Here is a 144,179-nt window from a genome sequence, read left to right on the forward strand (position 1 = left end):
CTCATTTCACATTCAACAGCATTGCCATTGCTGAATCCCCATCATCAATACACTGGAGGAGTTGGGGGTGAGTGTCATTATTTAACGGGAAAGTAACTGGAACAACCATATAAATACTGTGGCTACAAGAGCAGGTTAGAGGCTGAGAATTCTGTGGCAAGTAATTCACCTTGTGGCTCTGCAAAGCCTTTTCACCATCAACAAAGTACAAGTCAGGAGTGTGATGGAATACTCTTCCCTTGCCTGGGTGAGTACAGCTCAAACAACACTCAAGAAGCTTGACACCATCCAGGACATTACAATTTGCTTGAGTGGTAACCTATCCACCACCTTCAGACTCACTCCCTCCATCACGGGTACATAGTGAGCGCCACCTGCAAGGTGCATTTGGCAGCACCTTCCAAACTTGTAACTTCTACTAGCCAGAAGAACAAGGACGGTAGGCTCGTTGGAACACCAGCGCATCCAAGTTCCCCCCCCCCCAAGCCAAGACTCCCTCTGCTCAAGTGGAAATGAAGTGGGATGAGGGCCAAATCAGACAGCTCTATTTTCAACTCTATTCCCACAATGGCTTAAACCATGCTGTTTCTGCGAATTACTGAGGTGTCCACATGACCCATACCACATCCATGCCACTTTCTTCCTTGCCAAGACAGAAAAACACTTTAAAACTTTTTTTTTCACAGAACGAATAATCCTGCTGATTACACTGAAAACCATGGAATCGTACAAGATATGGATAGATGGAGAATGTTCAGTCCCAGCATGTCTGATCACCTTCATTTCTGGGCCCCCCCCCCACCCTGCACCTCTCCCACCCACCCTCACCCCACAGAACACAAAGGCGGAAGCTACAAAAATACACAAAATGATCGCTGCTTTTTAACTTGTAAAAATAGGCCTGTGTGAATAATTGCTGAATTGAAATCCAAACTTACCTCTTGTCAGAATTACAACAAATTAACTTGTGATTCTGATCAAGGATTTCAAACAACACTCACACTACTCTCCTCCTGCCCATTCCCCTCACAAACTCACCAACCCTTCCTCCCCATGGACCCCCGACCCCATCACGAACTCCCTCCCTCCATAATGCAACCCAACCGTCACACACTCTCCCCCCCCCCCCCCCCCCCCAAGTGATCAAGACCCTGTGCCTAGGCACAGTGTGTTTCATTGTAAATCCACCTCTGCCCATTCCACTATCTTAACCATTTCCTTCCACGCTTTTCTTTTTAAAATTCTTATCCAGTCTTCAGTCTCTACCTCAAATGCTAGTTTGTGCTCAAACATTCCAAATTCTAAAATCTCTCTGCACAGAAACAATTCTTCTAAGTTCCCCCTGCATTCTCTTGATCGTTAGCCGATCTCCCTCGTTAGGTTGTTCTCCATTCCAATGAGGATGCCCAATGTTTCATTCTTTACTCATTTTCTCCTTGCCAGCATAATTCTAATGGATCCATAGGTCTTTCCAAACTATACTATTGCAGAATTGCATATAATTCTCAAACTGTGATCTGAACATTGGAGCGCATTGTGCTGGAGCGAAACATTTCTAACCACTTTCTATTCAGCTCAAAAAGAATTTGTCATAATTGCTGGAAATACAAGTCAATAATGACGTGGGGAGGTCAGCTAGGTGTGTGGGACCTTAGTGAACAACAGAACCAACAGTGATTCGCTTTAACCAGATGAGTGACTCTAAGTGCTGAAAACCCAATGTTTACAAACATCAACCACATCAAAGAGCGGGAAGTGCAGTCTAATCACATTAGGCTGTACTTAGTGATTGTGTTGCGCACAGTGTGTCTTTAACCCGTATGTGGTGGACAAATGACTGCGAGTTGAGTTTGTTTTAAATCAATAACCGTTATTCACACAGAATGTTAACGTCAATCAGTCACACTATCAGTCTAAGTTATACTACAGAATACTAAAGTGCAATACTAAACCTTGACTTGACTTTGAATGACTGACAAGTACCCAAACAGATATTGGCCTTTATCCGTGAATTGGTTTCTGTCATCCTCGATGCTTGGTCCTCGGTCTGGTCTGATCCTCTGGCTCTAGTCTTCCTTCTGTTGATGGTGTGATGGCCCTCCTCGTGGTGGGCGGTGATGATCACCGTTGTCATGTTCCTGTTGCTGGCTGCTGCAGAAAGGGTTTCTTAGGTTGTGCGGCACCTTTATCTTTCGTTGATTTCGCCCCCTTTTGGGGGGGTCCCTGGATCATCACCAATCAATTGATCAGGGTTCAATCACCCTGATCAATTAAGTCTAATCAGGGGCTGCCACACCGATTTCAGAGTGGGCACTCAGTGGCAATGCCTGCAAGTGTTGGGGGCAAGTAGGCCCTTCCAAATAAGGTGTTTAGGTGCTGCTGTGTCTGGTGATTGACTGGACTGTTCTGTTGTCCCTGGGATGGCCTGAAGATGGCCTTTTTCCTGTGTATTGCAATGTCCAGGCTGTAGCCAGCTCATCAATATTCATTCAGACTGCAGCCTGCTTGTTCTTGTACTTGGCTAATTTTCCCAGAATCATTTGCAGAACGTCATCTTCAGTAGCCACTCGGCCACAATTGGAATGCACTTATCTCTCTTTGATGTGGTTGATGTTTGTAAACATTGGGCTTTCAGCACTTAGTCACTCATCCATGAAGGGATGTGAAGGGATCGAGGCTGCAGCTGGTTTGTGAAGCTGTCAATCACAGTCCAGGACTAGATTTGCAGCTAATGGATCTGCAGGGTTGAAACACAGGTCACAGCTGTTCTCCTTTGAGGAATGGACAGGTGGAGTTTCCAGGTAACTGTTACAGCTGTTTTTTCTTTCACAGCCCCTGTTGGTGCTGCTCTCTAGCTTCCAGACCGGGGGCTCTTTTCTGGGAATGGGGCCAGGGGGTATGTGGTTTCTTTCGTCAAGGGGTCCCTTTAGTCAAAAGGTCCCTGTGGGGGATCCCTTTAGTCACGGGGGTCTCTGTGGGTAGTCCCTTTAGTTTGGAGGTCTCTGTAGGGGTTTCCATTTAGTTAAGGGGTCACTGCGGGGGGTCACTTCCATTGGGGAACCCTGGGGGTGTCACCATATTAAAGGGGTTCTGGGTGGGGACGGACCAGTAGAGGAGTGGTGGGCAGGTAGCGCATTGTGAGGAGGGGAGGGTGGCCCTCTGATGGACTTTGGGGCAACCTCCCTAAGGAGTTACCCCCTTGGCCCACCTTGAGGTCCACCATATCAGGGTGACATTGGTAAATACCAGAAGTGGTCCATGCCCACGTGATTCCAGGCCCAAGGGACCGGAGAATCATGGAGATTTGGAGAATAGGGTGCCAGGCCTGCTAAATGGATGCAAATAGGTCATTAAGACCCATTTGCATTCATTTACTACTTACATCAGGCGCACGGTCGTGACCCTCGATCCCGGCGCCAGTGCGGGGTTGGAGCATCGTGTTCGGTTCGGCACCTGGGGCCGATCCTGATTTTTCCCCAACACCAGGTTCTCCGTCCCACCGGGAAACGCGCTTTGGGTGTCACATGACGGAGAATCCAGCCCGTAGTTTACTTTCTCAGACCTGACATAAGTGTCTGTATGATCTGGTTGTTTTGAACTGAGGGTGATTGTTGAAGGAGTGCGCCCATAAGACCATAAGATATAGGGGCAGAATTTGGCCATTCGGCCCATTGAGCCTGCTCCGCCATTCAATCATAGAACATAGAATATTACTGCGCAGTACAGGCCCTTCGGCCCTCGGTGTTGCGTTGACCTGTGAAACCACTCTAAAGCCCATCTACACTATTCCCTTATCATCCATATGTCTATCCAATGACCATTTGAATGCCCTTAGTGTTGGCGAGTCCACTACTGTTGCAGCCAGGGCATTCCACGCCCTTACTACTCTCTGAGTAAAGAACCTACCTCTGACATCTGTCCTATATCTGTCTCCCCTCAATTTAAATCTATGTCCCCTCGTGCTAGACATCACCATCCGAGGAAAAAGGCTCTCGCTCTACACCCTATCCAATCCTCTGATCATCTTGGATGCCTCAATTAAGTCACCTCTTAACCTTCTCTCTAACGAAAACAGCCTCAAGTCCCTCAGCCTTTCCTCATAAGATCTTCCCTCCATACCAGGCAACATTCTGGTAAATCTCCTCTGCACCCTTTCCAATGCTTCCACATCCTTCCTATAATGCGGCGACCAGAATTGCACGCAAAACTCCAAATGCGGCCGCACCAGAGTTTTGTACAGCTGCAACATGACCTCATGGCTCCGAAACTCAATCCCTCTACCAATAAAAGCTAACACACCGTACGCCTTCTTAACAACCCTCTCAACCTGGGTGGCAACTTTCAGGGATCTATGTACATGGACACCGAGATCTCTCTGCTCATCCACACTGCCAAGAATCTTACCATTAGCCCAGTACTCTGTCTTCCTGTTATTCCTTCCAAAATGAATCACCTCATACTTTTCTGCATTAAACTGCACCTCTCAGCCCAGCGCTGCAGCTTATCTATGTCCCTCTGTAACATGTAACATCCTTCCGCACTGTCCACAACTCCATCGACTTTAGTGTCATCTGCAAAGTTACTCACCCATCCTTCTACGCCCTCCTCCAGGTCATTTATAAAAATTACAAACAGCAGTGGCCCCAAAACAGATCTTTGTGCTACACCACTAGTAACTGGACTCCAGTCTGAACATTTCCCATCAACCACCACCCTTTGTCTTCTTCCAGCTAGCCAATTTCTGATCCAAACTCACCCCTATATTATGGAGGTGAGATGGGAGTGGGTGGGAAGACATCAGATTTCACATGCATCCCTACCCAAAACATGCGGAATTTAAACAAATAATGAAGGGTGAATTGGGATTCCCATTCCATAAAAAGGTTAGTGAGGAGGTCGGGCTGGAGTGGGCAGGAAGGAAGGGGAGGAGGTACTGTGATGAATATAAGAAATTGATATCTATTATATTCTATATTTGTGACAGTAATGTTATTAAGATTGAATACAGAAAAAGATAATCACTTTTGCAGATTACAGTTAATTCCATTCCTGATGTATGATTTCCAGGCTCCCACATGGCAGACCAATGGTTTTCTGAATGGACTTTGATGATTTAAATTTGAAGTGGGAGTTTTGTAAAGCAGGTTGTGCAGTTTCTTGTAGGGATTTTATGGACTCTATGGGAAGAGCATGGGCAGTGGGATTAGTTTAAAATACGGTGGCAAGGTGGTCAACACAGTTTCCTGACAGCACCAGGGACCGAGTTCAATTCCAACCTTGTGTGACTGTGTGGAGTTTGCACATTCTCCTGTGTCTGCATGGGTTTCCTCCCACAATCCAAAGATGTGCAGGTTAGGTAGGGATAGGGTGGGGGAAGTGGGCCTAGGTAGGATGCTCTTTTGGAGGATCGGTGCAGACTTGATAGGTCAAATGTCCTCCTTCTTGATAGGTCAAATGTCCTCCTTCAGTGTCTGGTTCTCAGACTGGTTGTTAACTGATAGTTCTGATGCATCTTCTGGGTTCTGAGGTTATAAGGGTGCAGACCCTGAACCCAGTTTCAATCACTGGGTTAACACTTCTGAGGCCTACCTAGTCTAGTTTGGGAGTAGGGGTCATCATGATACAGTGTTGAAGTGCAATCTTTTTTTCCAGTATGAAACATGGAGTCAAATGGTCTGGAAATTTTAGTTGTTGCCCCATCCTCAAACAACGGTATGTGTGAATTCCATGGATGGCTATGTGGTACCCTCACCTAAATCCATATTTAATGAGGTATTCACTGGTGACTTGATACAATCGGTAGTGCAGATGCCAAATTTCTTCTGATTTGCAGCAGCCAGCTTAATAGCTTGTTTGTGTCCAATTGTTAAAAGTATTGGCTTCAAGTTCAGAATGTGACATGTCTGTACTGAAGATGACACATGCCATTCTTGTGCGCTTCCTAATGGTTGGTTCAAAAGCAGCAATGCCAGAGGTCAAGAATCCACTTGCCTTAACAAGTTCTCAGCTGGAGAATGTTGCAGGACACCGGGAAGATTCAAAAGATGGACAAAAGTAGATTGATTTCAAATTTGCACCAGTTTTTGACTAGTGACAAAGGAAGTTTAGATTGTCCCATATGGATATGAAAGTTAGACATTAGCTAAAACAGCTCACGGTTTGAAAGTGTTGTCCCAATTATTAGCTACACTGGAACTCAAAATTGGGAATAAATTGGAACATCTGGGGCGAAATTCTCCGGAAAGGGCGCGATATCCGCCGACTGGCGCCCAAAACGGAGCCAATCAGACGGGCATCGTGCCGCCCCAAAGGTGCGGAATGCTCCGCATCTTTGGGGGCCGAGCCCCAACATTGAGGGGCTAGGCCGACGCCGGAGGAATTTCCGCCCCGCCAGCTGGCGGAAACGGCCTTTGTTGCCCTGCCAGCTGGCGCGGAAATTACATCTCCGTGCGGCGCAGACAGTTTCTGCCGCTGACAGTTTCCCGCGCATGCACAGTGGAGGGAGTCTCTTCCACCTCCGCCATGGTGGAGACCGTGGCGGAAGGGAAAGAGTGCCCCCACGGCACAGGCCTGCCCGCGGATCGTTGGGCCCCAATCGCGGGACAGGCCATCGTGGGGGCACCCCCCGGGGTCAGAACGCCCCGCGCCCCCCCCAGGACCCCGGAGCCTGCCCACGCCGCCTTGTCCCGCCGGTAAGGTAAGTGATTTAATTTACGCCGGCGGGACAGGCAATTTATCGGCGGGACTTCGGCCCATCCAGGCCGGAGAATCGAGCGGGGGAGCCCGCCAACCGGCGCGGCGTGATTCCCGCCCCCGCCGAATATCCGGTGCCGGAGACTCCGGCAACCGGCGGGGGCGTGATTCACGCCAGCCCCCGGCGATTCTCCGACCCGGCGGGGGGTCGGAGAATGTCGCCCCTAGTTTCACAACTTCCTAGTGATGTTAACTTGACGAAGTTAACATCACTATTTGAATAGCATTCAGATGAAGAATTAGGTCAGGTGTTCGATAAAGAGTTGAAAAATAAATTTACTAGAATAACACTGTAGGCGCGATTTAACCAAAAAGTTTTGACGTGTGGTAGCGAGCGGGAACTGCTCAGGTGAGCATTGCCGAGGCACTCCAGAGCATGTCCCGATCGTTGGCGGAGGTCTCTCAGTCTCAGATGGGCATAGCCGAGGCACTGCAGGATGTCCCAGTCTCAGGTGGGCATAGCCAAGGTGCTGCAGAGCTTGTCCCAGTTGCAGGTGGGCATTGCCGGGGCACTGCAGAGCATGTTCCAGTCACTGAGGAGCATTGCCGAGAGTGGTGACACTGTGCTGCAGACAATGGGGAGCTGCCAGGCCTGGCAGAGCCAGATGATGCGGTGGCAGCCGAGGCTTAATCTAGCTTCCCCTTCGTCCTGAGGTGAACCCCAAGGCCCGATGGGCACCGACCAGGAGGAGGGGGTGCTGGGTATCAAGCCAGAGCCACCCTATGGAGTGGTGACGCTGATCTAGCTCCCTTGAGTTCCACCCCTCTGACAATGGCGTATCTCGGAGTCAGCGGCTGGAACAGGGCGGCATGGCGGGGCATGTGCCGCTTGCAAGTGCTCCAGGGTCCTCTGGCCCCAGGGCCCCCAGAGGATGCCCACCAGGGGCATCGAAGGTCCTGGGATGCGGGAGACAGGTGCCTGAAGTGCATCCTGGGGACACACCTGGGCGCAGCGATTGAGCACAGAAGGCTAAGCAGGTTGAGGATCACTGAGAGGGCGGGGGTGCATTAAGGGGGGAAAGGGTGGGGGGAAGGATTGGGAGAGTGGATGGCATCATTGGGGTATTGGGGCAGTTGGGGGACACATGTGTACAGCATTAAAAAAAAGTTGACCTCAATCAATATGATGCCTCTTCCGTAATGCAGGCCGAGCACCAATCCCATGCCCCAGCTCCCCGAACACGGAAGTCCTGGATGCCTCTTCCCCCCCCCCCCCCCCCCACCCCCCCCCCCCCCCCTCTATCGAGCACTCAGCAGACAGGCAAGGATCAGACTAAGGCATAGATTGAGGAGCACCACGCTCAGCTCTCAGCTGTTATCATCACTCACCTGGCCTTGACAGTGACCCAGAGGTAGCCACATTTTCCTGCTCCTCCACCTCCAGCACGTCGCCCTGCTATTGTGCCAGGTTGTGGAGGACACAGCAGACCACCACAAAACGGACAATCCTCTGGGAGGTGTACTGCAGTGCACGACCAGAGCGGTTCCAGCATCGGAACTGCATCTTGAGGATTCCGATGTACCGCTCAACGACAGCCTGGGTGGTCTCATGGGCCGTGTTGTATCGGGTCTCCGCATCGGTCACCGGCCTCCATACTGGCATGGCGGACCCGCAGGTGCTGAGACACCCATTTTCCCACACCGCAGCCAAGGTCTTGGGCAGCCAGCACCCTGCCCCACAATGCTCCCCCCCCCCCCCCCCACCGATGGCGGCCCACCCCGACCGAGGCTGGCCCCCTCGGGGGTCCCCCACCCCCCTCCGAGCACCAGGATAGCAACCCCAGTGCCCCCAGGAAGATTGCCCGGGAGTGAAACTGGCTATTCACCTCCTCGGGTCCCACAGCAGCCCTTCCGCCAGCTTCACATTTTTTAAAAGGAGTGGTAGTCGGCGCCCAGGGGCCATTAGATCACGGGAGGCCATTAGATAGGGGGTCCCTTTCGTTAATTGTATGGGGATTGGCCTTAAGAGGTGATTATTGGTTTCTCGCCACACTACTACAGGATCTTGATCTCTGCGGGGCAGGCCAGTTAGATCGCAAACCGATCGGCACCCAGCACGGTTCTCGATTTTAGACTCTTCCGTGATCTAACGGACGCGTTACGCTCTCGCTCAAGCGCAACGCGGCCATTAAATCGCAGCCTGTGCATTTCATAGCAGATCCACTTTAAAAATTCTAGCTAAGCTGGTCTGACCAACTCCCCATCATGCCAGCACCGTTCGTGATTGTGCCTTCTGTTGCCTCACATCCTAAGCACTGGAATTCATTCCATAAAACTCCCCACCTCTTGACTCTCTCTCCTCTTACTCATTGACAAAACTGACTTTTTTGACCAAGTCGGTCCTAATACTTGCTTCTCTCACTCAATGTTAAATTTTGGCTGTTAACACTCCTGTGAAGCAGTTGGAACATGTTCCTGTGTTAAAAATGTATATAATACAAGTTAGTATTGTTGAGAAGCTGCTAAGCTTACACATACCTTGGTAAATGATACATTAACAGTTAACATTGAAAGCTGCTGGTGCTCTCAGTAGGGAGACAATTTATCTTTTACAAAAGGCATTGGGCCTTAAATCCCAAGCTCCCGAGTGTCAGATTGGAAAGTTCCCAAGTAATGTTTGCACGGCAATTGCCCAGAAACGACCATGCACTGGAAACTATCAAAAATTGCAATTTGAATGGTAATCTTCGGATGGTTCCGATTACATTACCTCAATAGTTACACAGAAAATGTTAGAAGAATTAAAACCATGCCTATCTTTTGGGTAATTCTTGTACAGACCTCGACCGAACGCATCATGGAACTTCTTCCACCTCCACTCTCCAGGGAACTTCCCAATCCCCCAATGGTACACCCTCACCCCACAACCACCCAGGAGTCTGACAGTACCCACCCCCATCAGGATTCCACAGATCTGCACAGAGGCCCTTCCTCCCCCCCCCCCCCCCTCCCCCCCCATTCCTGGTGGGCTCAACACTCACCCACACAGTCCCCAAGGCTCGACCGGACAAGACCCAACAACCCCGACCTGAGGCCCAGCAGCCCCCAAGGCCCAACACGAACCCACCCAAGTCATCGTCCCCCCCCCCCCCGTCCCCCCGTCCCCACAGGCCAGATTCTCTCTCCTGAGGCCTGAAACCACCCCCCCACCCCAAGACGTGAGCCTCTCCCGCAACTCCTGCCCATCCCCAACCACAGCCCGTCCCACCCACGATGCCCGACCACTCACCCTTCCCCAGCCTCTCTGCAGGCCCAACCTGACCAAATCCACCCCTGACTTCTGATCCCCTCCCCCACCTCCGATCTCCCCTGACCCCAAAATCATATCCACTTACATCAAACATTTAACTTCTCCGTGGCCTATCAAGGACCTTTATATTTCAATGGGCCTTTAACCTTACCTGTTTTTTTGGCAGTTAGTGCCAGAAAAAAGTGTTGTTGCTTCCTTCACTTCAACTCTCCTGGACTTTGACACTGGGCCCAGGGTCACAGCGCACCACTCGGATGTCACCCGCCCTGAGTTGGAAGGTCAGGTAAGACAGGCTGGGAAAAAAATTTAGGTAAGTAATTGGGCAAGGAGTGGCAACCTGACGCTATTTGCCACACCAAGGAAGTTTAGGCCCATTAAATTAATGACGTAAAAATGGAACTCTGTCAACTTATAAGGTTACAATTGTGAGGTTAATAAGATTATTCTGTTTTGGGATTGCACATTTTGGTTTATGACATGACTCTGTTTTGGAATAAATATGACCTGGTTTGGCATCTACTTGACCGTAAACTAGGGTGGTTTAATTTTTAAAGATCTGAGGAAGACTCAGATCATTTTATTGAGAGGGAAGTGCAAGATATTTATGCTTGCAAACAATTACAGCAGTTTCTAAGTCTGTAATGAGTCCTGAGGCTCCCAGAGTCCCAGAAAGATGTTAAAGGTATCAAATTATAAACAGTGGCACTGCAAACCATCCATTAGCTTCTAAGGTGAAAGGGATTTGTCATCAAAAATAATCAATTACATTTCTACTTAGATACTAAACTAATATATGCCTAACGCTATGGCAAAAAGGGGAAAGGAAGCCATTTTGAGATCAGGTTAAAGACTTCCCTAAAAACGCAGCAATATCACAGACAACAGTTGTAGATTTGTCTTGTGCAGTCGACAGCCCTCCGAGAGCTAGAGACATAGCAAAAGGAAAAAGCAGCCAGATCTTCACCTTAAGCAGAGAAAATGCTGACTCTATTGTTCACCATGCAAAATGCAGCTAGGTGCACACCCAGTTTGTGAGGAATTAAAGGAACCTGGAAGATTTGCCTAGCTTGGAGCTAGAGGAAGAAATATAAAGTTCAACTGCCACAATGAGAGGTAGTTCTGATTAAGAGGTTACATAGAACATATAGTGCAGAAGTAGGCCATTCGGCCCATCGAGTCTGCACCGACCCATCTAAGCCCTCACTTCCACCCTATCCCTGCAACCCAATAACCTATCTAACCTTTTGGTCACTAATTTATCATGGCCAATCCACCTAACCTGCACGTCTTTGGACTGTGGGACGAACCCGGAGTACCCAGAGAAACCCACGCAGACATGGGGAGAATGTGCAGACTCTGCACAGACAGTGACCCCGCGGGGAATCGAATCTGGGACCCTGGCGCTGTGAAGCCACAGTGCTATCCACTTGTACTACCGTGCTGGGAAAGTAAAAACAAAGCATCCCACTGGAAACACATGTGGACTATTTGCAGTAGAAATTATAATTTTATGGAGAGTGGGATGAGTAAAAAGGAAACATTTACTTCCATAGTCTAAAGTATTATTTGCTGAGAAAAGACAGTAGTGTTTAGTCATTAATGTTTTAGCCATTTGTTACAGTAAGTTTTAAAACAGAAACTCTCGACACATTATTCTTTCAGCTGTTGCCTTTAAAAGCACAGTCTCTATGGAGATTGTAACAACAGTTGAACATTCAAATATTCTCTACAAATTGAATCCAAAATCAATTGATATTGTGGCACAGCACATGAGAACACTAATCCATGGTAACAGGAGTTAGAGGGGTATTGCTCATCAGAAGCCATCACTTGCATTGTAGGGAAGCACTGGATGGGTGTCAGGCTCTTCCACATCGGGGGGGAGGAAAGGGGAAGATCGAAGGAGAAGCATCTGCAGGATAACCCCCTGGCTTGTTTCAGTGGCTAACCAAAGGAGCACTGACAGTAAGCTGCAAACTGGTAGCCAGACTGTACCTTTTGGCCACAGTCGGTGCTTGGTCAGGGTATCAGGAAACAATTTGAAAAGAAAGGACTCTGAATCTCACACAAAAAAGACACAAATAAATTATGATTTGCCTCATCAGTTGCGGTTAGTTTGGTTTCAAACAGGAGTCCTCTCATAATTACTGATTGCTTTCACTACCTCATTATACTTGCAAATTGTAGTCTCTGACCTGACAGCTAAAGTTCTCATTCTGGATGCGCCGCCATCCTTCAAGAGAGCCCGTATATATTCTGGCAATTGTATAATTAAAAATACCAGAAACAGGCCAGCAAAGGTTCTGGATAATTAAGAAAAATAATTACACGTATTGAAGTTGAACGAGCTATCTAGTAAACAAACTAAGAATACAAATACTTCCATTACTGTGACATGTAATTGTTAAAGCAAATTACTTATATTGCTTGTTTGTTGTTGGCCTTTGTTAAATGTGTACACAGAACCTAAATTGGTATATTTTAAACACAGTTAAACAATGACAAAAATAGTCCACAGCTATATACTTTTCTCTCCTTCTCCATTCTTCATATTTCTCCTCTTGTCTTTATGGTTATTACCAAGACAAGGTTTTATATAGAATGCCATTAATATTAAAATAGCTGCTAATGAGTGACAATCACATATCCTAAAACAATTAATAAAAAGATAGCAGAGACATTATTATGCATTTATAAAAAAAATAGAAAATGATATGTTGCAAGAGGACTGGAGAACAGCTAGTGTTATTTCAGCATTTAAAAAGGGAATCAGAACAAATCCAGAGGACTATAGAGTAGTGAGCTTAATGCCAGTTTAGGAAATGTAATGACATTTTTATCGAAAGATGTATTGGGAGGGGGAAAGGCAAAAATAATGATTTCAAAAGAGAAGGTCATGTTTGACCAACCTTCTTGAATTCATTGAAGGACAGAAAGGGTGGACAAGGGTATCGTGGTAGATGTACTGCATTGGGATTTTCAGAAGGCCTTCAATAAGTTACGCATGCTAAACTCATGATTAAAGTGGAACATACGGGATGGGATTGTCTGTCAGCTGACGCCAAAATCGGGAAAAGCAATTGGGTGTAGATTCGGTTCCAACTCCGAAATCGTGGCAGATGCCGGATTCCCGCCAAATTGCAATTCTCCGGTGCCTCGACAGCGGCGTTAATGTGTTCCACTCCACACGTACAGTAAACACCATTAGCAGGCCTGACCCGGTATTCTTCAGGGCCTATGCGATTCTCCGCCTCCACTGGGGGGTATTCCCGATGACAAGGTTCACTTATGTTTTTGATAATCGAGAAACAAGTGCCACGGCTGATGAGGGAGAGAAGAGGTAGGACACGCAGAGGCATGACCTTTGGCTGCCGGTCCTGACACTGGCCTGGCTGGCTGGTGGGCGGGGAGACGGGGTGCTGCCAAGGCTGGAGGGGAGGGGGAAGTGATGGGTGGATGGACTGTTGGGCAGGGGTGACCCATCATGGGACTGGGATGGTGCAAGCACAAATCGCCATTACTGCGGCCTGCAAGGCAGCCATCTTGCTGATCACAACACTGACCACCCACCTCGGCCCCTGATTCTGCAGAGTGCCAACGGCCGTATGAATGCCCCCACCCCACCACCCCTGCACCCCAGCTCCAACCCCTGTACCCCAGCCTCAGCCACCCCCCCAACTGGTTACCACCCGCCAGCGGGGCATTACATAGCATGCCCAAGGGCCATGCCCACAGAAGCCCCTACAGGGGGGTGCCAGCTGACGGGACCCCTTGCAGCAGGGACAGGCACCAGGGTCAAAGGCCCCCACAATGCCAGGCACCGACGGAGTCAGGGGTACGGGGAGGAGGGGGAGAGGCATGTGGGGGCAGGGTCCGTGTAGCCCAGTGGACTTGCTAGGCACGGGGTAAGCACCATGCTAACGTATCGGATTTCCATCTCCTGCAGACAATGGATATTGGAATACAGCCAGCAATGGTGGCCTACTTCCTAGTTGCCGCAGCCTGGGGGATGCACTGCGGCTGTACGAGCTGGAGCTGCTCGAGGAGGAGGAAGCTACAGCAGCGGAGCGTGCCCCAGAGGAACAGGGGGCAGCCGCTGAGGATGAAGAGCCAACAGGTTGAGGAGGAGGAAGTGCAAAGGTGCTGGTTCCTCTCCGACAACCCCTCATGCAGTCCCTAGCTCTCTGACTGCATCTCCACAATCGGTGGGGCCGTCATTCCAGAAGCCCAAAACCCATCTGACCGGCAGCTTGTCCCTGGGGTCAGCCCACCCGCCGGCCATCCGCCCATTGGGAGTTCCCACCTCCACCTGTTGTACTGGAGCATGTGTATTGAGTGCACCAGAGAGTGGCCCAGGAGCCTCATCACTAACATGCCCATCCAAGATGAGTGCCTCTGGGGTGGTGGACGGTGTTGGAGACAGCTGTGATGGGAAATCTGTGTCATCTTTGGATCGAGCTCCAGGGTGTCCTGGAATTCGGGTCGATGGTTTCCGTCCCTGTCGGCATCATCCTCGTCACAGGTCGGCACCTGGGGTTCTAGCTGTGGCTGTGGCTGTGATCGGGGGCGAGGGACACTACAAGGGCCCGTCCCATCACCAGCAGGTCCTGCAAGGCACAAAGCAAGACGCATGATTAGACCATGGGCCGGGGGGTGTGGGATAGTGTGGGTGTATTGGGGAGGGGGAGGGGATTGTGTTCGAGAAGGGAGGGGGAGGGGTGGAGGAGTAGTGGTGGTTGGCTCTTACTGCAATTCGATCAGTGTTTGGTGATTTCTAGAACTCTTTAAAATTGCTACAAGTTTGGAATGGCACAGGGTTTTATCCTGATTTTCTGCACAAACCACGGAGGTGGCTGCAATCGTAGGCATTCCCTCTTGCAAAACTCATTTGATCAAATGAAACAAACCTACGAGCATCTCTCCCTGTATCATTAAATGAATACAAAACAATTCTCTCCTGTTCTGACTGAGTGAGGAAAGACAAACTGTGTCCCCTTTTTCCAGCCGCCTCACTTGATCAAAACAAAGGTTTTAAATTTTACTTTCCCCAAAGATGCCTTTTCCAATCCAAATGTATTTACTTTTTAATAAAAGCCAATCAAATCATGTTCCCTTGAGCCTAAGACACAGTTTATTAGTAACTAAATTCAAGGAAAAAAAAGTATAAGACACAGTGACATACACAAATATTAGAAGTAAGAAAGTGAGGGTCTAAATAAATAGGAATATACGATTGAGTTCTTTGCTAGTCTTTGAGGCATGGATTGGTGAATGTTGCAGCCGTTTGAAGTTAGCTGGTTCCATTTAAAATCCCGAAGTTGAATTTAAGTCTAGGTAACTGCTCTATGCTGCATTTAATTCTGTAATCCGTCTCCAAGAAATTGATGGGTTTCTCCTGAGGTTCTTTCTGGTGGACAGTCATTACTTCTGTGAATGATTTTTAGACTGTTAAGAGATAGGAGGCGGGATTCTCCGTAGCGCGACGCCAAAATCGTGATGAGCGATCAGGCAGAGAATTGATTCCCACGCTGAAATCAGGGCTGGCGCCGGTTTAACGCCCATCCGCATGCTCCATCCCCTCCAAACTGCCGTCATCGTGATGCGCGGCGCATACCGTTTCGACGGTTGGTGGGTTGGGTTCGCACATGGCTGGTGCCATGTTGTATGGCGCAACCAGTGCAGGTCATCGGCTGTGCGAATGCGCAGCCCGGGACCCGGCCATTCTCCAGCCACTTTCGGCTAGGTCCGCGGGAGTTTCAGGCGGCTAGCCCCTCACCACTACCAGAATCGGTGAGGGTTTCATGCCGATATTTTAGTCATCAAAGTCCATACATGCTCTGCTGGCGTCAGCACTCAGTCTCCCAAACGGAGAATCCAGTCAGGCTTTTTCTTCTAAAGAGAGAGCGAGATTCCTTACAGCTCCCTTGAGCAGTTTTTCCACGTGACATCACTCTGTTTATGGCTTGGCAAAACCAGTTCTTAAACGTCCTGTCTGTATATTCCAAGAAATCTTGCATCATTACTGGAGAACAAGTAATCACATTTTTGATATTTTATCTCAGAAACCTTTGACACATTTCAAGATAACAGAAACCAACAGGAGATGGTATTATTTCATCCTTTTGAGTGTCTGTTGGTTGCATGTGGCTAATTAGCAGTTCCCATTGTCTTGACAGAATTAGAGTTAATTAAAGTCCAGCATGTCGCATTTTAAGACCATAAGACCATAAGACATAGGAGCGGAAGTAAGGCCATTCGGCCCATCGAGTCCACTCCACCATTCAATCATGGCTGATTTCAACTCCATTTACCCGCTAAAAATGTAAATGTAAATAATCTTTATTGTCACAAGTAGACTTACATTAACACTGCAATGAAGTTACTGTGAAAAACCCCTAGTTGCCACATTCCAGTGCCTGTTCAGGTACACAGAGGGAGAACTCAGAATTCTCAACTGGTATGGGAATTGAACCCGCGCTGCTGACCTTGTTCTGCATCACAAATCAGCAGTCTAGCCCACTGAGCTAAATCAGCCCTTAATTCCTTCTTTTTAAGAGACCCATTTTGAGGTGGTCCTTGACACCTCCAAGGTGTGAAATTCCATGCAATATGTCAGGGCATGTCTGCAATGCAATCCATAGAGGACATTTCCAGAAAAGTGGTAAACTTACAAAATCAGATATCAGATGACCGGTGGTCAGATTTTTTGTCTTGTTATTTTTTTTTAAAGTCATCTTTAAACACTTCAATACGTTTTTAGTTCGCTCGTGAAGTTATTGGTAGATCTCACCCAGTCATATTTCTTCTTGGCAATACTTATTCTGAATAAGCTTAATAACAACAAAGTATCTGCCAGCAAAGGTTGAGGCAGAGCATATTAGTGTATTAGACCGCTGTACAATGGGAGAGTGAAATATGAATTTGCACTCATGCCGTGATGCTGAGACTCTGGAGCCATGTAATTATTCTTTTGCTTAAAAGGAATTAAAAACTATTTTTTGGGCTGCGTTAAGCAGCCACATCCAAATGATAGCTACTTCCAAGGTAGGTTAGGTGATTGGTTGGCATGAATTTAAAAATCTTAACTGGGCTTTGCTAATGCTATTTCACACTTCTCAGGTCGCTACATAGGCATGTAACCAAAACAAATGGTGACTACATCATTCAGCTCTGAAGTACACAAAGGTTAGTCACAAAAGCACAGCGCTTATTTTGTTCAGACCATTTTAAAGATGAGAATTTAGTGGTGCTTTTACATGCTTTGAGGACATGAATGGTGCCCCAAACTGATTCCCTCTGGTCGGCCAAGTCTGACGCCCCCTGGTACAACTCTTGCCAGCTGTCTACGTGAAGAAATGAATAGATGTACAGCTGAAAAGTCAGTATTATTAAAGACGAAGGCATATTTGACAATAATATCATAAGAATTACAGGATTTTTGACTATTTAATTGATGAAAGTAAGTGTATCAGGATTATTGACTATTTTGGTCGGAATTCTCTGGCCATAGGGATTCTCTGTTCCCACTGATTTCCCGACGGTGTGGGGTCTCTCCAATGGGAAATCCCATTGACAGAGAATCCCGCCACCAACGAACAGCGCTCACCAAGAAACATGTGGCTGGGGGAAAGTGGAATCCTGCCCTGCCCAAAAGTGGACATTTGGATAATTTTTATAAAAATATTACTTTAAGCTAAACATTTTTCAAGGGGTGAAAAGTACAGAACACACACCTTGAGAGAGCAATTTAGACATATTTGAAGCATCAATGCAGGATGATGTTTCGTTCTTACTGTGGGAGATAATGAAGTTCATGAACACATTTCAAAGAATAACCTTGGCTATAATACATTGAAATGGTTACATTCAAATATCCTTGGCAAGTGGCTGCTCCCAGGGAAGTTCTTGCCATGAAGGACTGTGTCAAGTATGATTGGTGCCTCAGTTGACCAACTTCAAAACATGGAAAACTAGCAGAGGGCCAGAGTTTAAATCTGTGGTCTAGTTGGTACAAGCTGGAACACAGTGTAGCCGTCTGGGATGGCCACTTCCAGAATACAAAATGGACGCTCGCCAAGAATGTAGGGAACTGTGGACAATGTTAGGAAAGCAAGCAGGCACAGAGCTTGTATGCATATTGGAAAGACAGCTCCCAGACGGAGTTGAAACTATAGGTCAATTAAGATATTGATGGCCCATCTCCGGGAACAAAGGAAAGACACTCAAGCAACCGATACTGCTCCAGCATCTCGGTGCCAGTTCTCCAAACCAAAAGCACAAACAAAGCCAGGCCAACGGCCACCAAAGACACGCCCAGCCATCAGGGCACCCACCCCTTTATTGGTCAAGATCAATACCAGTGATCGGGAAGCGGCCCAATTAATTGGGGCCAAGGTTAAGGCCCTCCTAATAGTGCGCGAAGCCCCTCCGGGTATAAGAAGGAACCCCCACGAGAGAATCGCTCTCTTGGACTTGGCTCTCAAAGCGGAGAGACCCGTCCACCAGCTGCACCAGAAGCAAGTAAGTCCAAGGTCAACGGTCGCTACCAGACGGACGACCTTAGCTGTTCTCCTGTTACCTCTTCGAACCCAACAACCTCAGATCCGAACAACAGCCATTGTTCCTCTGACTGAGTGGGCACCCGAAGCTAAGTATAGGCGTTAGCATTAGAGATAGTTTAGCTTGTAGTACTTTGTGCATGAGTAGATATTACTATGTGTGTAAATAAATAGTATTGACTTTGAACTAACTAACTGGTGTATTGGCTCTTTGATCAGTATTCGGGTTTGAACCTTGTGGCGGTATCGAGAGATACCTGGCGACTCTAAAGCAAACATAATTAGGATTAAGGAAGGCGATCATATTGACCGCCATATTCAGAGCAACAACAGTCAAGAGAAATTGGTGTAGAAGTCTAGCACAGAAGCTGGGGTCGCCCTTCTTAAATGTAGTGGTTGCTAGTTATAGAGAATAGCTCGTTAGATAAGTATACATAGCCTACTAACAAAATTAGCAGGGCATTTTAAATTATCCCTCCTCATCCTTTTTGACCAATCTGCAGCCTTTAATATGGTTGACCACATCCTCATCCAATGTCTCTGCATTGTACGACGAAAGGATTGTCCTCACAGTGTTCCATTCCTAACTATTCGGTTGTAGCAAATTTGGGAATTTCAGTCCACCACCACCTCCCACCACACCTCCCCTCCCCCGCCCCCACCTTCACTGAATACATGAATGGCAGGAGCACGGAAAATGCATCCCACTGTTTTTCCCGTGGTTCAAGGACTTCTGGGTCTTCATTTCTTGGTTCCTTGAAACTGGTCTCTTGACTCACAAAATTCTTTGAGGTTTCAGCTTAGCTCTAACGTACATGCAAAAACCATTTGCAGCTGTAAGACTTAGGGCACAATTCAGCGGCAACGTTGCACCCCGCTTGATGTCGGGACGAGGCTCTTCAATCTCGCGAGAGGCCTCTTGCAATATTCGCAACCCTCGAAACGTCTTGCGAGATCCAATAAAATCTTGCGAGGCGTCACGATCTGGATCTCGCTCTTGCTGGGCGAGATCTAGACCAACATATTTAACTGATCCATTAGGCTCATTTAAATATGCCTTCGCCAGATTCACCCAGGGATTCATCAGCCACTCCTGGGAGACCAACATGTGGACCAGTCGTAACGGCACTTGGGCGGGCGAGGCGGGGGGGGGGGGGGCTCACAGGCAATTGGATACCCCCGACTGGTTGGACACTGGGCAGGGTGCCATGCTGGCATTCCACTGGAATCTTGGCACTGCCACCCTAGCACCATGGCACTGCCACATGGGCACCCTGGCAGTGCCACCCTGGTATTGCCAGGGTGCCAGGATGGTGCTGTTAGGGGCACTGTCAAGGTGCTTTGCTGGCAGTGCCAAGGGGCCCAGATGCCAGGTTGCCCATGCCAGGGATTGGGCCTGGGGACTCCTTGCCCCTAAGAAGTGGGGTGAGGGGAGGGGGCTTGAGGACCCTGGAAGAGGTAAGTTGGGTGAAGGTCAGGAAGCCGCAGTAGGGGTGCTGAGGGCTGCTGAAAGATTGGGGCTGCCTTTAAAAATGGCGCCACAATCCGCCAATGGTCTTCCTTCAGGAAATGACTGAAGTGTAGCCTCGACAGGGAGTTCCTCACCGAGGCCAAACAAAACGTAAAAGTGCCGTTGAATAGCAGGGTCTTTCTCAGCGCTACATGCGCCGAGAAACACCTCGCTAAATACGCCATTCAGGGACTTTAACTCAAGTCCACTGAATCACACCCCTCATCTCTAATTTCCCAGCCTACCTTAACTGCTGTAGCTGCATGTTTCACAGCTACTTGTTGGGTGCCTTGCTCTCTCTCTCTAGCTGAAAGCAGCTTCCTGACAGAACTGTTCACTTTATCTTAAGACAATTTCTTTCGCCCTAATATTGGATTCTAATACCGATCTGGATTCTTACAGCAATCTCCAACCTTCTGACAATTACAGTAGTCACCTCTGGATTCAATGGCAATCCTCAGCCAATGACAATTTAGTCACTTGTGGAGATTTCCAGCAATCCCCATCCTATGACAATTACTAGTCAACTGGCAATGTCCTCTCTGAATGCTAGCTTCCAAGCAAGTGCCCGACAACTGTCTCCTATCTTTCTCTCCCGGCAAGAGTCCCTTGAGCAAGTTTCCTGTGATTAATGATATCCTCTAGCCAGTGCAAAGACCCCCTGGCAAGTGTCCTATTTTTATACCTTTTTGCAGGTAATTTTTGCAACTTTCAGCCCAAGTTGATTAACTTCTACCCAAATGTTTGAATCCTTCACCAGTGGGAAGAGTGCTCCTGGCTTCCCTACAGCAACGAACACTAACTTAAACCCTTCAATATAAACTTTAACTCTCAGGCCATCGTCTAGCCAACCAGCTTCTGTTTACTTCAAATGTTGAACTCAGTGGAGCCCAGATGACCATGTATGCCCCAGTTACAACTCCATGTGTTCCTTCATTTTAAAAAAATGTATTCATGGAATGTGGGTGAAACTGGCTCGGCCAGCATTTATTGTTCATCCCTAATTGTCCTCGAGGAACTGGTGGTGAGCCACCTTCTTGAACTGCTAAAGTCCACATGGTAAGTACACCCACGGGCTGTTAGGGAGGGAGTGCCAGGATTTTAACACAGTGACAATGAAGGAACATTGATATATTTCCAAGTTAGAGTGGTGTGTGGCTTGGAGGGGAACTTCCAGGTGGTGGTGTTTCCTGCATCTGCTGCCCTTGACCTTCCAGGTGGTAGCAATCATGTGAGCTAGTGCTATGCATCCTGTTGTAGGTACACACTGCTGCCACTGTGCGGTGGTGGAGGAAATCAATGTTTGTGGATGGGATACCAATCAAGTGAGCTAGGATGTCCTGGATGGTGTCAAGCATATTGTGTGTTGCTGGAGTTGCATTCATCCAGACAAATGGAGAGTACTCCATCGCACTCATGACCTGTGTTTGTAGATGATGAGCCGTTTTGGGAAGTCTGGAGGTGACTTATTCGCTACAGGATTCCTAGCCTCTGATCTGCTCTTGTAGCCACAGTATTTATATGGATAGTCGGAATTCAGCGATGGTAATGCCATTGAATGTCAGTGTGTGATGGTTAGATTTTCTCTCGTTGGAGATGGTCATTGCCTGGCACTTGTTCTGATGTGAATGTTACTTCTCACTATCAGCCCAAGTTTGGGTATTGTCCAGGTCTTGCTGCACTTGAACTTGTCCTCACCAATCTACCTGTCGCTGTTGCACCTATTTGTAGCAGTATTAGTAGGAGTGACCACCTCAGAGTCCTTGTGGGGCAAAGTTCCATCTTCACATTAAGGATACCCTCCACAGTGTTGCGTGACACTACCATCATGCTAAATGGTAGAGATTTTGAACAGATCTAGCAACTCAAAACTGGGCATAAGCAGCAGCAACAGTATAACCATAATGGCCCAGCATATACCCCACTCTGCCATTACCCCCAAGTCTGGGATCAATCTCGGTTCAATGAAATGTGCAGGAGACCATGCCAAGAACAGCGCCAGGCATACCTGAAAATGAGGCGTCAACCTGGTGAAGCTACAATGCAGGATTACTTGCATGCTAAACGGCAAGAGACATCCATGTAATAGATGGCTAAGCAATTTCACAACCAATGGATCAGATCTAAGCTCTGTAGTCCTGCTACATCGTGATTGGTGCTGGACAATTAAACAACAAACCGGAAGAGAAGGCTCCACAAATATCCCCATCCTCAATGAAGGGAGAGCCCAGCACATCAGAGCAAAAGACAAGGTTGAAGGATTTACAATAATCTTCAGGATAAACTACCAAGTGGATGATCCATCTTGGACTCCTTCTGAGGTCCCCAGAATCACAGGTGGCAATCTTCAGCCAATTCAATTCACTCCACATGATATCAGGAAATGTATGAAGGACTGGATACTACAAAGGCTATAGGCCCTAACAACGTTCTGGCAAGAGCACTGAAGACTGATGTTCCAGTACTTCTTGGTCCATAGCCAAGCTGTTCCAGTACAACTACAACACTGGCAATGTGGAAACTTGCCCATGTCCTGTACTCAAAAAGCAGGACAAATCCAACATAACAATAACCGCCCCATCAGCCTACTCTTGATCATCAGTAAAGTGATGGAAAGTATTCTCAACAGTGCTACCAAGTGGCATTTACTTGGCAATAACCTGCTGACAGACACTAAGTTTGGTTTCTGCCAGGGTCACTCAGCTCCTGACCTTATTACAGCCATAGTCCAAACATGGACAAAAGAGTTGAACTCAAGAGGTGAAGTGAGAGTGATTGCCCATGACATCAAGGCAGCATTTGACTGAGTGTGGCAACAAAGGAAAATAGTTGTGGTTGTTAGAAGTCAATCATCTCAGTCCCGGGACATCACTGCAGAAGTTCCATAGGGTAGAATTCTAGGCTCAACCATCTTCAGCTGCTTCATCAATGACCTTCATTCCATCGTAAGGTCAAAAGTGGGGATGTTCATTGATCATTGCACAAGGTTTAGTATCATCCCTGACTAGGCATATACTGAAGCAGTCCATGCCCATATGCAGCAAGACCTGGATAACATCTGGACTTGGGCTGTTAAATGGCAAGTAACATTCACACCATACAAGACAAGAACAACATTCAGACTTGGGTTGTTAAGTGACAAGTAACATACACACCACACAAGTTCCAGGCAATGACCACTTCCAACAAGAAGGAATCCAACCATCTCCCCTTGACATTCAATGGCATTACCCCATCACTGAATCGCCAGAGCAGATCAGAGGTTGGGAATTCTGCGGAGAGCAACTCACCTAATGACTCTCCAAAGACTGTCCACCACCTAGAAGGCACAAGTGGGTTGGAATATGCATCACTTGCCTGGCTAAGCCCACCTCCAACAATACTCAAGAAGCTTAACACAATCCAGGACAAAGAAGTCAATTTGATTGGCACCCTGGCCACCACCTCGAACCCCAACTCCCTCCATCACCGACGCACAGTGGCAGCATTGTCTACCATCTAAAATATGCACTGCAGCAGCTTACTTAGACTGCTTGGACACCACCTTCCAAACCGGTAACCACTCCACCTAGAAGGACAAGGGCAGCAAATGCATGGATCACCACCACCTGAAAGTTTTCCTCCAAGGCACACATCATCCTAACTTGAAAATATATCGCTGTTCCTTCCCCATCACTGGGTCAAAATTCTGGACCTTCTCCTGAACAGCATTGTGGGTGTACCTATGCCACAAGGACTGCAGCGGTTCAAGAAGGCAGATCGCCAGATCTCAAGGGCAATTAAGGATGGGCAATAAATGGCTCGGCTAGGCCGCAACACCCATATCCCGGAAAGACTGTATTTAAAAATCTCTTTTAAATCCTTTACTATATTAAAAAAATTAACTTCCGGACTTCCAGTGGGGGCATGTAGAAGGGAAATCACATGTTGGGTGGCTCCTGCTTGAGGCATGTTTTTAGGAGTTTTGAAGTCAGGTCCTGGGGCAATTCGTGAATGATTCGATGTAGGAAGATATAAGGAAGCAAAGAATGTCAAAAGGTTTAAGGAAAACAGCCATGAGGAAGGGAGGGAGTAGGTGTCCACCATCGACTGAGAGGGCCAGCCAGGGAGCTAGCAAGATGGCGGAAGCTGGGCTGCTGGGTGGGGCTGCACTGTTCACAGCAGAGAGGATGACTGAGGTGATGTCGTTGGAGCTGGAGAAGCAGTTTTCGAAGCATATGGAGGTGTTGAGGAAGGGGTTGCAGTGGCCTTGAAGGCGTTGGTGAAGGAGGCAATTGCCACGGTGAGAGTGGCTGTGGCGAAGACACCAGCTGAGGGGGGGGATCAGGGCAAGAAGGTGAAGGGAGTCGAGGAGGCCATGTCGCAGCACAGTGATCAGCTCACCTCAATGGGGGATGAGCTGCGGAGGGTGGTCAAGGCCAATAAGGGGCTTCAAGCAAAGCTAGAGGACTTGCAGAACCGCTCGAGGCAGCAAAATCTGAGGATTGTGGGATTGCCCGAGGGGGTGGAGGGCTTGAGGCCGACGGAGTACTTTGCCAAGATGTTGGCGGAACTGATGGGGGAGGGAGATGATCCCTCTCAATATGAACTGGATCGAGCCCATCGGTCGCAGAGGCCGAAGCCAAAGTTAAGTGAGCCTCCAAGGGCAGTTATCATCTGCTTCCACAGGTGCCACGTGAAGGAGAAGGTTTTGAACTGGGCGAAGCAGGAGCGGAGGTGCAGTGAGCTGATGCTGGTGTTCATATTTACCAGGACTTGACGGTGGAGCTGGCAAAGAGGCGAGCGGCTTTCGGCTGCATTAAGACGGCATTGTCCAACAGCGGGGTGCGCTTTGGAGTGGTGTATCCAGCAAAGCTGAGGGTGACCTACAACGTCAGAGATTTCTACTTCGAGACGGTGGAGGCGGCGGTTGCGTTCGTGAAGGCAGAAGGCTTGGGACAGAAGTAAAAAATGGAACTGAAGAGGCGCTGTAGACTGTGAATGGGGAGTTGGGAGAGTGTATAAATGTTTTTTTTTAACCTATATTGTTATTTTTTACTTCACGCTGTTACAGAGGTTACATTTTTTGATTGTTATTCTTTGTTGCGACGGTTTTATTTTGTTGAGATGTTTGGGATTGATTGTTTCCCTGGGACTGGGCGGAAGGGGAGGGAAAGGCTTGGGTGGGGGCCCCCAGCTAACTTAAGTCGGCTAGTGAACGGAGGTGGGGTGGGGGAAGGGGCTGCGGACATTGAACCTGGCGAGCAGATTTCGATAGGCCTAGGAGGTGTGAAAAGGGGGGAAGGGGCTCTGTACTGGGTGAGGGTTTTTCGAGAGGAAGTGCAGAGGAGAGATTCTGGGAGGGGGTTCGATGTTAACAATGGATAGGGGCAGGTCAGGCAGGGCCCGGAGTTATGATGATGCTGGATAAGAAGGGAGTGGGAGTGAGAGACTCCCCTGTTAGGATAGTTATGTGGCATGTGAGGGGGTTGGGAGGCCCAGTCAAGAGATCAAGAGTGCTGGCGCATCTGAAAGTGGTGATGCTGCAGGAGACTCAGCTGAGGGTGAAGGATCAGGCGAGGCTTAGGAAGGGCCGGATTAGTCAGGTGGTTCATTCAGGGTTTGACGGCAGGGCTCGAGGGATAGCAATCCTGGTTAGCAAAAGAGTACGGTTCCAGATGGAGACAGTGGTTGCGGATCAGGGAGGGAAAATATTTGGGGAGTCCGGTGGTGGTGGCGACATTGAAGACCTGAAGGCAGTTACCCCAGCACTTTAGGATGGGGGAGGGGTCAAGGGAAATGCTGATTCGGGGGAATCACAGATTTGAGCTAGGGAAGTGGGATGGGATTTTTCGGAGACTGGAGGAGAAGGGAGTGAGGGCACTACAGGATTTGTTTCTGGGGGGACGGTTTGCGGGACTGGAGGAGGTGGGAGCAAAATATGGGTTGCGGCAAGGGGAAATGTTTTGATATATGCAGGTCCGGTTATCAATGCAGCTTAAGGCTCTGAGGACCCGGGTTCGATCACGGCCCCAGGTCACTGTCTGTGAGCAGTTTGCACATTCTCCCCCTGGCTGTGCGAGTTTCACCGCCACAACCAAAAGATGTACAGGTTAGGTGGATTGGCTGCGCTAAATTGCCCCTTAAATGGAAAAAAAATAATTGGGTACAATAAATTTATTTAAAATAGAGAAAGAAAAGGTATATGCAGATCCGAGATTTCGCTGAGAAGGAGATGCAGAGCTTTCCGGTGGTGCCGGCCCCCACACTGTTGGAGGAGATGCTGATGACAGGGGGAGTGGAAAGGGGGGTGGTGTCGGCGATTTATGGGGCGATACTGGGAGAAGAGAAGGCACCATTGGAGGAGATTAAGACAAAATGGGAGGAAGAGTTGGGGGAGGGCATCGAGGAGGGGTTGAGGTGTGAAGTGCTCCGAAGGAGGGGTTGTGAGTGTTAGGGGGGATTGGGGCATCAGGGGCGATGTTGTGGGGTCAGGGGGTTTGGGGGGGTCACGGTGCCCAACTATCTACTCGACCCACATGAGCCCCGGGACCCCACCTGGAGCGAAGCCATGGCGTGCTGTCTCCTGAACCAGCAACAATGTAGTCTATATCTGCATGCGCTGATGATACCCGCCTAATAGTGATGCTTTATCCAACCCACCACCCCCCAGGACAAGACAGCTCACAACCAGCGTGAGCGCATGAGAACCGGAGGGGGTTCTCCTGTCCTGCACCCCCTAACCGTTCACGAGCAGAGGGCCCTGGACCTCGCTGGGGGATCCACCACACAGGAGGTCGCGCCATGCCAGGTCGGAGGCGCAGAAGCAAGTGAGAGAACCCTGCATGTCCTCTCCACCCCCAACCCGTCATCGCCCCCCCCCACACTCTGGCCACTGCACCCCAGATCCCATCCCCCCTCACACTCTGGCCATTGCACCCCCGATCCCCTCCCCCCTCACACTGTGCACCCACCACCACCATACACCCGGACCACCGTGTCTAACGAACCCCGAATCTTTTATGTTCCCCAGGGCCACCCGCCAAACTTTGAGGGACGTCTCGCCCAGGAAGCAGCGCAACATCGCCAACCGCAACTGCACCCAGGGACGCACGCCAGAGGTTGGCAGTCGGTCGGACAGGAGGGCAGACCTCACAGCCTGGGACACAGGACCGGGACGCTGAGACCTCCGGGACAGACATTAGGCAGGGGCACAGGGTGGACAGTCATGCCGAAGCCCACATCACGGCCACACACCCGCTGGATCGAACTGGAGGTCAAGACGACATGGCCCGCATGGAGCTTGCGCCGGGCCATGAGGGGACCAGTACACACCAGACTTCCTGACGGATGATGACCTTGAGCTTGCGGCACTGCTGTCTCCCACACCATTCACCATCACAGAGACACAAACCTCGGTTGGGCATATAAGTGATGAGGCTCCCGGGTTACTGTCTGGTGCGCACCCCACAGCCGAGCCGGTACAGCAGGTGGAGTTTGGAGCAGCCGAGGTGCTGGACGGCCGGAGGGCAGCCCAGGCCCAGCAACCAGCTGCCACCCAGACGGTTCCCGGGTTCCTGGATGTAATTGACCCACCCGGACAACCGATGCGTGTGGACACCCAGGGACTGAATAACGGGATGAGGGCCATCTTCCAGGACCTGCACACGCAGCTGGAGGAGTCAATCCGCATCCAGGAGCAGGGAGTGGTGCCGCTCATCGCAGCCACCCAGGCCGACACCGCACGGGTGGCGTCCGCGGTGGAGGCAATGGGTGAAGGGGTTTCGGCCACTGGTCAGGTTCTGCAAGGCGTTGGGCTTACCGTGCACGCGTCATCCATGGCCCAGGAGCGGGCTTCCCTCTCACAGGTAGCCATGCGCCAGAGCCAACACGACATTGCCGCCGCTCTCCGGGCCCTAGCCGAGTCTCACCATGCCATGGCCCGGTCCCAGCAGGCGATGGCTCAGTCCCAGCAGTCAGTTGCGGAGAGCATAGACCGCCTGGCGCACGTGATGGATGGCGTCGCACACTCACAGGTCGGGATCGCACAGACCTTGGCAGGAATGTGGCACTCCCTGGGCTCCGTCTCGGCGAACATTCGGACCGTGGTCGATCCCGCTGCAGGCCTCCAGAACTGGCAGCGCCAGGTGTCGGTGGTGCGCCGGGGCATGTCTCCGAGCGTATCTCCGTCCCACAGTGAGGCCCGGGGGCCACCAGGCTCCCCGAGGGAGGAGGAGGTTCTGGGGCCCGTCCCGGTAGCTCCATCAAGGGACGTCCCGGTACACTAGGCCTCCCCCCGTTCCGTCCCTGGCGCATCTGGTGGGGAGCGGGCAGGTCAGGGTGGCACCATGCCATCCAGCACGCCCGCCGAGCAGCCTGGCCCATCGAAGCCGGGCCGCCCCAAGAAACGTGTGCCGACGGGGAGCCATGTCGAAGGGCGTGATTCACAGCAGTCCGCCTCCACTCCTGCTGTACCATCTGGGAACACACCTAGACGTAGTGGTAGGGCCCGTAAGGCAAAGTCGTTAGGCACGTAAGAAGTTGGCACAGGTGCAGGGCACAGTCTAGTTGTAGTGGGTAGGGCTCCTATGTTAACCACATGAATAAACGCACTGTTAAATTTGACTTGTAAGACTGTGTGCTATGTCCGGTGCCAGGGGGCTCGTGAGGGTGCCCGATTGGCGTCGTGGTATACGAGCCGTTCAAGGTCTGTTCCGGATGTGCTGACCCATTCCCCCCCCCCCGCCTCCCATAATCGGACACCGTTGTCCTCGGTACACCGACGCCAGCCACCCCACGGGCATGTGGTGAAATATCCGTCACGAGGCTGTGACCACCGGAGTGCATGGTTCAGCCATAGCCATGAGTCAGACCTCGGCTGGCGAATCTGAGCACACAGCTCATCGCAGAGCAGGCTGTCATCATTCAACATGGCACTGATCACACCCGCTTACCCAATCATCACTGTTGTGCAATCCCGTAGTGCCGCAGTGGTAAGGTGATGTGGAATTGTTGCCGTGAACGCGGTGCGGGGGGGGGGGGGGGCATCCATCGAACATTGCGGGGATGAATGACTGTGCCAGAATGTAGGCGTCATGCACACGCCCGGGGTACCTTGCACACACGTGCATGATCTTCATGTGGGGGTCGCACACCACCTGAATGTTCATGGAGTACGCGCCCTTTCTGTTCATGAACACTTCCCTGTTGTCTGCAGGCGGGCGCATGGGGACGTGCACACCATCGATGGCACCCTGGACCATCGGTATCCCGGCCACCTTGGCGAATCCACGTGCCCGTGCTTCCTGCTTTGCTCGGTCCTCAGGGAATTGAATGTACCTGTCTGCGATGGCGTACAGGGCGTCGGTGACGGCCCTGATGCACCTGTGGACCGATGCCTGTGATATCCCGGATAGGTCCCCGCTCGGCGCCTGGAAGGAACCGGTCGCATAAAAGTTTAGGGCCACCGTCACCTTGACGGAGACTGGTATCGCGTGTCCTCCCATTCCACGTGGTGCGAGGTGCGCCACGAGCTGGCATATATGTGCGACCATCTCCCTGCTGAACCGTAGTCTCCTCCTGCATGTGATGTCCGGTAGGGCCTCGAACGACATTCTGTCACGGTACACCCTCGGCCTTGTTGGACGCCTGTGGCGCCCTGGCACCACCATCAGTGGATCCTCGTGCTCCACCTCCTCCTCCTCCTCCTGCTCCCCCCTAAGCACTTCCTCTGCATTCCTCGCCGTCTGGCGGTCAATGTTCCCCTCGGCATCCCCCTGTACATTCGGGTCCTGAGCGCCTGCGGCCTGCGCGGCGACGACGGGCCACTCCGCGGCCATCGCCTCTGCTGCACCGGCGACCGCTGCATCTGCAGCCACTGTGGGCCGTCCGGCTCTACGCTGCCGGATAGCAAACTCCAGAACTGCCGCTCCAACCACGGCAGTGAACATCGCTGTCTGGTTGGCATACATGGTGACCTGCAGGAGGGTGGTGGGGGGCAGAGAAACAACATGTTACACGGAGGTTCTTCCACACCTTGTCAGCCGGGCTTTATGGGATACCTGTGTGTCCCGGTGGCCTGGTCGCGCTGCAGACACACAGCCAGCCTAACACCTGGTCACTGTCTGCGTCCAATGGTCAGTTCACACCGTACTGCTCACCAGTGTGCCACTCACCTGTGCCCATCAGCCACACGCACCCTGCGGCCGTGTCCTGGTCACCGTCCTGCCCTATCAGGGCGGCTGACCTGTGGCATCCGCGGATGAGCGATACCATCCACATTCTCACGCCACCCCCCACAACCTGCACACTCTCCCTCATCCCCCCCCCACCTGCACACTCTCCCTCACCCCCCTCCCACCTGCACACTCTCCCTCATCCCCCCACCTGCACACTCTCCCTCATCCCCCCACCTGCACACTCTCCCACACCCCTTCCCACCTGCACACTCTCCCACACCCCCTCCCACCTGCACACTCTCCCTCATCCCCCCCCACCTGCACACTCTCCCTCATCCCCCCTCCCACCTGCACACTCTCCCACACCCCCCTCCCACCTGCACACTCTCCCACCCAACCCCCACCTGCACACTCTCCCACCCCCCCCTCCCACCTGCACTCTCCCACACCCCCCTCCCACCTACACACTCTCCCACACCCCTCCCACCTGCACACTCTTCCACACCCCCTCCCACCTGCACACTCTCCCTCATCCCCCCCCACCTGCACACTCTCCCTCATCCCCTCCCACCTGCACACTCTCCCACACCCCCCTCCCACCTGCACACTCTCCCTCATCCCCCCTCCCACCTGCACACTCTCCCACACCCCCCCTCCCACCTGCACTCTCCCACACCCTCCCCTCACACCTGCACTCTCCCACACCCCCTCCCACCTGCACACTCTCCCTCATCCCCCCCTCCCACCTGCACTCTCCCTCATCCCCCCCCACCTGCACTCTCCCACACACCCCCTCCCACCTGCACACTCTCCCACCCACCCCGTCCCACCTGCACACTCTCCCACACCCCCCTCCCACCTGCACTCTCCCACCCACCCCCCTCCCCACCTGCACACTCTCGCACACACACCCCTCCCACCTGCACTCTCCCTCACCCCCCTCCCACCTGCACACTCTCCCACCCACCCCCTCCCACCTGCACACTCTCCCGCACCCCCCCCCACCTGCACACTCTCGCACACACCCCCCCTCCCACCTGCACACTCTCCCGCACCCCCCCTCCCACCCTCCCACCCACCCCCTCCCATCTGCACACTCTCCCGCACCCCCCCCCCACCTGCACACTCTCACACACACACCCCTCCCACCTGCACACTCTCCCGCACCCCCCCTCCCACCTGCACACTCTCCCACCCACCCCCTCCCACCTGCACACTCTCCCACACCCCCCCTCCCACCTGCACACTCTCCCACACCCCCCCCCCTCCCACCTGCACACTCTCCCACACCCCCCCCCCCCCTCCCACCTGCACACTCTCCCACCCCACCCCCCATTTGGCCGCAGCCTTCTCGGGTAAGCCGACCCGGTCTCCAGGAGCACGACTGGCTGACGACTTTAAAAAGCAGGTGTGAACAGCGACGGCGTGAACTGGGGTCACGCCGTCGGGACTTCGGCCCATCCGGGCCTGAGAATAGCAGGGGTGCCGGAGAATCGCCATTTTGGGTGTCTTGGGCGATTCTCCGGCCTGCACAGCGCGGAACTCGACGGGGCCGTTCTCGCCGCTTGGGAGGGCGTCGGACCGGCGTCGTGGAAAAATTTGGCGGCCCAGGCGATTCTCCCAACCGGCGCGGGAGTGGAGAATCGCGCCCATGATGCTTGAACCGGGTCCCTTGGAAGCCATATGCGGGATATCAGATCGGCCGGGCTTGGAAGCGGGTGCGGAGGCAGATCTTTTAGCACATTCAAGAGTTCGACGACACTGAACATGGCGGGGTGTGTTGGGGGGGTTTGGACTGTGTCTGTTGTTGTTGACTATGTATGGGGGGGAAGGTAGATTCCAGATTCCTTTTCTTTGATGTTTGTATTTAAATTGTTGAGGGTTGTTTGGGGGTTGATGGGAGGAAGATTAACATTGTATTTGTTACCATTCTTTGTTTGTTGGTGGGCGTAAATTTGGATGAAAATGTGAAAAGGGAGAATAAAAATATAATTTTTTAAAATTAACTTACAGTCCCAACTAATGTGCCTATTTCTAAACGAATAGAATTGCAAGTGCAATTATTCATTAAAAGTAATTTCCAAACTTATTTTGGCTTATGAAGAGTTGGAGATTCACCTTAAAAATCATTTCCGGGCAAAAAGGTATACAAATTTGAATTGTACTGATCTAATTTTCTCAGAACAGTCAAAAAACACAGCTGATGCGCAGGGGACTGGCACTAAGCAGGAGTCCCCATCAACTGAATCAGGAATAAGTAAATTAATAATAATTGTCACATTCATCGATCAATAGAAATACAAAAATAAAAAGCTGGAGCAGCCTCAAACTGTCTTCTCATTCAGGGTTCCAATTTATCCAGTTGCAAAAAGGAAACTAGCTTTTCAAGTCAATATAAACACTTCACAGAGATAGCAACAGCAGGAAGGATTATGTCAAACGCAAAGCAACCTCAGGTTTATTGTAATGTTTACATCTTTTGATCCCTGCAATGTCCCTGTATCAAACACGACACATGCTGGAAAAACTATCGCTTCGTCTCCATTAATTGTGCTCGACATGTCTAGATCTGAATCGCAGTAGGAATGTAAATTGCTCATTTGTTAGAATTGTATCTCCTGGATCTGAATTGATAATAACTCCCCTGCTGTGATCTTGACATGTGCTCCTCTTTTTTTTCTTTTTATAAACAATTCCGTATGTTTTATTGCATTTTCTACTAGCACAACTGCAATCCATTACCTGCGTTTAAAAAAAGAAGTGCTGTTTGTAAACCTAAAGTGATGTCACACAACACTGCTGCCTCAGTGCGCTGAGGACCCGATTTGATCCCGGCCCCGGGTCACTGTCCGTGTGGAGTTTGCACATTCTCCCTGTGCCTGTGAGGGTGTCACCCCCACAACCCAAAAAGATGTGCTGGTTAGATGGATTGGCCACTCTAAATTTGCCGCTTAATTGGAAAAAAATAATTGGGTACACTAGATTTATTTAAAAAACAATGGCACACAAAGTGTGACTGAAATCATGTGACTGAATGGAACAGCTAGAACCCAGCTTCCAGAGTTCACAATTATAAACATTTTATTAGTTTTAACTTGATTATTATTAACCAATCATCAATAATTCTTTGAATAGTTCATTATCTATTTTGGAAATTTCATAAGCACATTTAGTAATAAATGTTTGCTTCAGTCAACATCTGCTTAATAACAAAAGCTAAGTCGTTAGAAAAAATTAATCCAAATCACGTATCTTCACTATTACAGTCTTCTATTAATAAACGTTTGATGTTCTACAGGATTAAATGGTTGAATAATAATTTTAGATCTTCATGCAAACCGACATCGAAGGAAATCGGTTCAAATTTACACAAGTGGAGGGGGGAATTTCCCGTTCCTGTTTTCGGAAAATCTCACGGGAGTCCCAAAACATATTTTAAGCCAGTGGGAATTTCCGTTGCACTTGTCCCCACCCTCCCGCCAATGATGTAACAAGTATCCCGGCGTTGAATGTTGGGGTCCCCATTTGAATATACTTAAATATAATTATCAGGTCTTCATTCAACCCCCCTGTGAAATTGCCCATTCAAGTCCTGAATCATGACAGGTCCCCGTGACATGCACCTGGCGAGCAGAACCCACCAGAGGCAGTACAGCTCCAGGGGGGAAGAGGGTCATGCTCTGGCACTGCCAACTTAAGCAAAATATTGCGGATGCGGGAATCAGGAACAAGAACAGAGGACACCGGAAAAACGCGGCAGGTCAGCCAGCGTCTATTAGGTGAGAAACAGAGTTACTGTTTTGGGTCCTTTGACACTTCAGCAGAGCTGAAGGGAAGGAGAATGTTTAGAACTGTAGAAACCACAACAAAAAGTAGAAACGTTAAGAACAAAAGACAGATGGCCTAGAATGAAAGGGGTTTGCATTGAGATAATATATCTCTGGGATATTTAATAAAAGGGGAGAGGGGGATAAGATGGAGGAGAACGGTCAAAATCCAAAGTTGCTGAACTCAACGTTAAGTTTCAAGGGCTACAACATGCCCAACTGGAAGATAAGATGCTACTTGTTCAGTTTGCGCGAGCTTCACTGGAGCATTGCAGCAGGCCAAGGACGGACATGTGGGCATGAGAAAAAGGTGCTGAGTTAAAATGGCAAGCAACAGAAAAGTTGTGGTCATGCTTGCGGAGCGAGCAAGGGTGTTCCGCAAAGCAGTGGCCCAGACTGCATTTAGTCTCTCCAAGGTAGAGGAGAACCACATTGGGTGCAGCAAATATAATAAACCAAATTGAAGGAGTTACCAGGTGAAATGCTGCTTAACCTGAAAGGAGTGTTTGGAGCCTTGAATGGTGAAGAGGGCAGTTGTTGCACCTTCTGCGATTGCAAGGGAAGGTGCTGTGGGAAGGGATGGGGAGCTGGGTGTGATGGAGAAGTGGACCAGGGTGTCACAGAGGGAGTGGTCCCTGCAAAATGCTTATGAGGGTTGGTGATGGGGAAGATGTGTTTCATGGTAGCAACGTGCTGGAGTTGGCAGAAATGGCGGAGGATAATCTTTAGAGTGCGAGGGCAGGTGGGGTGAAAAATGAGGATAAGAGGGTCATGGTTCTGAGAGGGAGGGGAAAGGGTGAGGGCAAACACATGGGGAATGGTTTGAATATGGTTGAGTGCCCTGTTAACCACAGGTGGCGACTCAGCAGAAGCATGGAGGCTTCAACGAAGTCAGAAAACAGCTTCAGGCAGTTGGAGTGAATTATACTCTGCTTTATCCGGCGACCCTGAGGGTGATATCTAACAACTGCATTAAGTCTTTTGATACTCGAGCTAGTGCCTTAGGCTTTGTAAAGTCCTTAGAAGGTGAGGAATTGGTGACAGTCTGCGGGTAGTTGGACTTTCTCCCTGTTATAATGCCTTTTGTCTGATCTTATATTGTCCTATATCATTGGGAGGTGTTAACAATTGAGCTCTATATTGAATGTTTTATTCTTAAGAATCTCAGGGGCCTTCATTCCAGTAGCTGTGATGTGTGTCAATTATCCATTAATTTCTCTCACCCGCTTCTTTATGATAGTAACAGTTTCAATCCTTTCTTTAATCATGCTGAATCAAGTTGTGCCATTGCTGGGAGGTGGGTGAAAGATTTAGGTCTTCATGGATGGGATGTGGGAGGGACATTTGGCTCCCATTTTCTTTTTGGCTTAACTCTTCACTCCTTTTCGAGGACTATGTCTCCTGATGGTAATGATGGTATGACCGTAGAGTTACAGGCCCTCGAGTGTATTGAGGAATGCCCTCTTAGAACTATTGTGGTTTTTAATTTTTGCTGTGTTGGGATTTGTAAGGTGCTGATTGGATCCGGCAATGGTACAGATGGGTCACAAGGAGAACTTAAAGTTAAAGCAAGACTGGGTGGGGCAGACTTTCTTCACCTCGTTTTGACCAATAACATAGAATCATAGAATCCCTACAGTGCAGAAGGAGGCCTTTCATGCCATCGAGTCTGCCCCGACCCTCTGAAAGAGCCCCCCACCTAAGACCAAACCCCCGCCCTTTCCCCGTAACCCCATCTAACCTTTGGGCACTATTGGGCAATTTAGCATAGCACATCTTTGGACTGTGGGAGGAAACCAGAGCACCCGGAGGAAATCCACGCCAATCCTGCTATTTCCCGGGTGTGCCTAAAGTGCCTGGTAGTCAAGGGTGATTACATACACTGCATCTCGTCCTAATGGTCCGGTGTAATTCAGGGGCCTAAGAGGATATTTGGATTTAGATTTGATTTATCGTCATGTGTACTGAGATACAGTGAAAAGTATTGTTCTGCGTACAGGCTAGAGAGATCATTCCATACATGAAATAAAAATAGGGTATACATAAATACACAATGTAAATACATTGGCACAGGCATTGGGTGAAGCATACAGAGTGTAGTACTGCTCAGTGGGGAAGATGTGCGAAAAGATCAGTTCAGTCCATAAGAGGGTCATGGAATTTGATTCTTTATTCCTAATTCTGGGTCTTCCAGATAGGAAAGTTATTGACGCCAATGAAAAAAGGCTGTACAATATCCTAACTTTTGTAGCTCGGAAAAATATCCTCTGCTCCTGGATTAGTGACATGTCTCCTTTGATTCAAAATTGGCATCAAATAATTACGGATTGTATTCCCATGGAATTCCTGACTTCTGTACTCAGTTCTAAGTCAGATACATTCTGTAAAGTGTGGAAACCCCATTTCAAAGGTATAGGCTCCGCTCTGTCTGACCTGCTCCTGCAGGATTCTCTGTGAGCCATGGTGCAAGTTTTGATATCGCTACACATAAAAGGAATGCATTTTGATATGTCATTCTACCATGTTTATATGGCTTTATCCGCTTTATTCTGCCCTCCTCCCCACTCTCTGATTGATCCATTGTGTAATTAGAGTTCTTAAGGACTATAGTTCTGGAATTATCCTGTCTTTCTCCTGTTCTTATGTTTGCAGAAATAATTGTTCTGTTCTGTACCACTTTGTGTTTTGAAAGTTTGTTGCGTTATCTCTAAAAATGATAAAACTCTATACATATTTCTATTTTTAATAAAGGCCACGGCTGGGGGGAAAACTTAGTTCAGGAAAAAAGCAGTTATGTCAGAGGCAACATTTTCAAAGGTGACATCATCAGAATAGATGGGACGATGAGGGAGAAACTGGGGAAATGGGGTGGAGTCTTATAGGGAGCGGGGTGTGAGGAGCTGTTGGTTGAGGGAGCAGTGGGGAGTCGGTGGGTTTTAAAGTTTTTTTCAATTAAGGGGCAATTTAGCGTGGCCAATCCACCTACCCTGCACATCTTTGGGTTGTGGGGGTGAGACCCGTGCAGACACAGAGAAAATGTGCAAGCCCCAAGTGGACAGTGACCTGGGGCCAGGATCGAACCCTGGTCCTTGACCGTATGAGGCAGCAGTGCTAACCATTGTAATGAATATTGGTATTCAATCTATCCCCAGAAATGGAGACAGAGAGGTCAAGGAAGGGAAGGAAAGGGAGATATCAGAGATGGTCTATGTGAAGGTGCGGGAGGAGAGGGGATGAATTTGGAAGCAAATTGTGCCTGGGGCAGTGTAGGAAGTGTTCCTTGGTTGGGGAAGGGGGTGGGGAGGTTGCTTAGGTGTTCCTTAGGTAAGGACTGCTCCATGTCCATGGGAAACCACCATTGGGCAGGGGGGGGGGGGGGGGGGGGGGGGGGCGTGTATTTTTTTAAATGGGGAGCCATTTTAAAAACTTACATTTCTGACTTAAGCAGAGCCCACACTGCCAACGTGATATTGTAGGACCCACCCCTATAGGATCTCTTATTCTATCTTCTAATAAGAGTCAAAAGTCCGGTTGATTGGAAGTGTCCAAAATACAACTTTTAATGCTGATTATTCACCTTAATACACTTGCATAAAAACTGAATCAAAAATGTAGATCAAAATAGTACATAAACTGGTCAGAACATAGTGAAAAGCATCAAACATAAAGCATAGGCAAAGTGTAAAGAAATTACACTTCGGAACAGCCTCTTAACCACGAGGTCTCACTGTTAAAGAAATTCTTATCGATGGTCTCATCCCTCATTCACTCTCACTGGTTTCTAATTCTCAGCTGAGACCTCCTGATTTGTTCAAATAGATGTCTGTCACTTAGAAGATGATTTATTAATTCAACATTGGTCGTTACTTAAGATTTACTGATGCCCATCAAAATTAATTCAGTATCTACGTGCGCCACCTTACAAGGATAAGATGCTCACGTCACGGCTAGCCATTAACCTTGCTGTTGCTAATTATTTGATACATTTCTATTTCTAATTGCGCTGGAATACAATGGTCTATTCATTATATGAAACATTTTATGAAACAATATGTCTGAATTTCTGCAGACATGACACCAAAGTTCAATAGTTTATTCATTATCTGAAACAATGGTTATCCTTTTTCAGACAGGGGGCTAGATTCTCCGCCCCGCCGCGCCATATTTCTGCCTCGACCCACCAGCGGGATTCTCCGATACGACGGCCGGTCAATGGGGTTTCCCATTGTGGGGCAGCCCCACGTCGTCGGGAAACCCCCGGGCGCCGGCAAAACAGAGAATCCTGCCGGCGGAGAATTCCACCCAGGATGTTTTGAATAATTTTGTTCTCTCGGTATACACTCAATCAATCCTTAAAGGCACCAAGTAAATCAATGAATCAATAATCTAGCAACCCCTTCACTCTTCTTTTTAAAACTAAGAGCCTAAAGATATGGCGGAGGAAGCTGCACTTGTGGCCAGCAGCTTCCACTCTGTTTTTCATGCCCGCTGGTCCACTCTGCAAAAAAAATCAGAAGTGTCCACCCAACATGCCCACGTTCTTTTCATACTATCACAAACATAACTTTCTGCAAAATTCTGAAGATTATTCATTACAAATCAGAGAACTATATATAATAGTGGTTCGGTATTGTCACGAAGCTTCATGTGCTGGCACCCATAATCCACAATAACTTGCACAAATTCCCCTCATCCCCAGTGATGAAGCCCGTAACCACCACTCCTACCGCCATTCCCACTTATTTCACGCAAAATTCACACATTTCAAAATGCTCTCTCCAAACACAAAGAGGATAAATGCACCATTATAATGTTGACTAATTGTCAGAACTCAAATTGACATAGTTGGAAAATTTAATGTATTCATCATAGAACATACAAATCATCACACTTTACTGATATCCTAATGACTTTGCAGCATTACTGAACAAATCACCCAGGGCCTTGTTACATTTCCAAAATGACTGTCTTGAAGTGTAACTAATCAGCACCCTGCTTTGTGAATTTTTTCCGGCCGGTCAATTCGATAAAGATGTTCTGCTGGCAGGAAGTAGCCCAGGTATTCCACACTGTCTGGGGTAGTGTCGTAGTGATAGTGCCCACCTTCTCCATGGTGGCTGAAACAGTGGGTATGCTCCACTCGCAGGTCAAATCCCTTGTAAAGGAAAACGGGTCAGCTGGTACAGTTTAAAACTGGAGGCAACACTAAAACAGCATACCGTGAGCTCCTGTAAAGGTTCTAATGGCCCATTCCTGTATTTTACTTCTAAAAAATATTGGTAAATTACCACTCCGGTCTTGCAAATCATCTTTGTTTAACACCATGAGAGAAATGGCAACATGGTTCCATTTTTATCAACGCTAGGAAGTGTAAGGAAAACAGCAACAAGTATTGAAACAATAATTAAGTAGTTAAACCTTGACTGATCTTAGTGTTGCAGTTTTAATCTCTAAACACTGTACACCCAAATGATTGGAGAGTGCCAGATCAGCTAGAAACCTGGGTAGAGTGCTCTTTCAGAGGGTCAGTGCAGACTCGATGGGCCGAATGGCCTCCTTCTGCACTATAGGGATTTTATGGAGTAACATAATACCAAATGGACCTCTATCTGAAAGACAAAAATATAACTAAAATAAGATGATTGTATGTAAAAACACATTTATTTGAGTGGATTCTGCTTGCACAAGAGTTGAGACCCAACTTTTCTCCTGTTGTTTACGAGGTGAATAATCAGGTACTACAGCTGCATAAAGCAAATGTAGTTAATGCAACAAAAGGTTTAAGTTCCCATTGTAATCAGTATATTCATCAAAATACTTTTGTCCCCGTTTTAATTTCCAGGAGTCCCCCCCCCCTTATTTTGCTACAGCCTCTCATTGAAGCACCAACCCTTGCTGGGTTATCACAGGCACTAACAACCCTGATGTACTGACATCTACACAGGCACATAATTAAGCAAGAATTGTTAAATGGTTATGGATAGCTGGAATGGGAACTTATAACATTCCCTCCACAGCCCTGGAGAACCTGAACCAACTATAGCCCACCTGAATTAACTGCAACACATCTGAACTAACTATAGCACACCTGGGCCTACTAACTGGAGCACACCTGGACCAACTGGAGCACACCTGGACCAACTGTAGCACACCTGGACCAACTATAACATATCTGAACTAACTATTGCCCACCTGAACCAACTATAACACACCTGAGTCAACTATAACACATCTGAACCAACTATAGCACACCTGAACCAATTAACTGCTGCCGTGGCTGAGATCTGCTAACTCAGCAGAAACAAATATTGAGTCTGATATCTTCTGATCGACATGGCTTTGTGTAACGACACATGTTACATTTACTCATCAAAAAAACTCCTAAAATAAATTGTAGAAAGTATACTCTTCACTCATAAAAGATCACATCAAATTAAAAAGGTCTTTTAATTAAAATAAACCCTGAAAAAATATAAATCAGATATTTGTTAAACGTCAAATTGAATCTTTACTTTAAAAGTTACTGAAGGACAATAGGATAACTGACAAACATTTACAAATGTCCAGACTTTAATACTTACCATATCCCGGGACACATACACCGACTGGCAGATGAGAGGAGCACTCATGTCAAAGAACTTCAGCCAACTGTTTACAGCCTCATCACCGTTCAGAGGACAGGGAGAAAACTCAGGCTAGAAATAAAGTTCAACAACTTTAAAACCAAAAAACATGGCAACAGACGTCACTTAAAATAAAAAAGTCTTATATTTGTACAGCTTCCATTCATTAAAAAAAAAGATATTCCTTCAAAGTCCCTCTCCATACCAGTTTAAGATCTAGCTATTGGCAGAATTCCTCCACCATCAGGTTAGCTTCCAATACAAGAAGCCCTTGTTCAGGAGGAGTTCATGGGAGATTCAAGGGCGTTTCTCTGCACCTAGCAACCAGTCCACTTTTGAGTATAACACTGATCATTAGCACTGCTTCAGACAGTGTGATTCAAACTGAACAACCAAGGGAAAAACAGGTCTAGGAAGCTTTTTCTTCAATAAATTTAGAGTACCCCTCAATTCGTTTTTTTCCAATTAAACACAGGGAGAATGTGCAAACTCCACACGGACAGTGACCGGAGGCCAGGATCGAACCCGGGTCCCTGACGTCACGAGGCAGCAGCAGTTCTCGGGAGCTACTTGACTGCAGCTAGATCAACTCCAGCTGTATTCCAGGACACACTTTCAGACATGAACAGCGGCTATCAACTTGCACTGAAGATCTCTCAATTTCAGCAAGTAAGATGTGCACTTATAGAGAAAGGATCTGTACTCCCTATTCGGGCTACAGGAATTTTGTAGGTCAGAGTGGATGCCTCCATATCTTGACTTGGGGGGCTCTTGAACATAATAATATATTTTGATGTGTCAGGCTGACAATAAATTAAACCTTTGCGAACAATAAACCTTATGGCTGTATGATTGAAAAACTTTTTTTTTTAGACGTTATACAAAATATTCATGACTCCAACTAATATAGGAGTTTAAAAAGATTTGTCTGAAAAATAAAGAGCTTCAACATCAACCATTCTTACAAAGGGCATCATTTTCAATTAACCAGAGTAACTTGCAGGAGTTGTGGATGAGAGCCGTCTTGAATTCAACCATATACGGTTTAACTAGGCAATTCGGGCATATCATAAGTAAACCTTCAGGGGTAGATGCTCCTTTTGTTATGTTGTTGTGTAATATAATACTTATTTAAAATGTTGTATTGATTTTTTTTGTAAAGAACATTTTTGTAAAACAAAAGGACACTGGCTTACAGCAGCTCCTATGTTGCGATGTGAAGGACATAGGCTGCTTTGCAGACACAGGTCAGGATTTTCCGTCCTCAGCGGATGTGGAAAGCCGGTCAAAGATCCGTTGTCTTCCGCAGGACCACAAAGTCCCGTCAGTGGGCAGATTGGGAAAATCATGTCCAGATTTTAAGGAGTCGAAGAGACAGTGGCTAAGATATGCCTGGAAACTGGAGAGCGGTCACATCACCCAGCTCTCGGGTGTAAAGTATACTGGATTTGAACTAAACAATCTGGAGACTGCCACAGGGACAGAAGGAGCAACAGCCTTAACCTCTGTCTCCCACCCCGCCCTGCCCAGCTCTTGAGACCTCTTTATCAAAGCTGAACTATTTGTGGTCTGCAAACCCACCAGAAGACCTCAGAGCTGCAAAACAAGAGCTCTTAAAGAATTATTTCCAATCAATACCACTGACTCCAAGAGAAAAGCGAATCCGCCAGCCACAGTAGCAGAACAACTGCTGTAGTTCTGCAGTGCACCGCAGTGATTCTAACTGCACCAGTGAGAAACCCAATACCAGCAGCTACTGTGGATAGTTCAGCTAAAAACCAGCATCCAGAAAATCCATGAATAAGGTTTTGGGGGGGGCTTTACCTTTGATTTCTGGTTCAAATAGAAATCTGTACCCTCGCTGCGATATTCATAACCACCCTACTCTGCCTGTCCCTCATATCCAATTGCACTACTATGTAGAAAACACTACATGCATTGGTACTCACCATAACATGAATCTTGGCTTTTCCTTTTTGAATGAGGAAAGTGCCCCCCATTCCTACAGGCTTATCTCCATAGTGCCGATCCAGTGCTTCCCTCATGCAGCTCACAAAGTTACTCTGCCCTGTTCTTCTGCTGCTTCTTACTTCAACAACCTAGTTAATAACAGTATCGATCTGGTTATACCATAAGTAAAAATATCCGTCTGAAGAATCCTGTACACATTTTATTCAAATCCTTTAATATATTTTGGATCCATGTATTGAAATTGCACTGGGCAATATGAAACATAAATGCACCAACCCATTTTTTTTTAACCATATTATACACTATAACTTCAAACCCACACAGAGAAAATCTGCTAATACCACCAAAGTTGACCACCATAAAGGAATAAGTACAGTAATAGGATCTAAACCTGATGCAAAGTGTGGCAAAAGCATTAGATTTGAAAATACAATGCAAAATCCAAATGCTGTGGGTGCTGGAAATCTGAAATAATAACAGAAGGTGTTGGAAACATCCAGCAAGTCTGGCAGCATCTGTAGCAAAGGAAACGAGAGTTAATGTTACAGGTTTATGATCTTTCACCAGAACTGACTTTATTTTACAATAGCTTGACGCATGGTGGTGGAGTCGTGGATTGGATAAACAGGAGGCACTGTTAGAGGGGGTGGGGAGTGTTTGGCCTCTGCCAGTCAGAGCTCAGTTTGCCAAACAACAGCACCACCCTCATCAGCATGAAACATTAATTTTGTTTTGTTCTCTTAAAGATGCTGCCAGACATGCTGAGCATGACTGGCATTTTCTGTTACCTATTATCTAAAATGTACAATGCATTAGCTATTAACTGTCCAGTGCAGTACACAAACCAGAGTACCAATAGAAAAGTCTGCGGCAAAAAATTATGATACCCTTTTGAGGTAATATTTTATTTCCATATGCACAAACATTCAACAGCAAGGACCATTGGCCCTTTTAAGAGTGGTGCTACAGCACAGCGGTTAGCACTGTTGTTTCACAGCACCATAGACCCGGGTTCGATTCCTAGCTTGGGTCACGGTCTGTGCGGAGTTTTCGGGCGGCACGGCAGCACAGTGGTTAGCACTATTGCTTCACCGCGCCAGGGTCCCAGATTTGAATCCCGTCTTGGGTCACTGTCTGTGCGTAGTCTGCACGTTCTCCCAGTGTCTTTCTGGTTCGTGGGTTTCCTCCGGGTGGCTCCAGTTTCCTCCCGCAAGTCCCGAAAGATGTGCTTGTTAGGTGAATTGGACATTCTGAATTCTTCCTCAGTCTACCCAAACTGGCGCTGGAGTGTGGCGACTAGGGGATTTTCACAGTAACTTCATTGCAGTGTTAATGTACGCCTACTTGTGACAATAATAAAGATTATTATCTTTGACATGTCATTCCCTGCACACCATCTAGATTGCCAAATCCTTCAAACAATCACTTCAACCGCATGTCCAAACTCTCAGGCAATGACACGGCCTGCAAATCATTTACATGCACACTCTTCATTTTGCTTCCTAGATCACATGGTGGGAGGCATGGCAGAGGACAATACAGCCTGCCCCATTTCCACGGGTCAGACATCAGGAACGCAAGCATGCATAATTTGAAAGGTCGCTTTCTGGAGCTGTAAAGTTAAGTAGTGGTTGATTTCAGTGGGTCATAAGAAATCTACCAAACCCTCTAACACATCAGGAGTAACAGTTACATTCGGCATTGCAATATTATTCCTATATATAAAGTTCAAATATTGTGGGGTCCTTATAAGCAAGTGGAGGCTTTCCAGAAAAGAACTACTGTAAATATTCACTCACTCACTCAGGTTAAACTGGATTATCTATTATCTTTCTAGGCGTGATTCTAGACTCTGAACTGAACTTTATATCACACAAACTAACTCGATCATCAGAACTATTAACTTCCACCTCTGCCAGATTACACTCCTACTTCAATCCTCCTACCACTGACATTCTTATTCATACTGATTTCTGGTTCCCACCCTCTGCACCACGTATTCTATCCATACCTAATCTACTCACCTGTCACCCCCATTGGTTTATACGGAATCCTGGTCTCCCAACGCCTTACATTTAGAATCTTTGTGCTCTTATCTTATCTCCTTACAAACTCCTTTTGCAATTTCTGACAGACATACATCTGTCTCCAAGTGATCTGTCCCCCTCACTCTTGCCTTCCATGTCTCTTTGTCGCACCATTGGTAGCAGAGCATTCAGCTGCCTTGATTATTATTTTTTAAGAACTCCTATCTAAACACCTTTTTCTTTCACTTAAGTTTTGGTCACTTCTTCTCACTCACCCTTCCGACTTGTCAGTCATCTGTGACGCGCCTTGGGGCTTTTTCCTCACATTCAAAGGTGTTATAGAAATATGTTGCTGCACTTGTCTGACCTCAAAATCATTCATCGCTGAAAAGGAAACGCTGGGCATTTCCCCGTCCATTTGGATAAGTAAAATCTGAATTTGACAGACATTTAACTGAAGGTTTGGGTCTTTCATTTCATTTTTTTTTAAACACAGTGATATAGAACTTGCAACCACATTAACAACATAAATGGAAATATGAAAGAAATTCCACTCACCTTTCCTGGTTTCCCTTCACTAATGTACAGGTTTGCCAGCAACGCAAAATCGCAGGTCTTGTACTTTTCACCATAATTCTCCAGGATACACTCACCCGTCGCAGGGTTTAATTTGGCACTGTAACTGTGGTTCACTTCAGGTTTACCACCTCCTCTGGTCAAGACATTGGGCATAAGCTAAAGTGAAATAAAACACACAAAAATCAGTGAGCAAATTACCTTACATCAGGAGGTATATAGAACGACATTCCAACTGTACTCAGTTACCAGTAAACCATATGAACTGAAATGCTCTTAATACAAAGAAGAACAAAGAAAGGTACAGCAGGGGGCGGCATGTGGCGTAGTGGTTAGCACTGCAGCCTACAGCACTGAGGACATGGGTTCGAATCCCGGTCCTGGGTCACTGTCCGGATGGAGTTTGCACATTCTCCCCGTGTCTGCTTGCGTTTCACCCCCACAACCCAAAGATGTGTAGGTTAAGTGGATTGGCCAAGCTAAGTTTCCCCTTAATTGAGGAAATAAAATTGGGGAAAATAAATTTATAGAAAACAGGCCCTCCAAGCCTGTGCCAATCATGATGCGCTAACTAAAAACAAAACATTCTGCCCTTACTCGGTCCGTATCCTTCTATTTCCTCCCTATTCATGTACCCATCTAGGCGCCTCTTAAATTATGCTAATGCCCCTGGTCCCACCACATCCTCTGGCAACGCATTCCAGGTACTCACCACTCTCTGTGTGAAAAACTTAACATAACTTCATAATCACTGGAACTTAAATTGCAGCCACTGCAGTCCTCACCATTATCACAAATGGCATCTCTCGGAGTCCTCACCTTGTGTACAAAAATGCTGGATTTCCCTTATAGTGAGCTGACAACTTTATAAAAATCTACAATTTTTTCTCCGTTCTGCGTGGGTCTCACCTCCACAACCCGAAGATGTGATGGGTAGTTGGACTGGCCACTCTAAATTGCCCCTTAATTGGAAAAAAAATAATTGGGTACTCTAAATTTTAAAAAAGTAATCTACAATTTTTACTGATTTACAAATTGGGTCAGTACATATTTGCGACTCGTCAAGACGCAGTTGGTTGGCCAGGCAAATTAGAAATCCATAAGACCATAAGACATAGGAGCGGAAGTAAGGCCATTCGGCCCATCGAGTCCACTCCACCATTCAATCATGGCTGATTTCAACTCCATTTACCCGCTCTCTCTCCATAGCCCTTAATTCCTCGAGAAATCAAGAATTTATCAACTTCTGTCTTAAAGACACTCAACGTCCCGGCCTCCACCGCCCTCTGTGGCAATGAATTCCACAGACCCACCACTCTCTGGCTGAAGAAATTTCTCCTCATCTCTGTTCTAAAGTGACTCCCTTTTATGCTAAGGCTGTGCCCCCGGGTCCTAGTCTCCCCTGCTAATGGAAACAACTTCCCTACATCCACCCTATCTAAGCCATTCATTATCTTGTAAGTTTCTATTAGATCTCCCCTCAACCTCCTAAACTCCAATGAATATAATCCCAGGATCCTCAGACGTTCATCGTATGTTAGGCCTACCATTCCTGGGATCATCCGTGTGAATCTCCGCTGGACCCGCTCCAGTGCCAGTATGTCCTTCCTGAGGTGTGGAGCCCAAAATTGTTCACAGTATTCTAAATGGGGCCTAACTAATGCTTCATAAAGCTTCAGAAGTACATCCCTGCTTTTATATTCCAAGCCTCTTGAGATGAATGACAACATTGCATTTGCTTTCTTAATTACGGACTCAACCTGCAAGTTTACCTTTAGAGAATCCTGGACTAGGACTCCCAAGTCCCTTTGCACTTCAGCATTATGAATTTTGTCACCGTTTAGAAAATAGTCCATGCCTCTCGTCGCAGACATGCCCATAAAAACAAGAGTGCTGCTTCGCTGAGACAAGCTAACTCAAGGATCAAACTTGAAGACCTGCCTACTTTGTTTGGTTTAGCCAGGTAGTGTAATCTCCAACCAAATCACTGAAACATTACATCTCACTGAATTTCTACAATAATTTGAAGCCTCTGTTAATGTCTGATATAATTTTCTTAAGAATGTAGGAAATAGGAGCAGGAGTAGATGATACACCCCTCCCCTCGAGCCTGCTTTGCCATTCAATACAAGCACTGTTGATCTGCTGCCTCAACTCCACTTCACTGCCCACTTCGCATGTCCCTTGATTCTCAGAGATTAAATATCTCTCCTAGTCTTGAACATATTCAACGATGGAGCATCTACAACCCTTTGGGATAGAATATTCCAAAGATTCACAATCCTTTGAGCGAAGAAATTTCTCCTCATCTCAGTCCAAAATGATTAGCCCCTTATCCCGAGACTGTGTACACGTGTTCTAGATTCCCCAGCCAGAAGAAACAACCGCTCAGTGTCTACCCTGTCAAGCCTCTTCAGAATCTTGTGTTATTCAATGAGATCACCTCTGATTCTTCTAAACTTCAGAGAGCCCAACTTACTTAGCCTCTCCTCCTAAGACAACCCTCATCACAGGCACCAATCTAGTGAAGCTTTGCTGTCATGCTACCAAGGCAAGTACATCCTTCCTTAGCTTGGAGACTAAAACAGCAGAGTACTCCAGATGTGGTCTTACCAAGTTCTGTACAATTGTAGAACAACTTCTGATCAAGGGGACTCCCATCCTTTGCAATAAATGCAAACATGCCATTTGCCTTCCTAGTTGTTTGGTGCACCTGCTTGGTAACTTTTTGTGATCCCTGTACAAGTATACCCAGATCTGTCTGAACATCGACATTTAAAAGTTACACACTGCTGAAAAAAATTCTGCTTTTCTATTCGTATTATCAAAGTGAAAAAGCTCACATTTCCCACACTAAATGCCATCTTGTCGCTCACTTACTTAACCCGTTTTTATCACTTTGCAATCGGTGTCCTCCTCACAGCTTATATTTCCACCTAGCCTTGTAACATCAGAAACCTTAGCCAAATTACTCTCAGTCTCTTCATCCAAGTCATTAATATAGATTGTAAATTGTTGAAATCCCAGCACTGATCTTTGTGACACTCCACTGGTCACAGCCCTGCCTACTTAAGAATGCCTTTATATGTGTCTGCTCTTTGCTTCCTGTCCATTAGCCGGTCCTCTGTTCATGCTATTGTACGCACCCCACCTTGTCATGAGTGCTTACATTTTGGTTGGCATCTCAGCGAACGCCTTCTAGAAATCCAGGTATGCCACATCTATTGGTTCCCTTTTATCTACCCTGCTTATTGCATCCTCAAAAAAGATTTGACAAACACAATTTTGCAAAGCCATGCTGAATTTGCCTGCCAACTTGATAATGTACCATTTATCCCTATTCTCTGCTTTCTGTCCATTAGCCAATCCTTCATCCATCCTAAAATTTTACCCCCATCTCCATGGGCCTTTATCTTGCATATTAGCCTTTTGTTTAGCAGCTAATGGAACCACAGAAAAGAAACATAGAAAAATAGCAGGAGGAGGCCATTCGGCCCTTCAAGCCCACTTTGTCATTCATTACAATCATGGCTGATCATCCAACTCAATAGCCTAATCCCGCTTTCCCCCATATCCTTTGATCCCTGTCTCCCCAAGTGGTATATCTATAGATTAAATGTCTTTTGGAAGTCCAAATATTCACTCATCAACTGGACACTCCTTGTTGCCGTCTTGCAAGGTCCCTCAACGGATGAGTCTCCCCACCCACCCTCTACCCCGACTTAACATCGGGGCCTTGGGTGGAGGGTGTTTCATGCAGCAGTCCCATACAACCAAAGGATGCATCGGTTCAGGGACTCCCAAGATGCCTGTCCTGTTTGCGGCCTCGTGGAGACCGTGAACCACGCGTACATCAGTTGTTTTAGACTGCACAACCTTTTCAGATACTTTTTAAAAAACCTTTTTTGCAGATTGGTCTTCACGAGAGCCCCACGCTCCTGATCTCTGGAAACCCGGTGCAGAGAGGGGCGGGGAAGGAGGAGGACACCTCGCGAACGTGCTCCTGGGCCTGGCCAAACTTGCCATCAACAGGTCCAGGCAACGGGCGACCGAGGGGGGTCATCCTATCTGACTGTCTGCCCCTCTTCTGCGGCTTCGTTCGTGGTTGGGTGTTCCTGGAGAGGAAGTATGGGGTGCCCGCTGGCACCGTCGTGGCCTTCCACTGGGTACCACAAGGGCTGGGGTGCCCTATTGACCTCTTTAATGACATTTTGATTCGATGTTTCATTGGTGATTTGATTATGTTGAAGGCAGTTTCCCTTTAAGGGACTGGCCCTTTTACTTTGCCCCTCAGTTTATTTAATTTAGTTTAATTGGTTTCAACCCAAAATAGTTAGAAGTCCCAAGTGTGCTACATTTGCTGGCTCCCCTTTATCTTTTCCATTTTCTCTTTTTGCTTATTTTTAATGAAACTTTTTGTTGAAGATTTTGAAAGTTTCTGACTGCCTCTTTGCCACTATGGCGTTTTGGTCAATTTACCTAATCAGCCTCAGTCGGCTCTACTCTTCTATTGATGTTGTTTCTTTTACGGGATGTGGATGTTGCTGGTTAGGCCAGCATTTATTTCCCATCCTCGTTGCCCTTCAGAAGGTGGTAGTGAGTTGCCTTCTTAAACCGCTGTAGTCCCTGAGGTGCAGTTACACCCTCAGTGCTGTTAGGGAAGTAATTCCAGGATTTTGCCCCAGTAACAGTGAAGGAACGGTGATATATTTACAAGTCTGGGTGGTGAATGACTTGGAGGAGAACCTCCAGGTGGTGGGGTTCCCAGATATCTGTTGATCTTGTTCTTCTAGATGGTAGTGGTCGTGGGTTTGGAAGATGCTGTCTAAGGAACCTTGATGAGTCACTGCAGTGCATCGCGTAGATGGTACATACAGCTGCCACTGTTTGTCGGTGGTGGAGGGTTTGAATGTTTGTGGAAGGGGGAGCAATCAAGCGGGCTGCTTTGTCCTGGATGGTGTCGAGCTTCTTGAGTGTTGTTGGAGCTGCACTCATCCAGGCAAGTGGAGAGTATTCCATTACATTCCTGACTCATGCCTTGTAGATGGTAGGCAGGCTTTGCGAGGTCAGGGGGTGAGTTACTCGGCGTGGGATTCCTACCCTTTGACCTGTCCTGGTAGTCCAGTATTAATATGGCTAGTCCAGTTCAGTACTGATCAATGGTAACCCCCAGGATGTTGATTGTGGGGGATTCAGCGATGATAATGCCATTGAATGTAAAGGGCCGATGGTTAGATCCTCTTTTGTAGGAGATGGTGGTTGCCTGCCGCTTGTGTGGCACGAATGTGACTTGCCACTTGTCAGCCCAAACCTGGATATCGTCCAGATCTTGCTGCATTTGGACATGGACTGCTTCATTATCTGAGGAGTGGTGAATGGACCTGAACATTGTGCAGTGATCCGCAAACATTCCCACTCTGACCTTATGAGGTAATTGATGAAGCAGCTGAAGATGGTTGGGCCTAGGACACTACCCTGAGGAACTCTTGCAGTGATGTCCTGGAGCTGAGATAGAACATAGAACATAGAACGATACAGCGCAGTACAGGCCCTTCGGCCCACGATGTTGCACCGAAACAAAAGCCATCTAACCTACACTATGCCATTATCATCCATATGCTTATCCAATAAACTTTTAAATGCCCTCAATGTTGGCGAGTTCACTACTGTTGCAGGTAGGGCATTCCATGGCCTCACCACTCTTTGCGTAAAGAACCTACCTCTGACCTCTGTCCTATATGTATTACCCCTCAGTTTAAAGCTATGTCCCCTCGTGCTAGCCATTTCCATCCGCGGGAGAAGGCTCTCACTGTCCACCCTATCTAACCCCCTGAACATTTTGTATGCCTCTATTAAGTCTCCTCTTAACCTTCTTCTCTCTAACGAAAACAACCTCAAATCCATCAGCCTTTCCTCATAAGATTTTCCCTCCATACCAGGCAACATCCTGGTAAATCTCTGCACCCGCTCCAAAGCTTCCATGTCCTTCCTATAATGCGGTGACCAGAACTGTACGCAATACTCCAAATGTGGCCGTACCAGAGTTTTGTACAGCTGCAACATGACCTCATGACTCTGGAACTCTATCCCTCTACCAATAAAGGCCAACACTCCATAGGCCTTCTTCACAACCCTATCAACCTGGGTGGCAACTTTCTGGGATCTATGTACATGGACACCTAGATCCCTCTGCTCATCCACACTTCCAAGAACTTTACCATTAGCCAAATATTCCGTATTCCTGTTATTCCTTCCAAAGTGAATCACCTCACACTTCTCTACATTAAACTCCATTTGCCACCTCTCAGCCCAGCTCTTTTCAAAGAATTTACAGAGCAGAAGGAGGCCATTTGGCCCATCGAGTCTGCACCGGCTCTTGGAAAGAGCATCCCACCCAAGGTCAACACCTCCACCCTATCCCCACAACCCAGTAACCCCACCCAACCCAACACTAAGGGCAATTTTGGACACTAAGGGCAATTTATCATGGCCAATCCACCTAACCTGCACATCTTTGGACTGTGGGAGGAAACCGGAGCACCCGGAGGAAACCCACGCACACACGGGGAGGATGTGCAGACTCCACACAGACAGTGACCCAAGCCGGAATCGAACATGGGACTCTGGAGCTGTGAAGCAATTGTGCTATCCACAATGCTACCGTGCTGCCCTCTATGCTTATCTGCAGCTTATCTATGTCCCTCTGTAACCTGCTACATCCTTCCACACTGTCGACAACACCACCGACTTTAGTGTCGTCTGCAAATTTACTCACCCACCCTTCTGCGCCCTCCTCTAGGTCATTGATAAAAATGACAAACAGCAAAGGCCCCAGAACAGATCCTTGTGGTACGCCACTTGTAACTGAACTCCATTCTGAACATTTCCCATCAACCACCACCCTCTGTCTTCTTTCAGCTAACCAATTTCTGATCCACATCTCTAAATCACCCTCAATCCCCAACCTCCGTATTTTCTGCAATAGCCTACCGTGGGGAACCTTATCAAACGCTTTACTGAAATCCATATACACCACATCAACTGCTCTACCCTCTTCTGCCTGTTCAGTCACCTTCTCAAAGAACTCGATAAGGTTTGTGAGGCATGACCTACCCTTCACAAAGCCATGCTGACTATCCCTGATCATATTATTCCCATCTAGATGATTATAAATCTTGTCTCTTATAATCCCCTCCAAGACTTTACCCACAACAGACGTGAGGCTCACCGGTCTATAGTTGCCGGGGTTGTCTCTGCTCCCCTTCTTGAACAAAGGGACCACATTTGCTATCCTCCAGTCCTCTGGCACTATTCCTGTAGCCAATGATGACATAAAAATCAAAGCCAAAGGCCCAGCAATCTCTTCCCTGGCTTCCCAGAGCATCCTAGGATAAATCCCATCAGGCCCCGGGGACTTATCTATTTTCAGCCTGTCCAGAATTGCCAACACCTCTTCCCTACGTAAGTCAATGCTATCTATTCTAAAAGCCTGGGTCTCAGCATTCTCCTCCACAACATTATCTTTTTCCTGAGTGAATACTGACGTAAAATATTCATTTAGTATCTCGCCTATCTCTTCAGACTCCACACACAACTTCCCATCCCTGTCCTTGACTGGCCCTACTCTTACCCTAGTCATTCTTTTATTCCTGACATACCTATAGAAAGCTTTTGGGTTTTCCTTGATCCTACCTGCCAAATACTTCTCATGTCCCCTCCTTGCTCGTCTTAGCTCTCTCTTTAGATCCTTCCTCGCTACCTTGTAACTATCAATCGCCCCAACTGAAACTTCACACCTCATCTTCACATAGGCCTCCTTCTTCCTCTTAACAAGAGATTCCACTTCTTTGGTAAACCACGGTTCCCTCGCTCAACGCCTTCCTCCCTGCCTGACCGGTACGTACTTATCAAGAACACACAGTAGCTGTTCGTTGAACAAGCTCCACTTATCCAGTGTGCCCAACACTTGCAGCCTACTTCTCCAACCTATCCCCCCCCAAGTCATGCCTAGTGGCATCATAATTGCCCTTTCCCCAGCTATAACTCTTGCGCTGCGGTGTATACTTATCCCTTTCCATCACTAGCGTAAACGTCACCAAATTGTGGTCACTGTCCCCAAAGTGCTCTCCTACCTCCAAATCCAACACCTGGCCTGGTTCATTACCCAAAACCAAATCCAAAGTGGCCTCGCCTCTTGTTGGCCTACTTCCGATGGGGGAAGCCATTAAATTCCACCCAGAAAATCTGTTAAGAGGACTCTAGGAGAACCTGCCTTCATATAACATCTTTTAACACACGAAAATGTATCAGGCGATGATTGACTCCAACCATCACAACCATCTTCCTTTGTGCCAGGTATGACTCCAACCAATGGAGAGTTTTCCCCAATTCCCATTGACTCCAGTTTAGCTAGGGCTCCTTGATGCCACACTCGGTCAAATGCTGCCTTGACATCAAGGGCAGTCTCTCATCTCACCTCTGGCATTCAGCTCTTATGTCCATGTTTGAACCAAGGCTGGAATGAGGTCAGAAGCTGAGTGACCTTGATGTCCATGAGCAGGTTGTTGCTGAGTAAGTGCCACTGACTGTGTCGCTTGTAATCTTATTGTGGAATTAATTTGCATTATGAGGTATTTTCAACGATAACCTAAAATACAAGGTAACAATAAATAGTTATCATACTTAACGGGAACATTTATAATTTTTACCTCTGCATTCACACCCACAGCTTTAAATGATGCTGCTCCAGCTCCAAGGATGAAGGCACCAGGCAGTTCCACTTCCTCAGCAACAGTGTTGAGATTATAGATCTGTAATGGCAAATAAAAATATACCTGTTACTTTATATTGGAACAAACCTCTTGCAGTGCGATATGCTATACATTGAAGAAATATGTGTCTAAGATCAGGAACATTACATCATGAAGTGTAAGTTTGTGTTCCCTTCAGGCAACTAAATATGGAAATACTGAGTACATAGAGGTCAATTAAGAATCTACTGCTGCTATCGCCTGATACATTTCGTGTGTTAAGAACATAAGAACATAAGAACTAGGAGCAGGAGTAGGCCATCTGACCCCTCGAGCCTGCTCCGTCATTCAATGAGATCATGGCTGATCTTTTGTGGACTCAGCTCCACATTCCGGCCCGAACACCATAACCCTTAATCCCTTTATTCTTCAAAAAAACTATCTATCTTTATCTTAAAAACATTTAATGAAGGAGTCTCTACTGCTTCACTGTGCAAGGAATTCCATAGATTCAATACCCTTTGGGTGAAGAAGTTCCTCCTAAACTCAGTCCTTTAAAGATGTTATATGAAGGCAGGTTCTTGTAGAGTCCTCTTCACAGATTTTCTGGGTGGAATTTAATGGCTTCCCCCATCGGAAGTAAGTTTGGTGGAGGGTGGGGCAGAATTTAATCACTGGAAGGGTGGTGGATGGGGGCCCCACTGCCTTCTCAGAGTGCGCTGATTAAGTTTCTGGAGGGAAGGCTCATGGAGAGCTTTCCTTCCCCTTCACCAATTAATGCTTCACCCCGCCACCGCTGGCATTCACCCAGTAGATGGCAGAGGACTCACCACATGGAAAGATTTGCTTGTGGGCTTCGCAAGGTGGCGTGTCCCTTTGCACCCCTGCCCTTACTGCCAATCTGCCCCAGTACCTGGGTCCCTCGGCAGCCCTCATCCTCGGGTGGGTGTATTACCAGCAGCAACCACCACCTCCCAGTGGTGCTCCTGAGCAATGCAGAGCTGCCAGCCTCTGAGTGACCAGCAGGTCTCGGCAGGCGGGACCTCTGATCGGGGTCCTTGATGCTGCGGAAGGGCTGCTGCTCCCCAGTTAAGTGCCTGATTTGCACTTGCCAAGCCCAAAGAATAAGATTTATCAAATGGAAATTCTCTTCACCTTCTCAGTTTTTGGAAGCGGTAAAAGATAAGCAGCTCCTCCCACATCTGCTATTCGAGGTTTCCCACATAACCCTGTCAAAGAAAAACAAACTGCAGTAAAGGTTAACTCTAAAAATTCAATAGGTCAAATAACCTTTAATTGAATTAAATGCTAATGTCAACCCTGATGGAAAGCAAAACTAATGTTAGAGCAATGGGAAACCTAATTTCTCTTACTGTGTTTGGAAGACCCAAATATATTATAGGTACACGCCGATTTACTCCATGGGTTTTGTCCCTCATCATTCATGTCTTCGTCATGGCATATTCTTCACCTCCTGCTCTACCATTAACACCAATTCTTGCAGCCACCACTCACATCTGCTGCAATAATGTTTAAAATGTGGTTTGCACAGCATGCAATGATTAACAGGTTAGTGGAACAGACAGATCAAAATGCATGTGATTCAAAGATCTTTTCCAACTTGAGTCAGCAGTGTACTAATACGAAGAACATTAATGCAATATGGGTGGCATGGTGGCAGAGTGGTCAGCACTGCTGCCTCACAGCACCAGGGCCCCGGGTTCGATTCTGACCTCAGGTGACTGTCCGTGTGGAGTTTGCACTTTCTCCCCGCCTCTGAATGGGTTTCCTCCGGGTGCTCCGGTTTCCACCCACGGTCCGAAGATGTGCAGTTTAGGTGGATTGGCCCATGCTAAATTGTCCATAAATGTCCAAAGGTTAGGTGGGGTTAAGGGGATGGGGTGGGGGTTGGGCCGAGATAAGGTGCTCTTTCAGAGGGTTGGTGCAGACTCGATAGGCCAAATGGCCTCCTTCTGCATTGCAGATGTTCTATGAATACAATTTTAGTTCAAGACCGCAGCCATGTGTTAACACAACAGATTCTCAACTAACAGAGAAGAAGTTCAACTGTAGACCCAATGGTCATGCCAATTAACCCCTCCCTGTAGAATAAGACTGTCTTTAACAGAACAAATATAAGTGGGAATAGTCCCTTCCAGGACGAATCGGCCATGACTCAAAGCAGGCTGATCAAGACACACCATTAATCGTGTCCCTGGAAATAGTCATAGATTATAATATTTTACAAGCCAGATTCTGGGAGCAGACATTAAATGGAGAAGGAAAATAGGATAGATTTACTAAAAATATTTAATTATTTCCTGTTTTCACAAATGATAATTCTATATTCAGTAACTAGTACTAGTTTTACTCCCTTTTAAGGATAAAAATAAAGACGGCACGTTGGTGCAGTGGTTAGCACTGTTGCCTCTCGGCGCCGAGGACCCAGGTTCGATCCTGGCCCTGGGTCACTGTCTATGGGGAGTTTACACATTCTCCCCGTGTCTGCGTGGGTCTCATCCCCACAGCCCAAAGATGTGCAGGGTAGGTGAATTGGCCACGCTAAATTGCCCCTTAATTGGAAAAAAAAATTATTTTAAAAAAGCAATCGTCTTTTTTTCTCTCGCAGAAGGGCTCATTACTTCTTTGTTATCTCCATCTTTCATGGGCGGCACGGTAGCACAGTGCTTAGCACTGTTGCTTCACAGCACCAGGTTCCCAGATTCAATTCCCGGCTTGGGTCACTGTCTGTGCGGAGTCTGCATGTTCTCCCTGTGTCTGCGTGGGTTTCGTCGGGTGCTCCGAGTTTTCTCCCACAAGTCCCAAAAGACGTGTTTGTTAGGCAATTTGTACATTCTGAATTCTCCCTCTATGGAGCCGAACAGGTGCCGTAGTGTGACAACTAGGGGAGTTTCACAGTAACTTCATTGCAGTGTTGGTGTAAGCCTACTTGTGACAATAAAAATTATTATTTAAAGTTAAGAATTTTCTAAAGTGGCGTCACTTTCAAATGCTCTGGTAATAGGAACTGTACCTAACCTGCAGCAGCAAAACCGAATGGCTCCTGTGAGAGGTCGGGGCAGTCCACTACGGACACCTGAACATCTGCAAAATTTCTCTTCAGCCCATCCTGCAGCACTGAAAGATAAACAGATCTGAAATGACATATTTTACCTTCAAGTATTTTTCCAGTTCATCTGCAGTAGCTCAGAAAATAATTAACCTCTTTTGCATCCAGCAATGTTATTATGATCCAGGTTAGCACCTGTCGTGTTGGGTGTTCTGGTCTACAAACAGGCCAACACGGCTGGAGATGGTGTAACTCTATTTTATTAACAACTCAACTGTAATAACATATTGTAAACTTGGGTACGTGCATTACCAGCTTATTTGTGGACCCTGTCCTATCACTATCTAGGTGAGGCACTCAGCACATGGTGAATGTCTGAGGCAGGCTGTGAGCTCTGTGCTCTGAGCTGGCTGCTGCTAGAAGAGAGCGGGAACTCTGGTGTCCCCTGTCTTTATAGTGCGTGTGCTCTCACTGGTGATTGGCTGCGATGTTGTGTATGCTGGTTGGTCCTACTGTGTGTCCGTCAGTGTGTGTGTGATTGCCCCATGAAATGCTGATGTATATCATGACATCCCCCCTTTTCGCAAAGAATATGTGCCTACATGAGAATAAATAAAATGTAGTGAGTGTGTCTGATCATGTGTGTGTATTATTTACATCAATAGGTACATGTGGCTATACTGTATACATGGGAAGGAGCCTGTGCAGAGGAAAACTATGTTACACCAAGAACGAAACAAATGCTATTAACAAACAATGAAAAACTCTTCAACAGTACGGCAGAACAAGTCAGTGAGTCCAATAGTGCAAGGTTTATAAATCAAGTCTTTGGGGTGGGCGACGAATTCGGGTTGACCGCCTCAAGGATGGTTCAGGATCCACCGGCTGAGGAATGGGCCAGGCCACGGTTGAGTGAGGAGGAGGCAGGGTATCCGGAAGCTCAACAAAGTCCATGTCAGGGACAACAGGAGGGCGTGGCACCGGTGCAGAATTTCGTAGCGAGCGTGGAACCAGACGAAGGGCACGCCGATTGCGGCGGCGAATGGCGCCATCAGGCAAACGAACCAGAAACGAGCGGGGAGCCACCTGTCTAAGAACCTTAGCGGCTGCCGACCAGCCACCCTCCAGAAGATGTACGCGGACATGGTCTCCAGGCACCAGGGCAGGAAGATCAGTCGCCCGAGCATCATGAGCCGCCTTGTGTTGCTCACGCTCTTGTTGCATCCGCCGAAGTACCGGAGCATGGTCGAGGTCTGGGACGTGAATGGACGGCACAGTGGTCCTGAGGGTGCGACCCATAAGCAGTTGAGCCGGCGATAGGCCTGTGGACAGTGGGGCCGAGCGATCGGCCAGCAAGGCGAGGCAGAAGTCAGATCCTGCATCAGCAGCCTTGCTTTTTTACAATGTGGACGCCCTTCTCTGCTTTGCCATTTGACTGAGGGTGCAGGGGACTGGACGTCACGTGTGCAAAGTTGTATGCACTAGCGAAGACCATTCCTAACTCGCAAAGCAGGGGCCATTGTCTGACATCACGGTGAGCGGAACGCCGTGGCGAGCAAAGGTCTCCTTACAGGCCCGGATAACAGCCGATGACGTGGTGTCGTGCAGGCGTATGACCTCAGGATAGCTGGAAAAGTAGTCGATGATAATGATGTAGTCCCTGCCGAGCGCATGGAACAGGTCCACCCCCACCTTCGACCAAGGGGATGTGACCAACTCATGGGGCTGAAGGGTCTCACGTGGTTGTGGCGGCTGGAACCGCTGACAGGTGGGGCAATTGAGCACAGTGTTGGCAATGTCCTCATTTATTCCCGGCCAGTATACAGACTCTCGGGCCCTCCATCGGCACTTCTCAACGCCGAGATGGCCTTCGTGCAGTTGTTCTAAGATAAGCCGGTGCATGCTGCGTGGGATCACAATGCGGTCCAGCTTCAGAAGGACACCATCCACGACTGCCAAGTCGTCCCAAATGTTGTAAAACTGTGGGCATTGTCCCTTGAGCCACCCGTCCCTCAAGTGGCGCATCACATGTTGCAGAAGGGGATCAGCCGCAGTCTCACGGCGAATGTGGGCAAGGCGTTTGTCAGTGGCCGGCAGATTGGCGGAAGTGAAGGCTACATGTGCGTCGGCTTGGCAAACAAACCCCTCTGGGTCGGACGGAGTGTCGACTGCCCTGGACAGAGTCTGCTATGATCAGGTCCTTACCCGGGGTGTATACAAGTTGGAAGTCGTACCTCCGGAGTTTGAGCAGAATGCGCTGGAGGCGAGGGGTCATGTCATTAAGGTCCTTTTGGATGATGCCAACCAGCGGGCGATGGTCGGTCTCCACAGTGAACTGGGGAAAGCCATACACAGTCGTGGAACTTGTCAAAAGCAGTCAACAGGCCTAGGCACTCCTTCTCAATTTGCGCATAGCATTGCTCTGTGGGGGTCATGGCACATGACGCATAGGCGACAGGGGCCCATGATGAGGCGTCATCTCGTTGCAGGAGGCCCCAATGCCGGATTGGCTGGCGTCAGTCGAGATCTTCGTCTCCCTTGCAGGATCGAAGAACGCCAGTACCGGGGCGGTGGTAAGCTTGACCTTGAGCTCCTCCCATTCACGCTGGTGGTTGGGAAGCCACTGGAATTCAGTTGTCTTCCTGACAAGGTGCCGGAGAGCTGTGGTGTGGGAAGCGAGGTTAGGGATGAATTTTCCCAGGAAGTTGACCATTCCTAGAAAGCGTAGCACCGCCTTCTTGTCTGTCGGCTTCTGCATAGCCGTGATGGCTGCCACCTCGTCGGCATCCGGCCGCACACCCAACCGGGAGATGTGGTCCCCCAAGAACTTGAGCTCGGTTTGGCCAAAAGAACATTTGGCTCTGTTAAGACGCAGGCCCTGGTCCCGTATCCGCTGAAAGACGGGTTGGAGGCAACTGATATGCTCCTGCAGTGTGGTAGACCAAATAATGATATCGTCCACATAGACGCGCACGCCTTCGATGCCCTCCATCATCAGTTCCATGATGCGATGGAAAACTTCAGAGGCCGATATGTTCCAAATGGCATCCTATTGGAGCAGTATCTGCCAAATGGAGTGTTGAAAGTGCACAGCTTCCTGCTGGACTGATCCAATTGAATCTGCCAGAAGCCCTTTGGGGCATCAAGCTTGGTGAATATTTTTGCCCGAGCCATCTCGCACGTGATCTCCTCACGTTTGGGTAGAGGGTAATGTTCCCTCATTATATAGCGATTTAAGTCTTTCGGGTCAATACAGATCCGGAGCTCGCCAGAAGGCTTCTTGACGCACCCCATGGTGCTGACCCATGCAGTTGGCTCGGTCACCCGGGAAAGGACTCCTTGGTCCTGAAGGTCCTGTGCTGCTGCTTGAAGCGGTCCTTGACGGGTGCTGGGACTCTGCGAGGTGCATGAACTATCGGGGTGGCATCCTGTTTGAGCAGGATTTTGTATGTGTAGGGCAGTGTACCCATGCCCTCGAAAGCATCCTGGTTGTCAGAGAGGATTGAGTTTAGTTGCGCCCTGAATTCCGCATCCTGGAAGTCAGACGTGCCTTCTGGAGAGAGTGTACTCGCTGAATGAGGTGGAGGAGTTTGCACGCCTGTGCGCCTAGCAGAGAGTCCTTTGAAGAGCCCACGATCTCGAAGGGTAGATGGCTTTACGCGAGTTGTGTGTCACTTCGAGTTGGCATGACCCGGTTAGTGACGTTGCCATTATAGTCGACCAGTTGACAGATGGACGGAAGAATTGCTGATTTGACCCTCAGGGTTTGAAATGCTGACCATGCGAGATTTGCGGAAGCACCAGTGTCCAGGCGGAATGTGATCTGGGATCGGTTGACCGTCAGGGTGGCACACCACTCGTCGTCCGGATCAATGCTGTGCACCGACAGCAGCTGGTGCGTTCGACTCGGGGACAGCTTGTTCATGTTGATGACAGCAATGCGGATACGCTCCCTGTCCTCAGTGTTACTGGTCTGTATGATGCCAGGATCAGACTCGGTGAACGTGGATAGAATTGCCCGAACATTTCTGCGAGGCTGGTTAAACTGTTGCGAGTTGGCAGGCTGAGGTGCTCGACAGCAGGCAGCATAGTGGCCAAGCCTGCCACAGCGTAGGCATTGTCATGCTTTGGCCGGACATTGCCGCTGTAAATGGGCGGAGCCACTGTTGCCACACATCATGACGTCAGTGCGTTTGTTGCGCCACCGCGCTTGCGCGGTGCGGTCTTGCATAGATCACGTTCCTCCGCGTCAACGTCCCCTCTTTTTGGCCTCGGAAAACATGCAAAATGGCCGCCCTCCTCCAGGCCGCGGACCGGGAGGTACTCGATCGTCTGGACCCGCTCCGCCTTGTGGGGCCCCGTTTCAGCCGCCTGGATGTGTGAGTACCGGCTGGTGGCATTCTCATGCAGGACGCAGGTCTCGATGGCCGTCGCTAGGGTGAGTTGCTTAATTTTAAGGAGCTGCTGGCGCAGGGTGTCCAACATGGCCCCGAAAACTATCTGGTCACGTATCATGGAGTCAGAGGTGGGCCCATAGCCGCAGGACTGCGCGAGGATGCGGAGGTGCATTAAATAAGACTGGAAAGGCTCGTCCTTACCCTGCAGGCGCTGCTGGAACAGGTTGTTCTCAATGCTGCAGGATGGCGGATTGCTGATAAGTTGCAGGTAGGTCTCACAGGGGCTAGTATGCTTCCACTCCTGGAACCATGACGTGTTGGGTGTTCTGGTCTACAAACAGGTCAACACGGCTGGAGATGGTGTAACTCTATTTTATTAACAACTCAACTGTAATAACATATTGTAAACTTGGGTACGTGCATTACCAGCTTATCTGTGGACCCTGTCCTATCACTATCTAGGTGAGGCACTCAGCACATGGTGAATGTCTGAGAGGCAGGCTGTGAGCTCTGTGCTCTGAGCTGACTGCTGCTAAAAGAGAGCGGGAGCTCTGGTGTCCCCTGTCTTTATAGTGTGTGTGCTCTCACTGGTAATTGGCTGCGATGTTGTGTATGCTGCTTGGTCCTACTGTGTGTCCGTCAGTGTGTGTGTGATTGCACCATATGCTGATGTATATCATGACAGCACCCTTAACTTTGCCGCACACAATGATCATCTTGGGTTTTTTCTTGACAATTACCTCACTCCTCTCTTCTGAAAGTACAGACTCTATATTGAGACAGAGTTTCTTGATCGCCAGATAGCCGTAAATGTCTGGCTTGGGGAGGGCGAATGTTCACATACCTGCTTTAACAGTGAGTGCTGTAAGACTGGCCAGCTGCTGAGTCCATTTCTACCTCATCCAACAAACACGTGGAGCTGCTAGCCTTGGGGTGTCATTTTCCCTTTGTAACAAAGTGGAATGAAGGCCAAATTTGTGCCCTACCACAGCGTCGGCTGAGATCAGCTCGTGCAGCATAAACCAGCGATCAAAATGCAAATCTTCCTGGCCTCAACTATTGTTGAACAAACCCGTTGAGCCATCCAGAGAGCTCATCGCTGGCATGGATTCAATCAGATCTAGGAGGTTTCAGTTAACGTCCTGCCATTATATATGTGACGGTTGGGTATATCTTCCGGGGTTCTTTGGGGACGGGGATGTTGGGATCGCTAGTCATTCACGGTTGCACAGTGGTTAGCACCGTTGCTTCACAGCGCCAGCCACCCGGGTTCGAATCCCGGCTTGGGTCACTCTGGGGAGTCTGCACGTTCTCTCCGTGTCTGCGTGGGTTTCCTCTTACAAGTCCCGAAAGACGCGCTGTTAGGTGAATTGGACATTCTGAATTCTCCCTCAGTGTACCCAAATAGGCGCCATAGTGTGGTGACAGGGGGATTTTCACAGTAATTTCATTCCAGTGTTAATGTAAGCCTACTTGTGACTTCCGGGTGCGGCGATGACCAGCTGAGTCGCACGTTTCGGCAGCTCCCTGTGAAACGGACTTTTGGGCTCTTGATAGGAGCCCCAACGGCAATTTTAACGGCTGAAAACACCGTGCGGTAAACCAGAAGGGTGTTCCCCCTGGATACGGATGGAAAAAGGAGAGGAAAGTGGCCGGATTGCAGCGGATCCTTTGGAACAACGGCAAGGAAGGCAAGCAGAAACCAAGATGGCGTCGGAAGGTGGCAGTTTCATATGGGGCCCTGAACAACAAGAGTTTTTGAAACGCTGCGTGGAGGAGATAAAAAAGGAAATGAAGAAAGAGTTGTTGGCCCCGATATTACAGGCGATTGAAGGGCTGAAAGAGGAACAAAAGACCCAGGAGCAGGAGCTTCGGGTCGTGAAGGCGAAAGCAGCAGAGAATGAAAACGACATACAGGGCCTGGTGGTGAAGTCGGGGATACAGGAGGCACACCAGAAACGATCTGTGGAGAGGTTGGAGGCACTGGAAAATAACGCAAGGAGGAACAACTTGAGGATTCTTGGCCTTCCCGAAGGTGTGGAGGGGGCGGACGTCGGGGCATATGTGAGCACGATGCTGCACTCGTTAATGGGAGTGGAGGCCCCGACGGGTCCGTTGGAGGTGGAGGGAGCATACCGAGTTATGGTGCGAGGACCGAGAGCAGGAGAAGCTCCCAGAGCCATAGTGGTGAGATTTCTTCGTTTTAAGGATAGAGAAATGGTCCTTAGATGGGCGAAGAAAACTCGGTGTAGTAAATGGGAGAACGCGGTGATCCGCGTCTATCAAGATTGGAGTGCGGAGGTGGCGAGAAGGAGGGCGAGCTTTAATCGGGCCAAAGCGGTACTTCACAAAAAAAAGATAAAGTTTGGAATGCTGCAACCGGCAAGACTGTGGGTCACATATCAAGGGAGGCACCACTACTTTGAGACGGCGGATGAAGCGTGGACTTTTATTGTAGAAGAAAAATTGGAATGATTGGACTACGAAAATGAACGTTTGGACAAAGTGGTGGGACGAGTGGGGGGGGGGGGCGAAGAGGGATTGTATGATTAATCCTGCGGTATGGTAACTTTTCTTTCTCCCACAGGTGGTGATGGGGGGAGGTGGGGAGGGAGAGGAGATGGGGCGTTGGCCATGGGAGGCGGGGCCGAGGGAGAGGCGCGGGCTTGGTTCCCGCGCTATGATAATTATGGCGGGAATAGAGAAGCAGGAAGGAGGGGGCGCCGCACGGGGCGAGCCGTGATCACGGGGGGAAGCCGAGGTCAGCCAGAGTTTGCTGACTTCTGGGAGCAACATGGGGGGAGTAATTACGCTAGCGGGGGGTCTAGCGGGGGGGGGGGGGAGGGGGGAATTACTGGGTTGCTGCTGCTGGGGAAAGGGGGGAGTGGGTGCGGGAAAGGATGGGCGGGGGGGCACCGTCTGGGAGAAATACAGCCGCGTGGGAACTGGGCGAGAAGCTGGAAAAAGATGATGGCTAACCGGCAAGGGGGGGGGGGTGGGAAGCCCCCCAACTCGGCTGATCACGTGGAACGTGAGGGGGCTTAACGGGCCGATAAAGAGGGCACAAGTACTCGCACACCTTAAGAAACTTAAAGCAGATGTGGTCATGTTACAGGAAACGCACCTGAAACTGATAGATCAGGTTAGGTTGCGCAAAGGATGGGTAGGGCAGGTGTTCCATTCGGGGCTGGATGCGAAAAACAGGGGGGTGGCTATATTAGTGGGGAAGCGGGTAATGTTCGAGGCAAAGACTATAGTGGCGGATAACGGGGGCAGATACGTGATGGTGAGTGGCAAATTACAGGGAGAGATGGTGGTGTTGGTAAACGTGTATGCCCCGAATTGGGACGATGCCAATTTTATGAGGCGAATGCTAGGACGCATCCCAGACCTAGAGACCGGAAAGCTGATAATGGGGGGAGACTTTAACACGGTGTTGGAACCAAGGCTGGATAAGTCGAAGTCCAGGACTGGTAGGAGGCCGGCAGCAGCCAAGGTGCTTAAGGATTTTATGGAGCAGATGGGAGGGGTGGACCCGTGGAGATTCAGTAGACCTAGGAGTAAGGAGTTCTCGTTTTTCTCCTATGTCCATAAAGTCTATTCACGCATAGACTTTTTTGTGTTGGGTAGGGCATTGATCCCGAGGGTGAGGGGAACGGAATATACGGCTATAGCCATTTCGGATCATGCCCCACACTGGGTAGACTTGGAGATAGGGGAGGAAACAAGAGGGCGTCCACCCTGGAGAATGGATATGGGACTAATGGCGGATGAGGGGGTGTGCTTAAGGGTGAGGGGATGCATTGAAAAGTACTTGGAACTCAATGACAATGGGGAGGTTCAGGTGGGAGTGGTCTGGGAGGCGTTGAAGGCGGTGGTTAGGGGGGAGCTGATATCAATAAGGACACATAAAGGGAAGCAGGAGAGTAAGGAACGGGAGCGGTTGTTGCAAGAACTTTTGAGGGTGGACAGACAGTATGCGGAAGCACCGGAGGAGGGACTGTATAGGGAAAGGCAAAGGCTGCATGTGGAATTTGACTTGCTGACCACAGGCACTGCAGAGGCACAATGGAGGAAGGCGCAGGGTGTACAGTATGAATATGGAGAGAAGGCGAGCAGATTGCTGGCACACCAATTGAGGAAAAGGGGAGCAGCGAGGGAAATAGGGGGGGGTGAGAGACGAAGATGGAGAGACGGAGCGGGGAGCGGAGAGAGTGAATGAAGTGTTTAAGACATTTTATAAAAAATTGTATGAAGCTCAACCCCCGAATGGGAGGGAGAGAATGATGGAGTTTTTGGATCGGCTGGAAATTCCCAAGGTGGAAGAGCAGGAAAGGATGGGATTGGGAGCACAGATCACGGTAGAAGAAGTGGTGAAAGGAATTAGGAACATGCAGACGGGAAAGGCCCCGGGACCGGACGGATTCCCAGTTGAATTTTACAGAAAATATTTGGACTTGCTCGCCCCGCTACTGACGAGGACCTTCAACGAGGCAAAGGAAAGGGGACAACTGCCCCCGACTATGTCAGAAGCAACGATATCGCTTCTTTTAAAGAAGGAAAAGGATCCGCTACAATGTGGGTCCTACAGACCAATCTCCCTCCTCAATGTAGATGCCAAGGTCTTGGCCAAGGTAATGGCAATGAGAATAGAGGAATGTGTCCCGGGGGTGGTTCATGAGGACCAAACTGGGTTTGTGAAGGGGAGACAGCTGAACACGAACATACGGAGGTTGTTAGGGGTAATGATGATGGCCCCACCAGAGGGTGAAACGGAGATAGTAGTGGCGATGGATGCCGAGAAAGCATTTGATAGAGTGGAGTGGGATTATCTGTGGGAGGTGTTGAGGAGATTTGGGTTCGGAGAGGGGTATGTTAGATGGGTGCAGCTGTTGTATAGGGCCCCAGTGGCGAGTGTGGTCACGAATGGACGGGGATCGGCATATTTTCGGCTCCATAGAGGGACAAGGCAGGGATGTCCTCTGTCCCCATTACTGTTTGCACTGGCGATTGAGCCCCTGGCGATAGCGCTGAGAGGTTCCAAGGGATGGAGGGGAATACTTAGGGGAGGAGAAGAACACCGGGTATCTTTATATGCGGATGATCTGCTACTATATGTGGCGGATCCAGCGGAGGGGATGCCAGAAATAATGCAGATACTTGGGGAGTTTGGGGATTTTTCAGGGTATAAATTGAACATGGGAAAGAGTGAGCTGTTTGTGGTGCATCCAGGGGAGCAGAGTAGAGAAATAGAAGACCTACCGTTGAGGAAGGTAACAAGAGACTTTCGTTACCTGGGGATCCAGATAGCTAAGAATTGGGGCACATTGCACAGGCTAAATTTGACGCGGTTGGTGGAACAGATGGAGGAAGATTTCAAGAGATGGGATATGGTAGCATTGTCAATGGCAGGGAGGGTGCAGGCAGTTAAGATGGTGGTCCTCCCGAGATTCCTTTTTGTGTTTCAGTGTCTCCCGGTGGTGATCACGAAGGCTTTTTTCAAAAGGATAGAAAAGAGTATCATGGGTTTTGTTTGGGCCGGGAAGACTCCGAGAGTGAGGAAGGGATTCTTACAGCGTAGTAGGGATAGGGGGGGGCTGGCACTACCGAGCCTAAGTGAGTATTATTGGGCCGCTAATATTTCAATGGTGAGTAAGTGGATGGGAGAGGAGGAAGGAGCGGCGTGGAAGAGATTAGAGAGGGCGTCCTGTAGGGGGACCAGCCTGCAGGCTATGGTGACAGCCCCATTGCCGTTCTCACCAAGGAACTATACCACGAGTCCGGTGGTGGTAGCTACACTGAAGATTTGGGGACAGTGGAGACGACATAGGGGAAAGACCGGAGCACTGGGGGGGTCCCCGATAAGAAACAACCATAGGTTTGCCCCGGGGGGAATGGATGGGGGATATGGAATGTGGCAAAGAGCAGGTATAACGCAATTGAAAGATCTATTTGTGGATGGGAAGTTTGCGAGTCTGGGAGCGCTGACCGAGAAATATGGGTTGCCCCAAGGGAATGCATTCAGGTACATGCAATTGAGGGCTTTTGCGAGGCAGCAGGTGAGGGAATTCCCGCAGCTCCCGACACAAGAGGTGCAGGACAGAGTCATCTCAAAGAAATGGGTGGGGGACGGTAAGGTGTCGGATATATATAGGGAAATGAGAGACGAAGGGGAGACTATGATGGACGAACTAAAAGGGAAATGGGAAGAAGAGCTAGGGGAGGAGATTGAGGAGGGGATGTGGGCAGATGCCCTAAACAGGGTAAACCCGTCGTCCTCGTGCGCCAGGCTAAGCCTGATTCAGTTTAAGGTATTACACAGGGCACATATGACTGGAACACGGCTCAGTAAATTTTTTGGGGTGGAGGATAGGTGTGCGAGGTGCTCGAGAAGCCCAGCGAATCATACCCATATGTTTTGGTCATGCCCGGCACTACAGGGGTTTTGGATGGGGGTGACAAAGGTGCTTTCGAAAGTAGTAGGAGTCCGGGTCGAACCAAGCTGGGGGTTGGCTATATTTGGGGTTGCACAAGAGCCGGGAGTGCAGGAGGCGAAAGAGGCCGATGTTTTGGCCTTTGCGTCCCTAGTAGCCCGGCGCAGAATATTGCTAATGTGGAAAGAAGCCAAGCCCCCGGGGGTGGAGACCTGGATAAATGATATGGCGGGGTTCATAAAGTTAGAGCGGATTAAGTTCGTCCTAAGGGGGTCGGCTCAAGGGTTTACTAGGCGGTGGCAACCGTTCGTCGAATATCTTGCGGAAAGATAGATAGGGGAGAACAAAGAAGGCAGCAGCAGCGGCCCAGGACTTTGGGGGGGGGGGGGGGGGGGTGGCCTGAGACAAGGCAGTTGCCAATTAGGGCTAGTTTTTATTTTTTTGTTATTTAATATTTATTTATTTGTTGTTGTTTTTGTTTAAATTTTAAAAAGGTCATTATTATCTGTATTGTTACAATGTTGTGTAAAGGATGCACAATGTACTGTGTTGGTTGACCAAAAATTTTCAATAAAATATTATTTTTAAAAAAATGTAAGCCTACTTGTGACAATAATAAGATTATTATTCATAATTGCAATTTCTACCTGAATTAACTGTTATTAATCACATTTTGCTTGTCGCAATGTTAAACATCTACGCAGTTTACCCGGTTTAGAAAACTGCTGAAAAAAATGCCACAGTTGCAGTGTTTAAACTGCAGCCCATGGGGCTAATCCAGCCCCCAAAAGTCGGGCAAATCATCTTTATTTGCATCAGAGGTTAGAAGCGACCATCCTCGTTCCTACAGGACCACCAATTAATAGAAACGTTGCATATTACTGTTAATAGCAAGAGTTCCAGGATTTTTTGCTGGTTTTGTGAACCCAGCCCAGTGATACCTGGATCCTCGATCCTGAATACGATGCGGCCCACTGTTATTATTTCGTTTGCATTCCATCCGCATTAAATATATTTTACTTTTACTGTATGGTGTCTTGCGGCATTGCAAATAATGCAAAGACAGGAGGTCGCTGCGCAAAAAAAAACAATGCTTCACCTTCACAAAGTTCCTCCAAATTTGGGACATGAAATGCAGACTTCTCAATCCGTGCAGCCATTGCACTTTAATCCTGACCGACCATGAGATTGCCCAGCAAAAGCCACGTGTTTCATTGGACCCTGGTTAATCATTGTTAGGTCTGGGTAAACTTGTTGCAATCTGGACATTCTTGGTCAGACATCGTAATTTGGATCAGGGACTCCGAGGTGGTTCGTGATGAGAGAGGTAGAGCAGGGAGGGGGGATACTTCGATAGTTTGGAAGAAGAGGCTCGACTGATTAGGGGGAAACACCCTAATTGAGAGGAAGCAAAGTGCGATAGACTGGTGAGCTGGAGGATTCAGGTGCTTAGCATAGACCAGTCTTGGGTTCTGACACATTTAGTCCCAATTTTAACCTAATATGCTCAGATCTGGCATTAGGACAGGTTCGAGTAAGATAATTATTTCGTACCCAAATTAAAATTCAGCTAAATGGAGAGAAAAATCGGATGGATTGTAATTCAGACATTGTACACCCAAAAAAGGGCAAACCCACAAAATGAAAAATTAAATGAAATGAATGAAATTAAATTAAATGAAAATCGCTTATTGTCACAAGTAGGCTTCAAATGAAGTTACTGTGAAACGTCCCTAGTCGCCACATTCCGGCGCCTGTTCGGGGAGGCTGGTACGGAAAATGCCATTTTCCGTTCTCTAGGCATCCCCTAAGTTTCCCTCTTCCTTGTATCTTAGTGTCTCTCCTTTCTCCCCTCGTTCCCCACTCTATATCTCACCTCAACATTTTTCAATCCCTTATCATTTAATCCTTTAAGTCACTTCCAAAAACGTACTTCTTTAATCAAGTTTTTGGTATAACATGCCCTAACATTTGCTTATTTGGTTTGTGTTTACATTTTTTCTGATTACACGCCCTGGGATGTGTTGCTACATTTAAGGTACTATATAAGTAGAACTGTTGTGATATAGCGGTCGCGTCACTACCTCTGGGCCAGAAGCTCTAGGTTTAAGTCGAAAGTTAGGACTCAATGGCCGTAGACAAACAGGTTGATTATAGAATCATAGAATTTACATGGCAGAAAGAGGCCATTTGGCCATTAAGTCTGCACCGGCCCTTGGAAAGAGCACTCTATTTAAGCCCATGCCTCCACCCTGTCCCCATAACCCAGTAACCCCACTTAATCTTTTGGACACTAAGGAGCAATTTAGCATGGCCAACCCACCTAACCCGCACATCTTTGGACTGTGGGAGGAAACCGGAGCATCCAGAGGAAACCCAAGCAGACACGGGTAGAACGTGCAGACTCCACACAGACAGTGGCCCAAGCCAGGAATCGAACCTGGGACCCTGGAGCTGTGAAACATCTGTGCTAACCACTGTGCTATCGTGCTGCACAATATTCTGGTCCTGCTTATGGTATTATCATACATGAAGGTAATGTAAGGGTTAATGAAATGTGTACAGACAGCCAGTAGAGGGAGCAATCCTAGGTCGGAAGAATCACCCGAGGTCGGAATTGGACCCGGATCCCTGGAGCTGTGAGGCAGCAGTGCTAACCACTGTGCCGCCACAGTGCTACCTCAAAGGAATGTTTCTTTATTTGTTCTTGGGATGTGGGCAATATTAGCAGGCAGATGGTAAAGAGTGGGAGAGTTTCCTGCAGTACTTTGCCAAGCATAATCATGGAAGCCCATGATCACTGATGCCCTCTTGAATAAAAGTACTAGAATAAAAGAGGAGGAAGGTACTATATCTGAATAGCTGGTATTCATTGACTATACCAGCGATATATGTTATAGAAGTTTGATAAATTTGTTTTCAAAATAAACAACAAATGGGGAAGGCAAAGTCCTTGTACTTAAAATGTTAAGGGAGGGAAAACAACTTACAGCCAATGAGGTACTTTTTGAAATGCAATCACTGTAAGCTAGGTCAAAAATGTAGCAACCAGTATGCTCACAGCAAGCTCCTAGAAACAGCAATAAGATAATGGTCAGGTAATATGTTTGGGGTGAGGGAATGGGTATTAGCCAGGACACCAGGGAAAAGTGAGAATTCCCCTCCTCTTCTGTAAAATACTTCCATGAGGCCTTCTGCATCCACCAAGGAGAGCAAAAGGGGCCAAAATCCAGCAAGGACCATTCGAAAATAGACCCCGAACCTTGTTTGCCAGATGGTGCAAGGGTGAGAAAGGAAAGGGGAGGGGGGGCACTTTGGGGGAACTAATAAAATCACCACATTTCTGACCAATTTTTTTAATTGAGTGGAAAGCTGTGCTTTCATGTCCAACAGCTTGGGCGCAGAAACGAAGGGACGTTCTCAATTCATCTTCAATAAAGCGGATTGAATCTCAATGACTTTGTCTTTTTTTTATTCTGCTTTAAATGATTTTGCTCTCTGGCTGCTCACTCGTCCGTGTGGGAAAAGTCATAGTCGGCCGAATGTTGCAGCGGCGAGTAGTTGGGAGGCGGCGCTTGGATCCGCTGCAGTTCGGCAGGAGGGTGAACCGTCGGGTAAGGTTTCGGTCGTGCGGTTCCCTCGGATTTTATTTTGGGGGGGGGGGGGGGGTGGGAATTGTTTTTCAAAAGACTGATATAGCCTTAAACTTGTATGCAGCTCCCCTTCTATGAACATAGGAACAGGCCATTCGTCCCGACGAGCCTACCCCGCCATTTAATGCCATCGTGGAACCCCCGACAATGCAGAGGGAGACCTTTCGGCCCGTCGAGTCTGTGCCGACCCTCTGAAAAGGCCCCCCCTAGGCCCACTACCTCGCCTTATTCTCCCCCATAACCCCACCCAACCTGTGGACACGAGGACGACTTTAGCATAGCGGAACCACCTAACTTGCCCATTCTCTGGGGGACCGGAGAGTGCCCGGAGGATACCCCGCGCAGAGGCGGGGAGAACATGTAGTCCTCCGAGGCCGGAAGCGAACTCGTGTCCCTGGCGCTGTGAGGCAGCACTGCACGGCGCTGTGAGGCAGCACTGCACGGCGCTGTGAGGCAGCACTGCACGGCGCTGTGAGGCAGCACTGCACGGCGCTGTGAGGCAGCACTGCACGGCGCTGTGAGGCAGCACTGCACGGCGCTGTGAGGCAGCACTGCACGGCGCTGTGAGGCAGCACTGCACGGCGCTGTGAGGCAGCACTGCACGGCGCTGTGAGGCAGCACTGCACGGCGCTGTGAGGCAGCACTGCACGGCGCTGTGAGGCAGCACTGCACGGCGCTGTGCCGCACCGGGCTATCACAGCTCGCCCGGGCACTTCAGTGCCTCTTGCACCCATTGGTCCCACAATCAGAAATCTGCCTTAAACATCCACGGTGACCGAGCTTCCACAGCCCTATGGGGTAGAGAATGCCTAAGATTCATCACCCTCTATGTAAGCGGAGTTTCTCCACCTTCCTCGGTTCTAAGTGGACTCTCCCCCTTATTTTGAAATTGTGCGTCCTAGTTCTAGACTTTCCCCAAACCAAGGGAAGCATCTTACCTGCACTAACCTTGTCTACTCCTTTTAAATATTTTGAATCAGACAATCACTACAGTATTTGAATCATACAATCCCGACAGTACAGAAAGAAGCCATTTGTCCCATCGATTCTGCACCAACCTTTTGAAAGACCACCTTACCTCGGCCCTATCCCCCATCCTGTAACCTCACCCTAAGGGGCAATTTAGCATGTCAAATCCATCTAACCTGCATGTCTTTGGACGATGGGAGGAAACTGGAGCACCTGGAGGAAATCCACGCAGACACGGGGAGAAAGTGCAAACTCCACACACACAGTCACCCAAGGCCGGAATCAAACCTGAGTCCTTGAGGCAGCAGTGCTAACCGCTGCGCCACAATGCCGATTCAATGAGATCACCTCTCATTCCTCAAATCTCTGGAGAAAACAGATGCAGTTTGCCCCAATCTCTCTTTAATAAGACAGTCCCGGGACAGGTCTGGTGAACCTTTGTTGCACTTCTTCTATGGCAATAATATCTGGAGCACCCAGAGGAAACCTATGTAGACACGAGGAGAAAATGCCTTCCTAATAGCTTGCTGCACCTGGATGCTAGCCTTTAGTGATATATGGACAAGGACACTCTGGTCTCTTGGTACATCTACGTTTTCTAATTTCTTACACATTTGTTACTTCTACCAAAATGGATTACCTCACATTTTTCCACATTATATTCCATCTGCCATGTTCTCGCCCACTCACTATGTCTTCCGTATCTGCTTTATATCTTCCTCAAAGCACATATACCCGCCTAGCTTTGTATTATCCCCTAACTTGGAAATATTACATTTGGTCTCAGATCTGGGTGGCATGGTAGCACAGTGATAGCATTGCTGTCTCACAGCTGTGTCTGCATTGGTTTCCTCCGGGTGCTCCGGTTTTCTCCCACAGCCCAAAGATGTGCAGATTAGGTGAATTGGTCGTGTTAAATTGCCTTTTGGAGTCTAAAAGGTTAAGTGGGGTTACAGGGATAGGGTGGAGAAGTGGGGTTACAGGGATATGGTGGAGGTGTGGGCTTAAGTAGGGTGTTCTTTCCAAGGACCAGTGCAGACGCGATGGGCTGAATGGCCTCCTGTACTATAGGGATTCTATAAGAGATCAGTTCTAAATCATTGATATATATATTGTGAACAGCTGGGGCCGAAGTACTGATTCCTGCGTGACCTCACTATCCACATGCTACCAATGTGAGAATGACCATTTAAATGATTTGACCAGGTCTTCTGTCTCACATGCAGAGTGGTGAATATAAGGGATACTTCCCCTTCCTCTGTCATTGGGTGAAGAAGGCAAATAATTGTTGTAGATGTCCTGTGCCTCGGGCTGTGCAGTAAAGTGTGGGAACATCCAAAGGGAGAGAACATCCTCAACATAAAGCTAATATTGTTAGAAGTAAATTGTTGGAATCGAGCTGTCAAGACTCAATCCTTTCATTTTGATTTAAGAAATGTTTCTTTATTTTTGACTAACTCATTAAACAACACTTCACATGTTTACAGTGCACTTCCTTCTTTGGGATCTTAAATCTCATTTCAAACGTTTGATATCGACGGCTATGCATTTGGATTATTGCTGGGCCAAAGTACACTAGTAAAAATTACATTCCATTTACTATGCAACGTTTAATGAAATGTTAGCCAATTTCCACAAATATGCCATCATTGCAAGCCTTATAATAGATTATAGGCTGATCAGATATGTTGTGCTGCAATCTTCTCAACATTCTGACATCTGCACCTTTATATATAACACACTTCTGGTAAAGAGCGAGATTACAGGCATTAAGTCTTGCTTGTTACTGTACTTCAACCTGTCATTTTTAAATAGAAGTTGTTAGCAGAACTGTTTCGACTCTCGTTCCAGCTTAGCAATAATTGGGGATTCCAAGATCCACACTGTCATTCACATTGTGTGTGTATATACAGAAATACATATATATATATATATATATATATATATTTTACACCAAACCAGCTGTAAATTGCTAGACCAAACTACTAAAAATTGCTGTAAAGATAACTGCATTGGGATGAGAAAATGGATTGGAATATCTGGGTGATTGATAGAGAAGCCATTGATTTAAACTTGAGTTTTGCATTAAATACCGGTTTGTACTGGCAGTAATTGAAGTTTATTTTTCTCCAGGTTCAGCTCAAGAGGGAAGGACAGTGTCTGCAAACTTACTTGCTCAATCTTTCCATGAAACTGCACTGAGCAATTGGAGCAATTCAATCTGCAAGAACATCAACCTTGTTTACCTCTCACTGTGCAACAGAATACAGACATCTACATTTTCACTGTTGCACAATATGTTATTTAGATCCCTTTTATATGAGTTGCAATTCTAAAATTAGAAATACCTGGCTTCCTTGATCAGATTTGTCCAAGGCTGAAGAAAACTGCAGAAAGAAATGGAAGATGAAATGAGTATGACGGACTCAAAGGGCGAGAGTGAAAATAGCGTTTTGTTATTTTCAGAAGGAGAGGATGAGATTGAGCAGTTGCTGCAGAGAATTAGCAAGGAAACAGTGAAAAAAGTTACTGAGCAAGTGGACTCAACCATCTCCATACACAGCTCAGAAGGAGATTGCATTCCTGATACTGTTCAACATGAGTCTCAGCTGGATGTGTTAAGTTATCAACCTGTGTGCCTCACTTCATTTTCTCTTTCTGCCCACAATGGAAAGAATGCAGTGGAGTTATCAGAGCAGTAAGTCATTGGATACTTATAAGAATGTAACTCTTGGTTGCTCATTGTTAACTAGTGAGCAATTGAGTAATTTTTTTATTTGTTGCAAATATTCTTCAAGTGTACATGATTAAAGGGCCACATGTAATATACAGTGCATCCCGAATGCTGGTGCCGTTAAATGATCAGAAGGCCTAATCCTCCTTCAGGTACCATGCCCTAAGAGAACGTTGGCAACAATGGAATATCCATTGGATAGGTCCATGATTATGTTTGGCAAAGCAATTCAGTGGTTTGCCGTTGCGTTCTGCAGTATGGCTGACCAGAAAACTCTCGCTTACCGCCTGACATTAGGTGCATTGCACGGATCTACTGATTAATAATCAACTGGTTTGACCACAGTATGAATGGCCATCAAGTTCTTAAATGGGACTTGAGCCCAGGGATAGAGACACTACCCAATGTGCCACATTGAAAGTACAATCTGGAGTTAAAATGGTCAGAATTTAGGATGGTGGGTATTTGCTTGACTATCAAGCTTAAACATTTTATCGAAGTAGGCCATTGTGGTAGATCAGGGTTTTTCAAGGTGGTGGGTCACGGGCAGGTGTTGGGAGGGTCTCAGAGTGGCCGGTCGCTGTGTTCCCGTTGTGGTCCTGATCGCTGGAGAAGCATCCAACGGCTGCTACTGCCATTTTTGTTGAGAATGGCAGCTGCTGTCGTCTTTTAAATAAGAACAAAATGATGCAGTGTTCAGTCTGCCGGCCATAGGTGGTAGCAGTGAACAGATCAGTGCACCCTGCACGTACACCTGACAACAAGTGCCCTATACTTGCATGTTTCTGGCACCAAATCGCGGAGGAGAGCTTCTTTCATTTTCTACCTGCTGGCAAGCAAGGCAAGAGGACTATGAAGATTAATTGTTTTCTTACAAGAAAGAGATAGCCAGAGACTCTCATAAGGTAGTGTACCTACTGTCCAGGAACTCTCATCTGAAACTGCTGGAGAGTAGCTCAGGAGAGTCCATGGCAGGACAGAGCTCCAAGGCCTTTGGTCTACCAGAAACCAAGCTGTATGAAGATGTCTTGAGGTATGGTTTTGTCAATTGTGCCAATAAGAATGCAAATCCCATGGGTGTTATATGCAGGGAAGTACTGGCAAATGAGAGGTGAAGGTTTCAGATTTGAAAGAGGAGTAGTGGATGAAAAATCCCTGCATGTGGTTGAGACCCCAGAGTCAGTTATTAACTTAGAGCTTACTCCAAATGAAGATTACGCTGCTGTACCTGACCTGTGATAGCACATTTAAAACATGCCAAAAGCCCATGAGGCTGTCAGCATTCGATCATCTCCCAGGAGTATCCAGTGCTGAGTAAAACTAGCATTTTATTGCCATTACCCTTCACGGCGACCTATATGTGTGAGGTTGGATTTTCTGTTCTCACAAAAGATGAAGAGGGCAGAAGGAACGGGCTGAAGTCTGCATCTGATATGCGCATTGACCTCACCCCCTGTGAACCTGATTGGAGTGAGAATGTGAGGACCAAGCAGGCTTCTCTTTCACATTGAAGGTCAGCCAACGTGGGTCTTGAAGATCAGCCAGTTGGCAAAAGTGTGTCCCAAGAAGAAAAGTTTTCATTAGAACTAGGACAAAATCAAATTATGCTCCACCACACTTTCCAGAGGTTAAAGTAATAAAGGTATTTAATCAGGAAGCGAATGGAATCCAGGATGAATTAATTTCAAATCTGAATGAAAAGGTTGCATTATTCACAGGGGTTTACAGAGTATGAGCCCTCAAAGTATTCCACAGTAAAATGTTTGATAATTTCCCCTGGAACCCAAGCTCATCTTAGTCTTGAAGTGGATTGTGCATAACAAGCATTTTGGGACATTTACCTACATGGTTTTGAAGTGATTTACTTTAACCTACAAATTTTCTGTAGGGGACAGTTGTTTTACAAAGGGCTAACTCATACCGTATTTTCTTTAGAGTTAATATTTAAGTCCGATATTGACCAATATCTGGTGGATGCCTGAATGATTGGAGATGTTAATATGCTATCCAAAAAGAGGGAGACCAGCCATCCAGCTGTTCACTTTTGCATATTGCTTTAGTTTTCAGTCATTGAGAATTGTTATTGTTTGTTCTTATTTCTTGTCCTTATGACGGGATGGTTTTCATTCACTCTGCTGGTCGAAACTAAACTACTTCAAAAGAAATAGGGTGATGACAGACAGTTTGGTGTGCCAATCCCCTACATTCATAGTTAAGGGAAGGACCGTAAGACTGGCTCCCTCTTCCATTCTTCCTCTTTCTTGATGCAGAGACTTGAGGTGGGCACATACAGCTTGTAATAGGACTACAAGAGCAGTTAGCTTAGGGGCAGCTAACTTGTAAGTCGCTTTTTTTGTCACCGACAGTGGAGAGTTACATTTTATTATGTTTCTGATAAGAGAAACTGCAGGAAATTAATGACACGCAACTATGAAAATGATGAGTGTGAATTTGTACATGTAAAACAGTTTATTGATTTGCCTTTTCCCACGAGAATACTCTTCAGATTGGCTTCCATAAAGTGATATAGTTCTTTGTTCAATTCTTTTATTTTTATCTCTAGGGATAGCTCCGATTCGTTGAGCAATTTATTTCTAAAGCAGTGTCCATCCATACCAGTAAGAAAGGCAAGAAGACAAGGTAAAGGACACTTTCCAACCAGATCAGCTATCAGGAATCAAATTGTAGAAACTACTGACAGCTCGTCTGATTCAGATGGAGCCTTTGGGCATCCAGATTTTATGATGGTTGGTGAAGTAAGAAGACGCCGACGACGCAAAAGACCCAAAATAAATCCTATCTATAAGAAGACTGGGCGTCCAAGGGGAAGGCCTTGCTCATCCACAACTAGAGCAGAGAAGAAGAAGAGGTTGCGAGAACGAGGTCTGCAGTTTCCATTTGTGCACAAGGAATATGGAAGGAAGGATTTGCCATTTAAGATGATTTTTACATATGAGGTAATAGTCTAGTGTATTATGTAATAGTGGTTATAGTCATTTTCCGTATTAAATATTTTTTCCAGAAATATCTTTCAAACTATTGAGTCACAACAGCAATTGTTTTCATTGAAAATAAGAGCAGGAGTTGGCCATTCGGCCCTTCAAGCCTGCTCCGCCATTCATTATGTTCATGGCTATTCATCCAATTCAGTAACCTGTTCCCGCTTCTCTTCCCCCCCCCCCCTCATATCCTTTGATCCCTTTAGCCACAAGAACTATATCTAACTCCTTGAAAACATACAATGTTTTGGCCTCAACTGCTTTCTGTTGTAGATAATTTCACAGGCTCACCACTTTGGGTGAAGAAATTACTCCTTATCTCTGTCGTAAATGGTTTACCCCATATCCTTATACTGTGAACCCTGGTTCTAGACTCCCCCACCAGTGGGAACATCCAGCATCTACCCTGACTAGTCCTGTTAGAATTTAATATGTTTCACATTTTCCTTGTATTATTCAAACTTTTTTTTAAAATGTTGTGGTTAATTTTGTTATAAGAATCCATTGCAAGCTATTCAGAATTGCACTTTTGACGAGATTTAGATTTTTATTTGCATGTTCAGGTCCCTAGTGATAAAATGGTTTTCAAGGTATGCATTTAGCACAGACAAAAAGGTCTAACTTTAGGGTATACAGGTTTAGCACCCCTTATTCGAAAGTCCAAAACTCAAGAAGCTCTGAAATCAGCACTTTTTTTTTGAGCAAAATAATCATGTTTCTAGTAAAAAAAATAATATGGTGTTCACCTGAGATCCGCTAGCTATGCGACATTTCACAACTATACCTATACAGGTGTTCCAAAATTCTGGAATCCGAAACACTCTCGGCCCCAAGCATTTCAAATAAGGGATGCTCAACATTTCTTAAAGCACTCAATGTTATTTTCACTGCAGAAGTTGCTAATGTGTTATTTTCTTCAGAAGATGATGTGGGTCAGGAGGACGTTGCTTGTTTGGGGCTTTTCTCACAGCACCACAAATTTTCATTTCATCAGTACGTCCGTTTAATGTCAGCCAAATTTACTTCCATTTGGTGGTTTGCTTGCTTTGAATCCTCGCCTTCGGGTGTTGTTCTCAGTAAAATAATCTTTACTATCCTCAACTTCCCTACAGTGGCCGAGATCACTCTCCTTTGCTTAGACAATCACTTGGGCACTCCATTGCTACCAGAGTTAAAACCTGAGAAATTAGGTTTTTACACTGCCTAACTTTACAATTCCTCTCATTTCTTTCCATGCTGGTGTGTTTGCAGTGTCAGCTGTGGATCAGTTGGTAGCACTCTCAACTCATGAGTCACAAGATTTTAGTTTAAGACCTACTCCAGACATTGAGCATAAAAATGTAAGGCTGCCGACTTTGGGATAAGATGTTAAACTGTGGCACCATCTGCCCTCTTTGACAGATGCAAACTCTTCTATGCCACTATTCCATAGAAGAGCAGGGGTGTTATCCTTGGTGACCTTGCCAACATATATCCGTCCATCAGCAAGACTAAAACAGATTATCTGATCATTAGCGCATTGTTGTCTGCGGAAATTTTCATTGTGCAAATTGGCTGCCGTGTTTCCTGTATTACCATGGAGAAAATATCAAAGAAGACATTGAGGAAAGTCAAGAGGGAGGAGTAACCCTTCCCAGTACGAATCCTAGTGGGGATATGCTTAAATATACACAGGACCTAACAAAATTTGCAGAAAAGGATATAGAGGCATTCTTCATGTCATTTGAGAAAATAACAATACAAATGGGGTGGTCGAAGGAAAAGTGGACATTACCCATGCAAAGTAAACTGACGCGGCGGGTGCAGGAAGTTTATGCTTCCCTGCCATAAGGGGTATCTAAGGATTATGACGAGGTAACAAAGACTTCAGGGTGCATATGAATTAGTTCCAGGCGCATATGGGCAAAGCTTTGGAATTTAAGGAAACAACTGGGACAAATGTTGGGACAAAGGAGACAATTATGTTGAATTTGAAAGGATTAAGCAGAATAATTTTAATAGGTGGGTATGAGCATTGGGAGTCAAAACTACCTATGAGGCTCTAAGAGAAATAATTATTTTGGAAGAATTTAAGAATTTACTACCCTCTGTGATAAGAACCCATGTTGAGACATGTTATAGTCGCTAGACCAGCAGCAAAAATGGCTAATGATTATGAGCTGATCCATAATGTTTCGTCAACCCCATAATTTTGAAAGAGATAGGAAGTGGGAAAGTGAAAGGAAGGCAGGTAGCCATGGTAAGGACTGAATAACTGGGAATGCTCCGAGATCCCCTCCTCAGACCAGGAAGGAAGATACTAAGAGTGGAAGTGAGACTCGAAGGCCTAAGTGATACCATTGCAATAACATGGGACACGTTGGTTCGGCATGGTGGAAGTTACGAGGAAAGCTGATGGGACTTGTTGGGGTTCATAAGGAGGATTCAGAAAAGGGAGCAAAGGTGGAGAATACTACAGGGCACAATATAGCTCTAGCGAGAACTAGGAGACCTGAGGTAAACATTGCTGTGGGGACAGATGTGGCAAATAAGGTAGGTGGGAGATATGCAGGGTTTTTGTCTAAGGGAAAGATCACCCCATTTTCATGCAATGATGTAGCCATACCCAAAATTATTTTCAAGGTCACCGGTGTTACGCAAGCTATTTTTAAAAAAAAATTTTAAGTACCCAATTAGTTTTTTAGCGTGTTCAATCCACCTACCTTGCACATCTTTGGGTTGTGGGGGTGAAACCCACGCAAACTCCACATGGACAGTGACCCAGAGCCTGGATCGAACCTGGGACCTTGGTGCCGTGAGACTGCAGTGCTACCACTGCGCCACCAGGCTGCCTACGCAAGCTATTTTGCTGGAGATTGATTTGTTTTTTCTTCCAGAGAGTTCACTGGAAGCTAAGGTGTTAGTGAATGTGATCAGGAGAGATTATACCCCAGTTCCATTCTATAAAGCAGGGTTTTAAAGTGCGGGTCACGATCCACTGGTGGGTCACGCATGAGTGTCGGGAGGGTCGCAGAGCGACCAGTCGCAGCTTTCCCCCAGTCATCCTGATCACTGGAGAAGTGCCCAACAGCCGCTACCGGTATCTTTATTGAGAATGGCGTCGGCTGGCCCCTTTTAAATGGCCCCTTTTAAATAAGAACGAAATTAGGCTGTGTGCAGTCTTCCATCCAGAATCGGCAGCAGTGAGCAGATCAGCACATCCTGCACGTACACTTGACATCAAGAGCCTTGTATGTATGTGCTTTTGGTGCTAAATCACGGAGGAGAGCTTATTTCATTTTGTAGCTACTAGCAAGCAAGGCAAGAGGATTATGAAGATTAATTGTTTTCTTACAAGTAAGAGATGGCCAGAGGCACACATAGGCAGTGTACGTACTGGCCAGGATCTCACATCAGAATCTGCTAGAGAGAGTTCTCCGGAGAATCCCGGGCTGGACAGATTAGTGCTAGTGTTAGCAATGTACAGAGCTCCAGGGCCTCTTGTTAACAGCCTACAAGGAAGAAACGTAACCTGGGAACCAAGCAGTATAAAGATGATTTCTTGAGTATGGTTTTGGTAATTGTGCCAATGCAAATAAGGATGTAAAGCCCATATGTGTTGCATGCAGGGAAGTACTGGTAAAGGAGAGAAGTTTCAGATTTTGAAAGGGAAGTGCTGGGTGAAAAATTCCTTTTGAGGTTGAGACCCCAGTGTCAGTAATTAACTTCAGCTAACTCCAAATGGAAAAACTACGATGCTGTTCCTAACCTGAGATTGCACATTAAAAACACGTCAAACGCCCATGAAGCTGAGGCTGTCAGCATTCAGGAGTAGAACCTCTCATGAGTATCCAGTGCTGAGTAAAACAAACATTTTGTTGTTCTTGCCCTTCACAACGACCTGCACGTGCCTGGTTGGATTTAACATTCTCACAAGAATGAAGGTGGGACAAACAAACTGTCTGAATTATGCTATGTGCAAGGCCCTCTTCTCCTGTGGACCTGATTGGAGTGAGATTGTGAGGACCAAGCAGGCTCCCCTTTCGCATTGAAGGTAATTACAATGGCGTGTGTCACAAAGGTCGGCCAGCGTGGGTCCCGAAGGTCGGCCAGGTGGCAAAAGTGGGTCCCCGGGGAAAAAAGTTTGAAAAACACTGATATAGAGTATAATAGAGTGTGATTTATTTTCAGGTCCTGTAGTTGTAAGAGTGGATAAGAAGTTACCAGTAGACAAAGTACACTTACCTTTGGGGAATGATTTGGCGGGAGTGAAGGTTATAGCTTCACTCATGATTAAGATAGTCCAAGGGAAGATAAGGAGACAGAACCGTTACAGGAACAGTCTCCAGATATATTTCCATTATATGTGGTGACAAGGGCAATCAATGGCTAAACAAAGTCCAACACCAGAGATTGAAGTCACACCACCATCGGATAGTAGAATAACCAAAACTATTCGTAAAGATAATTCCGTGGAAATATCCTCATAGATCTGCAGACGAAGAATGGACAGTTGTTCATCGGTTAGTGGTACCACTAAAATATGATTGGGTGGCACATGCGATACCAATGGCAGGACATGTGGGGATTCAGAAAGCTCAGGCAGCAGTCAACAGACATGTTTCCTGGCCAGATCTGCGTAAGGATGTAGTGCAATTCTGTAGAACCTGTCTATGCTGTCAGATAATCGGTAAACCACAACATGTGATTGGACCAGGACTGTTGATACTCATACCAGTGTTTGAAGTCGTGTACTGGTAGATTGAGTAGGACCATAAGGAAGGACATAAGTGCATTCTTACGGTCATGGATATGACCACCCGATTTCCGGAAGCCAAACCTGTAAGAACAAGTATTGCTAAGGTTGTAGTGGAAAAGTTGAAGTAGTTCTTCACATACTTTGGCCTACCCTTAGAAGTAAATCTGACCAGGGTTCTAACGTTGTCTAAAATCTTCCAGGCCATCATTCGTACTTTAGGTATCAAGCATCTAAAGTTGACTGCCTATCACTCACAAACCCAAGGAGCTTTGGAGCGATATTATCAGACTACTTTCACCTGTGTAGCGAATCTGGGTCGAGTGAGGCTGGAATTGACGGTGGACTGGCCCAGGGTATTGTGATAACAGTGGCTACACTCCCAAAGTTCTTCATTGGCTGAAAGTGATTCCAGGTATTCCATGGTTGTGAAAAGGTCTGGGGCGGCACAGTGGCTAGCACTACTGCCAACGGCGCTGAGGACCCAGGTTCTATCCTTGTCCCGGGTCACTGTCCCTGTCCATGTGGAGTTTGCAAATTTTCCCAATGTCTGCATGCGTTTCACCCTCACAACCCAAAAGATTGGCAGGTTAGGTGGATTGACCACGCTAAATTGCCCCTTAATTGGAAAAAAGTAATTGGGTACTCTATATTTATAAAAGAAAAGTGAAACGGTCTGAATAAATACGAGTCTTCAACATGTATAGTGTTTGACAGCTCCCTCAGTTATTTATCTGATAAGACAGTAAGTAACTGAAGCCCCAAAAGAATCCCCAGTTTGTCTGAATTAGTTGCTTTCAGCTGCGAGAAAGGGAAAATTTGATCAGAGCTCCTCTGCTTATTACCGTCCAACCAGACAGATTGTTGAGTTCACAAGTATAAATGTTCTCTGCGCCTCTTGCCAACACCAATATCCTTCTGCTCGCGCCCACTGGTCAAAGCATGCACAGAAATCCAATGTCATCACTCCTCTGTGCCTGCATCAATTATGTCACCATCCTCTTCCTCCTATCACACCATATCCACCTTCTCCTCATACCCCCACTCCGCTGCTCTTCCTCCCACCGCCTACTCCTCTCACCATACCCCCACTCCCCTCCTCCTCCTCCCACCGCCCCTCCTTTCACTGCATCCCCAACCCCCTCCTCCTCATACCCCCACTCCCCTCCTCCTCCTCCTCCCACCGCCCCTCCTTTCACCGCATCCCCAACCCCATCCTCCTCATACCCCCACTCTGCTCCTCTTCCTCCCACCGCCTACTCCTCTCACCATTTCCCTCCTCCTCCTCCCACCGCCCCTCCTTTCACCGCTTCCCCAACCCCCTCCTCCTCATACCCCCACTCCCCTCCTCCTCCTCCCACCGCCCCTCCTTTCACCGCATCCCCACCCCCGTCCTCCTCATACCCCAACTTCCTTCCACCTCCTCTCACCGCATCCTCATTCCCCCCCACACCCCCCTCCTCTCATACCCCACTCCCCTCCTCCTCCACCCACCGCCCGCTCCTCTCACTGCATCCCCACCCCCCCCTCCTCTCATACCCCACTCCCCTCCTCCTCCTCCTACCGCCCCCCACTCCCCACCGCCCCCTCCTCTCACCGCATCCCCACACCCCCCTCCTCCTCATACACCCACTCCCCTCCACTTCCTTCCACCGCCACCTCCTCTCACCGCATCCTCATTCCCCCCCCCACACCCCCTCCTCTCATACTCCCACTCTCCTCCTCCTCCTCCTTCCACCGCCCCCTCCTCTCACCGCATCCCCACCCCTCTCCTCCTCATACCCCCACTCCCCTCCTCCTCCTCCCACCGCCACCTCCTCTCACCGCATCCCCACCCCCCTCCTCTTCATACCCCCCACTCCCCTCCTCCTTCTCCCACCGCCCTCTCCTCTCATCGCATCCCCACACCCCCCTCCTCATATCCCCCACTCCCCTCCTCCTTCTCCCACCGCCCCCTCCTCTCACCGCATCCCCACACCCCTCTCCTCCTCATACCCCCACTCACCTTCTCCTCCCACCGCCCCCTCCTCCCACCGCCCCCTCCTCTCACCGCATCCCCACCCCCCCCTCCTCCTCATACCCCACTCCCCTCCTCCTCCTCCCACCTCCTCCTCCTCTCACCGCATCCCCACACGCCCCTCCTCCTCATACCCCACACGCCCCTCCTCCTCATACCCCCCACTCCCCTCCTCCTCCTCCCACCGCCCCCTCCTCTCACCGCTTCCCCATAACCCCCTCCTCCTCATACCCCCGCTCCCCTCCTCCTCCCACCGCCCCCTCCTCGTACCGCATCCTCATTCCCCCCACACCCCCCCTCCTCTCATACTCCCACTCTCCTCCTCCTCCTCCTTCCACCGCCCCCTCCTCTCACCGCATCCCCACCCCTCTCCTCCTCATACCCCCACTCCCCTCCTCCTCCTCCCACCGCCACCTCCTCTCACCGCATCCCCACCCCCCGCCTCTTCATACCCCCCACTCCCCTCCTCCTTCTCCCACCGCCCTCTCCTCTCATCGCATCCCCACACCCCCCTCCTCATATTCCCCACTCCCCTCCTCCTTCTCCCACCGCCCCCTCCTCTCACCGCATCCCCACACCCCTCTCCTCCTCATACCCCCACTCACCTCCTCCTCCCACCGCCCCCTCCTCCCACCGCCCCCTCCTCTCACCGCATCCCCACCCCCCTCCTCCTCATACCCCACTCCCCTCCTCCTCCTCCCACCGCCCCCTCCTCCCACCGCCCCCTCCTCTCACCGCATCCCCACCCCCCTCCTCCTCATACCCCACTCCCCTCCTCCTCCTCCCACCTCCTCCTCCTCTCACCGCATCCCCACACGCCCCTCCTCCTCATACCCCACACGCCCCTCCTCCTCATACCCCCCACTCCCCTCCTCCTCCTCCCACCGCCCCCTCCTCTCACCGCTTCCCCACAACCCCCTCCTCCTCATACCCCCGCTCCCCTCCTCCTCCCACCGCCCCCTCCTCGTACCGCATCCTCATTCCCCCCCACACCCCCCTCCTCTCATACTCCCACTCTCCTCCTCCTCCTTCCACCGCCCCCTCCTCTCACCGCATCCCCACCCCTCTCCTCCTCATACCCCCACTCCCCTCCTCCTCATACCCCACACGCCCCTCCTCATACCCCCACTCCCCTCCTCCTCCTCCCACCGCCACCTCCTCTCACCGCATCCCCACCCCCCTCCTCTTCATACCCCCCACTCCCCTCCTCCTTCTCCCACCGCCCTCTCCTCTCATCGCATCCCCACACCCCCCTCCTCATATTCCCCACTCCCCTCCTCCTTCTCCCACCGCCCCCTCCTCTCACCGCATCCCCACACCCCTCTCCTCCTCATACCCCCACTCACCTCCTCCTCCCACCGCCCCCTCCTCCCACCGCCCCCTCCTCTCACCGCATCCCCACCCCCCTCCTCCTCATACCCCACTCCCCTCCTCCTCCTCCCACCTCCTCCTCCTCTCACCGCATCCCCACACGCCCCTCCTCCTCATACCCCACACGCCCCTCCTCCTCATACCCCACACGCCCCTCCTCATACCCCCCACTCCCCTCCTCCTCCTCCCACCGCCCCCTCCTCTCACCGCTTCCCCACAACCCCCTCCTCCTCATACCCCCGCTCCCCTCCTCCTCCCACCGCCCCCTCCTCGTACCGCAACCCCACCCCTCTCCTCCTCATACCCCCACTCCCCTACTCCTCCTCCCACCGCCGACTCCTCTCACCGCAACCCCACCCCTCTCCTCCCACCGCCCCCTACTCTCACCTCATCTTGCCACCTCTCCTCCGCATACCCCCACTCCCCTCCTCCTCCTCCCACCGCCCCCTCCTCTCACCGCATCTCCATACCCCCCTCCTCCTCATACCCCCCACTCCCCTCCTCCTCCTCCCACCGACCCCTCTCATCGCTTCTCCACACCCGCAGCCCCCTCCTCTTCCTTTCACCGCCCCCTACTCTCACCGCATCCCCACCACTCTCCTCCTCATACCCCCACTCCCCTCCTCCCACCGCCCCCTCCTCTCACCGCCCCCTCCTCTCACCGCATCCCCACACCCTCCTCCTCATACCCCCACTCCCCTCCTCCCACCGCCCCCTCCTCTCACCGCCCCCTCCTCTCACCGCATCCCCACACCCTCCTCCTCATACCCCCACTCCCCTCCTCCCACCGCCCCCTCCTCTCACCGCGTCTCCATACCCCCCTCCTCCTCATACCCCCCACTCCCCTCCTCCTCCTCCCACCGCCCCCTCTCATCGCATCCCCACCCCCCCCCATACCCGCAGCCCCCTCCTCTTCCTTTCACCGCCACCTCCTCTCACCGCATCCCCACCCCCCTCCTCCTCATACCCCCCTCCTCACCCGCAGCTCCCACCCCTTTGTCCCAAAGCCTCCTCCCGTCGTCTCCTCATTTCCCCACCTCCCTTCCTCCTCGCACCGCATCCACCTTCTCCTCAGACCCCCTCCTGATCCTCCCACCTCCTCCTCTCACCGCATCCCCACCCCACTCCTCTTCCTCCCACCGCCTCCTCCTCTCACTGCATGCCCACCCCTCCTCCTCTTCTTCCCACCATCTCCTCCTCACCTCCCCACCATCTCCTCTTCACCTTCCCATCCCCCTCCTCCTCCTCACATCACATCCACCTCCTCCTCAGACCCCCAGCCCCCTCTTCCTTGCACCACCTTCTCACCGCAACCTCACTCTCCCTCCTCCTCACCCCCCCCCCTCCTCACACTGCATCCCCTTCTCCTCATACCCCATCCTCCTCCTCCTCCTCTTTGCATCCATCCCTCCACCTCCTCACCCCCCCCCATCTCCTCCCCCCACACACCCCATCTCCTTCCTCCTCACCCCCCCCATCTCCTTCCTCCTCACACACCCCCCATCTCCTACCTCCTCACACCCCCCCATCTCCTTCCTCCTCACACCCCCCCCATCTCCTTCTCCCTCACACACCCATCTCCTTCCTCCTCACACACCCCCATCTCCTTCCACCTCACACCCCCCCATCTCCTTCCTCCTCATGCCCCCCCATCTCCTTCCTCCTCATGCCCCCCCCATCTCCTTCCTCCTCACCCCCCCTCCCATCTCCTTCCTCTTCACACACCCCCCCCAGCTCCTTCCTCCACAACACCCCCCCCCATCTCCTTCCTCCTCACACACCCCCATCTCCTTCCTGCTCACACCCCCCCCCATCTCCTCCTCTTCACCCCCCCATCTCCTCCCCCTCACACACCCCCATCCCTTCCTCCTCACACACACCCCCATCTCCTTCCTCCTCATACACCCCATCTCCCTTCCTCCTCACACACCCCCATCTCCTTCCCTCACCCCCCCATCTCCTTCCTCCTCACCCCCCCATCTCCTTCCTCCTCACCCCCCCCATCTCCTTCCTCCTCACCCCCCCCCCATCTCCTTCCTCCTCACCCCCCCATCTCCTTCCTCCTCCCCCTCCCCCATCTCCTTCCTCCTCACACCCCCCATCTCCTTCCTCCTCACACCCCCCATCTCCTTCCTCCTCACACCCCCCATCTCCTCCTCCTCACACCCCCCATCTCCTACCTCCTCACACCCCCCATCTCCTTCCTCCCACACCCCCCCCATCTCCTTCTCCTCACACACCCCATCTCCTTCCTCCTCACACACCCCCCATCTCCTTCCACCTCACAACCCCCCCCATCTCCTTCCTCCTCATGCCCCCCCATCTCCTTCCTCCTCATGCCCCCCCATCTCCTTCCTCCTCACCCCCCTCCCATCTCCTTCCTCTTCACACACCCCCCCCATCTCCTTCCTCCTCACACACCCCCCCCATCTCCTTCCTCCTCACACACCCCCATCTCCTTCCTGCTCACACCCCCCCCCATCTCCTTCCTCTTCACCCCCCCCCCATCTCCTTCCTCCTCACACACCCCCATCCCTTCCTCCTCACACACACCCCCATCTCCTTCCTCCTCATACACCCCATCTCCTTCCTCCTCACACACCCCCATCTCCTTCCTCCTCACCCCCCCATCTCCTTCCTCCTCACCCCCCCCATCTCCTTCCTCCTCACCCCCCCATCTCCTTCCTCCTCACCCCCCCATCTCCTTCCTCCTCACCCCCCCCCCATCTCCTTCCTCCTCACCCCCCCCATCTCCTTCCTCCTCCCCCTCCCCCATCTCCTTCCTCCTCACACCCCCCATCTCCTTCCTCCTCACACCCCCCATCTCCTTCCCCTCACACCCCCCATCTCCTTCCTCCTCACACCCCCCATCTCTTCCTCCTCACACCCCCCATCTCCTTCCGGCTCACACCCCCCATCTCCTTCCTCCTCACACCCCCCATCTCCTTCCTCCTCACACCCCCCATCTCCTTCCTCCTCACACCCCCATCTCCTTCCTCCTCACCCCCCAATCTCCTTCCTCCTCACCCCCCCCCATCTCCTTCCCCCTCTCACACACCCCATCTCCTTCCTCCTCACACACCCCCCATCTCCTTCATCCTCACCCCCCCCATCTCCTTCCCCCTCACACGCCCCAACTCCTTCCTTCTCACCCCCCCATCTCCTTCCCCTCACACCCCCATCTCCTTCCCCCACACCCACCCCCATCTCCTTCCCCGACACCCCCCCCATCTCCTCCCCTCACCCCCCCCATCTCCTTCCTCCTCACCCCCCCCATCTCCTTCCCTCCTCACCTCCCCATCTCCTTCCTCCTCACCCCCCCATCTGCTTCCTCCTCACCCCCCCCATCTCCTCCCTCCTCACCCCCCCCATCTCCTTCTCCTCACCCCCCCATCTCCTTCCTCCTCACCCCCCCCATCTCCTTCCTCCTCACCCCCCCCATCTCCTTCCTCCTCACACCCCCCATCTCCTTCCTCCTCACCCCCCCCATCTCCTTCCTCCTCACCCCCCCCCATCTCCTTCCTCCTCACCCCCCCCCATCTCCTCCTCCTCACCCCCCCCCAATCTCCTTCCTCCTCACCCCCCCCATCTCCTTCCTCCTCACCCCCCCCCCCATCTCCTTCCTCACCCCCCCATCTCCTTCCTCCTCACCCCCCCACTCCTTCCTCCTCACACTCCCCCATTTCCTTCCCCTCACCCCCCCATCTCCTTCCCCCTCACCCCCCCCATCTCCTTCCCCCTCACACACACCCATCTCCTTCCTCCTCACACACCCCCATCTCCTTCCTCCTCACACACCCCATCTCCTTCCTCCTCATGCCCCCCCATCTCCTTCCCCCACACCCCCCTCCCATCTCTTCCTCTTCACACACCCCCCCCATCTCCTTCCTCCTCACACACCCCCCCCATCTCCTTCCTCCTCACACCCCCCCCATCTCCTTCCTGCTCACACCCCCCCCCATCTCCTTCCTCTTCACCCCCCCCCCCATCTCCTTCCTCCTCACACACCCCCATCTCCTTCCTCCTCACACACACCCCCATCTCCTCCTCCTCATACACCCCATCTCCTTCCTCCTCACACACCCCCATCTCCTTCCTCCTCACCCCCCCCATCTCCTTCCTCCTCACCCCCCCCATCTCCTTCCTCCTCACCCCCCCATCTCCTTCCTCCTCACCCCCCCCCCATCTCCTTCCTCCTCACCCCCCCATCTCCTTCCTCCTCCCCCTCCCCCATCTCCTTCCTCCTCACACCCCCCATCTCCTCCTCCTCACACCCCCCCATCTCCTTCCTCCTCACACCCCCCATCCCTTCCTCCTCACACCCCCATCTCCTTCCTCCTCACACCCCCCATCTCCTCCGGCTCACACCCCCCATCTCCTTCCTCCTCACACCCCCCATCTCCTTCCTCCTCACACCCCCCATCTCCTTCCTCCTCACACCCCCATCTCCTTCCTCCTCACCCCCCAATCTCCTTCCTCCTCACCCCCCCCCCATCTCCTTCCCCCTCTCACACACCCATCTCCTTCCTCCTCACACACCCCCATCTCCTTCATCCTCACCCCCCCCCATCTCCTTCCCCCTCACACGCCCCAACTCCTTCCTTCTCACCCCCCCATCTCCTTCCCCTCACCCCCCCATCTCCTTCCCCTCACACCCCCACTCCTTCCCCCACAACCCACCCCCATCTCCTTCCCCGACACCCCCCCCATCTCCTTCCCCCTCACCCCCCCCATCACCTTCCTCCTCACCCCCCCCCATCTCCTTCCTCCTCACCTCCCCATCTCCTCCTCCTCACCCCCCCCATCTGCTTCCTCCTCACCCCCCCCCCATCTCCTCCCTCCTCACCCCCCCCATCTCCTTCCTCCTCACCCCCCCCATCTCCTTCCTCCTCACCCCCCCCCATCTCCATCTCCTCACCCCCCCCCCCATCTCCTTCCACCTCACCCCCCCATCTCTTCCACCTCACCCCCCCCATCTCCATCCTCCTCACCCCCCCCCATCTCCTTCCTCCTCACCCCCCCCCAACCTCCCTTCCCCTCACCACCCCCCCAATCTCCTTCCACCTCACCCCCCCCCATCTCCTTCCCTCCTCACCCACCCCCCCCATCTCCTTCCTCCTCACCCCCCCATCTCCTTCCTCCTCACCCCCCCATCTCCTTCCACCACACTCCCCCATTTCCTTCCCCCCTCACCCCCCCCATCTCCTTCCCCCTCACCCCCCCACTCCTTCCTCCTCACACCCCCCAACTCCTACCTCCTCACACCCCCCCATCACCATCCTCCTCACACCCCCCCCCACTCCTTCACCCTCACACACCCATCTCCTCCTCCTCACACACCCCCCATCTCCTTCCACCTCACACCCCCCCATCTCCTTCCCCTCATGCCCCCCATCTCCTTCCTCCTCATGCCCCCCCATCTCCTTCCTCCTCACCCCCCCTCCATCTCCTTCCTCTTCACACACCCCCCCCATCCTCCTCACACACACCCCCCCCATCCCTCCCCCTCACACACCCCCATCCCTCCTGCTCACACCCCCCCCCCATCCTCCCTTCACCCCCCCCCATCTCCTTCCTCCCACACACCCCCATCTCCCTCCCCCTCACACACACCCCCACTCCTTCCTCCTCATACACCCCATCTCCTCCTCCTCACACACCCCCCATCTCCTTCCTCCTCACCCCCCCATTCCTCCTCCTCACCCCCCCATCTCCTTCCTCCTCACCCCCCCATCTCCTTCCTCCTCACCCCCCCCCCATCTCCTTCCTCCTCACCCCCCCATCTCCTACCTCCTCCCCCTCCCCCATCTCCTCCTCCTCACACCCCCCATCTCCTTCCTCCTCACACCCCCATCTCCTTCCTCCTCACACCCCCCCATCTCCTTCCTCCTCACACCCCCATCTCCTCCTCCTCACACCCCCCATCTCCTTCCGCTCACACCCCCCATCTCCTTCCTCCTCACACCCCCCATCTCCTTCCTCCTCACACCCCCCATCTCCTTCCTCCTCACACCCCCATCTCCTTCCTCCTCACCCCCCAACTCCTTCCTCCACACCCCCCCCCCATCCCTTCCCCCTCTCACACACCCATCTCCTTCCCCTCACCCACCCCCATCCCTCACCTCACCCCCCCATCTCCTTCCCCCTCACACCACCCCCAACTCCTTCCTCTCACCCCCCCATCTCCTTCCCCTCACACCCCCATCTCCTTCCCCCACACCCACCCCCATCTCCATCCCACAACCCCCCCCATCTCCTCCCCCCTCACCCCCCCCATCTCCTTCCTCCTCACCCCCCCATCTCCTTCCTCCTCACCTCCCCCATCTCCTTCCCCTCACCCCCCCATCTGCTTCCTCCTCACCCCCCCCCATCTCCTCCCTCCTCACCCCCCCCATCACCTTCCTCCTCACCCCCCCATCTCCTTCCTCTCACACCCCCCCCATCTCCTTCCTCCACACCCCCCCCATCTCCTCCTCCTCACACCCCCCCATCTCCCTCCTCCCACCCCCCCCATCTCCTTCCTCCCCTCACACCCCCCATCTCCTTCCTCCTCACCCCCCCCATCTCCTTCCTCCTCACCCCCCCATCCTCCTTCCTCCTCACACACCCCACCCATCTCCTTCCCCCTCACCCCCCCCCATCTCCTTCCTCCTCACCCCCCCATCTCCTTCCTCCTCACCTCCCCATCTCCTTCCTCCTCACCCCCCCCACTGCTTCCTCCTCACCCCCCCCCATCTCCTCCCCCTCACCCCCCCCATCTCCTTCCTCCTCACCCCCCCCCATCTCCTTCCTCCTCACCCCCTCCCATCTCCTTCCTCCTCACCCCCCCCATCTCCTTCCTCCTCACACCCCCCCATCTCCTTCCCCTCACCCCCCCCATCTCCTTCCTCCTCACACCCCCCATCTCCTTCCTCCTCACCCCCCCCATCTCCTTCCTCCTCACCCCCCCCCCCATCTCCTTCCCCGACACCCCCCCCATCTCCTTCCCCCTCACCCCCCCCATCTCCTTCCTCCTCACCCCCCCATCTCCTTCCTCCTCACCTCCCCATCTCCTTCCTCCTCACCCCCCCCCATCCTGCTTCCTCCTCACCCCCCCCCCATCAACCTCCCTCCTCACCCCCCCCCCAAACTCCTTCCTCCTCACCCCCCCCACTCCTTCCCTCCCACCCCCCCCCCCATCTCCTTCCTCCTCACCCCCCCCATCACCCTTCCTCCCTCACACCCCCCCATCTCCTCCTCCTCACCCCCCCCATCTCCTTCCTCCTCACCCCCCCCCTCTCCTTCCTCCTCACCCCCCCCATCTCCTTCCTCCTCACCCCCCCCCAATCTCCTTCCCTCCTCACCCCCCCCCATCTCCTTCCTCCTCACCCCCCCCCATCCCTCTCCCACCTCCACCCCCCCATCTCCTTCCTCCTCACCCCCCCATCTCCTCCCTCCTCACACTCCCCCATTTCCTTCCCCCCACCCCCCCCATCTCCTTCCCCCTCACCACCCCCCATCCTCCCCCCTCACACACACCCATCTCCTTCCTCCTCACACCACCCCCATCTCCTTCCTCCTCATGCCCCCCCATCTCCTTCCTCCTCATGCCCCCCCATCTCCTCCCCCAACACCCCCCTCCCACTCCTTCCTCTCACACACCCCCCCCCATCTCCTCCTCCTCACACACCCCCCCCATCACCTTCCTCCTCACACACCCCCATCCCCTTCCTGCTCACACCCCCCCCCCCATCTCCTTCCTCTTCACCCCCCCCCCCCATCATCCTTCCTCCTCACAACACCCCCATCTCCTTCCTCCTCACACAACACCCCCATCTCCTCCCCCTCATACACCCCATCTCCCTCCCTCCTCACACACCCCCCATCTCCTTCCTCCTCACCCCCCCATCTCCTTCCTCCTCACCCCCCCCATCTCCTTCCTCCTCACCCCCCATCTCCTTCCTCCTCACCCCCCCCCATCTCCTTCCTCCTCACCCCCCCCCCCCATCTCCTTCCTCCTCACCCCCCCCCCATCTCCTCCTCCTCCCCCTCCCCCCATCTCCTTCCTCCTCACACCCCCCATCTCCTTCCTCCTCACACCCCCCATCTCCTTCCTCCTCACACCCCCCATCTCCTTCCTCCTCACACCCCCCATCTCCTTCCTCCTCACACCCCCCATCTCCTTCCGCTCACACCCCCCATCTCCTTCCTCCTCACACCCCCCATCTCCTTCCTCCTCACACCCCCCATCTCCTTCCTCCTCACACCCCCCATCACCTTCCTCCTCACCCCCCCAATCTCCTTCCTCCACCCCCCCCCCATCTCCTTCCCCTCTCACACACCCATCTCCTTCCTCCTCACACACCCCCATCTCCTTCATCCTCACCCCCCCCATCTCCTTCCCCCTCACACGCCCCAACTCCTTCCTTCTCACCCCCCCATCTCCTCCCCTCACACCCCATCTCCTTCCCCCACACCCACCCCCATCTCCTCCCCGACACCCCCCCCCATCTCCTTCCCCTCACCCCCCCCCATCTCCTTCCTCCTCACCCCCCCCCACTCCTTCCTCCTCACCCCCCCATCTCCTCCTCCTCACCCCCCCCATCTGCTTCCTCCTCACCCCCCCCCATCTCCTCCCTCCTCACCCCCCCCATCTCCTTCCTCCCACCCCCACCCCCCATCTCCTTCCTCCTCACCCCCCCCCCCCATCTCCTCCTCCTCATCCCCCCCCATCTCCTTCCCTCACACCCCCCCATCTCCTTCCCTCACCCCCCCCCATCTCCTCCTCCTCACCCCCCCCCATCTCCTCCTCCTCACCCCCCCCACTCACCATCCTCCTCACCCCCCCCAACTCCTTCCACCTCACCCCCCCCATCTCCTTCCTCCTCACCCCCCCCCAATCTCCTCCTCCTCACCCCCCCCATCTCCTTCCTCCTCACCCCCCCATCTCCTTCCTCCTCACACTCCCCCATTCCTTCCCCCTCACCCCCCCATCTCCTTCCCCCTCACCCCCCCCATCTCCTTCCCCCTCACACACCCCCCATCTCCTTCCTCCTCACACACCCCCCATCTCCTTCCTCCTCACACACCCCATCTCCTTCCTCCTCACCCCCCCATCTCCTTCCCCCCACACCCCCCCCCATCTCCTTCCCCCACACCCCCCCATCTCCTTCCTCCTCACCCCCCCATCTCCTTCCTCCTCACCCCCCCATCTCCTTCCTCCTCACCCCCCCCATCTCCTTCCTCCTCACCCCCCCCATCTCCTTCCTCCTCACCCCCCCATCTCCTTCCTCCTCACCCCCCCATCTCCTTCCTCCTCACCCCCCCATCTCCTTCCTCCTCACCCCCCCATCTCCTTCCTCCTCACCCCCCCATCTCCTTCCTCCTCACCCCCATCTCCTTCCTCCTCACCCCCCATCTCCTTCCTCCTCACCCCCCATCTCCTTCCTCCTCACCCCCCCATCTCCTTCCTCCTCACCCCCCCCCATCTCCTTCCTCCTCACCCCCCCATCTCCTTCCTCCTCACCCCCCCCCATCTCCTTCCTCCTCACCCCCCCCCATCTCCTTCCTCCCTCACCCCCCCCCCCATCTCCTTCCTCCTCACACCCCCATCTCCTTCCTCCTCACCCCCCCATCTCCTTCCTCCTCACACCCCCCCCATCTCCTTCCCCCTCACACACCCCCATCTCCTTCCCCCCTCACACTCCCCCATTTCCTTCCCCCTCACCCCCCCATCTCCTTCCCCCTCACCCCCCCCCCAAATCTCCTTCCCCCTCACACACACCCATCTCCTTCCTCCTCACACCCCCCCATCTCCTTCCTCCTCACATCCCCCCATCTCCTTCCTCCTCACCCCCCCATCTCCTTCCTCCTCACCCCCTCCCCCACATCTCCTTCCCCTCACACACCCCCATCTCCTTCCTCCTCATCCCCCCCATCTCCTTCTTCCTCACACCCCCGCCCCCCCATCTCCTTTCTCCTCACACACACCGCACCCCCCCCCCATGCCCCTCCTCCTGCTGCCGGACTCCTACTTCGACCAAACACACTGCCCAAGGTCCGGGTCTGACTGGGGCCACAACCCGGAAAACTGTCTCCTGAGTGACAGGCTCTCAGGCCAATCTATTTCACTTGGAATTCAAGGATGCTGCCTAAAACACAGCTGTGATAAATGAGTAACACCATCTTTGCTCCTGGCTGCTGCCTACTCAATGGCTCACAATGATATATTGGAGTAAAACACTAGAACTGTGCATGCACAGCGATGGCAACAAACACAACTGTATAACCCTACAATATTTAACCTATCAGCAATCAGTATTTGTATTTTATGTACGAATGGGCACTTAACCAAATAACCCATGGAACCAGGTTCTCTACCCAATTACCACGTGATATGAAACTTCCATCATTTCCCTGCAGTATTTCTCAAGGACTTACTGTTCTTTTGGGTAGGTTGTGATCTCACAACCTCTTTTTCCCCTCAAGTCCTCGTGTCTGCTAACCCGTTTTTAAAAAAAAAAAAAAAAAAAAAAATTTAGAGTACCCAATTATTATTTCTTTCCAATTCAGGGGCAATTTAGTGCGGCCAATCCACCTACCCTGCACATAGAACATAGAACATAGAAAAATACAGCACAGAACAGGCCCTTCGGCCCACGATGTTGTGCCGAACCTTTGTCCTAGATTAATCATAGATTATCATTGAATTTACAGTGCAGAAGGAGGCCATTCGGCCCTTTGAGTCTGCACCGGCTCTTGGAAAGAGCACCCTACCCAAACTCCACACCTCCATCCAACACTAAGGGCAATTTGGACATTAAGGGCAATTTATCATTGGCCAATTCACCTAACCCGCACATCTTTGGACTGTGGGAGGAAACCGGAGCACCCGAGGAAACCCACGCAGACACAGGGAGGACGTGCAGACTCCGCACAGACAGTGACCCAGCGGGGAATCGAACCTGGGACCCTGGAGCTGTGAAGCAATTGTGCTATCCACAATGCTACCGTGCTGCCCTTAAGAACAAATAAATCTACACTATATCATTTTACCGTAATCCATGTACCTATCCAATAGCTGCTTGAAGGTCCCTAATGTTTCCGACTCAACTACTTCCACAGGCAGTGCATCCATGCCCCCACTACTCTCTGGGTAAAGAACCTACCTCTGATATCCCTCCTATATCTTCCACCTTTCACCTTAAATTTATGTCCCCTTGTAATGGTTTGTTCCACCCGGGGAAAAAGTCTCTGACTGTCTACTCTATCTATTCCCCTGATCATCTTATAAACCTCTATCAAGTCGCCCCTCATCCTTCTCCGTTCTTTGTGTTGTGGGGGTGAAACCCACGCAGACACGGGGAGAATGTGTAAACTTCACACGGACAGTGACCCTGGGCCAGGATTTGAACCCGGGTCCTCAGCGCCATAGTCCCAGTACTAACCAGTGCTGCCCTAACTCGGTGTTCTGTAACGTTTTCCTCCCAGAGTCTGTTCTCGTCAGTGAAACTCTACAGCAACTGACTTTCTTCTATCTATATATTTTCTTTTTTTTTAATAAACATTTTATTGAGGTATTTTTGGTATTGTAACAACAAAATAAACAATGTACATGAAACTATAAACATAGTGCAAAAGCCGTCTCCCTTCCTTACAGGTCCCACCTTTATTAACCCCCTACTCTAAGCTAAACTAACCACCCCCCCTTCTGCTGACGATTAATTTTCCGCGAAGAAGTCGCCAAACGGTTGCCACCTCCGGGCGAACCCTGACAGTGACCCTCTCAAGACGAACTTGATATTCTCCAAACAGAGAACGCTAGTCATGTCCGATAGTCAGGTCCTCCGACTTTGGGGGCTTTGAGTCCCTCCAAGCTAATAGTACCCGTCTCCGGGCTATCATTGAAGCAAATGATAAAGAGGATAAAGAGAACGTCTGCCTCTTTATCCTCCTGGATTCCCGGGTCTTCCGACACCCCGGAAATCGCCACCTCTGGACTCAGCGCCGGCGTCACCCTTGTTTTTAACACCATGGACATGACATCTGCAAACCCCTGCCAAAATCCCCTAACATTCTGGACAATTCGGACATGTCCAGAACATGTGGACATGGTTCGCTGGTCCTCCCGCACATTTTGCACACCTGTCTTCCACCCCAAAGTATCTGCTCATCCGGGCCACTGACATATGAGCCCAATGAACAACCTTAAATTGTATCAGGCTGAGCCTGGCACATGTTGCAGACGCGTTGACTCTACTCAACGCGTCCGCCCATAGACCATCCTCTATCTCTCCTCCCAGCTCCTCCTCCCACTTGCGCTTCAGCTCCTCGGTCTGCGTCTCCTCTGACCCCATAAGTTCCTTGTAAATGTCAGAGACGCTCCCTTCTCCTATCCACCCTCTGAAAACCACCCTGTCCTGAATCCCCCTTAGCGGTAGGAGCAGAAGGTTGACACCTGTTTCATAGGAAGTCCCGCACCTGCAGCTATCTGAATTTGTTTCCCCTCACCAACCCAAACATCTCCTCCAGCGCCCTCATACTCTGAAAGCTCCCCTCTATAAACATGTCCCCCATCCTCTCAATCCCTGCTCTCCGCCATATCCGGAACCCCCCATCCATACTTCCCGGGGCAAACCGGTGATTATTACAGACTGGGGACCAGACCGATGCTCCCACATGTCTCCTCCATTGCCCCCAGACTCTCAGGGCCACCACCACCACGGGGCTGGTGGATACCGTGCCGGCGGGAACGGCAGGGGCAGTTACCAACGCCCCCAGACTGGTGCTCTTGCATGAAGCCTACCCTCTTCCCCCACTCCGTTGAAGCATTACCTTCCTTACCCACGGTGTCTTGCCTGCCCAAACGAAGCCAGTAATCACTTTGTTGATCCGTTTTTAAAAAGGACCGCGGAATAAAGATGGGGAGACCCTGAAATACACATAGGAATCTCGGGAGGACAGTCATCTTTACCGTCTGCACCCTCCCAGCCAGTGACAACGGAACGCGTCCCATCTACGAAAATCGTCCTTCATTTGGTCTACTAGTCGGGCCAGATTTAATTTATGCAGCCAATCCCATTCCTGCGCCACTTGAATGCCTAGGTACCTAAAGCTTCCCCCTACTAATCTAAATGGCAGCTCCCCCAATCGCCTCTCCTGTCCCCTCGCCTGGACCGCAAACATCTCACTTTTCCCCATATTTAGCTTATACCCCGAAAACCGGCCAAATTCCCCTGGAATCTTCATGATTTCTTCCATCCCTTCTATTGGGTACGATACATACAGAAGCAGGTCATCTGCATAGAGCGAGACTCTGTGCTCCAACCAACCCCCCCCCCCCCCCGGGACCAGCCCCTTGAGGCTGTCAGAGCAATTGCCAACGGCTCTATAGCTAGCGCGAACAACAGTGGGGAGAGGGGGCATCCCTCTCTCGTCCCCCGGTGCAGTCTGAAATAGCCCAATGTTCTATTCGTCCGTACTTTGCCACAGGAGCCTGATACAGCAACCTGACCTAGTCAATAAAGCCCCGCCCAAATCCAAATCGTCCCAGTACTTCCCACAGATAATCCCATTCTATCCGATCAAAAGCCATTTCTCCATCCATTGCAATCATTACCTCCACCTCCCTATCTTCTGGGGCCATCATGATCACGTTTGACAACCTTCTTACATTGGCCACCAACTGCCTACCCTGAACAAACCCCGTCTGGTCCTCCCCAATAATGTCCGGAACACAATCCTCAATCCACAATTTTGGCCAGCAATTTGGCATCCACATTCAACAGGGATATCGGCCTGTAGGACCCACACAGCTCCGGATTCTTGTCCCGCTTCAGAATCAACAAAATTGTGACCTGTGACATCGTCGGGGGCAGCACCCCTCTTTCCCTTGCCTCATTGAACATCCTCATCAACACCGGCCCCAATATCCCAGAGAACGGTTTATAAAACTCCACTGGGTACCCGTCCGGCCCCGGTGCTTTACCTGACTGCATGGCCTTCGGACCCTCCACTATCTCTTCCAACCCGATCGGGACCCCCAGCCCTTCTACCAGCTCTCCGTCCACCTTTGGGAAATTCAGCCCCTCCAAGGAGTGCCTCATTCCCTCCAGCCCCGTACGGGGTTCCAACCTTACAGCCTACTGTAGAAATCCCTAAATGCCTTATTCGCCCCTGCTGGATCTCCAACCAGGTTCCCATCTCCGTCATTTACTTTCCTTTTTCTCCCTGGCTGCCTCCCTCTTTCTAAGCTGCTGTGCAAGTATTCTGCTGGCCTTCTTTCCATGCTCATACATCACCCCCCTCGCCTTTCTCAACTGCTCCGCCGCCCTCCCTGTGGTTAACAAGCCGAACTCCGCCTGTAGCCAACAAGCCAAACTCCGCCTGTAGCCCTACCGATATACTTTCAACCGTCACCTAAGTTCCCTTGTGATTTTCCTGCTTTGCGGTCCTCAATCACCCGTGTTCCTGTAGTCTCCCCTACTCACAGTACATGCATTCCTCCCTGATATTGCTGTCATACATGATCATGCCATTACTGTGATCACGATCACTGACGAGGCCCTCCTCACCATTCACCTCTCCATGCCTATCACTACCTCCGCTGGCCTTGCACTTGTTCTCAAAAAAGAATAAAGAATGTTTATAGGAGTGATCATTGACCAAGAGTTCAAAGTACAATTACGAACATATGTATAGTACGTCGTCATCTTCACAGCCTTCAACACGTCATTGATGACGATGAACATCTTGCCAAGGTCATCCCCACTTCTTGCCTTCAAACAACCGCGCAACATCAAACGAACCATTGTTTGCAGCAAACTACCCAGTCTTCAGAACAGTGGCCACGACACCACACAACCCTGTCATGGCAATCTCTGCAAGACGTGCCAGATCATCGACATGGATACCACTATTACACGTGAGAACACCACCCACCAGGTACGCGGTACATACTCGTGCGACTCGGCCAACGTTGTCTACCTCATACGCTGCAGGAAAGGATGTCCTGAAGCGTGGTACATTGGCGAGACCATGCAGACACTGCGACAACGAATGAACGGACATCGCGCAACAATCACCAGGCAGGAATGTTCCCTTCCAGTCGGGGAACACTTCTTCAGCAGTCAAGGGCATTCAGCCTCTGATCTCCGGGTAACCATTCTCCAAGGCGGCCTTCAGGACCCGCGACAACGCAGAATCGCCGAGCAGAAACTTATAGCCAAGTTCCGCACACATGAGTGCAGCCTCAACCGGGACCTGGGATTCATGTCGCATTACATTCATCCCCCACCATCTGGCCTGCGAAATCCTACCAACTGTCCTGGCTTGATACAATTCACACCTCTTTAACCTGGGGTTACCCCATCTCTGGATCTGTAAGGATTTAATCACCTGCTAATGGTCGCATTCCTAGCATTGTTTGGCATCTTTGAATTTGTCTATATATGTGTTTCTGGAACAGACCTCTTCATTCACCTGAGGAAGGAGCAGCGCTCCGAAAGCTAGTGACATCGAAACAAACCTGTTGGACTTTAACCTGGTGTTGTAAGATTTTGTACTGTGCTCACCCCAGTCCAACGCCGGCATCTCCACATCATGAACATATGTATGTTTGCCTGCACCCGACCTGCTCACTTACCACTCCTGTCATTTGCCAATCCCGTGGTTTCTCATCTTTCAGCATGCTGATTCCAATATTCATTGGTTTAATAGTTGTCCAGAAATTGCTTCATAGTTTTTTTTGCCACCCTACCTTTGCAACCCTCCTGAAGCCTACCTTCTGATTTATCACATACTCACCATGGTGCTGAAGGAGGCTATTCGGTCCATCACATCTGCACTGGTTCTCCAAATGAGCATAATGACTTCAAGCCATTCTCTTGCCTTTTCCCAGTGCCCTGCACATTGTTTCTATTCAAATAATCATCTAATGCCCTCGTGAATGCCTATAAGGCCTATCTATTCGATCTACTCTGCCCTATGCACTTGCAAGCTTTTCACAGGTTCATGCATTCATATGAAATGGCTTTTTGCCTATTTATAAAAAACATTAATAAGCTAAGAATAAGTGACTGTACTGTTAACAAATGGACAAAAGAATTTCACAGACAATTGTTGATATATTTATTACTAATATCAATATTACAGTGCAATTTCAAAGCATGTAATAATAATGAAAGAGCCCGGGAACTTTGAGGATATTTTGAAAAAGGTTCTAACATTGAATTTCTCTTACTTTATAGCATGCGGCTTTGTGTGGATTATTTACTTACATGAAGGAGTTAAAATATCAAAAGAAACTCATAAACTCTTTAAAAAAAATAAATGTAGACGATCCAGAGGGAGACAGCCGCCCAGTAAGACAACACAAGTACTTGGATGAGAAAAGATCAATTTCGCCCATACCAGACAGCAGGTAGGCCTGTACTTTGACGTGTAAAATCTCACCTTGTTTCCTGCTTGTCTGTGTTTATGTACTGTGTTAAGGCTGCCATAATGCCAACAGATCAGAAGAGGTACTTTGGCTAGTCTTTATTATGTTCAGGGTATAGTTCAGTTGCTGCTCCGTATGAATCGAATTGTGCAGAGCGGAAAGGTCCCAGCTCTGACCCCTAGTCGCTGCCAGGTTAACTGATGTCAGCCGTGGAGGTGAGGGGAACAATCCAATTGTTCTGCACACCACTGGGCAAGGGAGAGGAAAATGACCCAGGGCTCCCACTTCTGATCATTAGCTAGTGGTTCCAGCTGGGAAATGCACATATATAGATGGCCGATGAAGAGAGAATTGTGCCCAGCAATAATGTCCCTGCAGTTGAATAGCTCACTGACACTCAACATTTAGTTGTACAAATGAAAAATGGCCTCTTGGGTGAGATATTCAGACAGCTACACCTGTTTGAACTTACTTGAGTGTGAGGCAATGGTCTCTGGACAGGAGTGAAGCAAGTTGGCTCGGAAGACTCTTGGTGTCACAGCTTAATGCAATACCAGTGCATCAGTAGGTGTAAATTCAGTCTCCCTTGTATTTAAGACTGCAATATGGGCAAATACTAACCCCCATCATTCTCCAATGATATGCTATGTGGATCTGGAAAAGTATTTTTCCCAAGGTTGGCTAAGACCAATAGTGGGAGAAGCAGGTTGGGTATCCTTCCACTGATTCAGACACCAATTAATCCCTGTACCAAACTGGCAATGGGAAGAGTAATACTGACCAATGACTAGCTTCATGTTGTTGTCGCCAATGCAGATGAAAAATGGTGTTTCCTGTTTGGGGGCCTGAAAAATGTATTTATCTGTCAATATCTAGATTCACTATTATTAATGTGACATTCGGTGAACCATGTCTAACAGATGTATGTACACAGCCTGTTAGTGGACTCCTGTGCCCTGCCACTCTTTAATCTGTATCCTCAAATTTGCACATTTGCCATTGTACCAATTTTGAATCATTTCAGTTCGGAGCAGTAGTTCCTGATAAGTCCTGGCAAAATTGGTTAATATTGATTTGATGTGACAATTATAATGGTATTCATTTATCAGGATGAATGGTGCCGCGAAAAAGAAAAACATTTCTGTTCTGTTGGAAGTATCACTCAGTTGTTTGTGTGGTGCTCCTGTATTTTGCACCAGGCCACTTGAGTATTGGTATCGTTAACTCACTGAATGACAGAACAGGCTTGAGAGCCTAAATGGCTTACTCCTGAACCTCATCGATTTAATTTCTACCTTTATACATTGGGATCCCAGTTTGCTGAGGGTGATTCCATACTGCAATTGGATAACTATTGTCAGACCCAACCTTTGTTGATTATCACGTTATTTTCTCTTGTGTATCAATACATATTTTTTTAAATACCTTTGGGTAGCTGACATGTTTTTATTTATAGAAAAATTAAGATAGATTGATGCATACATGAGTATTTGCGGTGGTCCATAAGAGCATACGGGCATTTGCAGGGAACAGCCCACACGATAAGTTTGGAGCTGCTTTCAGTTTAAAGCATTCAATCTCAATTCACTGAAAGAATCGCTGAATGATATAGTTTTTTAAAACGTCCATTCCAGTCCAACTATAGAAATAAGGATTACATCCTGTTTTATGTTGTCAGGCCTGGTTTACTTTTTAAGAATCCATAATTGCGACACTGCCTCAGGAATTTCGTTTCAGGCAAACGTTTTTTTTGCAGTTTACTGTTTGTTGTTCCTGCCTGTCAATTAAGTAGCAGGCCCTAAAGTTAAAGAAACATTTTAAGTTATTCTGTCAATAAATGCACTTTCATGTAAATAACCGTGACAGTATTTTTGTATTATTATAGTGATGAAACTTGCATTGAAGACGCTGAAAACGAAGACACATTTGATGTGAAAATTGTGGTGACTAAATTTTTTACATTGGAAACATAGTCTTTGGAGTATTAAGTTTAATGATACTTTGTATTTCTAAGTGGAGTAGAGTAATAACTGATCCTATTCTCAAAAGCCGTGTACTAGTATTCTAGTACACTGGATCACAAAGTTTATCTGCATGTAATTGGGTTTTGTTACCCACCTTCAAAAATATATCCAAACTTACTGAAGAACATTTATTTAAATATTTACATCAGGATGGCAGGCATCGGCATTTATAAGACTTCCAGGTATCAGAAAATGTAATCTGTGAATGTTCTGCACAGTTATCCTTGCGCTTTGTCCCAACACAAGCCACCCAAAACAGTTTTGTATTTGAAGAACTGTCTCACACTTAATCTTTGGACTTCTCAGCATTTTTTGCTTTACTCCATTTAATTTAATGCTGCTTTTTGGTAAACACTTCCATCAGCCTGCTCCAAACTCTGCTGTTTGTTTCCCATTCTGTACCCAGTTGACCCATCACCTCTGACCTCGCTGACGCATTGACTCTCATTTCCCCCAACTCGTAATATTTACAATTCTCGTCTTTGTCTTTAAATCCTTCCATGGCGTTACCTCTAGCTGCCACTGTTAAATTCCCCAGTGTGACAATTTCCCATTTTGTTTTGGGGAAGGGAAACTAGGGCTAGAGAACTGTAAAACAAATTGATAGGGAAATGCTTTTCTTTTTAATGTCTATTTATTGAGATTTTCAATTTTTAACAAAAAATGTGCATCAAACAAGCAAAAGCCGAAAGGTAGCTATAGGTATCAATGTACAGCAGTTACAGCACAAAACAATAGTCATTACATAATTGAGAACCTATAAGACCAGATAAATTAGGGACAAAATCCGCAACATGTTCCTTCCATGGGTAAATGACCTATCTGCACCCAAACAGTATACAGGCGATATTATAGACCTATAGCTATAAAACTAATGACAGAAGAACAATACCCTGACTTCCGGTGGCGGCAATGAGTGAGTGAGCCACACATTCGGTGGCTTTCACTCCGGCGGGATTTGAGGACCTGGTTCCCCGGTTTTGCGGGGCTGTGGAGCGCTGAAAGGACAGCCACGGGGGGCTAAGGAGCGAGCAGAGCTGCATGGAACTGCGGGAGAGCAGAAAGCAGCGCAAACGGGAGAGGAAGGGACAAAGGCAAGGTGCAGGGGAAGCTGACCCGGGAGCAAAGATGGCAGACCTCGGACCCGGCGATCCAGCAGGTGCTGGAAAACATGCTGCAGGTGATAAAGAGCAGTTTTGAGTCGTTGAAGTTGGATAACTTGGACCCACTTCAGAAGGCAGTGGATCAGCTGAACCAGAGACTGGATGCCCAGGACGAAAAAGTTAAGGAGCTGGGGGAGGCGGTGGAGGAGCAGGCGGACGCGCAGACGACTGCTGCGCTAGAAGTCGACGGGTTGAAGGAGAGACGGAGAAGACTGCTGGACAGAGTAGAGGAACTGGAAAATAGAGCCCGTAGACAAAATCTGAGGATCATCGGCCTCCCGGAGGGGGCGGAGGGAGCTGATGCCACAGCGTTCGTGGCGGACCTGTTGATGCAGCTGATGGGGGCTGAAGCCTGTCCGTGACTACCGGAGCTGGAGGTGGCACACACAGTACAGGCGAGACAAGTGCGTCCGGGGGGGCCCTCCCGTCCGATGGTGATTAGGTTCCGCAGGTGATTAGGTTCCGCAGGTTTGTGGAGAAGGAGCGGGTGCTGCAGAGGGCTAAGAGCAGCACGTGGAATAACAGTGTCCTTCGCATTTACCAGGACCTAAGCCAGGAGGTGGCCAGGCGTCGAGCAGCCTTTAAACAAGTCAAGGAGGTGTTGTTCAAAAAGCACGTGATGTTCGGTCTGCTCTTCCCGGCCTTTCTTTGGGTTACACATCAGGGCCAACACCACTACTTCTCCGAGCCCGAAGAAGCGATGGACTTTGTGAGGGATCAGGGGCTGGTCTCGAAAAAAGGACCCACGGACGCAAGCTAGGGTACGGGAATTACTGGTTGAAGGGACGCCTACTGTGCCTGGACTGCAGGTCGACTGTTCACTGCTTTAAAGGTGCCTTGTGGTGTATTTTTTGTGGGCAGTTTTTGCCTGTGGGGGGAGGGTATCTTCTTCCCCCCCCCCCCCCCCCCCCCCCCCCCCTTTCGAATGGTCTTTTTCCTTCTGTTGCTTTTTTTTCTCTCCTTTTTTTTTCTTCTTCTGTTGTGGTGGGTACCTTTTGTTGGGCTCTCTTGTAACAAAAGGGTGGCCGGTCAGCAATAAGGATTAAAGATGTTGGTTGGGGGCTTTTATTTAATTTATGTCTATGGTTTTTATGTTTGTTTCGGATGGGGGATGTACGGGTACTGGGTTATTGCGGTGTTATATATATATATTTTTTTGGTGCTGAGAAAGGGACGTGGGTTAACACTTTTCTGTGTGGACAGCTGGAACTGTATTGTACCTGGAGCAGCCTCGTGTTGCTGTTTGATGTTTACATCTTGTTTGATCTTTCCCATCTTAGTGAGACTGCTCCAGTGGGTCGGAGTGGGGGATGGTGTGCTGGGGAGTGGGGAGATGAGGTCGGGGAAACAATGGAAGTGAGACAAGGGGGCGCTGGAGCGATGAGTCACTGGGCTAGCAGATTGGCTAGTCAAGGGAGTCAGGTTGGGGGGGGGGGGGGGGTAGAATACAGCCAGTGAATGGCAGGGGCGGGGTTATCGGGGTTGTTGCTAGGGGGGGGCGGAGTTATTTTGCTGATGTGGGGGGGATCTGAAGTAGGTAATGGAAAGGAGGGCAGGGGTGGAGGCAGCTAAGAGGCGAGCCAGGAATGGCACGGCGCATGGGCCGGGGGGGCGGGCCCAAGAAAGGTAATGGCTGACCGGCGGCGGGGGGGGATGTTGTGCCCCCCCCAACCAGGCTGATCACCTGGAATGTCAGGGGACTAAATGGGCCAGTTAAAAGGGCACGTCTGTTCACGCATTTGCGGGCTCTAAAGGCGGACGTAAATATGTGCTACTCGTTTTATTCGCATGTTCATAAAGTATATTCTAGGATTGATTTTTTTTTTTTAATCGTGAGCAGGGACTGTGTAGGGGGGGGTAAAGAATACGGAACACTCGGCAATCACTATCTCGGACCATGCCCCGCACTGGGTGGACCTGCAGGTCGGGGGGGCGAATTACCAACGCCTGCAATGGAGGTTAGACGTAGGACTGTTGTCGGAGGAGGGGATATGTGAGAGACTTCGGAAGTGTGTGCAAAATTACTTGCAGGTGAACGATACGGGGGAGGTTTCAGCAGCGACCCTGTGGGAGGTGCTGAAGGCAGGAGTGAGGGGGGAGCTTCTCTCAATTCGGGCTCACAGGGTCAGGGCAGACAGAGCAGAAATGGACAGATTGGTTAGGGAAATTCACCGGATAGACGAGGAGCATGCGGGGTCCCCGGGGAGGACCTACTCAAGGAGAGAAGGAGATTGCAGGCGGAACTGGGGGTGCTATCCATGATTAGGGCCGTGGAACAACTTAGGAAGGCGAGGGGAGTGGTGTATGAGCATGGGGAGAAAGCCAGTAGATTGCTAGCGCAGCAACTCAGGAAGAGGGAGGCGGCCAGGGAAATAAGTAGACTGGTTGATGGGGAGGGGAGCAGAGTGGAGGACCCGGCAGGACTGAATAAGGTATTTTGGGACTTCTATACACTTCAGAACCCCCGGAAGAGCCGGAGGAGATTAAAAGGTTCCTGGATGGACTAACCTTCCCAAAAGTAGGCAGGGGACTAGTGGACGGGCAGGGGGCCCCGATTAGAGCAGAGGAGGTATTGGGGGGCCTAAAGACCATGCAGTCGGGGAAAGCCCCGGGACCGGATGGATACCCAGTAGAGTTTTACAAGATGTTCTCAGAGATAGTGGGACCGGTCCTGACAAGGGTTTTTAATGAGGCAAGGGACAGAGGGACCCTGCCACCGACTATGTCGTAAGCCACCATCTCGCTGATACTGAAGCGGGACAAGGACCCGGAATCCTGCGGGTCATACGGGCGACTCTCCCTGATCAATGTGGATGCCAGGCTCCTGGCCAAGGTCCTGGCAATTAGAATTGAGGACCTCGTACCGGAGGTGATTGGGGACGATCAGACAGGGTTTGTGAAAGACAGGCAGCTGACAGCTAACTTGAGAAGATTGCTTAACGTGATCATGATGCCCCCGATGGGCAAGGAGGTGGAGGTAGTGGTGGCAATGGATGCTGAGAAGGCCTTCGACTGGGTGGAGTAGGGCTATTTGTGGGAGGTGCTTGGACGGTTTGGGTTCGGGGTGGGACTGGTTAATTGGGTCAGACTATTGTACCAGGCCTCAAAAGCTAGCGTTAGGACGAACAGGATAATGTCAGATTATTTCAGACTACACCGCGGGACCAGACAGGGGTGCCCACTCTCCCCGTTGCTGTTCGCGCTGGCCATAGAGCCGTTGGCGATGGCGTTGAGAGCTGCAAAGGGGTGGAAGGGAATGACATGGGGGGGTTGGGGGGGGTGGAACATAGGGGTCTCTCTCTATGCGGACGACCTGCTCCTGTACGTGTCCGACCCACAGGCCGGGATAGAAAATATACTGGAAACATTGAGGAAGTTTGGCCGGTGTTCAGGGTACAAATTAAATATAGCGAAGAGTGAGATGTTTGTGGTGCAGGCAAGGGGCCAGGAGAATAGACTGAAGGAGCTGCCATTTAGGCTGGTGGAGGAAAGTTTCTGGTACTTGGGGATACAGGTGGCACGAGACTGGGGCAGGTTGCATAAGTTAAATTTGACTAGGGTGGTGGAACAAATGAAGAGGGAGTTTCGGAGATGGGATGCACTCCCGCTGTCACTGGCGGGGAGGGTGCAGACTGTAAAGGTGACTGTAAAATCCTCCCTAGATTTCTGTTCATCTTCCAGTGCCTCCCGATCTTTATCCCACGGTCCTTCTTCAAAAGGATTGGCAAAATCATCATGAGCTTTGTCTGGGCGGGAAAATCCCTGCGGGTCAGGAAGGCGATGCTTGAAAGGAGCCGCAGCGAGGGGGGACTGGCATTGCCGAGTCTAATCAACTACTACTGGGCGGCTAACATAGCCATGATGAGGAAGTGGATGGTGGGTACGGGGTCTATCTGGGAGCGGGTGGAGGTGGCTTCGTGCAGGTGCACCAGTTTGGCAGCCCTGGTCACGGCTCCCCTACCGTTGTCGCCGGCCAGGTACTCCACCAGCCCGGTAGTGGGGGCGGCCCTGCGGATATGGGGGCAGTGGTGGAGGAGGCATGTGTGTGTGGGGGGGGGGGGGTCTGCCTGGGCTCCAATATGTGATAACCACCGATTCGCCCCCGGGAACATGGATGGAGGGTTTCGAACATGGCGGCGGGCAGGGGTGGGCGATATGTTCCTGGAGGGGAGCTTTGCGAGTTTGAGGGGCTTGGAGGAGAAATTTGGGCTGGTAAGGGGAAATGACTTTAGGTACTTACAGATGCGGGACTTTGTACGCAGACAGGTCCCATCCTTCCCACGCCTCCGCCAATAGGGATCCAGGACAGAATAGTCTCTAGAGGAGAAGATGGAGAGGGGAGAGTCTCGGATATCTACAAGGTGCTCATGAAGGGGAAGAGTCCCAGACGGAGGAACTGAAACTCAAATGGGAGGAGGGGTTTGGTTGGGAGATGGAGGACGGGCTGTGGGCGGAAGCTCTGAGTAGGGTAAACTCAACCGCAACATGTGCCAGGCTCGGCCTGATTCAATTTAAGGTCGTTCACCGGGCCCACATGACGGTAGCTCGGATGAGCAAATTCTTTGGGGTAGAGGACAAGTGCGCTAGATGCGCAGGAGGACCAGCGAACCATGTTCACATGTTTTGGGCATGTCCTAAGCTTAGGGGGTACTGGGAGGAATTTGCGGGGGTCATGTCCTGGGTGCTGAAAACAAGGATGGTGATGAGTCCGGGGTGGCAATTTTCGGGGTTTCGGAATACCCGGGAGTCCAGGGGGAGAAAGAGGCAGATGTTCTGGCCTTTGCTTCCCTAATAGCCCGGCGGTGAATACTGCTGGCCTGGAGGGACTCAAAACCCCCGAAGACCGAACTATGGCTTTCGGACATGTCAAGTTTTCTCGGTATGGAAAAAATTAAGTTCGCCTTGAGGGGATCTGTACTGGGGTTCGCCCGAAGGTGGCAACCATTCATCGACTTCTTCGCGGGAGAGTGAACGTCAACAGGGGAGAGGGGGGGTAGAAGTAGAGTAGGAGGGATAAATAGGCAGGTAGTGTCTAGGGGAGAGGAGCGGGCATGTGCAGTATGGTTTGATTGAAGTATTGGTTTTATATTGATGTTTGCACATTTCTGTTATCTGTAACTGTTTACAATGCCTAAAAATACCTCAATAAAATTGTTTGTTTAAAAAAAAAAGAACAATACTCCGAGAACCCCAGTGCTGAAGGGGAATTGACTAACTCTTAAACAGTGCAATTTAAACCCTTCTCCAGATCTAGACAGGCAGCCACCCTATACCATCAAGATAGCAAAGTGACAATAACAAAGACAAAGAGAGTACCGGACACAACAAACCCTTAATACTCAGCCTAGCGTGTCCCATGGAAGAATTAAAAAGAGCTCAAGTGCAAGAATCCAAACTTCTATAATCCCATCTCCCAGCCCCAGATCAAAGGATAAAACAGATCACTGGACCACCAGTACCACCCTCAGGAGAACAACAGGATATTGCTGGGTCAAGAACCAAAAGGAATATAAACTGGTCCCAATCGTAAGTGTCGGGAGGGGCCGTCAAGAACAACGGGAGCGCTTTGGGAGGGAGGGCCAACTACCCCCCACAACCATCCGCGCACAACTAGAACCACAAAAACAAAAGATTTGGCCACCCAAAAACTAATGTAGATCCGCATCTGAGTGTCCCTGACACCAAAGCTCACCATCCAACTCCACTACAACCAGTCGTCACAGGCAGCAGCACTAAGAGAGAAGTATAAGGAACGCCGCCAAAACCTCAAAGTCAGGAGAGCGAACTAACCCCACGGACCTTACGCCACCTCCTAAGATAGTACGACGAGACAAGAACTGGCCAACCGACCACTAAGTGGGCCCCTTCTAACTCCCAAGACAAAAAGAATAAAGATAATTTTTGGATAATTACTGATGATTCGCACCCTTCCCTAATCTTCACCTCTCGGATGTGGATCTCCCCATATCAGACTCACTTCAAGAAAAGAACCAATGTCCAAGGCGCAATGGGATACTGACCGCGATGCTGAGCCTGGCCTAGCACAGCATCGCCACAAAGAAGAAAGAAACATCAGAGAACCAGCTCCAAGGTCTCCCATGACACCCTAGTCCCTATACCCCTCTGAAGCTGAACCAGTTCATTCCTGTAGAGGGCACAATACCTCTCCTCCCCACCTCCAAAACCACCAATACGTATACCAAAAACAGGACCCACGCCCCAACAGGAGAAGAGAAAGAAGAAACTCTCTTGAGAAGGACAGGCTTCCCTACATCCGCATCCAAAATCCTCAAGATGGGCAACAGGTCACGTAACAGGAACTCAACTGCACAGATGTGAACCTCCATCAGAGACAGTGCTGTCTGCTACAAGAACCTGCTCGTGTGGCGCCATCACCTCCATAAACACGCCTCGCAACTCTTGAAATTGAACTTTAACGTCCTGCGCCACAGAGCCAAGACCATCAGACGGATCACCTTCATCGCTAGCAGCCATCATCCGACAGTGTACACCGTATCGCCAGGGCGGAAAACCTCTCAATGGCAACTGCGCCAACAAAGACAAGGCCCCACACCAACTTCCTCCAGCCACCACAAATCAATGAGGATTAAAGCATAATGTCTCAACTCAAAAGTGCTGAAACATTGTAAAACAAATCTCAGTACATAGTAAAAGCCATGTCAACTGAAAAAAGATGTAAAAGAGATGTACACAAGGATAAAAACAAAGATTGAAAGATGAGCTAAGCTGGAGCTCGTGAAAACGCAGCTGCTCCCCCACTCACATCACGTGATCCGTCCATCAAAATGCTTTTGATTTGGAAGTCTAGATAATACTCTATTCACTGGAGCTGTGTAAATGATCTAGTGTGAAAAGATAGCATTTTAAATATATGTTTTCAAAATAGGGCCCACATGATCATAAGACTGGACTGGATATGTCTTGAATTATATAATATTTTTTTTCTTTCTCTATTCTGGCTAACGTACTGGCACATTTATTTAGGTTTCTGTACACTCCAACACTTGTGTTACAGTACATAGGTAGCTCATTCTTGAGCAAAGGGTCTCAGGAAGTGTACAATTATTTCCAAGTTTTCCCTCGGAGTGTGCAGAGGCTGCCTCATACAAAACTTTCTAAGCCATTGCCAATCAATCGATGCACAACTGAGCTCAGAACTAAAATGTAACCAAAGATTTATTTTGCCCGATTGAATTTAAAATTTATAATTTACATTGAAACTATTGGATGAGATTTTACCATACTTTTCTCAGTGGCAGCCTGTCACAGATTACAAACTTCTACTCGAGAATCATGATTCGAATTGGAGAAACTTTGTGTTTGATTTCACTGAATATTCAGAATATGCTAATATTTAATTTTGGATGATTTAGAAACATTTGAATGTATGTGCATCAAAAATACACAACATTATGGTAATTTTTGGTTCATTGAGACTTGATTATCATGATGCTTTGCAACTTATTCAAATCTTCATAGCTTGTTCTGATTCCTGATCCGCGGGTATTTTGTTGTCTATCTTGCTAAATCTTGCTAAATCTACCTCAAGGCTAATGGTCATAGACACTATTTAAACAATATAGGTACACAGTTTTTTTGATGTTTGTTCATAATGTTTGTTTTTATTTATAGGAGAACAGCTGTTTCGTAATGGAAAATAGGTTTCTAAAGAAGAAAAAATGCCTTCGGAAAAATAACTCCAATCGCAAAAATAATCGCAAAAGCAAAGGCAAGCATGTAACTAATGTCAAAAGTAAAGACAATGCAAAAAATAAACGAGTAACAGTTCAGCTAGAAAAATCGCGCTCTGCAAAAACTTCTACTCTTAAACATTTCAAGCACAAAACTAGATGCATTATGGCAGAACAACTGTCAGACCAGGTTACACCAGGGAGCCCATTGCTAAAATCAGCAACTCAACAAAGTACTTGTGAGCCACTGGAAAATGAGAGAACATAGGCTTCCCTTTTTGCTGAAGAATCCCGAAGATCAGTAAACGCTCAAAGAATATAACAGAATGGAGAAAGCATATCAGCACAGGAAGAAAAGATTCAAGAGGGAATGGAACGTGAATCAATGTACCAAGTCCTCTTGCAACAGCATCTCTGCAAGAAATGTTTCCTTGGAGCACAATGACCCAATATTAATAATGCTGTAAAGAGAATGAATAAATGCTTATGGGAATAATTATTAATTTGGCTAACCATCATAAACTTGTGATTTAAGAATGTGCAGATTTCCTGCTGCACTGAAGAATTTAATGAATGTATGTCATGAAGACACTCCCGTAACATTCTGGCTAGCGATGGCTTTTCACTGCAGCGTGCACATGTTCATAATTGAGATCAATAACTTTTGGTTGGTTAGACTGTCAGGAAAAAAAAATATTTTTGTATTCATTTTGAGGACATTCTAATGTCGGGAACATAGCGGTAAACAAGCTGTGCAGCTGAAATATACAAGTGTCATGTTGTGGGCGGACCTTGTGCAAGATGTAGAATATACTCGCACTCGACACACTGAAAACCTGATGTGCTGTGCAGATTAGTGGTTTGACAACAAGAGACAGCACCTGAAACTTTGTCCTAAAACTATCTTGAAAAGAAACCATCAAAAATTATAATCCAGTTCTACAGATCATGGCAGTTAATTATTTAACATTGAACTTTATTTAGTATTTGACCACTAATCATTTTAATAAGAGATTTATTTTGGAAGAAGTCGATTTAAAAACTAGGACTGCAAAATTAGAGTTTGGATTAGATTTGGTGCGGTATGCTTTTGCCGGCACTGTGGTGGACAGTGATGGATAGATAGCAGGTTCTTCTTAATGACCAATGTCATTTGAACTTGGAATGACACTCAATTTTATTATTTTGAAAGTTACAAAGAAGCACCATGACTTGGGGACAATGAATAAATAGATGATTAATATGGGCGGCACAATAGCACAGTGGTTAGCACTGTTGCTTCACAGCGGCAGGGTCCCAGGTACGATTCCCAGTTTGGGTCACTGTCTGTGCAGAGTCTACACGTTCTCCCTGTGTCTGCGTGGGTGTCCTCCGGGTGCTCCGGTTTCCTCCCACAAGTCCCGAAAGACATGCTTGTTAGGTGAATTGGGCATTCTGAATTCTCCCTCCATGTACCCAAAGAGGCTCCGTAATGTGGCGACTAGGGGTCTTTTCACGTCAACTTCATTGCAGTGTTAATGTAAGCCTACTTGTGACAATACAGATTATTATATAAAGATTATTATTTGAACTTTTGTGGGGGTTTTGGTTTTGTGTGTGTAAACATAATACAGTTGAGACCATTCTTTTCTACCTGGAGATGTCATTTATAAAATGTGGTTTTAAAGATTGGAGTGGAAGTGCTCTAATTCTGAAGACTCCACCTTAATATTTTTCTCCTTTCAGTTTGCTTTTCAATACAGTAGACAGGACGGAACTCAGCATTTTTAGTTTGGGTTTGTAATGTTTAAAGTAGGCCACATCAATTGTAGTGTCAGAATGTTATTAAGATGTCACATGTCATTGTTTCTCGACCTTTTGGCTAAGATCAAGCGTCAGATCAAGCCCAAGATGAAGTGCAATGCCTTTTCTTGTCAGCTTGGATCTTGTATGTCTCTTATGTGGAGACCATGAATTGGATTCAATTTGAATTGTTTTTTGGAGCAAGCAATGCCCTCAGGGGTTTGCCCTGTCCACTCTGTGCATTGACTTTGTAGCTTTGACTTTGTAGCTTTAAGGATGACATTAAAACAGTTTTTTTAAAGATGCTGCATGTCATTCGGTAACATTGACAGTTACTTCATGTTTTACTTTTGCACAGAAACTAATAAAGCGTAAGCTCTCTGGGGGGAAAGAAATCTCAGTTTTGTCCTTTGGATTAGCTATTTTGCTTTTTGTTTATATTGATTTATGTAATGTGCTTATTTAATTTACACATTAAGGTTGTGAATTTGCCTGTGATTCTGTAGGGTTCCACATCTATACATAAAGCATTCCTGTACTAAAACGTGTAAGAAAACATGAGAAATTAATGGAATGAGAAAAGTTAATTTGCTCCATTAAACCTGTTCTTTTTCACAAACTATGTACAATCTGCTTCAGATGTAACTGCTGTAATTCCATGATATTCAATGCCGTCATTGTTTACAATGAATAGCTTCCACAGCCCTTAAGTCAGTGACCCTTTAATCCGAGCATTACCCATTTGGTGTTCCTAAAGTAACATTGTGTTGTGCTGAGGAACTCTCATTTGATGTCCTCAAAAAATGTCCTGTAAGTTGAATGAAACTGCAGTGCACACATCTGGCAGACTTTCTCCTTTGCCTTTGACATTGATATTCATATATTTAGAAACTAATCGCTTCTAGCCTCCAATCCCTCGACTTTCTTAAAATCCATAAGATATAGGAGCAGAATTAGGCTATTTGGCTCATCAAGTCTGCTCAGCCATTCAATCATGGCTGATACGTTGCTCATCTCCATTCACCTGCCTTCTCCACATAACCCCTGATCCTCTTATTAATCAAGAACCTATCTATCTCTGTCTGGAAGACACTCAGTGATTTGGCCTCCACAGCCTTCTGAGGCAATGAGTTCCACAGATTCACCAGCCTCTGGCTGAAGAAATTCCTCCTCATCTCTGTTTTCAAGGATTGTCCCTTCAGGCTGAAGCTGTATCCTTGGGTTCCAGTATCTCCTACTGGTGGAAACATCCTCTCTGTGACCACTCTTATCTAGGCCATTCCGTATTCTGAGTTTCAATAAGATCCCTCCCCTTTTCCTTCTAAACTCCATTGATTTAAAAACCCAGAGTCCTCAACCTCTCCTCATATGACAACTTCCTTCCGGGGATCATTCTTGTGAACCTCCTCTGGGCCTTCTCCAAGGCCAGCACATCCTTCCTTAGATATGGGGCCCAAAACTGCTCACAATGTTCCAAATTGTGTCTGACCAGAGCCTTATACAGCCTCAACAATACATCCCTGCTCTTGTATTCTAGCCCTCTCGACATAAATGCTAACATTGCATTCACCTTCCTAACTGCCAACTGAACCTGCATGTTAACCTTCAGAGATTCCTGAACTAGGACTCCTAAGTCCCTTTGTGTTTCTGATTTCTGAAGCCTTTTCCCATTTACAAAATAGTCTACGTCTCCATTATTCCGACCAAAGTGCATACCTAATACTTTTCCACATTGTATTCCTTCTACCACTTCTTTGGCCACTCTCCTAGCCTGTCCAAGTCCTTCTGCAACCTTCCTGCTTCCTCAACACTAGCTGTCACTCTACATATCTTTGTATCATCTGCAAACTTTGCAACATTGCCCTCAGTTCCTTCTTCCAGATTGTTAATGTGAATCGTGAATAGTTGTGGGCCCAAAACTGATCCCTGCGGAACACCACTAGTCACCAGCTGCCATTCTGGAAAAAAAACCTTCACCTCCACTCTCTGTCAATCAGCCAATCCTCTATCCGTGCCAATACCTTGCCCCTAATACCACGGGCTCTTATGTTATTTAGCAGCCTCCTGTACAACACCTTGTCAAAGGCCTTCTGGAAATCCAAATAGATCACATCCACTGGTTCTACTTTGTCTAACTTCCTTGTTACCTCCTCAAAGAATTCTAACAGATTTGTCAGGCATGACCTCCCCTTAACGAAGCTGTGCTGACTCAGCCCTATTTAACCATGCACTTCCAAGTACCCCGCAACTTCATCCTTAATAATAGACTCTAAAATCTTACTAACAACCAAAGTCAGGCTAACTGGCCTATAATTTCCGTCTTCTTCCTCCGTCCCTTTTTAAATAGGGGTGTTACATTAGCAATTTTCCCATTGAAGGAATTTTGTCCTTCATTGCTAGAGGGATGGAGTTTACAAACAGGGAGGTTGTGTTGCAGCTGTATAGGATGCTGGTGAGGCCACACCGGAGTACTGTGTACAGTTTTGGTCTTGAGAAAGGATATACTGGTACTGGAGAGGAGATTCGCTGGGTTGATTCCGGAGTTGAGAGGATTGGCTTATGAGGAGAGACTGAGTAGACTGGGACTATACTCTTTGGAATTTGGAAGAATGAGGGGGATCTTTTAGAAACATAAAATTATGAAGGGAATAGATAAGATGGAAGCAGGGAGGTTGTTTGCACTGGCGGGTGAAACTAGAACTAAGGGGCATAGCCTCAAAATAAGGGGGAACAGATTTAGGACTGAGTTGAGGAGGAACTTCTTCACTCAAAGGGTTGTGAATCTGTGGAATTCCCTCCCATGAAGCTGTTGAGGTTATCTCGTTGCATTTTTTTAGGGCAAAGATAGATAGATTTTTGAATAGTAAAGGAATTGAGGGTTATGGTGAGCAAGCGGTTAAGTGGAGCTGAGTCTACAAAAAGATCAGCCATGATCTTATTGAATGGCAGAGCAGGTTCGAGGGGCCAGCTGGCCTACTCCTACTCCGTGTTCTTATATTCCTATGTCAGGAAATGCTTTCTTTCAGCTTCCACAACAGTGCCTGATTCCACCCCATTTTCTTCTCCTCAATGTCTTACTTTTGCAAAGGTCTTTGAGCTGGTCATCCAGCTTCAACCCTGTATTATAAAGGCTGGAATTTCTTCTGAACCATTGGGAACTTCAATGGATCTTGTGTGTAAGGAATCTGGCCTCTTGTGTCTCATCTATTGAAGTCTTTGTTAATGCAGATCAAGAAAGATTTAACACTGGCTTGAGTCAAGTAATCTGGAGAAAGGTACGTCTTTCTTATCCTGTTATGATTCACGGAATAGTCATTTCATCCCTTTTGTGTGTGGGAAATTTTGATTTGTCATCCACTGGTATTGAGATTCAAGAAATAAATTTAAAGATCATTTTTATCTTTGTTCAGCTATTATTCAATTATAATTAATTCCATTAAACTCCCAGGCATAGTCAGACCAAAGTAATTGTGCAGTTTATAAGTTAAACACTTCTAATTTTGAATGATCAAATATTAACCAAGAATTTCTATCTCAGGGTGCCAATCATCTTATTGGCATTAGAATTGGATGAAGTGGCTGCTTTTATTTTATTCTGTAAAGTACTTTGACTAGTTGGTTTCCTGTCCTTGCCCACCCTCATTCACATACAAGGGCTGAAGTTAAGTTTTTTTTTAATTTAGAGTACCCAATTCATTTTTTCCAATTAAGGGGCAATTTAGCGTTGCCAATCCACCTACCCTGCACATTTTTGGGTTGTGGGGGCAAAACCCACGCAAACACGGGGAGAATGTGCAAACTCCACACGGACAATGACCCAGAGCCTGGATTGAACCTGGGACCTTGGCGCCGTGAGGTCACAGTGCTAACTCACTGCGCCACCGTGCTGCCCTTGGTTGCAATTAAGTTATACATTTGATGCCTTTTGCACATTTTAGATTTTGAGTACTTTACTTTTCATTTCAATTTGAGGAACTGCATTAGTGAAAACTCCCAGCATGACCCGGAACTGGCACACTTTCCGCTGAGTCAAAAGGTTATAGGTTCAACCCCTACTCCCGTGTAATCTTGGCCGACATATCCAGTGTAGTGCTAAGAGAGTGGTGCACTATCAGAGGTGCCATCGTTAAGGTCCTAGATTCCTATTCACATGGCTGTAAAAGATATCATAGTACTAATTGAAGAAGTGAGAGACAGTTGTACCTCAAACGGAATAATTATCAATAATTTTGTTACTATGTCAGGGGCTTGCTGTGCTCAAACTAGTGGCTATTTATTAACTGCCAAGGACTTTGGGACATGCTACAAACATAAAAGGTGCTGCATAAATGCATATTCCTTTGATAATTTTGTACATACTGTATCAATCTTAAAAACAAATACTTTAAAAAAATATATTTTTTTATTAAGAGTTTTTCCATTTTGACGAATAACGCAACAAACCCTCAAAACTGGTACAGTGCAGCATAAATGCTTCTGTGTACGTGAATACAGAACAATCCCCCACCCCCAGTTAAACAGAACAATCCCCCACACCCCCAGTTAAACAGACAGGAGAACACCAGCACAGTTGGTTCAGCTTAATCATTAAATTTGGTGCTCCAGATTATACAAGGAAAACCAGTGGACAGATAAGCGAGAGACTGGGGGAGAAGAGGAGAAAGCCATGAAACCATGTGTAGTGATTCACATGTAGCGATTGCTCATACAGCCAAAGAAAATATAGGATGGGACCTTTGGGCCTGTTCAGGCACGTACAAACCTCCCCAACTCCAATTATACCAGAAGCACCAGTGACATATTATAACATCCTTTCCTTGGATATGAGACTTGCTTGTACCTCTGCAGGAGCCAGTTAATTTTTTAACCTCCCAATGAAGAAAATGAAATACAGGAAAAATTCCTGAAGACCATTGGGCAAGATTCTGCCAAAAAATGTCTTAAGTTAATTTGTGACGGGTTTTTCCAGAGAGTTCCGGCAAGTTTCCCACCGCTATTCAATGACACTTAGTCACTATTTTGGGCCCTGGGGAGTTTCTCACCAGTTTAGCCCACACTTAGAATTTTATTTAGCACTGGGGAGCTGAACTCCGAGATCAGGCCACCATTTTGAAAGGGTGCCCGATCTCTAATAATAACAATCTTTATTATTGTCACAGGTAGCTTATATTAACACTGCAATGACATTATTGTGAAAATTCCCTACTCGCCACACTCCGGCGCCTGTTCGGGTACACTGAGGGAGAATCCGGAAAGTCAAATTCACCGAACAAGCATGTCTTTTGGGATTTGTGAGAGGAAACCAGAGCACCCGGAGGTGTAGACACTGGGAGAACGTGCAGACTTGACACAGTCAGTGATCCAAGCGAGAATCGAACCTGGCACTGTGAAGCCGCTACGCACTGTTCTACCGTGATGCCCATGAGCTCCCCCACCCATGGGCAATGTCATCCCCCACACACATGTATACTACCCCACACCATACCACCCCCCAAGTGAGGAGATCCCGCTATGGGGTCCCTGTGGTTCCCCCCTATTCAGGCTCCCCAAGCCCCCTCACAGCATCACCTTCCTTCTAGGACCCCCACCCATCATTCCCCCCAACCTTCCAGAGGCCCCTATTTACTTGTCCTGCACTCTCCCATGCTTCAACCCCCTCCCACCCTCATTTTATGGGCATGGCCCCCCTCGCCCCCTGACCCTTGGCAGTGCCACGCAGGCACCTTTGCACAGCCACCCTGGCACCCAGGCAGTGCTGCACCTGGCTTGGTAGTGCCATCCAGGCACCTTGGAGGCTTTCGGGTGGTCCGCTGGAAGCCTCTCCCGTCACTCTCCGGCCGCGTTGTGCTCTCGCTTGAGCGCAATGCAACCGGAGAATCGCGCCCACTAGGTCCAAGGGGATATTTTACATATCACCACCACAAGATGCAACACATCCCAGGGGCAGCACAGTGGCGCAATGATTAGCATTGCTGCCTCATGGCGCCGAGGACCCAGGTTTGATCCTGGCCCCGGGTCACTGTCCTTGTGAGGTTTGTACATTGCCACTGTGTCTGCGTGGGTCCCACCCCCACAACCCAGAAAAATGTGCAGGATTGGCCATGCTAAATTGCCCGTTAATTGGTAAAAAATAACTGGGTACTCTAAATTAATTTTTTTAAATGATGCAACACCTTTCCAAAATCTGGCACAGTACTGAGCGATCATTATTCCACATATATATATATACACAGAGAAGACAAACAAATAGCCATACAATTGGTTTAAATTGTCAAACAAAATCATCAGCGTAGTCGGCGTCTCCCCTCATATGGAAAATGAAAGGATAAAAAATATCAAAAAGAGCAGGCCATCTCACGGTAACAGGATAAAGCCATGAGCACATTGTTCTATGGTGCACAATCTCCTCCATAAAGCAAAAAGAGAAAGCTACACAATATGAGAGATCCCTTGTGAGGTAAAACAATAAGCAAAACCTAACACAGCCTCCCTATATCTCCAAGCCATGAAAGGATGCCCTAGGAGAAGCGGGAGCAGGGAGGGAAACAGGCTGCTACCATCGGTTCAAGGTGTGGCTTGGCAACGTACACTCTTGGAAACAGGAAACAGTAAAGGATACATACACCATGCCAAGACTCACTACACAACAGACCTCATTCCTCTCCAGCCAAATCAGAGGCACTGTTCTGGCCCTACCAATACCGGAAAACTTAAATAATTTTCCACTGAGGAAACCACACCACAAGGATATGAATAATCATCAAGACATCCATCAAGGGGATGTCTCAGGAAGGGATACGATTCTCCTCTGCACCCCCGGCAAAATAAGGGAAACCATCTTGAATTAAATATAATGAATCAGAGGCTGTATCAACACCTCTCCTACGCGGATAAAGAAAGTAAACCCAAGAAAGAGAGGGTTGAAGGGGCGAAGGAGGTCGAGGGGTGACCTGATAGAGGTATACAAAATTATGAGGGGCATAGACAGAGTGGATAGTCAGAGACTTTTTCCAGGGTAGAGGGGTCAATGACAAGAGGACAAAGGTTTAAGGTGTGAGGGGCAAGGTTTAGAGGAGAGGTACGAGGCAACTTTTTTACACAGAGGGTAGTGGGTGCCTGGAACTTGCTGCCGGAGGAGGTGGTGGAAGCAGGGACGACAGTGACGTTTAAGGGGCATCTTGACAAATGCACGAATAGGATGGGAATAGAAGGATACGGACCCCGGAAGTGTAGAAGATTTTAGTTTAGATGGGCAGCATGGTCGGCGCAGGCTTGGAGGGCCGAAAGGCCTGTTCCTGTGCTGTACTTTTCTTTGTTCTTTGAGAGCAACACCAGGATTAGTCAATGGACATCATACAAGGTCTAGCAAAATACACTTTCACAAAAAGGATATCACGGACAGAACAGCATAACCTCATAAGAAACAGGACACTGTATCCGCAGGGGAGCCCATGTCTTAAGAAGGAGTACAGTCTGGAAATCCCTATATAAGACCACTTGGAGGAAGGCGCTCTGCTCCTCCACTCAGCCTAGCCTCCAACCAAAAGACTAACAATGAGTTTGGTCAGGGCTTCATTGACTGGGTTCAGTTGCTGTATCAGGTACCAGGAGGACAAGGCAAGGGTGTCCCCTCTCCCCACTGTTGTTTGCTCTTGCCATAGAGCTATTGGCTATGGCGTTAAGAGCTTCTAGGAACTGGAAAGGGCTGGTTCAGGGGGGGGGGTGGAACACCAGGTCTCGCTTTACACAGATGACCCGCTCCTGTACATTTCGGACCCGTTAGAGGGGATGTGGGAAATTATGCGGATTTTGGGGTCATTTGGCAGGTTTTCGGGGTATAAATTGAACATGAGGAAAAGCGAAATGTTCACGATCCAGGCGAGAGTGCAGGGGAGGAGACTGGGGGAGACTGCCGTTTAGAATGGTAGGAAAGAGCTTTCGCTATCTGGGAATCCAGGTGGCTCGGGAATGGGAGACAAGTTAAACCTGTCCCGACTGGTAGAACAAATGAAGGAGGACTTCAAGAGATGGGCCATGCTCCTGCTATCACTGGCGGGAGGGTACAGACTGTGAAAATGACTGTCCTCCCCAGATTCCTGTTTGTCTTTCAGTGCCTCCCCATCTTCATCCCGAGAGCCTTTTTTAAATGGGTAAATAAGGTGATTTGGAGCTTTGTGTGGGTGGGTAAAACCCCATGAGAGAGGAAGGTATTGCTAGAGCGTAGTCGGGGGGAGGGTGGGTTAGCACTGCCGAACTTTGGTAACTACTACTGGTCAGCTAATATAGCTATGATTAGGAAGTGGGTAGTCGGGGGGGGTGGGGGGGGGGGGGGTCGGCGTGGGAGCGAGTAGAGGCGGCATCATGCAAGGACACAAGTATGGGGGCACTGATAACGGCACCTCTCCCATTCTCGCCGGCAGAGTACTCCACAAGCCCAGTGGTAGTGGCGGATCTGAGAGTCTGGGGGCAGTGGAGGAAATAGAGGAGAGCGCAGGGAGCATCAATTTGGGCCCCGATCTACAACAACCATCAGTTTGTACCAGGTAGACTGGATGGAGGGTTCCGGAGATGGCAGAGACCAGGAATTGAGAGGATGGGAGATCTATTTATGAATGGGAGCTTCCCTGGCTTGAATGCTTTGGAGGAGAAATTTGAATTGCCAGCAGGGAATGGGTTTAGATATCTGCAGGTACGGGGTTTTTTGAGAAGGCCGGTTCCGACCTTCCCGCTCCTGCCACCACGGGGGATACAGGACAGGGTAGTTTCCAGAACATGCGTGGGAGAGGGGAAGGTATCAGATACCTACCCAAGAACTTATGGAGGAACTTATCAGAGGAAACTCGGATAGGGGAACTAAAGGGCAAGTGGGAAGTTGAGCTAGGTGGAGAGACAGAGGCGGGTCTGTGGGCGGATGCTTTAAGTAGTGTTAACACATCCTCATCATGTGCCAGGCTTAGCCTGATCCAATTCAAGGTGGTCCACCGGGCACACATGACGGTGGCCCGGATGAACAAGTTTTTTTGAGTAGAGGACAGGTGTGCGAGGTGCACGGGAGGTCTAGCAAACCATGTCCACATGTTTTGGGCATGCCGGAAGCTTAGAGGGTTCTGGCAGGGTTTTGCTAAGGCTATGTCCAATGTACTTAAAACACGGGTGGTGAGGGCAGCACGGTGGCGCAGTGGGTTAGCACTGCTGCCTCACGGCGCCGAGGCATTTGATAAGGTTCCCCATGGTAGGCTTCTGCAGAAAGTAAGGAGGCATGGGATAGTGGGAAATTTGGCCAGTTGGATAACGAACTGGCTAACCGATAGAAGTCAGAGAGTGGTGGTGGATGGCAAATATTCAGCCTGGATCCCAGTTACCAGTGGCGTACCGCAGGGATCAGTTCTGGGTCCTCTGCTGTTTGTGATTTTCATTAATGACTTGGATGAGGGAGTTGAAGGGTAGGTCAGTAAATTTGCAGACGATACGAAGATTGGTGGAGTTGTGGATAGTAAGGAGGGCTGTTGTCGGCTGCAAAGAGACATAGATAGGATGCAGAGCTGGGCTGAGAAGTGGCAGATGGAGTTTAACCCTGAAAAGTGTGAGGTTGTCCATTTTGGAAGGACAAATATGAATGCGGAATACAGGGTTAACGGTAGAGTTCTTGGCAATGTGGAGGAGCAGAGAGATCTTGGGGTCTCTGTTCATACATCTTTGAAAGTTGCCACTCAAGTGGATAGAGCTGTGAAGGCCTATGGTGTGCTCGTGTTCATTAACAGAGGGATTGAGTTTAAGAGCCGTGAGGTGATGATGCAGCTGTACAAAACTTTGGTAAGGCCACATTTGGAGTACTGTGCACAGTTCTGGTCGCCTCATTTTAGGGAGGATGTGGAAGCTTTGGAAAAGGTGCAAAGGAGATTTACCAGGATGTTGCCTGGAATGGAGAGTAGGTCTTACGAGGAAAGGTTGAGGGTGCTAGGCCTTTTCTCATTAGAGAGGACAAGGATGAGGGGTGACTTGATAGAGGTTTATAAGATGATCAGGGGAATAGATAGAGTAGACAGTCAGAGACTTTTCCCCGGGTGGAACAAACCATTACAAGGGGACATAAATTTAAGGTGAAAGGTGGAAGATATAGGAGGGATATCAGAGGTAGGTTCTTTACCCAGAGAGTAGTGGGGGCATGGAATGCACTGCCTGTGGAAGTAGTTGAGTCGGAAACATTAGGGACCTTCAAGCAGCTATTGGATAGGTACATGGATTACGGTAAAATGGTATACTGTAGATTTATTTGTTCTTAAGGGCAGCACAGTAGCATTGTGGGTAGCACAATAACTTCACAGCTCCAGGGTCCCAGGTTCGATTCCGGCTTGGATCACTGTCTGTGCGGAGTCTGCACATCCTCCCCGTGTCTGCGTGGGTTTCCTCCGGGTGCTCCGGTTTCCTCCCAGTCCAAAGATGTGCAGGTTAGGTGGATTGGCCATGATAAATTGCCCATAGTGTCCAAAATTGCCCTTGGTGTTGGGTGGAGGTGTGGAGTTTGGGTAGGGTGCTCTTTCCAAGAGCCGGTGCAGACTCAAAGGGCCGAATGGCCTCCTTCTGCACTGTAAATTCAATGATATCTATGATTAATCTAGGACAAAGGTTCAGCACAACATCGTGGGCCGAATGGCCTGTTCTGTGCCGTATGTTCTAGGTGCCTGTCTCAGTGCACTTTCAGTTTAATAGTGGCATGTGGGTAGATTTTGTTAGTTTTCCTCGCTTGGTGTATGTGATCTCTGGTAGAAGTGTTTGTACATAGGAAGAGGATACATTTCCAGCGCTGTATAAAGTAATAGTCCCAGATGGCCATAGACTGCTTTCCCCTTTAAGGGGCGAGAGCTGACGTGAGGTGATTTCACCTCAGATGGGGCCCTCGCGAATTTTGACAGTACCTTCATTGCAGTGTTAATGTAAGCCTACTTGTGACAATAAAGATTATTATCACCTCAGCCGATCAGGGAACTGAACCCAGGCTGCTGGCCTAGCTCTGCAGCATGAACCTGCTCTCCAGCCAGCTGAGCTGTGAGGTGAGCTGGGCACGACTGCGGCTGCGCGGCAAAAGGGAGCGGCGGGAACATCGCGCAAAGCATTTTGGTAATTTTCGAAAATTAATAATTTTATTCGAAGAATAAAAAACTGCGGGGCTCAAGCTGGGCCTGGGTCACTTTCATTTTAAAACAGTAAAATACCAGAGTGGGGCGGCGCGATTTGCAGGCAGTTTCTGCGCGGCTCCTGGCGCCTATAAAAGGGCCGCTCCCGGCTCCCCGCGCTCTCTTTCTCTGATGACAGCGGAACGGATGGTAGGTCGGGAGCTGCGGCCGAGCGGCACACGGCGGCCTATCCAGACCCCGGTGATACCGAGTGAGATTGTAGTGATTATTAACCCCCCCTCTAATCTGGGAAAAATCTTTACGACCGGTAATGCGGTTGGTGCCTCCTGGAGGCCTGGGTTTCCATGGTGGCCGCTCGCCGAGGTGGGTGCTGGGTTTCCATGGTGGCCGCTCGCCGAGGTGGGTGCTGGGTTTCCATGGTGGCCGCTCGCCGAGGTGGGTGCTGGGTTTCCATGGTGGCCGCTCGCCGAGGTGGGTGCTGGGTTTCCATGGTGGCCGCTCGCCGAGGCGAGTGCTGGGTTTCCATGGTGGCCGCTCGCCGAGGTGGGTGCTGGGTTTCCATGGTGGCCGCTCGCCGAGGTGGGTGCTGGGTTTCCATGGTGGCCGCTCGCCGAGGTGGGTGCTGGGTTTCCATGGCGGCCGCTCGCCGAGGTGGGTGCTGGGTTTCCATGGGGGGCGGGTTCGGAGAAGATTTAATTTCTTGCCGCACGGCCTCGCTAGCTGTCCCCGGGGATTCTGTGGTTCCTACCCCACCGCTCCCTACACTTACTCGGCCGGGTCTTTTGATCGGGGCGCTTCTACAATGGGGCCGCTTCCCTTTCCCATGACCCCGGCTAGACTAAGACGGGCATTGCTTCCATCTCTGCGCACTGACCATGGCATTGATGACAATGAGGCCTGTGACATATCCACAACCCGACACCATATCTGCCTTGCAAAGGGCCGTGTTAGTCTTACTAGGCATTGGTTTGAACTGAGGCGGGAAATTAAGGTTTTGGATTCGGGCCAGGCTGTTCGGGACTCGCTTCTTGCAATTCATGCCGGAACTTCAGTCCACCATGTGCCTTGGGGGCCACGTGGGTAGGAACATGGGAATTGGGGACAGGAGTAGGCAGTTCAGCCCTTCGAGCCTGCTCTGCCATTCAATCAGATCCTAGCAGATCTCTTCTGGTCTTGAATCCACTTAACCCATAAGGAAGTCCCTTTGCTCGAGCTTGGTGGGAGGCAGCTGGAATTACTGGAAGGTCGTCATCCCACCCCAGTGTTAGAAGATTGGTGTCCATCCAGAAAGTGCCTTTTGAGCTGTGTGCACCAATAAAAGACTTGGGAGTTGCAGCACTTTGCAAGTCAAATCTAGCCCAAGGAACTGCAGCTGGAAAGAGCAAACTTTAGAAATGAATTCACTAAGGGGATCATGGTTATCTTTGAAGGCGCGAGACAGGTAGGTGTATTCATAATCCCCATCGAGACTCGTGCATCTTGTTTTGCCTCTGGTTCTCAAATACTGAGTATTTTACATGGGGGGGGTGTTGAGTCTAGTTGTACGTATCAGTACCAGTGGCACATGGGGCAGGTATTGAGACTTGTGGTCAGATATTCAGTAGCTAGTGAGGAGGTTTCAAAGAACTCTTAAGGCAGTTGCTTAATTACACCTCCCAGCAAGAGTGAAACTAGGATAGAATATTGTTTGCCTTGTGGTGCAGTGCAGGGATGAGGGTTTCTTATTCTTGTAGAACTGGTTTTGGAGCTCATGGGGCTTTTAACAGTAATTTCATCGCGGTGTTAATGTAAACCTACTTCATAGAAAGGTCATTTATTTCATATTACAGTGCAGAAGGAGGCCATTCGGCCCATCCAGTCTGCACCATCTCTTGGCAAGAGCACCCTACCCAAGTGGCGCGCCCCCACCCTCCCAATCTTTTTGAACACTAAGGGCAGTTTAGCATGGCCAATCCACCTAACCTGCACATCTTTGGACTGGGAGGAAACCGGAGCACCTGAAGGAAACACACGCAGACACTGGGAGAGCGTGCAGACTCTGGGAATCAAACCTGGGACCCTGGAGCTGTGAAGAAACTGGTAACCACTGCTGTCACATTACTTGTGACAATAAAGATTAGTATTATTTCAAAAAGGGCGTTTGTCCCTCAATGGGGCTGGGATCAGTTTGAATTTGGGGAGGCCCGCTAGTGTGAGGCTCAGTGGGCACCAATGGATTGAAGTAGGGGACAAAATGTCAATAGGCCATTGACCTTCCAAACAGATCACAAGGAATGCATGTGTATAATTGTGCAAACTGGTGAATAAAGTTGGTGACTACCTCAATGTGAAGTGCTGACAACTGGAATATGGCTTAAAGACTGGGTTGCCTGCTTAAAATTCACAAATACCATGTATTCAGAATGGGAGGCAGGTTGGCAGAATTTGGGAAGATGGGAGGGACTGTCATTGAGGGGTCATTTAGTAAAATGATATGATTGTGCTACTCCGGTATTGAATAGGCCTCCGGGTGGAGGGACAGATTTGTTCATTCCCAATGTTCCTCCATCTTGGGGCTTTTGTAGCATCCCATGTCGCGAAACATATGGCCAAGTTGGAAAGGGCAGCATTTATTGCCCTTGGGAAGGTGATGAGACATCTTGAGCTGCTGTGATGTACATCAGGAATTTCATAATGTTGACAGTGAAGGAATGGTTGGATGCTGTGTAACTTGGGTGGGGGGGGGGGGCAGTACCTTGCAGCTTTTCAAACGTGTGCCTGTTGCCCACGTTTTGATATGGGGATGGAAGGTGCTGGGCAAATGCATCGTGCAGATGGTGCACACTTTCACTTTTCCTGCACTAGCAGTGGAAAAGTGAAAGTTGGATAAATGAGCTATTTTGTTCTGGTTAGTGTTCAGCTTTGTGATTAGTTGTACTTTAATATTGGATGTTTTGTAAGATACTGGGATTGTATGTTTCAGGTTGCTGTACTTGGAATTCAGCAATTCTCAACAGGAAATGGTTAAGAGTTCAAGAAACTGAGCTATGGAGATAACTAAGATAAAATGCAGGTGAGAACTTATGGATTTCATGATCAGCACTTGATCACGGTTTTGTCATTTAACACGGCAGAAACCTGGAATAGAGTGCTAAAAGTAAACTCTTCTTTGCAACCCACAACTAGTCACAATCCGCCAGTTGTGTTACTAAAAAGAAGGGACAAGTGCTTTACTACTAAGTTACTTGGGTGCTTGAAATAAGTATTGGTATGGTTTGTTGGGAGCTTAACCTCACTCAGCAACAAAAATAGTTCCAAGTTAACAAATATTTCATAAGACTTGATGATTTTTTTCTCTATTTAAAAACAGGTGGGACCCAAGATGCCTTGCAACAGAATGGTCTAAAAGGTGTGAATGTTTTCTACCCTGTATCCTAAAGATTATTTTGTATGCATTTTTCAACTGAAACTTGCTGGGAAGCAGTGATCGAGGAAGTGAAATGTGATTGTTGACTAAGTTAGGTTTTTGATTGTATAAATCTCCTCAATTGGTTAGGGGCAGCAATCTTGGCAGTTATGAAATACAGGTTGAGCATCCCTTATCTGAAATTCTTTTTACCCAATGGGTGCTGCATGCAGTATTTTCCCAAAAAATCCAATATATGCTCAGCACCAAGCATTTAATTGATGCTTTAATGAATTGAGTGGCTTTGCTGGTGCCCAGTCTTAATGCAAATACCCAGAAGATGTAGATTTATTGTCACTGTATTTTTCTGTACAGTCCAGGAAGATCGTTCTTTACATAAAAACAGGACATACAATAAATGCATAGACATTGGGTGAAGCATATGGAGTGTAGTGTTATTCCGTAGAAAAGGTGCATGGGGTCAATCAGAAGTCTGGTAACAGCAGGGAAGAAGCTCTTTTTGAATCTGTGCGTGTTCTCAGACTAGTGGAAGAGCGAATAATCTTGGTGGAAGAGGTCTTTGATTATTCTTGATGTGGAGATGCTGGCGTTGGACTGGGGTGAGCACAGTAAGAAGTCTTACAACGCCAGGTTAAAGTCCAACAGGTTTGTTTCGGTGTCACTAGCTTTCGGAGCACTGCTCCTCTGGTTCGCCTGAGGAAGGAGCAGCGCTGCGAAAGCTAGTGACATCGAAACAAACCTGTTGGACTTTAACCTGGTGTTGTAAGACTTCTTACTTTGATTATTCTGCCTGCTTTCCCAAGGCAGTGGTGGGTGTAAACAGTCGAAGGATGGGAGGTGGGCTTGCATGATGGTCTGGGCTGTATTCATGGACGCTGTAGTGTCTTACGGCCTTTGGCCGAGCAGGTGCCATACCAGGCTCTGATGCATCCAGAACACTAGTGGAATAAGGAATGAACTTTTCAAGATGCCCAAATCGACTTCCACAAATTGGCAGTCACTGCTTTCCCTTGACATTCATGGATTATCTTCTGTATAATTCTTCTGTAGATATTTAATTATTTGGAGACTGCCATTCAAGTTCTCAATTGTTACTCCTTATCAGTTTTTTAGCTTTTGACTGTAGTTAAGTTGTGATGAATGCCAAAACGTTCAACTGCTCTGATTGACAATGAATGACATGGCTTTCTGAACACCCCACTGACTACCTTTTGAACATTAATACCTGACTGACCCAGACAAAATCATCATCTACCATGAATGTGGCAAAATAAATCTTAAGTATTATTTTCTGCCATTAGAAATTCGTACGGAGATGGCTTTATGCAGGTATTGGAATTGTGACCATCCCAGGGCAGCTTGACTACGGAGGTGAGTTTAGCTTTCTTTGGTAACTTTTTGTGGAAGTAATTTACAGAATCTGTTTTTGGGTAGGAAATGTCCTGTGGCATTGTATGGAGATGAGAAACCGTGCATACAGAATGACTCGGTCAGGTGAAATAAGATGTGTGGAAAATGGGGTTTGAAGGATTGTGAAGGCACAGTCAGGCAGGGTTTTGGAGGGATAAATTGATGAATGGCTGCATGTCTTTTAAGCATAGAGGTGATGGGTAGATGACTGGATGTGAGGTGGCTACAGTTTGGATAGAAAGGAAGGGAACTGATGTGGTCACAGGACTTGTTTATAATTCCAACTGTATGGGCACTCCCCTGTTCCCCTCTCTCTCACTTGTTTCCAACTATGGGAAGGAGAGAGCCAAATTTAGTATCGGTGGTTTGGGATGCTTGTGTACCTAGTCGTCAAATTTGTTTCGGCTAATCTGTTATTTGTAAAAACTGAATATCACTAGGTTAATTTATTTGGTGTTTGGGGTGTAGAAAAGATGGAAATGGTAGCTAAAATGTATGGTGATGCTATCTGATCTAGTTTGTCTTGTGCACATAACATCAGATATACTTTCCTTTAAGTTTCTACACTTTTACCAGCAATCTACTTAAAACCTGAAGTACTGAGGTCTATCCCAACTGAAACTCAACAATAGATTTATGTTGTTGGAAATGCCTCAAAGAGTAAATATGTAGTTTTTGCTTTGCTCGCTGGATTATGTGGTTAAACCAGTGGGATTAAACTACAAAACAATTGCTTACTGGGCCTATCCCATGGGTATTTCATAAAGGAAAGTGGAATGAGGTTGGTGGATTTGGAGAACATTGGATTTTCAGTGTATACGATTTCTCCATATTTTCAGGCCTTTTGGTGCTGTGAAGATGAATTTGGAGCAATATTCGGCCTGGATCAGGTGGATTTCTTGACAACTGGGTAAGGAGGTTAAAGCTATCCTGACATGTGGATTAGGAGGCCATTCTGCTCATGCCTGCCCTGTCATTTGATATAGTCTTGGTTGGTCTGAATGCATGCTGCCCCTCAACATTACGTTCTGTCTACCCCATAATATTTGACTTTTCAATCTAGCTCGGCCTTAAAAATATTCACTGATCCTGCTTCTTTTGCTCCTCTCGGGTGAGACATTGCTTTTTGAAAGTATGTCACTTCCATTGGCAGGTTGCTGCTCCAAAAGCCATTGAATGGATGTGTAAAATCCATTGGCAGGAAAGCTGTACAATTAAATCTGGATAGATTGCAGCACTACTTGCAATGTTAAGCACAACAGAATTAATTCAACCCATTTTTTTCTATCCCATTCTCCTTCCCAGATGGCCACAGCTAATTTGAAGGGTTATTGCTCAAATAATCTTTATTGTCACAAGTAGGCTTACACTAACTGCAATAGTTACTGTGAAAAGCCCCTAGTCGCTACATTTGGGTGCCTGTTTGGCTACACAAGGAGAATTCAGAATGTCTGATTCACCTAACAGCACGTCTTTTGGGACTTGTGGGGAGGAACCGGAGCACCCAGAGGAAACCCGTGCAGACTCTGCAGACAGTGACCCAAGCCGGGAATCGAACTTGGGACCCTGGTGTTGTGCTACCGTAATGGCAGTTCTGTAATGATGATTTCTGTTCAACTGCTATGTGAAAATTAATGAGCACAAATTTATTTTCTGAACAGGACTATTTGTGATTTGATGTAGCAAAGATTGTTCCACGTTTAGTTGTACATTTTGGATCTAATATGTCTTCTCTTTCCCTAAAGTTGTCAAGAATGCTGAGGAGTAAAATTATTCCTGCTACCTTTTTAACATAAGGTATGTAGGTTTGTTCTTGATAGCGCACTGGAAAATGCCGTCTTGGTAGATTTGTGCATACTGAATATTAAATAGTGGTAACATTTTGGTTTCGCTTTGTTGGCAAGTGCAGCTAAAGTCATTCCATCTATAGTGCACCAAGTTATAGAACGATGTCTAATATTGGATGCAAATATATTGCATTTCAGAAATGTTAGAACTGATCTTTTTTATATTTCTGATGAATTTTCAATTGCACTGTTGTATCTGCACCCAACAGTACTTCCTGATGGATGTTCAACAAGCAGTGCTATACTAATTCAGTTCGCATCGTTGGTTAGCTTGCTGATCATGCTTGTTGACCTGGAATTTTTACTGATACATATGTAGCACTACATTAAACTGTCATGATGTAACACGTTTCCAGTAGAACCAGTGTCTCATTGTTATCTTTTTACTTATAGGTGCATCAGCTTGTGGCTGCAGGGATCACTGCACTGAATCTGACTGGTATGTTAGTTCAAGGAGAAAATACAGCCTATGAATGTTTTATTAATAGCAGTTGAGTAGTTAACCTGTTGAATGCCTAAAAGTTACCTTGTGGCATTTGAATTCAGTGCTGAAGCTAAATTGGCAAATGCTACTAATTGTAATGTTTGACACAGCTGGTCACATACCAAGGCTACCAGGATTCCAATATCTGGTCTGCTGTGGAAATGACCATAAAGTAAAAGACCATCCCAGCTGGTTGTAGTTGCTGCCAGTAGCGCAATTGGCTGGGAACATCCCCTACTTGTAGAGTTTATGCTCGTCGGTCAGGAATCCCCATGTGGAACTGTTCACCGATACCAATCGGATTTGACCTTTGAAGCAGTACATGTCACGTTTACTAATTTGTGCACCATTTCACTTTGGTTTTCTTTAGGTTAAAGAGTTGACACCTGTACAAGACTGTTGGATGAAGTGGCCTCCAATTTCAAATATCTGGAAATATCACTGCTAATGTAAGTTGTGTACTTGTGTGTGCAGATTCTATAGTGCTTGCTTAAAAAGGCAGTCCTGGTCATTTCAAAGAGGTTTTTTGGCAAACATCCAACAACTCTTTAACGCAATGACCAAAGAGTAAATCCTGTGTTTAGTTACTGTAGACCCATGTTTTGCAGTCTATGCTCATAGGATACATTTTGTAAAACTTTTTAGTGGGGTTTGAATAGTCAGCTGGCAGGTCTGGCCTGCTTCCTGTAAAATTGAGTTTTATCTGATTGCTGATGTGGGAGCCAACTGTTCTTAGTCAGTTGTTTCGATTGCTCTGCATGGACACATGCTAAATATAGTCATTTTTCAAAACATCCTCTGGTGCTGATTAGGATGGGGAATAAATGCTGGCCTTAAAGGATATGAGCATCACAGTGATTATACAAACATATGCCATGAAAGTTTCTGAAAAGGTTATGCTGCAATGAAATGGATTTTGATTTTGTTATAAATATACTTGCATTGGTGGGACCTGACTTAGTCATGTAAATGCAAAAAGGGCAATTTGATGTCATATTGTCTTGGATGTTGATTTCGTGCTCTTGTCTAAACTTGTATCTTACTATATTCTACTTTTAGGAATGTGAACAATGGACAGCTGGACTGAAGATACCAAATCAAGTATTGCTTTCCTTTTCTACAGTATTTTGCATGTAGTAAACTACATGTGCAAATTCAATATCTGGTTTTGTATTGCTACATTTGGATCACTCAAAGAATCTCATCTCTAGTTCAGTAAATATTGTATAAATTTACACTAGCATTCATTGCATTTCAGTGCTGCATAATAAAGGAATTAATCAAGACTACATTTCCTGCGGTCTCAATTGTATGCATCTAACATTGTAAAATATTCTCATTTGCCACCACTGCAAGGAGATAATGCCTATTCAGAGTAGTTTCAATGAGTCCTTTTGGAGAATCCGAAATTCCCTTCGGTACCTCAGCAAAAGGATCAAAAAATCTCTAGACTGTTTTGGATGCCAGGTGCTGTCAAACCAGGGTGGATGAGTGAATGGGACTTGATGTGAGCAAGGATGAGGATGGTTTATTGTAGGTGGCTGAGAAGGAGCCAGAAATGTGCTTGGATCAATGGGGACAAGACAATTACAAAATGTAGACTGTTGGGTGGGGTGGGAGGGAGAGGAGCACTGCTGCCTCTTGGAGCCAGGGACCCAGGTTCAATTCCAACCTTGAGTACCTGCAGTTTTACACCATATCTGCATGAGTTTCCTCCCTCGAGTCCACAGATGTGCTGGTTAGGTGGGGATGGGGATACTCAGTAGGAATATGGGGTGGGATTCTCGGAGCTTGAACTTGGTCGGAGAATTACCAGGGCGGTGTGTGAAACCTGACATGCTCTGATATGGACTCGTGTGGTCCCATCTGGCAGGACCTTGGTGTTCTGGCTGGGGGCCCTCCACAGTGGCCAGGCACATGATCGGGGGCAAGCAATCGGTGGGTGCACTCGGGGCCTATGTTTCTTGGCACTGGGCCCCTGTAGGGCTCTGCCATGTTGGCCGGGGGCCAGCGCAGAGAGGGCCGACTTTAGGCACCGGAGCAGCGCATAGCACTCCGGCACTGTGCTAACCCCCCAAGAATGGGCCTGGAGTCCTGTTGATACCGGCTCGTGCCGGTTTTGATGCCAGTGTCAACACTTGGCTGGGATTTTGGAAAATCCTGGCAATGGCTCTACATTGTAAATAATACCTTGGGTGGGATTCTCCTGGAATTGCAATTGGCTGGCACGATTCTGCCTCTGCAGAGTTCCTGGTGACACAGTTCAGTTCTGCTTTAGAAATCGTGAAACCACCGTGGCTGCTGAGGGGGTATGGAAAGCATCCAACATCGCCATAGGTTGTAGACAGTTGTGCTGCTGGCCAGGGGCCTCTGCCAGGGCTGTGGGGGTTGGCACAAAGTGGGCAGGCACCTGAATACCATTGCTGCAGCTGGAAAGGTAGCCATGCAGCTGCGTACACTGCCAACAACCCACTTTGAGCCTGGTGCCATGGGTTGTATAGGTGACCCCCTCCCCCAGGGTGCTGGTGATGCGTCAGCTGTATGGGATGTGTGGCTGCAGCTTGTCAGCCTCCAGTGTGTCGATCAAGGACTCTGCAAATCCTGCCAAGTTTTTCATTAGAATAGATTTGTGTTCCACACAGCACCGGTGCTAGCCCCTTAATAGTAACAAAATCGGTGCAGGTGCGGTGTCAATGTTTCTGTCGTGAAAATCCACAGATTATGCGTTGGGAGTCAAAACAGAATCCTGCCCCGTTCCTTAGTTTTAGAATATCGTAGACTCGGCAGGCAGAATTTGAGAGCAGAAATTAACACTGCCCTCTGGGACTGAAACTCCAAGTCAGGTCAATGGCTGGAGATCTGGAAGGTTGAAGAGGTTTGCTGTTGTAAGTACAATTAAATCCCAAATAACCTTCGACTGCCAGAGCTGCTGAATTTTTCCAAGATCTGCCGTGAACCTTATTGGAACTGGAGGGCTTAAGACATTTGCATTCAGGAAAATATTGACCATTTGGAGATGGACTAGTTACAAGGATACTTCTATCTGCCCCACCAACCTGTGACTGATGGAGATCAGTGGTGGTATAGCTTAAAATGTGGATAGGATTTGCTCCATTACGCTCATTTCTCTTCGCATTGCTGGTAACATGAGCAAAGTGCAGTTCCCTGATATTCAGGATTGTTAACCTCCAGTCTGGGGAGGGTGAGTGAAGCTGGGTGTTAATTCTGGTGCCTGGCCCTACTTTGGGATTGGACTTCACGCTGCAGAAAAGGCAGATTGTAGAAATTATAATCAGAGATCAATACATGCTCTTTGATTCATGGCACTGTTGGCAGCATGTATTGCTGCCAATAGCTTTTCTCTTGAATGAAAACATCAAGATCACTCCTGACAGGTGGGCATCTATCCAGAATGTTCTGCATTGTTGTGTCAATTATGTGAGCAGACGTTCTTGCTTGGCACAGTAGTCAATGACAGATTGCACACTAAATCAGTATTCAATTTGGTCGTGAGGGCATAAACTAGTAAATTAGTTGTCTTGTTTGAAGCTTATAAAAATGTAACTTTTTGTTTTGATTAGGAACTAGTTAAATTCCAAATGCCTTACCACAATTTACTTGCCAATTCTGTGAGGAAAAAATGGGCACCCCTGTTACTGAGACAGTTCCGCCAGGCGTGCTAGTGGAAGGGCGGTTTCTGATATAAGTGATCAGATGGCTATTTTGCAGTGGATGGCTAATCAGTTGTCTTGTCATATTCTTTTAACTTTGCCCCTTTGGACTTTAGCATGTCATTCCTGGGGAGCGTAGAGGGGGAGAGAGTAATCATTTTATTGGGAACTAAAGCATCAAAGCTGGAGATGAAGGTAAGGTTGAGCAAATCTGGAGCTGCCAAAATAAGTGTAGCATAACCGGCTGGCTGACTCAGTACAGCAGTTGCCCAATTTCATTCCCTCAATCAGTGACTTGAGCTTGCATCAGGATACATGAGTAACAGGAATAGATCGTCCCTTCGCCTGTTCCACCATTCCGAGAAATGGCTGATTCCTTAACTAACCCTTTTATGCCCACTTCTGCATAGCCCTTCAATATCCTTGGATAATAAATCAACCTGAGATTTCAATTATTGGCCTATAATTGCCATTGGAGAAAGAATTCTAGATTTCTACCATTCTTTAGTGTGTAGTACCATTTACTCATTTTACTCCTGCAAAGTCTGACTTTAAATTTTAGACTGCCGAGCATATATAGTTTCCATCTATCTAGCCTGTGTCGTTTAACATCTTGATTTTTGCCCAAATAATCACATAACCTTCTAAATTAGAGGGAATACAAACCTATTTTGTGTAATCTATTTTGCTGTTCTCCCTCCAAGGTCATATTCTTAGTGTGGTGCGCAGAGTTGCGGGCAGTATGCCAAGCATAGTCTAACCAGGGCTTTGAAGCCCTTATTCTAGTCCCCTCAGTGTAAAGGCCTGCCCCCCTTCCCCCAACCAAGTCTCTGGAGTTCCATTGCTTCTGGCTTTTCATCATTTTGTAAGTACCTTGTGACATTCATTGACTGAAGGCCGGCACGGTGGTGCAGTGGTCAACACTGCTGCCTAAGGCGCTGAGGGCCAGAGTTCGATCCCGGCCCTGGGTCACTATCCATGTGGAGTTTGCACATTCTCCCCGTGTCTGCGTGGGTTTCACCCCCACAACCCAAAGATGTGCAGGTGAGGTGAATTGGCCACGTTAGATTGCCCCTTAATTGGAAAAGAATAATTGGGTATTCTAAAGTAATTTTTATTTAAAGCCTGACTGAAGAAGACCAAGTGACAAGCGATTGCTTGTATAAAACACTCCAGATAGATAACAGATTTTGAGTTTTGATTAGCAATTTATTTACATGAGGGACCCCACGACCCATTTTGAAATTTGGAACCATGAAATTCAATGAAGGCCGAGCAAGCAAATATATATGAATGCAACTTCATTACTATGGTTTCAGGTCCTGGCTTTAGCTTGGGCACCTGGAATAGTGAGTGGGACTGATCATATCTGGCACACCAGAGAAAGTTAAACCACTAGGGGGCAGCAATACACTGAATCCCACAATGCTGTAAGATTTTTAAGTATCTTGAAATAATGGGAGTATGCTTCGTAATATATATATATGTTTTTATTTAATTTTTTAACATTTTATACAAAACTATAAAACACAAACAATACCTTTAACCAAGCACCGGCACCATACGAATCCCCTCCACAACTTTCTAACCCGTGAAAATATAAAAAAGAAAGGAAAGCCCCCAGCTCATCCCTCCTCCCCGCAGCAGCTAACAGTGACCAATTCTCTCAAACATAATATAAATGGCTACCATCTCTGGTAGAACCTTTCAATCAACCCCTTCATGACGTATTTGACCATCTTGAGGTGCAAAAACCCTCCCCGAAGTACTCCGGCGTTGCCAACCTCCAGCCCAGCAGGATATGCCACCAAGAAGGCAAGGACATCTGCCCCCTCACCCGTCCGAAGCTCTAGCACATCCGAAACCCCAAAATTAGACACCAGGGGGCAGGGCTCCAACTTACTATTTAGGATTGCCGACATGGTGTTGAAAAAGGACCTCCAGAAACCCACCAACTTAAAACTGAATCAAGACGTGTGTGGTATGCGGGCTGGGCCCCCTCGAGCAAACCTCGCACCTATCCTCATCCCCCTCTTTGCTGCCACAAACAGAAGTGGTGCTATTACCAATGCTCCCAAACTCATCCCTCTACATGGCCCTGACTCCACCTGGAACCAGAGAGCCTCCAGGCCTCCGCACCACCCTGGCATCTCTGCATTGGCTGCCCAATAATAGTACAGAAAATTTGGCGATGCTAGACAGCCTGCCTGTTTCTCCTGCTGAAGCACCCCCCTGCGATTCCCACCCAACCCCTTCTGTACATCCCTTAACCATATTGCACCTACCCACACCACCAACCCTCCCCACCTTCAGAATGCTGCTTCTGACATTTTAATTTCCCCCGAGAAAATCGACGAATGACTGCCACCTCCGGGAGAACCCTAGCATTGACCCCCTCAAGGCAAACTTTATTTTATCCAGCTTGAGAAACCCAGCCATGAACCTGGCCCAAGTCTCCACACTCGGGGGCTTCGAGTCCCTCCACATTAACAGGATCCGTCTCCGGGCTACCAGGGAGGCAAAGGCCAGAACGTCAGCCTCTTTCACTCCCTGAACTCCCGGGTCTTCTGACACTCCAAAGATCGCTATCTCTGGACTCGGCACCACCCGCGTTCCTAGCACCTTGGACATTGCCTTAGCAAACCCCTGCCAGGATCCACCAAGCTTCGGGCATGCCCAAAACATATGGACATGGTTTGTTGGGCTTCCCGCACACCTTGCACATCTATCTTCTATCCCAAAAATCTTGCTCATCCTCGCCACCGTCATTTGTGCACCTTAAACTGTATTAGACTGAGCCTGGCACATGATGAGGAGGAATTAACCCTGCTTAGGGCGTCCGCCCACAGACCCGCCTCTAACTCCTCCCACTTGCCCTTCAGTTCCTCCACCGCCAACAACTCCTGATCGATATCCAACACTTTCCCCTCCCCCACCCAGGTACCGGACACTACTATGTCCTGTATCCCCCGTGGCGGGATCAACGAGCTCTGACAGTCTTGCCCAGCTGCTCCTATATCGGGCCAACGCCTCCTCGTGGTGGCTTTAGACAACTCTTTAATCTCCGTTCCTTGTCGCCCAAATTGGCCATCCATCTGCCTGCCAAACCTCTCCAACTCCTGCGTCATCATCCCAGCCAGCGTCTCTAACGTGATGGGTGCGGTCACCTCCGCCATGTTTTCTCCCCCCAAGGTTCCTTTGTCGGGCTGCCATCCGGGCCTTTCTTTCCCGTGGCCTTTTTCGACGAGGCTTCTGACATTCCTCAGTAGCCTTTCCGTTCTCCACACCAATCTACTGGATTAAAATCTCCTGAAAAATCTGGGCAAAAAGGAGCAAAATGCTGGGACCCTGGCATGAGCCCGCTTTTGTGAGACCTGCTTTCACATACTGTCATCATAGATTATCATAGAATTTACAGTGCAGAAGGAGGCCATTCAGCCCATCGAGTCTGCACCGAAGAGCACCCTACCCAAGGTCAACAACTCCACCCTATCCCCATAACCCAGTAACCCCACCCAACACTCAGGGCAATTTTGGACACTAAGGGCAATTTATCATGGCCAATCCACCTAACCACATCTTTGGACTGTGGGAGGAAACCGGAGCACTCGGAGGAAACCCACGCACACACGGGGAGGATGTGCAGTCTCCGCACAGACAGTGACCCAAGCCGGAATCGAACCTGGGACCCTGAAGCTGTGAAGCAATTGTGCTATCCACAATGCTACCATACTGTCATATATTCAACTTATAACTTAAGTCTTGCATTGCCCTTTACAACTAAAATTGACCCGCGTAGTTTTCTAAATAAAGAGTATGAGAATGATAGAGGCTTCTTCTGTTTAATGAACTCCATGCTTTGCCTGAGGGATCTTAAGTGCAAATCAGGGTTTGGAAGGACTAGAAAATTCAGAATAAATGCTGGATAAACGCAGCAGGTCTGGCAGCATCCGTGGAGCGAAAAATACAGATAACTTTAGGATATGTGTCCGCCATGGAGGCCATATTTTAATTCAGAGTACCCAATTAATTATTTCCAATTAAGGGGCAATTTAGTGTGGCCAATCCACCTAGCCTGCACATCTTTGGGTTGTGGAGGCAAAACCCACGCAAACACGGGGAAAATGTGCAAACTCCACACGGACAGTGACCCAGAGCCGGGATCGAACCTGGGACCTCGGCGCCGTGAGGAGAGCAAGGCTATCCCCTGCGCCACCGTGATGCCCTCCAGGAGGCCATATTAAAGCCATTATAATCTTGATGTCATTTGCTGGCAAGTTCTCAATAAACTAGCACAAACGGGAAGACGAACATGTGTAAGTTGTCACCAACTCCAGTTTTCCCACTCTCGAAAAACCAGTACATGAAACATTCAGAATTATGTTCGCCTTTCTGAAAGGTAATCCTGGCCATGCAAAAGCTGAAGACTCATAGTCAGAAATCTTTTTGAATGTCATCTATGCTTGGTTTTCAGGAAATAGCATGCACACCATTCATTCCAGAAATGCATTTCATACAAAATGAGGAACAGTCTGGATTTAAAGATCAGGAAATGGAGGCTGAAATTGTCAATAAGCTATTCATTAACAAGGGGCATCACAGCTGAGCCCTGTGTGCTCACGGGTATACTCCCCAGCAGGAATCACTGCATCGTGATCAAGAATGGGAAATCTGGCTAATCTTCCTTCTGCCTAGCTCAGAGGCCAATTAGATAACTACCTAAACCAACAAACAATGGGGACCCTCCTTGATTTTATGACTCTGCTACATCTAGGCACTTGTCAATTGGTTCTGGAGTGCTATGAAAATCTCCCTTCCATAGTAATCTTATCGAATATTTCAGTATCAAGGTTCCCTCTACGTTTTCTTTGCTTTGCACAGCTGTTTGTTGCACTACGTGGTACATTCAGTCAGGAGTGCACCCACACAGCAGTGTTCATTATTATTTTTAAAAAGGCTTGCATTTATATGGCACCTTTCACAACCTCAGCAAAACACTTTACAGACAATGAAGTACATCTGAGGTGTCGTCGCTATTGGAATGTACGGTGATTGTCCCTTTAAGGACAACATGGTTTGGGTGACCAATCAGGACTCAGTGTGGGGAATCACCCCATGGGGAGGAGTTCTCCTCGGCAGAGGTATTTGTGAATTAGGTGCAATCATGCAGGTCACTAAATAAATCCCTGTTTGTCCAGGAATGAAGAACACAATTTAATGGGGAAAAGAGAGTCCCGTTTTGGGCGTGTTTAGTGGGGTGTTTCTCGCCACCTGCAGTGCCGAGAATGACCCCGCTTTCAAACGGGACTCTTTTTTTTGGCCTCGTTGAGGAACGCCCCGCTGAGACCACACTTACCTTCATTTCCAAGGTGGCAGTGCCAAGCTGACAGTGCCTAGGTGGCAGTGGGAGTATCCAGGGTACCACCTTACCCAGAGCCTGGCCTCCGATGGCCTTGGAGACCCCCTCGCAGGTGCCATTATGGCTGGTCCACGTTTGTGTGGACCAGTGCTAAACAGCTTCGTGGCAAGGTCTCCCGGGTGCAGGAGGTCTTTCCCGGGCTTTGGGAGAATCCAGCGCAGAGATGTTTAAGTGAGGCTAACTGTTCACTTAAATATGTGAATCTGGAGCAAGCCCAATGAGGGCGAGATCCAGATCGCGACGTCTCGAGAGGTCTTTCGTGTCGAGACCTTTGTGAGAGGCCTCTCGCGAGATTTAACGGCCTCGTCGCATCACTGAAACGGGCACGACAAGGCCGTTTGATCGAGCCCGAAGTCTCCGAAAGTGCATCATTACACAATGGATGCTAGACAAACGATCATGTTGGTGGCACACGTTGGTATGGCAACTACAGTGCTTTGACAATACTTAATAATTCGTTCATAGATGGGAGTGTTGTGACAGGGGTTCTCGACAGCTCTGGCTGACTGTCATTCCCTTGCCTGCCAAGACAAACCTCCCTGGATTTAATGGGTTAGACGCCAACAAGAAAAAACATGTAAAGATATAAATTAATGTATGTTTTGTTCTGCCACTTGGCGTTGCTTATGAAACAAGTACAGTAGTTTGTTTTCCTGTCGCCCCAGTTGATGAAGAGAAAATATTTAATCTAATCACGTTGTTTTGGCAGTGAGAAGAAGGTGTGCCCCTCGGATGGATTATCATTTGGAGACTGGAGTCTATTCATCCTTTGAAAGGAATACCCCACAGCAATATTGCGGGCCCAGAAATTTACAGCATGCTCACAATAGATGGCACCATCTGGAAAGAATTACAGCTCCATTAATCACAACGGCCGACAAAAAACTGACCTCAGAAAGATCAGCTCGGAGAAAAAAACAGGGTGTGATACCTGATCTGGATTGGTAGCTTGCACCAAAACCATGCACTTATACTGTGGGGGATGGGGCGAAGGGGCTGAGGAAGTGAACAAAACCAATATTAGTCAATGGGCTGTTCAACGAGCAAGCCGTTTTATGTTTCCATATAGTTTTGAACAAGTTACAGTACCAGTGCTGAGGAAAACTCTACTCCTTGTTTGTGTTGAAATGTCATTGATAACGTTTTTCGAGGTTTGTGTTAAATGCATTCCATTTCACAACTCTAGGTTTGCTATGGGGACTTTGATAGCATCCTGCGAGCCAGGGGATTATTAAAAACAAAGGAGGTTTAATGTGTTTAACGGTTTAAATTCATTGAGCTTTTTGAAGTTCCGCCTCGTGGGTTGTAATGTTTGAAATTCCGGGCAC

At 48.8% G+C, this 144,179-nt stretch overlaps 2 protein-coding genes, 1 long non-coding RNA gene and 3 other non-coding genes across 12 annotated transcripts; 5 read left to right on the forward strand and 1 right to left on the reverse strand.

Moving 5' to 3' along the window:
- Positions 1-37,586: 37,586 nt before the first annotated feature.
- Positions 37,587-69,152, reverse strand: c12h11orf54 (chromosome 12 C11orf54 homolog). Of its 2 annotated transcripts, XM_072469463.1 has the most exons (8): positions 69,003-69,152; positions 57,042-57,140; positions 55,158-55,231; positions 53,961-54,062; positions 45,235-45,411; positions 42,628-42,777; positions 40,637-40,750; positions 37,587-39,210 (listed from the first exon to the last, which is right to left on the reverse strand). In XM_072469463.1, exons 1-8 carry the CDS (start codon positions 69,061-69,063, stop codon positions 39,040-39,042), a joined length of 948 nt encoding a protein of 315 aa, XP_072325564.1. In that variant the 5' UTR covers positions 69,064-69,152; the 3' UTR covers positions 37,587-39,039. The 2 variants fall into 2 exon arrangements, with proteins under 2 accessions (XP_072325564.1, XP_072325565.1); XM_072469464.1 differs by lacking the exons at positions 57,042-57,140; positions 69,003-69,152 and adding an exon at positions 55,376-55,501.
- A 2,218-nt stretch (positions 69,153-71,370) lies between these two features.
- On the forward strand, positions 71,371-116,101 carry LOC140386774 (TATA box-binding protein-associated factor RNA polymerase I subunit D-like). Of its 3 annotated transcripts, none has more exons than XM_072469467.1 (6): positions 71,371-71,517; positions 74,659-75,223; positions 77,823-78,216; positions 102,608-102,780; positions 104,684-104,741; positions 113,639-116,101. In XM_072469467.1, exons 2-6 carry the CDS (start codon positions 74,925-74,927, stop codon positions 113,963-113,965), a joined length of 1,251 nt encoding a protein of 416 aa, XP_072325568.1. In that variant the 5' UTR covers positions 71,371-71,517; positions 74,659-74,924; the 3' UTR covers positions 113,966-116,101. The 3 variants fall into 3 exon arrangements, with proteins under 3 accessions (XP_072325568.1, XP_072325566.1, XP_072325569.1); XM_072469465.1 differs by lacking the exon at positions 71,371-71,517 and adding an exon at positions 71,581-72,950; XM_072469468.1 differs by lacking the exon at positions 71,371-71,517 and adding an exon at positions 71,581-72,386.
- A 10,656-nt stretch (positions 116,102-126,757) lies between these two features.
- On the forward strand, positions 126,758-135,050 carry LOC140386775 (uncharacterized). Of its 4 annotated transcripts, none has more exons than XR_011933667.1 (9): positions 126,758-126,803; positions 129,577-129,666; positions 129,964-130,002; positions 131,322-131,391; positions 132,270-132,340; positions 133,176-133,227; positions 133,671-133,716; positions 134,132-134,210; positions 134,821-135,050. It is a non-coding gene; the product is annotated as an uncharacterized lncRNA (long non-coding RNA). The 4 variants fall into 4 exon arrangements; XR_011933668.1 differs by having other exon boundaries at positions 126,781-126,864; XR_011933670.1 differs by lacking the exon at positions 126,758-126,803 and adding an exon at positions 128,034-128,055.
- LOC140387592 (small nucleolar RNA SNORA40) lies at positions 129,692-129,819 on the forward strand. Its single transcript, XR_011933925.1, has one exon. It is a non-coding gene; the product is annotated as a small nucleolar RNA SNORA40 (small nucleolar RNA).
- Positions 132,029-132,162, forward strand: LOC140387591 (small nucleolar RNA SNORA18). The gene has a single exon (XR_011933924.1). It is a non-coding gene; the product is annotated as a small nucleolar RNA SNORA18 (small nucleolar RNA).
- Positions 133,461-133,592, forward strand: LOC140387589 (small nucleolar RNA SNORA8). Its single transcript, XR_011933922.1, has one exon. It is a non-coding gene; the product is annotated as a small nucleolar RNA SNORA8 (small nucleolar RNA).
- Positions 135,051-144,179: the final 9,129 nt, after the last annotated feature.

Source organism: Scyliorhinus torazame, chromosome 12 (genome assembly GCF_047496885.1).
Source record: "Scyliorhinus torazame isolate Kashiwa2021f chromosome 12, sScyTor2.1, whole genome shotgun sequence".
NCBI lineage: Eukaryota > Metazoa > Chordata > Chondrichthyes > Carcharhiniformes > Scyliorhinidae > Scyliorhinus > Scyliorhinus torazame.

What these genes read in the sequence shown, in the direction of transcription:
- c12h11orf54 (XM_072469463.1), bottom strand. Translation starts at nt 69,063, where the DNA reads ATGGCTGCACGGATTGAGAAGTCTGCATTTCATGTCCCAAATTTGGAG. An exon ending in TTTGGAGGAACTTTGTGAAG is followed by an intron (nt 57,141 to 69,002) that starts GTGAAGCATTGT and finishes TTTATCTTTCAG; the next exon opens with TGCTGCAGGATGGGCTGAAG. An exon ending in GTGAAGGGAAACCAGGAAAG is followed by an intron (nt 42,778 to 45,234) that starts GTGAGTGGAATT and finishes GTTATTAACTAG; the next exon opens with GTTGTTGAAGTAAGAAGCAG.
- LOC140386774 (XM_072469467.1), top strand. Translation starts at nt 74,925, where the DNA reads ATGGAAGATGAAATGAGTATGACGGACTCAAAGGGCGAGAGTGAAAAT. An exon ending in GCAGTGGAGTTATCAGAGCA is followed by an intron (nt 75,224 to 77,822) that starts GTAAGTCATTGG and finishes TTTTATCTCTAG; the next exon opens with GGATAGCTCCGATTCGTTGA. An exon ending in CATTTGATGTGAAAATTGTG is followed by an intron (nt 104,742 to 113,638) that starts GTGACTAAATTT and finishes TTTTATTTATAG; the next exon opens with GAGAACAGCTGTTTCGTAAT.